Consider the following 144179-nt stretch of genomic DNA (forward strand, 5'->3'; position numbering starts at 1 on the left):
TGCTCTGTCTGGCTCCCAAATATTGAGAATCACACAGGCACTTGTTGAAATGCAGAGTTCTATAACTTGGTAGGTCATAGACCCTAGAATTGAAATGTTAATGATCACCACAGGCAATTTTAATGAAAATTATTCTTAACCACATTTTCAAAAATTCGGTCCAGAGCCTAGCTCTAGAAGTAATAATTCCCAGTCCACAGCACTAGAAGCACCTGGGAGCTTGTTGGGACTTTAGAATCTCAGGCTCCACCTAAGCATTTACATTAACAAGATACTCAGTTGACTCACAAGCAGATAGTCTATCCCTTGTGAACACAATTAACCTCATATGCAATTTCTAAGGTAACTTTGAAATCTATATTAGAAGTACAGAATATATTTACCAAACTATCTCAGGAGGTGTAGAAATTTCCATTGGTCACAAAGACGATACTGTGATTTCAGAGGTTTGTGTCAGTCCAAATACTGGAATTTCTTCCCAGGTGCAATGTGTGGGTTCTTCTGTTTGCAGATCTTCAGGTACAATTTGCTCATGAACTACCGAGAGGAAAAGTTTGAGATGTGAATTGCGGCAATAGAAATATTCATTCTGGCTAGAAATATTTATTAACACCCTCTTCCCTCGAAGCAATGGCTCACAGCTATCATATTTGGAAAAGGATGTTATTTAATGCAGGTAGCTACTTAATAATGTAAATGACAGTTGTTTAGTTTAATTTTCTTTACTTAATAAACTTTTTAATAGCAGTTTTAGGCTTAGAGCAAAATTGGGCAGAAAGAACCTAGAGTTGCCATATATCATCTGTCCTCACTGCCCTGCCCCCAACCTACAAACAACCTTGCCCTTTAATGACATCTACTACCACCGTAGTGCATTTGTTACAGTCAGTAAAACTACACTGACACATCATCACCCAAAGTCCACCAATTACATCACCTTGCTTTCCAAGCCCTGAATCTAAAATGTTTTACTCTTTCTGTTATTCATGTGGCATGTATCTGTGAATAAATCTCTTCTGAAAAATGCTCCAATTATTACTTTCACCAGTTGCTGACCCTTCCACTTACCTGGTTCACTATCACTGATTTCTCTCACCTCCCTTTTTCTATTCTTTTGTCGCTGGGTCTATTTTCCACAAAAACCAAAAGAATTATATTTAAATATGTGATCATGTCAGTTGTGCATTCAAAACATTCCAGTGACTTAACACAGTGGAATAAAATTCTAAATCTTAGGATTACCTGTGTGATCTGGCCCTTAGCTAACTGCCTTAGCTCTTTTCTTACCACCCCTCTTCTTGCTGCTAGATACTCTACCTACAGGGACTTCCTAGACATGGCCAGCATTACTCATTCTGTCTGACTTAACCTTTGCTCAGTTATCCACATAGTACTTCCAACATGGGATTTAAGTCTGTGCTTAAATAGAAATTATTTCTACTCTCCTTATTCTACCATTTCATTGCCCATTGTTCATCTGCTCTTATATTGTTTTTATTTATTGCCAACTATATGTGACAGTTTTCTATCCAATAATCCTAGGGCCTTCAATTGTAGGCATTGAGTAAATATTGGTTGACTGAGGAACTAGTGTGGCAAATTTAATTAATTGCCCTCCTTAAGTCAAAGGCATACTCTTAATTCCACACTTTTATTGAGGGCATCTATACATGCAAAGCACAGTAGTAAATAATTGGAGAAATCCCAAGATTTATTAGAAAGCTTTTCTAACCATAAGGAATTCAAAATATAATTGGGTATTATGACAAATATTTAAATTTCAATAATTTAAAATGTATGTAGGTCAAGCAAGAAAAGTTATGTCATGAAGCAGTAGGTGATTAATTGTTTTAATTGTTACATTATGCATAACATAATTGCTATAATATTTTAGAGAAGGAACAAAGTTCTTCAATTTAAAGTGCTAAAGAAAGATTTTATAGAGAAATTGTAACTGAAGGAAAACCTGAGAGATATTTATACAAAACAAACTCCAGGCATTTTTCCCTAATTACTTCATTGAAAAAGCTATGTTAAAATTAACAAAACTCCAAGTTAAACTTGATCACAATTTCAAATCAAAATCAAATTAATATTTGCATTTTTTCCAATTAACCTCATATGTAATTTTTTGCCTTCCAGTCTTTGTACATATTCAGTCTCCGTATATTTATAGTGTTGTCACACATAGAAATATATTTTCAGTAATATAAGCCATGCATATTTTATAACTCTGTTAAAAGTTTATTTTTTTTCTTACCGCATCCCTTTCATACAAAATAGGTTAAAAGCCTAGTATGTATCTTTCCATAACACTCCATGTTTATACAATTACATATAAAGATCATCTTTATTGTTGCTGATCTTTAAGTGGGATGGCATTTCAAATATTTCTACATCTTTCTTTGGTCAATTCAAATATATTGCCAAATTTTCTTCATATCTATAGATTTTGATCTAGGTCATTTTTATAGCAATTAAATATTTTGTTGTCCCCATTAACAATTTTGTCCATTATGCCCAACTTTTAAATTCAGGGAAGTTCAAGTTTGTATTTAGTTTGTCTTGTTTTTGTCAAACCCTCACACAGCTGGCATTGCAAACTGGTGTTTTCCTTATGCAATTATGGAGTCAGCTGTGCATGTAGATATTGCTTTCAGGGCTTGCTGAAAGATAGCAAAATTACAGTGTGTGAAGTTCACTCTATTGAGATGCTCATATGACATTTGTATTTCCTTTTATTGATGTGGTATAGCATTGATTTGTGTTGAGCCATCCTTGCATCCCTAGGAATAAATCCCACTCAGTCATAGTGTATGATTCTTTTAATGTACTGTCAAATTCTGTTTGCTAATATTTATTTAATGATTGTTGAATTTTATGTTCACCAGATAAAGTGACCTATGGTTGTCTTATGAACATAGATGCAAAAATCTTGAACAAAATTAGCAAAATAAATTCAATAATCTTTTAAAAATATTGAACACTATGATTAAGTGGGATTTATTCAAGGGGTGTAAGGATGGTTTGAATCAGATTTATACACTCTATTAAAAAAATGAATGGTAAAAAGCATCTGATCACTTCAACAGATACTAAAATACATTTGTCAAAATTCATCATCTTTTCATTATAAAACCCTTGCAACATTTCTTCTAAGGCATTTTTGAAGGATACTTCTATTGTGTATAGAATTTTCATTTGAAAGTTTTTTTTGTTTTTTGTAGAACTTTGAATACAGCAAACCCACTGACTTTTAGACTCCAGTATAGCTGATGAGAACTTGACTGATAGGGATGATCCTTTGTATAGAACAAGTCACTTTTCTCTTGCTGTTTTCAAGATTCTCTTTCATTCTTAAGTTTGAGCATTGTGCGGTTATCGTGTTCATGGAACTTCTAGATAATAGGCCTATCAAATTTGCTTTCGAACTACTTTTGTGTACATTTCATAAGGTCCAAGATTTCTTTCTAGTTCCCTTTTGTAATGTCTCTTTATTGACATTCTCTTTATTTTTATACATAATATTCCTGCCATGTTTTCTCTTACCTTTAATTCTTGAAAAATATTTAAGACAGTTATTTGAAAGTATCTCTCTAACTCTGATGTCTTAGCTTCCTCAGGTATATTGTCCTGTCAACTTATTTTGTTCCTTTGTATGCAATTTTTGTTAAAATTAACATTGTCATCTAACGAGGTAACTCTGAAAATTGCTGTTTGATTGTTGGAGGGTGTTTTCTGGTGATAGTCAGCCTGCGGTAAAGCTTATACTGTTTTCTGGCTTTTTTCTGAGACTGCCTCTCTCCTGGGGTATTACAATGATTTTGAAAATTCTACTCTATGCCCTGTTTATCAATAAAAAAAAGGCATCACTCTTTAAATCTCCTAATTTCATAGATAAAATAAACCAAGACTCAAGGAGAAAACAGGATGAATCCTGTATTATGTTTATCAGTTTATCTTCAGAGGTATACTGGGAAAATGAAACTATTTAGTTCTTATAATTACATGATTTGTCATATTTTAGATTACACTTCATGTCATAAAACATGCCAAGATGAAAAGGAACTGCCAAATATAAATGTCTGCATATTTTGTCCTAAAGAAAGCTTATTTTCAATAGACACTAAATATTTATAAACATTAAGCCAAATGTAATTTTAAACTGTGATGGTTTTGCTATAACATATTTTTGCCTCCTGGGATTTTTAAAACATTAAAGAGCATTTGCATTTTTCTACAAGGATATTTTTTGAAATCTCTAAAGGACCATATGTATTATGAACTGGAGGTTGCCATGGAAATAATGTATTAAAAATAAAAAACAATAACAAGCTATCTGTAATGTATTCAAAAAGCTTGCATAATTATAAGCACATTTTATTTCCATGTTTTTAGTAATTTGGCCATCTTTTCCTCCTAAAAAGTTGAACTAATTTTATCCTGGGTTATTTTTGTTATTAACACACTAAAATTGGATTTTTGGTAACTGTTTCTGATTATATGTTCTGTTAGTTGATACTCTATAAGAACATTCTTTGGAAACTGAATTTAATCAAAAAGTAAAAGAAATTATTCTATAGCTCTTTTACATGAACTGACATGCTTTCACAATTGTTTTCTAATATAATAATCTCCCATGTAGGAAATGCTTCTGGAATCATCACTTCATGTGTTAGTACTACAACAGATATTCATTTGTAGGTAAATACACTAATAATTACATGCCTATGTTTGTAAGTCTTAAGCCTCCAAATATAGAATCCAAATGTGCTGTCTTATACAAACATTTATGTTGTGCCACATATTACACACATTAAAATTTATATATAAATTATATTATGAATGACCAGCAGAGAAAGTAGTGATAAGAATTTTTCAAAGGATCTGTGGCTAATCACTATGATGAATTTCCTACAATAATGATACTCTAGTTTAGATGATGTGGATCTTGCCATGAATCACCACAGTGGTGATTAACAAGCTCTCGCTCATTTTTCAAATCAACTTATTTGCAGATTGGAGTTGAATCTAGTAGGTCACATACTGATTAAATACCCTACAGTGTTAATACTAGTATCTACCTGGGATGGTCTCTTTCCACAAATGTACTTGCTGACATTTCTGTGGTAACAATATTTCTGGAAAGTAAAATATCCAGAAATAACAGATGGTGATATTCACTGTATCTGAACTTACATGTTCTAAATTTCAGTGATACTATGATACTTACAATATTAATCTTTAAAAGTATTTGAGTATCTGATCAAAGAACATCAATCATTCCACCCACTTAGAAAAATTAACACATTATCATTATAGTCTATAAAATGAATTAAAAGGCTATACAGAGGAAATTCATGTTTTAGTTCATCAAAATATAGTTTTCAAAAATGTATACAAAAAACTTCTGAATTATTCCTAGGGTACAGAAAGCTGGAGATAGCATCTTATCTACCCTAACAACAAGAAAAAATAATTCTAAAAATATAACTTCTGTGTATCCATATGAGAAGCATATATTTCAGTACAGTCAAGTAGTTGAAAATCCTGGGAATGACAGTTACCTCCAATATAAGACAGACTGTGAACACTTGTTAGGGGAAGGAAACTCGGTCATTATACAGACAGGAAAAAGAATTCAGAAAAAAAAAAAAGCAACACGTCATTGTTAATGGTGAAATGGTGATGAGTGTAGAAGTAAGGAAATAGGGTTAGTGAATATTTAATGCTATAGACACTCTTGGGAAAGGCCTGTGTTTGAGACTGAACCTTCGTGGAAGAGCCAATTTACAGACTCCCCAGAGTTCCCAGGAAATATGAATACAAAACACTTTTAATTGGTTTTGCTTATAATTTGTTTTTATAAGAAATACTCTAAAGTTAGTGCATGTTAAATATTTTCCTGCTTTTTTTTTTAACCCAATTAAGCATTTTTTTTTTTTTTACTGCATACATCACTGTTAAAGAAAACTCCCACAGAGTAGGAGGTAGACACTTATTTTAAGCAGCAATACCCCAAATTAAGACGTAGTAATTAAAACTTGTAGACCTCAGCTACTTGCTTATTTCTGTATTTTCTTTAGCTGCAAAGTGCCAAGAAAACTTTTATTAATACAAGTGTTGCAAATAGTACTAGTTTCTCTCCCTGTGTCTGTCTCCCTGTCTCTATATATCTTTCATTTTTGTTTCCTATCTTTCCAGTTTTCTTTGAAATTTCAAAATCATCTTCATCTTTTATAATAGAATCCTTAATTACCCAACAATGGTTGCTATGTACTTTTACTGTTAGAACTACTCTATGATACTCTGATAACATATTTTGCAAGCATATTTTGCTTTGATGCAAGCAAAAAATTAGCAGGTGCACTTGCCTAAAATTTACATGATTTTGCATGTTTGCTTACATTAGTATACAAGCCTGTATAAATTTCAATAAGCAGACTTACAGGCCTGAATTTTTAAAAGATAAATTCTAAATCACTACCTCTAAAACAAAAGGCATGCATGTAAGAAATTCAAACATACACTCTGTAATGTAAAACTCACTGGTAATGGTAGTATATGATTCACTTACAACTCTGAGTGGAAAAAAAAAGTTAAAAAGCCATATAGCTAGGGCGTCCCCGGTGGCGCAGTGGTTGAGCGCTGGATTGCGAAGATGCCCGCGGCCTCTGCAGCGCTGGTTCGATCCCCGCTGCTCCCCGGCCACCGGAGGAGGGTCCCACATGGCGCGCAGACCTCTCCTGCCTCAGCAGTGTGCTTCGGTCCTTCTGCCTGCTCTGCTCCCTGCTCTGGCTCTGGTGAATTCTCTCACCCTCCCGCGCTTCTGACTGTACCCAGTGCTTGTATAAACAAATAAAATAAAACAAAAAAAACAAATAAAACAAAAAAAAAAAACCAAATAAATAAATAATACATGCCTCTTAAAAAAAAAAGTAGAAAAAAAAGCCATATAGCTAATTTGTTATTGAATAAACATTAAAAAAATAACATTGAAAATGTTACATCAGTAACCTAAAATGTAATAGGGAGGAAGAAGGAAACAAGTATAAAGTATAAGAATGCTATCTAAGTAAATTTGTTAGCAGTTTAAATAGGGTATTAAATTGAGATTTATGTAAGGCTGTAACTGAAAAAGTAAAAAGTAGTTATACGAAAGATCATGATAGAGGCCTCCTCCTTGGCGGCCTACGGATTAAGGCCTCAGTGATATCAATGCTATGACCTGAGATTGATCCCTGGCCAGGGAGATAACCCACTTAGGGAAGAGCAGATCTCTCCTGTCTCACCTGCTGCTACCCTTATCAGTGTATTTCAGTAGAGCTGCCTGTTCTGCTCCCCACTGTGTCTCTGGTAAATCCTTTCAATCCCCCATACCTCTGGCCTACACCCCAGTTCTTTTAAATAAATTATATATATATATATATAAACAAAAGGTCATGATAAGGAAGTGAAAGCATACTGATAAAAGTCATCGAATCAAAAAAGAAGACAGCAATATAAGAAACAAGGAACAGTAGCTCTGCAAACTAGTCAGAAAACATTTAACAAGATGTCAATAGGACGTTCTTACTGTAACAGGGTGGTCCCCAGGAAAGGGGGAGGTTCCCTGCCCCTCTTACCAATAGAAAAGATAAATGTATTTTCTAATCAAATGACATAAAATGGCCAAATGGATTTAAAAAAAATAAACCCAAGATCCAATAGTATGCTGATTATAAGTGATCCACTTTTTCTTTAAAGGTGTTCAAACATGGAGAGAGATAAGAGATTTCAATTAAAGATGACCAAACAAGGAGTAAGGATTGCAATAATTATGATACAAAATGCATATTAATTACTTTGTAATATATGTAAATAGGCATGCTATCTATCCAGGGATAGCTATACTCTGTCATACAAAATAAACAAAGTCAAAAGCTATAGCAAGATAAAAATAGTCATTATATAAAAAGGAATGAGATAATGATAAAAATATATGCACCCAAAATAGAAATATCTAAATGTATTAAACAATCTGAAGGTAGAAATGAAAATGAAGTAATTCTGGAGGATTTCAATATGCCACTTTTAAGTCAGTAGGTCATCCCAGTAGGTCATCCAGACAGAAAGTCAATAACATAATAAATTTGAATGACACTTGATACTAAATAGGTCTAACAACATACAAAACATCCTACCCAACAGCAGCAGAATACATCTTAAGTACCATGAGCATTCTAATGGATTGGTCACATACTAGGTCATAAAGCATCTTGGCAAATTTTAAAAGGTTGAAATCATACCAATTTTTTTTTTTTCTCACACAATAGTAATGAAACAAGAAATCAGTAACATAAGAAAATTCAAAATCCTATAATTTCTTCTTAGGACACTTTTTTTTCTTCTTTCCTCCCCTCCTTACTATCATCTACCCAACTTTAAGGAAAAGTAAAGAAACCTATTTAAAGTTATAATTCACAAATAAAAGTTGGAATGGAATTTTAAATACACATTTCATTGAAGAAGTAAGAGAACTTAAAAAAAAAAAAAAAAGCCCCTTAAGGAACTAAACACACTAAGGAAAAATAGCAGCATTCTGATAAAGACCTGTGCAAATAATAGTTTGCATTTCTTTGTTTGCCACAGTTTTATTTTGTAGTTATACATTACTCTGAACTTCTGAAACAGTTGCAGTAAGGAGCTAAGTTACATATATTCATCTTGTATTTGCAGTTTAAAATGAGGATTTATAATCCTGCAGCTATACTTATGAAGGAAGGCTCATATGTCAGGAATTAGTCTCATTTAACTCTATGCTTGCTTGGAATAATCATGCTGCTCTTCAAACTAGTAGCACTGTGATGTTTATTAGTGAAAATAACCAAAAAGACTTCCAGAAAGTCATCTTGAACTCCAAGGTAGGATGCCAGTGGACTGGGAGAGCCGTCAAGTATGCTGAGCACATGTAATGCCACATGCTCCTGATGAGTGAGTTGCCCTGAGGACCTGGGCATTCAGACTGAGGCAAGACAGGTTTTTAAACAAGGATTCCGCACTGTGGTACAGGACACCAAGAGTACAACATAAAAACATTTCCAGGTTTTTGAGTAGCTTTGATGATTTGGCAACAGTATACCACTAAGTTTCTGCCCACAGAATTGTAAAATTCAACTGATTTGTTCTTAAGAGTCAAAATAATAGTAATGCTTATGGATGAATTTATATGTTTACATTCACTATGTGACTAAGTCTTTAAACATATAAAACTTAAGCTGAGGGGCAGTAGAAAACAAAGAATGTAGGGTTTGTTTACATAAAATGAATTTTAAAAATCGTCTGAAGAGATAGAATGAGATATTGCTGCTTTTACTGTTCAGATCATTTTAGATCAAAGTCTCTTAAAAGTATGCATTTGGAAGTCATAGCTAGGATAATTTAGTAATCTCGAATATGCTGGATGGCCCCATTTTCTCTGAGTAGCCCTAACTGCTGTCTTAGGTTCTACTTCTCATTGTTCTCATAGTATTTTGAAATCTTAAGTAGCTTACAATGCATTTGGAATCTAATATATATGACAGTAGTTACCCACATTAATCACGGAAAATAAAAATTTGTGCATAACCATTTGCTTTCATCAAAACTGTTTCTTGTTCAACATTGGCTAGCAAAGTAAAAATCACTTTCTTTTCAGTTTTGCAGATTTCCATAATGCCAAAACAAACTTTTACTAATTAAGTGACTAAAAAATCAAAACCAGATGTGTCTTTTCTGATAATTTTATCAGAGATGATTTATAGTGGTACTGATTGATCATTTAAGAAGAGCAAAAATTTCTTAATACCATTGGAGATCTGAAAGTACATCCTCAAATTTCTGCATAGTTCTCATGGGTAAAGCATGTAAGTCAAAGATTTTATTTCCATATCCTATAATTTCTAATGTTATATAAAAAGGCATTATTTACTTCACAGCCATTATAGGCCTCTCCTATCACAAGGTAAAAATTTAAATATTGGCTGTAGGGTACCATTTATGTATAGTGAGAGGACAAAAGGTGAAATATGGAACTGTTACAAAGCTTAAAGGAAACAACAATATTGGTTCTAATGGACTTTTGATTGCCAGTTGCAATACTGTTGCTTTACATTTTCCTTCCGCAGTAAGTGCTACTTTCTCAATGGGACTCAAGGATAGCTGTGAGCACTAACAGCAATGTTATATCCATAATTACTTGACACAAGTTCCCTGACTAGCAGAATTGAATTTTTTGGTTTCTAATATGACTAATGTATGCTAATGATTTAAATTGCACAGAACCGAAGCATAGTTGATTTTATGCTGTTCAAAAAACTATTGGTCTTAATTTCATGGAATATATTATTTTTATGTTCTGTAAATCCTGCCCCAAAGGTGTTTACATGATGAACAGATTTTAAGAGGCACCAATTTAGGTGTAATATTTTAAGTCATATTTTAAGACACATTTTCTATAATCTATAAAGTATCATCACTCACATGTTGCTGATACAGTATGTGAATTGAAGAATTGGAGATTTAATTCTATTTAGAAAAGATTTTGGTTTTAATCTATTCCTGGCTGATGCTTTTTATCTAAAAAACAATGTATTTTATCTTCATTGTAGAATTTATCTGATTCATATTAATTAGAAAAACCCATATTTCATTATCTGTCTCCAGAGTAAATTCCAGAACCTTACCTGACAATGCATCCTGGGAGTTACTAATTCCAGTTATAGGGAAGTCTTGCTGCTATTATCTAGAAGTTCTTTTGCTCCCACCTAAACACATGTCCCTGGTTAGGTCCTTTGCAGAAACTGAGAACAGCTGGTCACCAGTGTTTTGAATAATACATTTCATGTTCTTGAATTTTATTGCTAAAATTCTCTTAAGTCAATAAAATAATCTATTTGTAAAAATCTCCCGTTAGGGACTCTGAGGCTGCCTAATGTTATTAAAATAACAATTTTTTTTTCTATCTAGACACAACAGAAAATACACTTAGTTTAAAACTGTATGAAAGGCTACATTTTTAATGCTTTTCTGAAAGCTTGTTAGTCACCTTAAAAGTATTATATAACTTCTGATTTCACTATGCAGTTTTATGGTACAAGGTTTTTGCTCTCTTCATAAATAAGTTCCCTTTTCATCCCCCATTCTCAGCCTTGCATTTCTGGTGGCATGGACTGCAGTATTAGCGCAGTGTTGGACCTTCGGGACTCTAGGCAGTAAACATGTTTCACTCCTCACAGCCCCACCCAAACATCACCACATAAATGAATGAATGAGAATAAGTCTATATAATATAAACAGGGTGACCGAGAGTTTTTATAGTGTTTTGTCTTCTATAACAAAAACAGAATAGCTACTCTTTTCTACACGGGGCAGTGAACAGATGTAGCAGGAGTAAGTTAATGCAGTCTTCCTATCACTGTCATTCATAACAATTATAAGGCTTCTTTCCCCCAGTTCTCTCAAAGATGTCCTACTATCCATCCCTAAAAGTATATATTTCCTGTTTCTAACTACATTAATTCTGTAACAAATCTTTATCCTAGCCATATTCTTTAGCTCTAAGCATTTTCTAGCCAAACTACAGCTTCCTATTTTTCCTAAAGCCAAGAGGTATTAGCACAAATCCTTACGGTATTGCTTCTACTAGAGGAGCTGCCTGGAAATGAAGCTGCTAAAAGGAAGAGCAGAATCTAGAGAAACCGCCAAGAATTTCTTAATAGAACTGTACTTGGAGACAAGCTTTTCTCTGAGCTGCTCTCTTACACTAAAATACAAACACTGCTCTATTGAATGTGCTATGGCACAGGTATATTTTTGTTTCTTTGGGTCACTTTCATTTGACTTTTCTGTCACTGAAATGAAAGATATTAATTAGTAAAATAGACTAATTATACTTTTGTCAAAGACCCACTTAATAAATGTTTGTAAAAGTAAATATTGAAATACATATGCATTCTCAGGATTAACTTTTCTAAATGCTAACAGTATTCATTACTGGAGAATATTTGCTTGCTCTCTTCTAACCACAAAACTCTAAAAATATTCAATGGCTATGGGTGAATTCTTCAAATGAACAAACTTTAATCTCTCGAAAATGCCAATCTTAAATTATTGGATGTGCTGAAGACCTTTATATGATTAGATGCAAATAAGGAGGCAATTAAGTCATTATTCATTTGTACTAATGAGCATGTTATTCAGGCTTATTTCCCAAGTAAAAGAAAATAAGCCACTAATTTGTAGGAAAAGGGTGACTACAGGAATAGAATGCCAAGCACCTATCCCATTGCTGTGCATAATGGCTGTGGACATTCTTGGCACAAAGCTTCCCAAATTCTCTAGCCTAGACCCTAACTGGAATGATATACAAAGAGCTAGCTGGGGAGGAGAGGTCTCTTGGGAAAGTTTCTAAGCAGTCAAAATATGGGGAAGGAGGGAGATAACTCTTGCCTATTTATTCTCTTATGCCTTCTGAATTTTGAACAGGTGCATGTTTTACCTGTTCAAAAGTAAATATTTTAAAACGACACACAAACACACACACACAAATGTTATATGTCAATTATATCTCAATTAGATTGGGGAGAAATTACCTGCCATTTGCCATCATTTCTGGAAAATAAATTTTTGAGAGTCAGATTTGCCTCTTCATATCACTTTGTCATTTATCGCTATTTTAAGTCTTAATTTTTCCTTGTTCTTTCAAAGATGTCCCCCTTTCCCTGAAATTATATTTCCTGTTTTTCATGTTCATTGTGTAATGAAATCTTTATCTCAGTCATATTCGTTTGCTCTAAGAACTTTCTACTCAAACTGCAGCTCTTTTTTCTTCATAAATCCTAGAGATAGCTTCACACTTAACCATTTTCAAACTTCTCATCACCCCCACACCACATAGATATACATTTCTTTGCCTTCATACAATAATATTTTGCAATCCAAGGCTATGTGCTCTGCTGATGGATTTGCTGGTCAGCATTCATGTGATAGATTTTGACCAGTTTATTTCAAATATTATGAAATATGAATCACTCATTTATTTACCTAGCAAATATGGATTATCTTTGTTATAGGCATTTGTATATATTAAGCAATTTATAGTTAGGTGACCTTGTCAACATGTAATTAATTTACAATACATGGAAACAGTCTTGAGAGCTTTTGATGTGTTTTCTAAAACTAGGTTTTATGTATGAATCTTGAAATGCAGTGACAATATCCATTATTTCATTTACATCCCTGTGGCAAAATCTACAAGGCTAGACTGAAAAAGTATTGGAAATGAAGGCATCTGGGGACAGGTTGTGGTTGGATTCAGAATTGTTTGAGAAATTGCTGCATCCTGATGTTGCATAATGAGAACCATGATGTTATGCTTGAATCTTAAGCAGTAAGCTCTTAAATAAGTAGGACATATTTCCGACAGGAAATTATTCCATCTCAATGTCTTATCCTTTACAAAAGATTGTTTTTGTCCCAAAAATGCAGTTACTGAAGAAAGCAAGTTTTCAGGGTAAAGAAGGCATTTAAGTAGCAGGCTCAACTTGCTTGATCATAACCTTCTCTTGGTAGGTTTGTGAAAATAGAGATACACCAAGCATTCTACATGTCTATTATGATTAAGCTGGTTTTGGAAATATTGTATTACACTGGAGAATCACAATAAGATCAACTAGATGAGACCTACCTGGCTTCAATGTTTTATTTATAAATGTGAGGCCTACTTTTAAGATTCCCCTATCATTTCCATGTCTATAGCTCAATTGCAAAAATCATGGTGAAATCTTATTTCATCCTATGAACCTTAAGTTATGATTAATTCTCATGTATGAGAAAATCCAAGATAGTGGAAAATGCTACTTTTATATAGGTAATAAATTAAAATGTTGTATTATACAAATGCATTCTTGGATGAGACATGAAAATAGTCATGGAGGTTTCTTCTCTGAACAACCTGAAATTTCTAAAAAATATATTAGCTACTCAGTCTTACAATGTAATTAACCTTAATGTGCCTCATTATGGCATTCTCTGAACTAACTAATGTTTACTAAATGGAATGCTTTAATTCTACTCAAAAGGTAATTTAAAAACAAGATCTCAGCAGTTTATACTGAATCAAAGGTTGGAGTCTTTTGAATTTTAGGATGGTCCACTATTATGAGAACAAAAAAAGTGTGATTCAAGAAGGAATTCTGGCTCAGCTAATTGGTGTTAATAGGTTGTAGTTCAAAATTGTAAACCATCTGTAAGTTTCATCAATTCAGAATAATGTTAACTATTATATTTAACTCATGTAACACAGCCTTTAGCTGCATGCTTCCTATCAGATTTACTCTTTAGTCTCTCTGTACAGAAATATATATATAAATAAAATATATAAAATATATTATATAGCTATATGTATATATCCTTTTATATACACACTTCTATGACAGCATATTTACCATTAGGGGACAAGATATCAAGTATTAATTTTCTGCAATATTTATAATTTTCACAAAGTTCAGATACAGATTGGAATTTTAAAGTACACTCATGCTTGGGATTTCGTACTTTCCTCTTTGTGAGGTGGCATCGAAGGGAATACAACATCCCTTTTATGGAATAGTCAACTTTTTATCTAGAAAAACCAAAATTGTTATATGCATGGCCTGGATTGCTTGAACTAATTGCTGGTAAAATTGCATTTTACCAGAAATCTCTACTCCAGTAAACCTTCCCATTTCTGACCCAAACTCCTGCTTACAAGAAAGTGCTCTCTGCTGTTGATAATTTTCACCTAATCTAATGAAATTTTCCATAAGAATTCTCTCCTTAAAACCTCAAAGATAGATTTTTGCTCTTTGAGATGTTTGCCTAGAATTGTGAAGTCAAATGATGGTATATAAATATGAAGGTCTCAGGTATGGATGCAATGTCAAGTTTTCATTTGATGAGTAAACTATATTTGTTAACTACATATGAAGTGATCTTAACAAGGACAACACCCATCAGACTCACTTTCTTTACTTGCACCTTATAAAAGTGCCTGATACGTGCTATATTATATTTAAGTTAATGAGCTATGAAGAAAATGGCACTTCAAACTCTCTATAGGCATAGTGAGAGTCAGGTACATCAGTATGAGACAGAAAACAATAGAAAGATTACACATGGACAAATGTAAACCATCTAACTCTGAGAAACACCAATAAACTCCCAGATGTCCAGTTTTATAACTTAAGCTCATTTTTACTTTCTAATTTCTTCTCCAAGTTTACTCTTTAACCATTGCCCACCCAATTATGCCCCCCAACAGCCTTTAGTCACATCTGTTATTATATGCAAAAATAATCACATAATTTCATGATGTTGGTAGCTATCAAGTAAAATCAGCTTGTTTTTGACATTTTGCTATCTGTCTGTCTTCTTTGACATTTTCTAGAAGCCTGGGTTTCCAGAACAATACACAAACTATCTATGCACAGTCCCTAGGGAAAAGCAGTCTTCAGAAAATAATGTTTTTCCAACGTATATGTTGTCTGCTGGGACAATTCAGAGTCCAACAGGTCTTGAGTCATTTATTTTACAGAACATGGATAAGATTATTGCTGCCTGATTTTGCAATACTGACTAGAAAGTGGAGTATAGAACTATAGTACAGCAAGAATTTCCTGCTAACAGCCCTCTACCTTCAAACACACACAAAGACATAAAAAGCATCAAATTTCAGCTTTTGGACATATTAGATCAGGCCAAGTTATTAAAACAATTCTGAATAGTCAACATACCAAATTTTAGCTAGATCTCAAGAGTTGCTCACAGATTCAGGGGACAGATTCTAGATACAGACTGTTTACATGCAAATTTCAGTTCTGCTCCTAATGAGGTACTTGGCAAGTAAGTTTCACTTCCATGAACAGTACCATCTAACTTTTGTCCTATTACATGTAATTAAACAGATTTATTTCCAAACATGTTGAATAGTACGTAAAGTTTTGTTACATAAAATACAAAGGCACTAACTGGCAAAGGTCTCATAGATTGCCCAAATGTCTTTCACTATCAAGAAATGGAGGATAAAGATGTAAAGGCTTTAGTGACCATTGTTATTGTCTTACATTTGATGAAATAAAAGATGTTACTGATTTCACTTTGCATCATTAAGATAGTCACTAAGAAATAAAAAAACCTACTAAAATCACTAAGAAGGAAACAAATTTGCCATTAAAACATGGCAGACACTGATAATCAAGTTTCTTATGTGTTACATGTGCAACTAAACAAAAAAAAAAATTGCCTCAGCATTCTTGAAATACTATCAGGAAGATACACTTTTCGGGGGAAACTTGGTCCTATACTCCAAGAATGCCCACAAGATGTTGAGGTGGTTGACAGTCCAAGGTGAACCCAGAGAAAACAACTACCTGTAGGCCACACATATCCTTCATTATAAACATCTTCACCTTCCCCAGGATTGAAATAAGGTGAGGGGATGATTGTGTATTCTAGTTTTTTCTTGTTTTTTCCTCAATTGAAGTAACATTGGTTTACAAAACTCTTAAAGTTTCGGGTATACAACTACACACCTCCACAAGTGTATACACCTCACCGCAACCACCACCAGAGAACTAGTTACCACCTACCACCCATCAAGTGACAACTTCTCAGGCTCTTGACTTACTTATCCACTACTTATCCATTTAATAACTATTTACACAATATCTTAGTCTATTGTGTAATGATTAGTCATGCAAAAATCCATGGCCTAAAAATGTTTTACATACTATGGTACATATATTTACTAAAGTACAGAGTGTGATACAAAAAGGGGAGAAAACCAACCTATAGCAAAATACCAAAAGCAGACCAAAGCTCCACCAATATTTTAGTTTTTTGAAAACTATTCTTGAAGGATTAAAAATTATCAGAACTATCTTTGTTTATTTTTTTCAAGTATTTATAAAACTAGGGTTTTTATCCTACATGTTCAGAAATTCATAGTTAAAACATAGCAATTAAAAAAATGCTCCACTAGATATTTTTAACCATATTAACATTTTGATACCCAAATTTAGTACCACTTCACAAAGTAATTTTACATAACTTATCTCACTTAATAATCCTTTGTGCCAGGAGAAAATTGAGGCTGACTGCTATGCAATCATAGAACTTACAATAGCAAAGCCAGAAATTCTTTAGCCCTTTTATAACACATCAGAGGACCATCAACAACCTTTGATCAGATGGTAGAAACTTAGCTTTTTTTAGTTTACATGAAAGTCAAGAGACCCCAAAATGGTTTCATATACTTATTCATCATTCTTAAATAACGCTTACCATTTTTCCAAGTAAATCACAGTGATTTGGTAAATATTCTATCAGAAATACTTATGGGCCTCTCCGGTGGCGCAGCGGTTGAGCGCTGGGTTGCGAAGCTGCCTGCAGCCTCTGCAGCGCCAGTTCGATCCCTGGCTGCTCCCTGGCCACAGGAGGAGGGTCCCACATGGTGCGCAGACCTCTCCTGCCTCCCGCTGCTCCCCTCAGCAGTGTACCTCGGTCCTTCTACCTGCTCTGCTCCCCGCTCTGGCTCTGGTGAATTCTCTCACCCTCCCGCGCTTCTGACTGTACCCAGTGCATGTATAAACAAAACAAACAAATAAATAAATAAATAAAGCATGCCTCTATTAAAAAAAAAAAAGAAATACTTATGGACCAAAGGTTATGCACATTAACATATCATACTGCAAAAGGAAAACTCAAGTAGCTTGCTCAAGGACAGTTTAATTGCCTCTGTAAGATTGGTTGTAGAGCTGGTGATTTATATTGTTGTATGTTAGGTCTTTCCTAGACCTCTTTCAGATCTGTTTTATGTACTGTGGGTCTATAGCCTGATTTTCCATTTACCAGGTTCATATAAAATCAATATTATTTTATATAGCACCTTGTACTTCAAGAGATTCAAGATAAATCAATATGTAGGATTCATTCCATAAGAAGAATAATTAGGCAGCTCCCCAAATGTTGCAGTTACTGCACATTTGAAAGCCTTAAGTTGTCAGGATCAAAAGGAAAAGTCACCAAGCTTTATGCATCACATTTCCTAAAATACAACTAAAGGTGATTTTATTTATTGCTAATCTCTTGCAATAAACAGAATTTCTAAAAAGATTCTAGTTTTTGGTTTTGTTCTTAAAGGTGACTAAGTAAAAACAAAATGAAAAAAGTCTTGAACATTCATTTGAAGTTATTTTAGATAGCCAATGCATATAATGCCAAAGATTGTTTGCAATGTTAATTTTTATTTAGTTGAGTGTAGAATTATCATAATATAATTTCTTAAACTTAATATTCATTCTGTCAAATCAAGGGATAATTATGAGTTTTTAAGGAACCTTTTTTGAGAACAGAAGATGACCCTATACTAAGAACTACTCAAGCTGAAAGAATACTAAAGAAGTTGTGCTTTTGACATGAGGAAGATGATACTAAGAATATCACTGTTCCACATACTCAAACCTTTTCTGGAATTCCAAATTTTTCAGATTTGGAAAGGTGATCTAAAGCATAGACTGTTAATTATGTTATACCATTAGTGTCCCTCCACTGTCCTCTTTCTGAAATGTATTATTTCAGAAACATGAAGCCCAATGTATTATTCTGATTTCTCCCCAGAAAACAGAACAGTTTGAGTATCAGTGGTCTGTTATCCTGTTTTAGGAATTGGGGGGCTCAAAGGAGTCAAACACAGAAGAAAAACTACAATGATGGTGGATCAGTAAATTTGCCATACTGTGGCCAGTGGGACTTGAACTGGTAGGAAGCCCCAGCAATCAGCATGAGTGTATTCACTGGTGCCAATTCTCCCTGGGTCAAGGATTACCACAGGGTTGTACACTTCCTTGCAGTACAGTTGTGCTGGGAGTTACAGGTCAGGTTGTCTGGGAAACCAGTGCAACACATGCTGCAGGAATGAAATGCACTGTCTGGTTGTTGGAGTAACCTCTGGAGTGGTAGGCAGGAGGATCAGAAGTGAAAAAAGTGTATTTTAATACACAAGATACCAAGAGTTGGATTTTTCTAAGGTCTCCACAAGAAGAGATCATGGAAATATTTACAGAGATTTACAGAATGATTCCTCAGCTTAGATCTGGAATAAGAGTTTTGAAAACTTTGATTTCTCAGATCCTTCATGATTCATACAATTTTACTCTAATATTTGAACATTCTGAAATATGATCATAAGATAGCAAGACTACTGATGACAATTTAATATCACTGAACTCATAGCTATATGTAAAAACTAGATTACTAGGTAGAATACAATTTGCTTATTTGCTAATAAGGTAGATTAGAATATTTTATAACTTTAGTGACTGATTGGTTATCTATAAAAGAAATTTTTTGTGTTTTCCATGCCTACATTTTAATAATTTATTCAATGAATTCTTTTAGTCTAAATTTATGGCTGAATCAATTTACTTTTTGTTAAACATTTTAATGACAAGGGAAAAAGCAAAGTTAAAAAGCAAAAATTCATGTTCTTCCAGCTAGTGAAATGCCAAACTGATAATAATAAATTACAGGGGAAACTTTTCATAGTGACCATGGCCTGAAGAGTGGCAGATGAACTTCAATGTAGATAAGAAATTTCAAAAAAATAATTTAACTAAATTAAGCAGAAAATAGGTTATCTCACATTTTAGTTGTAACTTAGGAAAAACAGAGTTATGAAGCATTATAAATTACTTTTGCATAATATTAAGCCAACTTGTTGTAGAGAGATTAAGATGACACCACAGGTAATTGAAATATTTTCAAAATATAATTACTTTTCTCAACCCTACACATTTAAGAAACCAGGATGTTTTCAAGCCAAAAATATTGTGATTTCTGGTAGTTAGTCCTCCAACTTGAAAAAAACCTGTTAAATAAATGCCTATAGAAAAAGTCAGGGAGTGGGCAAAGAAGTGAATTGGTTAAGAAATGCAATACAGAGTCAGTTCAGATTAGAATATAATTTGCTTAAAGATATAAAACCAAGATTATAAAATCCCAAAGAATAAAAAAGAAAATATGACATTCTCTAGATTCTGAGGAGCTAGGATTTGAAAGCACCAAAAAAAAAAGAAAAATGTATTAAGTGTTTTAGGCATCTGCTTACTGTGTTACAAATATGGCTTATTTTTGATGGTGAGATGAAGGATTTTTAAAGCACACTGAATGATTAGGATGGAGTAGGAATGTGTTGTATTCCTTTGTTACCCTTTCATCTTTGTTACCCATTTTAGCTCAAGGATGGATTCACTGCAATGAATCAAACAAGTAAATGGTAAGAGAATATCAGAAATATACAGAACAGATTCATTTCACAAATTATAAAAGCTTTTGAAAATGGTAAACACTGATCATTGAGAGGAAACTACTTTTCCATGAAGTGTGATGATTTTGAATGACTAGTAAAGACAATATAGAAAACATTAAAATTCCTAAGATTTTTGGGTCAGGACTGCAAGGAAGAGTAGGCAATGAAATAGGTGGCCTCCACTGGGATCACCACTGATTCGCCAAGTAGCATTAGTAGTGGTAAAGAAACATTAATTTCATGCCCTGCCATGCTTTTTTTTTTTTTCTTGCATACAGTTTATTAACAATAGTACATTTTTTTTTCTGAAATGAAATTGAAGAAACTCACCTAAGCCTTAGAGGTTGTAATAGGTGTAAAAGTGATGGAGGATAATCTCTAGAAATAGCAAAAATGTAACTCAAAGAAGGAAATATGTTTGGTCTTATTTAATCAAATCTAGTGACTAATTTCTAACTCCATTTTCAATAAAAATTTATGGAACATCTCAAAGTAGAATCACAAATTAGAACTAGAAAACTTTCAGCTTCTTTAGTAGAGTATGTGCCTCTAACATATAAGTCAAACTGCATCCTGAGGCACAGGTTTTACTAAATATGTTATAAATATTATGAGATAAAATGTCCTTGATACAAAGGTAAATTTTCTCAGTTAATTTCTGTGTCACCTGCTCCTCTCCAACCAATCTCACTTTGATCTTTGAAACATTCACCACCACCAACATTCATCCAATCAACTATTCACTTCCAGCTAGTTCTATGGTGTTAGCATTTTAGTGATGCCCAGAGACAGGGGTAGAGTGAGAGGGAGTGGGCAAGGGAAAATTCATCAGAACCACATAGGAAAGATCATCCAAAGATAAGTAACAAAACAAAATACTTTGTGGGCTTTAGGCTATCCTCGCTCAATGATAAAAAAAAAATGAATGAAATAAAATAGTTTTTAAAAAGATATAGCCTAGAATAAATTTAGATAGATGCTCATAACTTGAAAAGATTCAACAAAAGTTATGCAGTCAGGTAAAGAAAGCAATTATCAGATGAACTTGAAGAGGCAGAACTAAGGAGAGAATTAAAGGAGGCAAATAATGTCATAGTTCATTATTAAATGGACACTGGGGAAAAAGAAGACATTGGAATCAATAGTTAAAAATTCTGTATCTGCTATCGAGAGCAAGCTTAAGAAAATTCCCTACAGTGTAGTGAAGAGGGATGAGAAGTCGAAACAGTTATAGGAAAACAGTACTTACACGCTTGCTAACCATGTTGAGTCAACATGATCACCATTGATCTTCTTAAATAAGGGTGAAAAAAAGACAATAGAACAGATTGGTTTCAAAGATAACATAAGGGTCTGAATCTGTAGAATAAGAAGGTTCACTGTACACATGGCATTGCTGAAAAATTAACATTGATAAATACATTAGTATAATTATTAAATCTCAAAGTTAAAGAAAAAAATGTACTCATACCAATTTACTCACAAAGGAAAAAACCAGAGTAGTTTCACATCTTTAGACTTTCCAGAGAATGTAACAGTAATGTTTATAGTGATAGGAAAAATTAGAGACTGAAAATTCTAAACCTAGCCAGATTGATGTTCCAAGAGAACAAAGTGTTCATGTATAGATTCTCAAATTTTGTTGTCCATTCATGCACTCTAAAGATTCTGTATGATCATATGCTCCACCCAATGGAATGATCAGGAAAAATGGGATAGAACGGTATCAGTAAGCACAAATATCACCCTTGCTAAACCACTCATTTAACAGTGAAGCAAACTGGGCTAGGAGTAAGGATTTTCAAATGGAGGGATATTGGTTTCATGGGGGAGCTCAATCTTTCTCTTTCACCTCCTCATTTTCTCTATAATGTTGAAATTAAGACTTTTCATCCAAAAAGTTTCTCTATGTGGCTCAAACTTGATATTTGTCATCTATGTTTACTGATAGCATCATCTGCTAACAAGCTCATATTGTATCTGAGAATACCCCCTTTGTCTATTCTACTCTCCTCAATACCAACTAGTCTTAATCTGATGAGAGTAACAAAAAGAAGAGATCTCAGTATTTTTTCTTTGCCTATTTCTTTTTTCCCTCCCTCTTCCATTCATGAAGACTTCTGATCACCAAGGTAACTTTCTATAAAAAGCTTTACATAATGAGTAGACTGTAAACTAATTGACTTTTGCATGTGAGTTAAATTCAGCATCATTTAAATTTTTTAATCAAACTATTAACCATTAATATTAAAAATAAAAGAATTCAAATTTATAGAAGCAGGATGATTGATTACAGCTTTGTAAATTTAGGCACCAAAATAAATTGAGAGTAATACAAAATATATTAGTAGTTTTCTTAGGTAGAATAACTAATGAGCTTTTAATGCTAACAATCCTTGCTCTGCACAATTCCAATATACATAAATTTTAGTTGCTTAATTAAATAGCACAAATCCCCAACATTGTGGGTTAAATTTCAGTTACCATGGTATATTAGTTACAAGTGTGTAAAGTGCAAATTTGATGCTGTACTTTAATCTACAAATTACTCTGTAAATAATAGATATACAACCTCAGTGATCAATCACATTTCTCTCCAAGTATGTTGTTTACTGGACACTACACATTGTTACTTGGTTCTCACCCAGATAACAAAGCATGTAGTTGTCTATTTCTGTCTCCCAGTGATAAACTCATATGACAGTTTTCTAGAATGGATCATTGAAACACAGAATTTGTCAACAAATTCTGCTAAAAATGCAGCAAAGCAAAAGTGATAATGCGGGAAGTGAAATTTATTGTCTTGGAATGCAGCGGAAATAAATGGAGTTATAAAAGAGAGCTTGCAATAGGAATGTTATCTGAGGCCATTTGAGACACTCTAGATAAGCAGCCAGATAAACTTAGTGAAGGTAAATAAGCAGAATGATTTTAACAACAAAAATGATATGCAAGAGAAAGTACTATCTCCAAAAACATTAACCTTAAAAGAATTCCTGTAGTTATTTCATGAAACTGAATGTGCATTATAAAGAAAAATAAAGAAATAAACTAGACCAAAACAAACCCTAGAAATCTGACTTCAGAATGAGGGTACCAGGTGGGAAGGTGCGGGCAAGGAAAGAGAGAAGGGAGGTGGCTCATTGAACTGTGGAGGAAGATTAGGGGTGCTTTGGTGTTGGATGTAGCATGGTGATATACATCAGAAAAACTTTTGTCCAATACTCCTAAATCATGTGCATCATATTGCATCAATTTAAAAACACACAATTAAAAAGTGTAAGAATATTAAAATCTGAAATCTGTACAACAAGAAATACCTGAAATTGATCTACATTTACAAAGTGTTATTTTGATTTATCAAGACATAGATGTCTTCCATATAAAACACTTTAATTCTGAATATTTGTTTTAAATTACAGTGTACTAAATATCAGAGTTGCTATTTTGTCCTTATGCATTCACAACTAACAAAAAATATTCAGCCAAAAACATATTTTTTTCTATTTTTAAGATTTCTTTTTACAGTTTTAGCTTGCCTCATCATTTTTGTTTCTTGCTAATAAATCATGAAAGTGTCAAGTTACAAAATCAATTTACAAAAACCAGTTGCTATATGCAAACAACAAACTAGGAGAGAAAGAAATCAAGAAAACAGTTGCCATTTGAGACACTCAAATGAAATCACATGAAAAATTATATACCTGGGCCTCTCTGGTGGCACAAGGGGTTAAGCAATGCCCTATGAAGCAATTCACAGCCTCTGCAGCACGAGTTTGATCATCGGCCAGGGAGCAAGCCACATGGCGAGGCAGATCTCTCCTGTCTCACCCGCAGCTCCCCTCAGCAGTGTATTTCAATCAGTCTGCCTGTTCTGTTACCCACTCTGTCTCTGGTGAATCCTCTCACTCCCCTACATCTCTGGCCTGTATCCCAGCTCTTGTATGCATAAATAAATCTTATATTATATACCTACAGTAAACTTAACAAAGGAAGTGAAAGACCTATACAATGGAAATTTTTAAGACATTGTTAAAAGAAATATCAATAGAAGACGACACAAAGAAATCAAAAGAAACCCCGTGCTTATTATGGTTTGGATTATTAACAATGTTAAAATGGCCATCTTATCCAAAATGGCATTTCTTATCAAAGTTTCTATGGCATCCTTCAAAACAGAGCAAACACCACAGAAATTCATATTGAGCCACGAAAGACTCCAAAGAGTCAAAGCAATCCTGACCCCCCCCCCAAAAAAAAATAGTGGTGGAATCACCTTCCTAGACATCAAATTATACTATAGAGCAGAGTAATCAAAATTGTATGGTATAGGAATCAAATTAGGATACACAGACCAGTGGAATAGAACCAAAATCCCAGACATAACAAAGGAACCTAGAATATGTATTGAAGTGAAAGTCTCTTATAAATGGTGCAGGGAAACTGGACAAGCACATGCAAAAGAATAAAACTAGACTACTTTCTCATATCATGTTCAAAAATTAACTCCAAATGGGTAAGACTTGGATATAAGCCCTTAAACCAGAAAATACAGAGAAAAACTCAGGCAAAACACTTCAGAACAGTGGCCTCAGTGACATCTTTGTGGATTTGTCCACAATAGCAAAAGAAAAGGGAAGAAAATGGGGCTGCACCAAACTAAAAGCTTCTGTACTGTGAAAGAATCCATCATTAAAACAGAAAGATACTGCACTGAATGGGAGAGAGTATTTGCTCATCATACATTTGACAGGGAGCTGATATCCAAGTTCTACAAAGAGCTCATACAACTCAACAACAAAAAAAAAAAACTAATCAAAATTTAGGCTAAATAGATAGCCTTCTTCAAGTAAGACAAACAGATGGCAAACGTGAAAAAATGCTCATCATCACTTAAAATTAGAGAAATGCAGTTCAAAACTAGTGACATACCAACTGACACTTGTGAAAATGGACCATATCATAAAGACCAGAAACAGCCAGTAGCAGTGAGGATATGGAGAGAATGGAACTCTGGCAGGAACATGAACTGGTCAAGACTCTCTGGAAAACAGTCCAGAAGTTTCTCAAAATATTAAAAATACGGGACCTCCCTGGTAGCACACTATGGGACCTAAGGCACACTATGGAACCTCCCAGAGTGTCAGAACTATGAAGCTATCACCAGCCACTTAAGCATGAGTTCGAGCCCAGCCCAGGGAACTAACCCCCATGGCACAGCAGACCTCTCCTGGCTTGTCCACTGCTCCCCTCAGCAGTGTATTTTAGTCAATCCACCTGTTCTGCTCCCCACCCAGTCTCTGGTGAATCTTCTCACCCCCTACCCCAAACCGTGCACCTCTGGCATGCGCCCCAGCTCTTATATGCATATATAAATAAATCTTAAATACTAAAAATATATCTACCATATATACAGCAATCCCACTCATGGGTATCCACCCAATACAAAGACACTAATTCAAAGGAACATATGCCCTCCTGTGTGCAATGCAGCACTATTTAATTATCCAAGATAAGAAAAATGTAGTGCCCAAGGACAGATGAGTGAATCAAGAAGATATGACAAACATAGGATGGAATACAACATAACAATAAAAAACAAGATGAACCCTTGCCATGTGTGACAACTTAGATGGAACTATATGGGATTACACCAAAAGAAATAAGCCAGAAGTAGAAAGACAAACCAGAATGTTTACTTATACGTAGAACATAGAGAGTCGGACAACACCGAGCCAAAAATGAACTGTAGAAATCTAACTGAGGTAAAACTGAGGCAACCAGAGGGAGAGGGTGGAGAACAAAGTGTGAAGTGGTCACAATGGACTATGGTGGAGGATTATGGGTGCCTTGGTGGTAGGTGTGGCAACATAATCTGAAGAGGTGGATCCAGTACCTCTCAGTCATACATTGTTGTAAACCCATGTTACCGCCGGGGGAAAAAAAAGAAAACATAGTCCAAAGTTCATTTAATATGTTTGTTATATTCAATATATTAACATTAATGAATGTTGTAATAATATAGTTGATTTTTTTTACAATGAGATAATTTGAGGGAAACACTCAATGTTATGTCAATTTTATAAGCTTCATGTCTACCTAGTATTCAGGTAAAAATTTTTGGTGGTGATAGGGTGAGCAGGAAACATTTCACAGACATTTTATTCCAAGCAGATTGGCCATTTAATAAGTCACATTATCTAATTTGGGGGTTTTACAATGTTCCTAAATATCTAGATATTTAACATGCTGCAAACATGAATAATTCCATAATTATTCACCAGAAATTTTCTAACCAAAGATTGTATCCCCAGTACCACGGTACCAGGAGTCATTTTGAAACACCAAAGTCCCAAAATGCAAAACAGTGTTCAAGTGCAATTCACTTACTCTCATTTAGAAAAAAAGTACAAAAACAATTTTTTTTTAAATTGTAGAAGAAATTACTCCTTGTTACCTTCTTGGGTTTCTCTAGTTACTGAAAACAAACTATGATAGGAAGAATTTGTTTAGCAGATTCTAATAAAAACCTTTATAAGCTGAAGCCATCCATCTAAGGTGCGAAGATATGGACAAAGAGGAATCCCAAGTGCAGGTAACGTACCAGCAGAGCTCAGGAGTGCACCATCTATGTCTGGCATTTTCTGTCCCTCTGCCTTTCCTATCAGGCTGTTCATTTCATGTCCTGCTCTGGGCTCAAAACTGACCTCAGTGAACTTCTTGCAAATGGTGGTTTGCAATTGCATTTTAGCCATTTGATGTAGTGCCTAGAAGATAGAGCGGAATATTTTTCCTCCAATCCTGACTCCCTAATGTAGCCTGGTTTCAGCAGTAATTGCTGATTCCTATGATAAAAGATGCTCTAAGATAGTCCTTAGTGGGCTCTCATTAGGTTCTGATTTAGATAATGCCTTTTTCCTAGTCTGTTCAGGCCTGGAGGTAGCAAAGCTTCCTACTATTGCCATCCCCTAGGTGTTTCAATATCCCTTTTTAGATCCAGTAATTCCATTTACACCTCTGTAAATAGTCCCTTTATTAAATTAGCTTTAAAATCCCTCTTGTTTCCTGCCAAACTGCTCAATAAAAGAACAAGTGTTATGAGAATTTAAATAAAGAGGCTCTTGATCCATTTAGGCCAGGTTCATGAACACATTTAAACATGATCTTTCAAGGGTCAGTAATTGGCACATTAAAGAATGAATACTCTGTCTACACCCCCTGTTCATGTTTGCTTTTTGGACTTCTTTTCTACTGCTTCGAGACCCTTTAACAAAATATGGGCATTTTAAATCAGGAAAATTCCTGGTTGACAAATGTTTCACACCAATCCTTTATAATTCTAAACTCATTCCATCTCTTTTGTTCTCTTGGCAGACCCATCCGAACACTCCCTAGGGAAAGCTGGGCTGTCACTACCTCAAACCATGTGAGAAGAATGGGTTGTCAAGACAAGAGCTAAGCAGAACCTAATCTCCACCTGTCCAACAGCTTCCCCAAACAATTTACTGCCACTACTAGAAACCATTCTTCATGCCCATAATAAAGGTTTGTCAACCATCCAAGAAGAAAATCAATTACCAAACACTCCATGCCATGAGGAGACAAATGCAGTGTCTAAACGCAACTGCCTTATGAACAAGTCACATCTAAAGGGGACTTTAGATCAACTCTAAGTGGGGAACACAAAAAAATTTTCTACTTTCTGTAAAGTCAGCAGAGTCTTAAAAGTTTACAGAGAATTTCCCAAATGGTCACAGTCAATGGACCCTGCTTGACTTTAGGGAAATATTCCTTTATAAAGTTTATGGTAAAAGATTTTGCTGTATAAATTCCCCAGTGGCCTAACATTAATCAAATCTCTTTTCTCCATAACAAAGTATAAGTAGGATTTCTAAACAGGGAAGAAGTGTAATTGGCTTCTGTATTTATTTCATTTTCAATGACTAGAGTCTTAGATAGAATGGTCACCAGTATATCACAGAGCAATAGTCTAGCAAGTTAAAAGTAATATATATTAGGTTAGGGGTCTTATCTGTAAGCATCATGGAGCGTTAAACAAATTAACCCTAAAAAAAAAAAAAAAAAAAAAAAAAACTGACTCAGACAGTTCCTCCTTCATAGCAGTGGAAAGCACTGTTATATTTTTAAAATCTATTTAAATATATAATTATCCTTTTGAATTAAAGTGTTAAAAGAATAAAAACTCTTGCTAAAGATAGTAGTCATCTTGATAGAAAGATGGGATAATTCAAACTTTTTGGAGTGAATTAAAATTGTAATTATGTTGAAAAGTAAATCATGCAAAATTTCTGCTATTGGATAAAAATAATTACCTGAGTTAGAATTAATATCTTCATATAACCATTATTTACAAATTTTCCCAAAGAGATTTAAATCCAGAACCATAATATTTAAAGTCTGAGATCTAAAAGAAAGTTTCTGATAAACACTGTCAATCATTTCTATTCATAAATTTAAGTATATTTGGAGCTGTATTTACACAAAAACTCCTTTAAATTTCTTAGGTTTATATTAAAAAAACAGTAAGCATATATGAATTGTAATATGAACCATGAAATGCATTATAGACTGTTCTGCTTTATTTCAGTGGGGAAATTGGAAAGAAAATATCTTCTTTATGTTGCAGAAGAAACTAACTCATAAACAGGGATCGATAATTAGTTCTTTTATCACATGTAGAGACAAGAGAATTAAATTAAGTCATTATAAAATACATTCTATTTTCACAAAAGTTTATCATTGGAAATACTACCATCGTATATTTAAAAACACTTGATAGTTTCCTTTAATCAACATTTTGTCATTGAATACTACTAAATTAATAAATGGCAGCAGTAGTCCTCTATAATCTTAGTATTTGATATAAAGTTTTAATTGCACCAAATATATGAAAATATATCCTTTCCACTTCCCTGATGAGAAAGCATTTTCTACATTTTTATGGAACCGGATCAGACGGAGTAGAAAGTTTGCCCCCTCGCTTTCCCTGGAAAAGCACTGCTCTCTACATGACTCCACAGCCCACATGCAAATGTGCTCTCTGACCTGGTTTAAAATGAGCTGGCTACGTAGTGGGGTCAGGAAGAACTTTCTGTGGATTAATTTCATTCCTGGAATAATCCATGTTACTGGACAGCTGGAAAGATAAAATACTATCTTGATTCAAGTGTTATGTGTAATTAGGTGATCTGTTTCTAGTAAAAAAATAATATTCTATAGCTTCAAAAATATTGTTACACTGCTGAAACAAAAATGTAGAGAAATAAAGCACGTATGTCAATAAAACAGCTAGGAAGCCCAATGTTTCGGACTTCGGAGTCTCTTTAAAATAATGGTACTTGTGTCTAGCTCTCCTGATAGACTATCCAGGAGGAGGGTCACAAGTGTGAGCCCAGAGGGATAGTGTGGATAAGAAACAACGTGAATATACTGCTGAGAAAATGTGATTTAAAATAATATTCCAGATACAATGTACAGTGAGGCAATTCTGGAGAATTAAAACATTTTACTTTAAGGCCTCCTCGGTGGCTCAGAGGGTTGAGGGCAGTGCTGTGAAGCTGTCTGTGGCCTCTGCAGCATGGGTTCAATCCCAGCTGGCTAGTTTGATTCCTACCTGGCTAGGGGAGATTCCCACATGGCGTGGCAGACCTCTCCTGTCTCGCCCGCTGCTCCCCTCAGCAGTGTATTTCAGTGGGTCTGCCTATTCTGCTCCCTGCTGTCTCTGGTCAATCCTCTCCCCTCCCACGCTTCTGGCCTTTACCCCAGTTCTTGTATAAATAAATCTTAAAAAAATAATTTAAAAAAACATTTTACTTTAAAAATTTCAGATTCTTTGTAAGAGCTAACCATTGAGTCCCAGTGTGTTCAACTACTGAATATTTTTGTACCCTCAGATTGCAAAGGATACCCTCTCAGAATATCTCTCGTTAAAGTATCTATAAAACATACTGTAGTTTATGAGATTTATGGCATAAGAGTCACATCCAATTCTAGCTGATTAGGGAAGTTTTATAGAAGCAGAACTAGAAGAAAATGGAACTATCTGAACTATGCCTATAAATATGGTGTTCAGCGACAAGCCTTTCATAAGTGTTTATTAAATGAAAAATGGTTTTTTCACCCTGACTGCTGTATTTCATCACATGCCCCAGAGCCCCCTGTCAATACCCTTTCACACGTATAATTGTCACAGGGGAGGCACTTGAACCAGCAAAGGCACCTTAGCCTCAATCATTCCTTATCCTTAGAACTTTGTGGGAAACTATGAATCAATAATATATTTGTACTAGGAGAGTGGGTTTTACTAGTGATAATCACCTTGATCTTTAACTGCTTAAAGCAGAAAAGAGAAAGAAAAGAAGGTTTACAAGGTTCACGACCCATTCACTGGTGAGCCAACTGCATGGATGATTGATTATGGCCCGATTACTTCTTCTCTGCCAAAGCCAGTCAAAATAAATAGCAGTTAGTCTAAAATGACTCAGTTTGCAATGTTCTTTTGGTCTTGTTTTCAGAGGTCGTTTTGTACTGTAAAAATTCCAAATTTTAAGATTTTCAATTAGTGAAAAATTTGAATATAATCAAAGTCTATAGAGAGCTAAGAGCTGTATTAAATATGGATTAAATTTTTAGTGCTTCTTAACACTGTCTGCAATATTTATGATGTACCTTTGCACTGTTCAAATTTTTTGGCTTCAATAGTTCACGTTACATTTTAAATTTTCTGCAAATATTTGCAATTAAACGCTAAATGCCATTTAAAAGTCAGACTTAATATGATAAATGCATTTCTTATGTTTTTGTGCCCACATCAAAACAATATTTGACTCGTGGATTTTTGCTCTCTGTCCTTTTTGGATCTCTTGCAACTATCTCTATGCATACTTTTCTCAATAGCGAGCCCTGTGTTACAAGGTTGCTTTATCTATATATGATAGCAGGGCTGTAATGTATGCAATAGAATAGTTCTGCAATAAGACAAATACTAGTAATAAGTCAACAGTTTAAAAGAATCAGGATATTCAGAATTGAATCAGGGTATCTGATTTGGAAAATTGTAGGAAAATGTATTTATTTCTTAGGTCTGCTATAAGAAATTACAACAGCTTTAAAACAACAGAAATAAATGTAATGCTTGGGGTGGGGGGGAGAGGGAAGGTCGTAGCACAAAATCAGAAGTGGGCAGGGCCATCCCTTGGGAACTTGCTACAAATAATCCTTCCTGCTTCTCAAGGTTGGTTGTGGTAAATATTTCGTGTTTCTTGACTTATAACTGTAACACTTTAGTTTCTCCTTGTGTCATGTGCCTTTCTTCATGTATTTGTGTCTCCTCTCCTCAAAAGGACACCGGCCACATTGAAATAAGGCTCACTCTACCCCAATGTGATCTCGTTTTAACTAATGAAACCTGCAATGATGTGCTTCCAAATACAGTTACCTCTGGTTTATATTCAATCGCCTTCTATATTCTAAGGCTTAGGACTCCATATCTTTCTTCAGGGGACATAATTTAACCTGTTACAAGACACCTCTATCAAACTAAATTCAAGGATAAGAAATTAATTTATGTTTGAGAAATTTTTATAAAGAATTTCTGTACAGTATTTTACTAGTCCCTAATAAGAAAAAAATTAAAAAGACATGAGAAGCATATATATTCATTAACCACTTAATTTTTAAAATTTTGTTAATGTGAATCATCCAAGAAACATCTAGAGTCCATCTATTTCCAACAGACAGAATTGAGTAGATCTACTCAGAACAGAATGCTTATCTTTAAATTTATTTCGCTCAGTACAAACAGGCATTAAAGGAGTTCTATATTTTTTTTTCAAGACACCAGAAAACCCTTGATTGCCAAGAGAAATTCTCAAGTGTCTGTACTCAGAGATACTCAAATTTTATAGAAAGAGATATATTATCATATTGCAGAAATAGCATTCAAATCTGAGCACAAGTTTGCAAAGAAAATGAGAACCAGTCTATTCCTGGGGAGTATTACTAGGGAAATCATGTGTAGTTACTGGTACCATCAGTTCTGGTCTAAGGCTTTCAGATCAAATCTTGATGCCTAGAAAGAAATGAAGCAAGCTATGGAACTTTAAGAACTTACTCCACATGGGTAGAGGAGAGCAATGACACACAGATAGAAGACAATTTCCTCCAAACAAGCCTTGTTAACCAAAGTACAGATTAACCTTCTAATGCTACACTTGCTGATCATCTGCAGTGGATTAAATTGGGTCCAAAATTAAACACCTTGAAGTTTCAATGAAATTTTGAAATCATTGTTCAATTCCTAAAAATAGTGTTAACAATTTGGGGTATCATGGGCCCCTGAAGGAATCTGATGAAAATCATAGACCTTCTTTGTTGAAAGTTGAGCAGATCAATTATATAAAGTATGCATGAAGCTTCAGGCAGTTAATGGGCTGCCTGCTTTATATATATTTTTCCAGGGAATGTTCCTAGAAGGATCACTTTTAGAATATTTATTATGAAAAAATATACAAATCTTTAGAGGTAGTACCATTTTGGGAGTTACTGAACATAGAACATAACTGCTTCCACCAGAAAAAAATGTAGAGGGATCTTACCCCTTTCAAAATTACATTATTCCATTCCATTACAACACAGTCAACAGTCATGCATTTGGAAATTACCTTAGCTGTTAATGTAACACTTAGTAACTTGGATTTTTTATCCTATTTATGCAAGTCTTTGAAATCAAGTATTGTGTGGAATAATGGATTTTTAAAAACCAGACTGAAATGATCTAATTGCAAAAAAAAAGAAGTTCATATAAAATTTTAGTACAGATGTTTGTCCCACATTTCTGATATATTTTTAGTTGTTTACCATATGGCATAAAAGCAGAGGTTCAAAAGAAAAATCTAAGTAAAGATATTGGTTGAATGTAAATAGCCTTCATTAGTGCAACAGCAACGAGTCACTCATGTTCCAGCACACATTTAGAAATGAACAATTATTAAAATGTGTAGTCTAGTCCAAGCTGACTTTGAACTGAGGTATCTATAGAGCTGTGATGAGTAGTTTTAATACCACTGGGATAACACAATCTAATTTGGTCTATCACTACTTGTCTCTCCAATTCAGGCATGGATTGTTACATGAGTCTTTTGTCTTACTACATCAGATGTAGTTTATGCCCTTTTGTCATGTTTTAGAAAAAGAATAGAGTATTTGGAATATATACATTTAGGACAGGTTTTGAGATGAAAAATCTCTTTCACTTACATTTAAATATCAGTCCAAATTATACAAAAGTATTTCTATACTCATAATAAACTATCAGACAAAAATTAAGACCATTCCACTTACAATTGCATCAAAAAATACCTAGGAATAAATTCAATCAAGGAGATAAAAGATCTGTACTCTGAAAACTGAGACAGTGATGAAAGAAAGTAAAAAAGATGCAATGAAATTGAAAGATACTCCATGCATGCAAACCAGAGAATTAACATTGTTAAAATGGTCATAATACCCAAAGCAATATACAGGTCCAAAGCAATCTCTATAAAAATTCCAATGGCATTTTTCACAGAAGAGTATAAAAAATATCCTAAAATTGGGCTTTCCCTGGTGGCACAGGCGGTTGAGCACCGCGCTGTGAAGCTGTCCGCAGCCTCTGCAGCACCGGTTCAATCCCAGCCGGCCGGCAAGGGTCCCACATGGCACGGCAGACCTCTCCTGTCTCTCCTGCTGCTCCCCTTAGCAGTGTATTTCGTCAGTCTGCCTGTTCTGCTCCCTGTTCTATCTCTGGTGAATCTTCTCATCCTCCCGCACATCTGGCCTGTACCCTGGTTCTTACATAAATAAGTAAATCTCAAAAAAATTCTATTAAAAAAACACATATCCTAAAATTTGTATGGAATCACAAAAGTCTCCAAAGAGCCAAAGCAATCTTGAGAAAGAAGACCCAAACTGCAGGTATCACACTACCTGAATTCAAACAATATTACAAAAGTATATAATCAAAAACAATATAGTCCTGGCAGAAAAACAGAGATTGATCAATGGAATACAGTCATGAACCCAGAAACAAACCTATGCATATATGGTCAATTTACAACAAAGACCAAAAATATATAATAGGGAAAAGACAGTTACAGTTACAAGCAAAAGAATCAAACTAGACTAGACTACTAAGTATGGTATCTTATACCATACACAAAAGTTAATCCAAAATGGATTCAAGACTTGAACATATGACCCAAACCATAATACTGAAGAAGAAATTTAACAGTAAGGTAGTAGGCAGTAATATTCCTGAATCAGTCTTAGTAATGACTTCTAAATTTGACTCCAAAAAGCAATAATGGCAAAATATCAATAAATGGAACTACATCAAACTAAAAAGCTTCAACACAGCAAATGAAATGATCAGTAAAATTAAAAGTCAACCTACACATTTTAGAAAAATATGTGCAAACTATAGATCTGATAAGGGGTTATATACAAAATAAAGAACACATACAACTCAATAGCAAAAGTACAAACAATCTGATTAAAAAGTGGGTAGTGGATCTCAGTGAATATTTTTCCAAAGAAGACATAATCTGGCTAGCAGGGAAATGAAAAGATGCTCCATATCACTAGTCAGTGAAATGCAAATCCAAGCCACAGTGAGGTATCATCTCAACTTATTAGAATGACTATTATCAAAATGACAATAACAAGTATTAAGGAGGATGTGGGCAAAAGCAAACCCTCATCTATTGTTGGTGGGAATGTACAGGTACAGTCACAATGGAAAACAGTATGGATGTTTGTCAAAAAAATTACAAATAGACCAATCATATGATCCAGAAATTCTATTTCTGGGTAATTTTCCAAAGGAAGACAATTGTACAAGATGGTTCCTGGCAGCAATCCTGCTTGCCTGTATCTGTGTGGGTGTCTCTTAACAGGCCTGTCCTTTTCAGATGTAGCTCTCCTGCCCACCTATGACTTTGCAGGTGCCTCTCTTTCTTCTTACACACACACACACACACACACACACACTAGTCAGTCTTATAAATGATGGAATCTTGCCATTTATAACATGGGATGGACCTTGAAGGCATTGTGCTAAATGAAGTCAAACAGAAAGAGGAATATCATATAATCTCACTATATATATATATATATATAGGGTCTACATAAAAAATAAGCTTATTAACTCATTAATATAATGAGAAATGATTAATGGCTGCTAGAGTTGAGTGATTAAAATGGATTAAGAGGTCAAAAAGTACAAACTTCCAGTTATAAAATAAGTCATGGGTATATAATGTGTAGTATGTGACTGTAGTAATATTCCATTGCATATTTGAGAAGATCTAAAAAGTGCTCAAAAGAAAAAATTATTTATGTATGGGATGGATATTAAATGGATTTATTGTAGTGATCATTTCACAATATATACAAATATTGAATTATTATACACCTGAAAACTAATGTCACATGTCAATTATGTGTCAATAAAAATAAGAAAAAAGAATGAACCAAAAAATACACATATAATATAAAACAGGTCATGCAAATTATGCAGCATTCTGGTTAACCTTCATTGTTTGAGATCTAAGAAAACTCAGGTATTATTAAGAGGGTTGGGGAACAAAAAGGAAGTCTGGAAGGAAGAATTTGACTATGCATTTTGATATGAGGAAAAAAAAATCTCAGAAATTTGTGGCTATATAATATGTATAATATGTACAAAAGAACATGTAAATGCCCCTTAATTCTCCAAAAATACATCTATTACCTCTAGATCTTAGTGTATTTTTTTCTTGTTCTTTGCATAGGACACTCTCTCTTGATCAGATCATTACACTCAATTTTTAATGCTCCTTAATTGAACTTTCATTGTACCCATTCTACCCATAAACCCTAAGACAGGCTACATATCTCTCATTTCCCATTGTTTCCATGGCAAGAACATACATAGCATGACACTTACTGAAGAATATATGATCCATGAAAGAATAATGTACACAGTAGTCTTCGGTCTTATCAGTAATCATGGCATGCCATGATGAGTTATCAATTTTCATCCAGTTCTAATTTTTTATTTCTACTTCCTATATTCTTGCTGATTTTTTATTTTCCTCTTTTATTATCACTCAAATTTACAAACATCTTAAATTCATGCACACAGATCTCCAGTATTACAAATATTGTCCTGAAAAGACAAAAATAATCAAATTATGTCACTTAAAATCTATATGGCCCACCTTAGTCATTTGTTTGTAATTCCTAAGCGTAATGATTTTTAAGATCCAACATAGGTTTGAAAAACAACCTATATCCAAGATATTCCTGTACTCACTCAACAGTCATCTATAAAATATCACGTGGGTGCCAAAGCTATGTCAAGTATTAAACCAGCAACAAAACAAATGAAACATAACTCTCAAAATCTAGTGAGAAGACAACATAAATGTAACAATTTATATACTTAATTTGTTAATATTTTATGTGTTTTGTTTAAAAGGGACTGAAACAATGATAATAGCAATGTGATAAATGTTGTATTGAAATATTCCCAGAGAATTGTGGGAATACAGAAAAGATGCAGACCACTGCATAATTTTATCTGTAATCTAAAATTCTCCTAAAACTCACCAGTCAATATTTCCTTCATGGGATAGTGCAATACAATGCAAAAACTGTGAATTCTTATCTGTCTCATTCTTGATTGTTTGGGGGGGGCAGCATTGCTTATTTAAGACAGCTGAGTAGCAGTTTTAGGGTCATGTTTTAGTGAGACCTCTACTTAAATACATGAAAAATACTTGCTACCCACATGAATCTAATGCATCATGTTTAAAATGCACAGAAGGGGCTGAGTTTTTAGGAGAGTAGTTATTAGTCCCAAAACTTTCTCCTAAAAATCTCAAAGTAGTTGTTTACAACTCTAAATCACTCTTAAGTTCTTCCCCCTCAAAAAAATTCAGCATCAACCTAAGCTTATAACTTCTTTCTCTTGGTTATTTATACCACTTGATAATTTGGTACTGCTTTTGAATAGTAAGGTTCTGCTTTCTTTTTTGTTGTTTTCTTCACTTTTCCATGTTCATGACTCATTCTCTAGATAATCTCTCGAGAAGCAATAACATTCTGCTGACATGTTAGTACTGGGATTTCTTTTTCTAAAACAGTTGATTTTTCAATTTATTTTCCTATGTTCCAAGAGTATTTTTTTATAACAGAAAGGCTTTCCTAACTTAAATTGGGTATCATGAGGCACAAGGTGCTTTGGGAGTGAATGAACATTGCTCCTGTGGAAATTAGAGGGTGTTCACAGCCACCTTGTGCCCCATCATTAAATCAGAGAACCATCTCTGAAATGAGCACCGCTGCGCATTGTCAGTCCTATGATCCCCTTAACCTGTCGGCTTTCATTACTTTTCAGAAGATGAGAAATTACTTTGAATGGCAAGATGAGTGTGATGCTATTGTGTTGTGGATGCACACATTCCAGAAATTGAAACTGACATTTTCCTCTGCACAGATCTGAACAGAGCATCATTGTTCACCTCTGGTCCACCAAAGTTCAAATGAACCATGACTTATGAGCTATTATATTTCTAGAACACTGCCACATTAATGTATAAGGCACGCTATAGTTTTATAACAATGCATGAGAAAGGGGCTGGCTCTATTTCATACAGGGCTAGGAAAGGGTTTCATGGGTGCAGGCTGAGAGCCTCTTCCCACAATGTTCAAAATGTATCGTTAAGTAAATGTATCTCTATCTAATGATTATCCAGTCTTAGAGGATAATCTAGCAAGGTCCTGAAACTACTTATTTGTTGGCCTGTGGTCCATGTGGATATTTTTAATGGAGCCATGATTTTTTCTTAATCTAATTTGTAAGGCTTTCTCAAGTTATAATAACTACCTCTTCTAAACTTTGAGGGAGATTCTCCAGTCTCCTTTTATAAAACTGAGGATATTCAATCCATTCCCTTTATGTTATGCAAGTTGATCATACCACTATCAAGGTGGTATAGTTTATACCAACCATTATCTTTTCTAGCCATTTAAATTCTGGTCATTAGAATTAACAGAATTTTTTTGATCTTTTAGTTTAAATGCTGATTCTGGCTTGTTCAAGCCCCACTAATTGTTGCTTGTGTTATATTAATGAGATCTATAGTCTGTGGTACAGAAGTTGAACCATGGGATTACATGACAGTAAAATGAAAGTTTCCTGTTTGTTTGGGTCTTTATTTTTAGAAAGTTAATTCTAGATCTTTCTTGAATCATGAATCTTAAATTGTAGCCAATTAGATTATAAATTACTAATAATATGAGCCTGATTTCTTCTACTTAATATTTCACTCCTTAGAAGTCCCCACCATTGAAACTTAGACATTATAATGCATACTGTCATTCCCAGAGAATTACTAACTTTTTCAAGTATCTTGTTAAATTGGGTAATTTATTCCAAGGATTTTTGAAACTATGTATACATTGTCTTCATGTGATCACTTTCCAAATATATACTAATGCCTTCTGTAGGAAAATTTCATTACCAAGGGCTGTGACCATAAAAGTCCCCACTGTAATCTCTTTGAAAGCTCATATTTTAGAGGAAGCAGACAAGTAAAAGATAATTCAAATACAACCACGTAAATGATATGTTTAAGGTTTCTGCAGTTTCTCCAGTCCTAAATAAGTGCTATGGTTTTTCCAGGGAGCACTAGGGGAAGTTTCACTCCACAAAAGTCATCAATACAAGGCATTTTATGAAAACAAACAACAACAAAAACCACCAATAAAAAATGTAACCTTTGCCAGGAGTATGTTATGCTTACACATCAAAATGCATGATTGATTCCTTGTATTTACCTAGCTAGGAGAGTCAACTATTAGAACAACTATTTTAACAGACAATCTTGTGGTAGTGGAGAATTTATCAAAAGGACACTGATTATTCTAAGATTCATCCCTCTATGAATGCTTGGGAACTCGCCATGTGTATTCAATATTGGTCAGAGGTCTATTTTGCTGATGTCGAGTTTCATTCTGAGTTCAGTGAGCAGAGTCATTATAAATAATTTCATTTCCAGAAACCACAATGTAATTTCATTAAGTTTATAAAAGTCCATATTCTGAGACTTGATGTGAGAGGTTCCCCTGAAATTTCTGTGCTTAACTTTTAATTTTCTCCTTGATGTTATTCATGTCACTTTGGAATTTTTTAATATTAAAATGACTATAAGTGGAATAATAAAAATTATGAAATATTACCCTTCCATACTTTCATAATGGAAAACTAAAGTCCCTAGCAACTAGAAATGCCCTGAGTGGTGCAGTGGAAGATTGTGGCTGTGGAGAAAATGCATCTTCTAAAAGGGAGGTTATATATATATATAAAATGGAATATTATATATTATATATATATGCAATGTATATAATGTATATATAATGTATAATGTATATATAATGTATATAAATATATATACAATATATATATATACACAATGGAATATTATTCAGCATTCAAAAAAGATAAACTCATGCTATTCACACAACATGGATGGAGCTAGACGGGATTATGCTCAGTGAAATAAGCCAGAAGGAAAAAGAAAAATATCAAATGGTTTCACATATAGGAGGAATATAGGACAACCAAATAAGGGATCAAGAAAAAAATAACAAAATTAGCAGGCAACCATAAATCAGAGACATTCTGCACATTCCTCCCACAGAGAGATTGGGAGGAAGAGGAATCAAAACAGGGGAGAGAAGAGCACAAGGGACTATTATGATGGTTCATGGGTAAATTGGTGGTGGGAATTTTATGCAGAATACACAGTGATGTAAGAGATATAAATAAAAACAAAGAAATTTAAATAAAGAAATTATTTCTCATAAATATCAAGCTGTCATTGAGAGCTTGCTATGGAATTATGTACTTGTTAGTCTGGACCTAACGTAACAAATAGGGTTATTTCTTAAATATTCTGCCATTCTTCCAACAACGTGACTTCCCATCTAAGACTCAAATTCTTTTTTTTTTTTTAATTTCCATCCATACTATTTATTTTTTTATTTAAATATTTTATTTGATATAATTCTTACATCTTTTTTCATCTTTGCACAATGTATGCATTTTCATTTTGGTTATATTCCCCATACAATTGCACCCCCACCTTATTTTGACTCTAGTCCTTCCTTTCCCCACCCCTCCCTGCCCCCCAAGTAGTGTGTCTCTGGTTTATAGTTGCTTGTTGATTTTGATTTTTACTTTGTATTGATTAGTAAGACTCAAATTCTAACTCTGTGTAGTCACTCTTGCCTCTAGTTCTTTCTCACCTGATGGTCAGTGATCTTCCTGGAACACAAATCAGATATGGCATTACCCATTCTACAAGTCTGGTGGCTCTTCTTTGTTTAAATGGCCATCTAAGCTCATTATCCTGGCATGTCAGTAGCGGGTATTTCTTTTCAGTTTTGCCGCCCACCTACACCTCTTACTTAGGCCAATTTGAAATACAGTATTTGTATCTTCACAGTCATACAATTTTCTCACTTTCACAATTTTACATAATATATTCGCTCCAGAACATTTTTCATCCACGTTATGTTGGTTATTTTTTCAATATTATTAATACTTAACTCAGAGTGTGCTCCTCTGGGAAATTGTGTCTTCCAAAAAAATGCAAATGTTTCTCCTCTGTCCTTGTAAAATGGCCTCATTTTATCTCTACTTTGATATTTGGTGTGTCACTGTGATTCTTTGTGTACATACTTTATTTCTTATAAGAATGGGAGGATTTTAAATGTGGAGCTTAAAATTCCATATTTTCATGTTTGATAACTAGTTTAATGCCTGATACACAGAAGACAATTGAATTAACATTTGTGGAATACATTCATTCGGAAATTTTAGAGTGGACAGTGACATTACCATTTCTTTTATGTACCCTATTTCTTCATCTCTGGCAATCCTGTGGCCACGTGTGTGCCCCCCCCACCACTTCCCTGCCATCCAGTTACCTTGCTTATCATTGCTCTGGAAGAAGGCTCAAATTCTCCCACTGAATTTTAGAATGTAATCACATAAAAGGGTACGAAATTCAATCAAACTGCTATGCAATTTGTCAAGAAAAAAATTAACAACTGTGGCACATTTTTCTGGTTTTTATTTATGATCTGGAAAATGGTTTCCTCCTAACCTAACTATGAGTGAAAATGAAACAGTCTTTCTTAAAATGTCACCAATAAATTTAACAGAGTGGTATTTTTATAGGTGAAATCCCAGCCAATATAAGAAAAAAAATCATCTACCATAATTCATCATATTCCTGAGCTTTATGCTTCATAAAAATAAAAATACTTAGTATGTACTTGGGAACAACCAATATGTTTGCTATGTAAAGAATCTTAAGTAAGCCTAGGTTTGCAATTTACACTGAGTTGTAGAAACTCCATAACTTTTTCACTAAGATCATTTTTATAACTTTAGTTCAAAATTCTTTTCTACTTAGATCCAAGCTGGATTTCTTGAAGTATTAATGTCATATGGATTGTCTCAGTTTGGGGCATCATTACAAGCTTTCTTTATATCACAATTCAGTTAATATATCTCCTAACCATCTTGTGGCAGGGCCATTATTAAGTGGATACAGGGATGTGATACAGTTCAGTTCAAGTTAACCTTGCTTCACAATAGTGACATGAGTTAATTTAATTCCTGTCACCAGACTTCACACAGGGTATATTGCACATTACCTCTTGTTATTGAAGCCACAAGTCATTATCTCCAAATCGCCCCTTGTATAATCTATATGTGACCCTTCTTACCTGCACTCCATACAGATAGAGATAAGCAATATAAACATATCCATAACAAAATATACCATAAGCAGTTATCCTCATAGTTCATTAAAAATACATAAAACTTTAGATGATCAGTTTCCAGATAATTCTTGCCTTTCTTTTTCTTGTCTCTTCCCCACTTTACTTCCCTCTGCGCCTTTCCACAAGTGTTTATTGAGCACTTACTATGTGCCAGGTACTACCTATGTATTAGGGATATACCAACAGACAAAGTTCATGATCTATTGATAAAATTTTCTATGAACGAGCTGGATACAATTCCTAATTAATTAATACAAGTAACAAATATAGGTTGGTTGAGAAAATTTATGAAAAATTACTTAACTTACTTGATAACAAATTCACACAAGGAATTCAGGGAATAAATACTATGAGAAAATTACAGTAACTCATGAGTTCCAATTTTCATGATTTAAAGTAGAGACTCAGAACATGAAAGACCCATAACTTTACGTTATTCCCTTTTCAATCCTTTGCACAGAACAAGGAAAAACAAAAACATGATTGTGAGCCCTAACACCTTGCTCAGCCTTGTTGTGTTTGAAAGGAAAAGATACCTAAGTCTGGCAAGTGCCACAAAGGAGATGGGGTTTCTTAGAAAAAATAGCTTCAACAGCCTCTCTCCCTACTCCAAGAAGAAAGATTTATTGTGGAATAAGAAAACCTTTATAGAAATAATTATAAGAATTGGAAAAAATCATAGATATCTCATGAGAGGTTCCTTCTGTTCTCTTTGGGAACTGGAATCTTTGCTCTTTATGCAACCTGTAAGGTCAAGCACACAAAAAATATACATACACCAAGACGAACTTTTAGGGTTATGAACACATTTGTCTGTATCTTAAAGTTCTTTCCTGTGTTACAGCTATAGTTTCTGTTTCTGTATTTCCTTGTATTTACACATACCTTCTAATATGCAATTGCCCTACTAACCTTTACATCCCTCCGTTTTTATCATACATACTGATTCTTAGTATCAATTCTTCTTAAAGGTCACTTTCTCTGAGATATCTTCTAAGATGGTGATCAAAAAGGTAAATAAGCTATGTTCTTTCACAGAAATTACAAAAGGAATGCAATAATAAAACAATCATCATGACCTTATGCTCATAGAGCTTAAACTCCAATAGAGAAGAGAAAAAAGAAAATGTAAAGATGTATCAATAAAACATTAAGAAATTATACATTAGTGGCTCTAAATATGTGGTTCCTGGATCAGTAGCTTGGGTATCCCTGGGAACTTTTTAAAGAGGTATATTTGGGTCTCCTCCCTATGGATGCTAAGCTCAATTGCTTTCTGAGTATTTTCTTACACATTCACCACCCTTTATTTTTTACTAGGCAAGCACACTTTAATGTATGTGTACATTAGAATTATCTAAAGATCACTCTCACTGTTAAAACGGTAAAAGTGTTGTATGTGCTTGAGTATCATCCATATATTTACACCAAAATCTTTATTTGATCTAGATCATTTTGATAAATTTTCTTTTTTTTAAAGTTTAGCAAATAGGGAGGAGACACATGAAGGGACAATATTTTCAGATATATATTAAATTATTTTTAGACTGTACATTGAGTGCACATATAATTTTAGAAGTTCCTGTTATTTTTGTGGGTTTTTTTTTTTGTTGTTGTTGCTAAAGATTTATTTATTTATTTATGCAAGCACTGGGTACAGTCAGAAGTGCGGGAGGGTGAGAGAATTCACCAGAGCCAGAGCGGGGAGCAGAGCAGGCAGAAGGACCGAAGTACACTGCTGAGGGGAGCAGCGGGCGGCAGGAGAGGTCTGCGCACCATGTGGGACCCTCCTCCGGTGGCCGGGGAGCAGCTGGGGATCGAACCGGCGCCACAGAGGCCGCAGGCAGCTTTGCAACCCAGCGCTCAACCGCTGCGCCACCGGGGAGGCCCAGTTTCTGTTATTTTTAGTTAACTATGATAACACAAGTCAATATATAATTGACAGCTAATCATCTACTATGAAGATCGTCAGAACAGAAATGATTCAGAATGATAATTGTGTAGTATTTTGATAACCACAATAGAGGAATTTCTGTACTGATCTTATTGTAATCCAAAATAACACCTGTCATTTTGTTAAACTCCATTGAGCTTTAAGAGGCCTTATATTCCTTTAGAAAGAAAACAACATCACATTTTGATAATAATTTTAGGGACATTAAATACCAAGCACAGAATTTTTTTGGTAAAATAACCTTGGGGTGACAATTTCAAGCCTCTAAAAAGAGTTATTGTATGTCATCATATCACTTTAGTTAGCCTTTGGATAAAATGCTTTATTGACAAAATTACTTAAATGTATAATTGCTTTGAAAAAATAAATAGTAACTATTACCAATCCATGATTTAATATATATTTTAAAATGTGAAATATTTGTAACAAGTTTGTCATGGAATTTTATCTTAATTTTATCACTATATTTCTCTGTACCACTCTTGACAAAGCATTAAGGATTACTTAATTTAGGAAATTTAGGAGTACTTTATTCACACAGATATTTCTTTTTTTTAAAAAAAAAAAGATTTATTTATTTATTTATACAAGCACTGGGTACAGTCAGAAGCGCGGGAGGGTAAGAGAATTCACCAGAGCCAGAGTGGGGAGCAGAGCAGGCAGACAGACAAAGTACACTGCTGAGGGGAGCAGCGGGCGGCAGGAGAGGTCTGCGCACCATGTGGGACCCTCGTGTGGTGGCCAGGAATCGAACTGGTGCTGCAGAGGCTGCGGGCAGCTTTGCAACCCAGCGCTCAACTGCTGCGCCACCGGGGAGGCCCAACACAGATATTTCTTTTTACCATTGAGTTTCTTCCTATCTTGTTTCCTTTTTAACTTTTAATCACAACAATGTATTCCCTAACCAAAACCAACATTAAAACTTATTAACTATTCCAATTAATGTTCCCCATAACATGCATATTTTTATCTTCTCATAGAATCAGAATTGATATTTCAAATTAAGTGCATCAATTTTTGTTAGTATTAACTCTAGCCTTAATCTGATATAATTCAAGTTAATATCCAGTCAATAATTACTAAAGAGTATTTTTTGTTACTCTCCTTCATCTTTCTCTTGTAAAATGACCACTGCTTCAAATAGAAATACTCAATTCTATGTTGAAATGAATTTTCCAACTTAGGGATTTTTGAATTTATGAAAAAATAAAGGGAACTTATCAAGTATGAAATTTGATCTGTTAATTCGGACTTCATCAAATTAAAAAGCTTCCACATAGCAAAAGAAAACAAGGGCAAGTTAAAAAGAGCCTACTGAATGTGAGACGACATTTCCACACATCCAATAAAGGGTTACTCACCCAAATTTATTTTTATTTTTTTAGATTATTTTTTATTTATACACTATCTGGGGTATAGGCCAGAGGCATGGGAGGGTGAGGGGATTCACCAGAGACAAAGCAGGGAGCAGAACAGGCAGCCAGACTGAAAACACTTCTGGGGGTAGCAGCGGGCAAGGCAGGAGAGGTCTGCTGAGCCATGTGGGTATCTCCCTGGCCGGCCAGGAATCAAACCCATGCTGCAGAGGCTGCAGAGAGCTTCACAGCACTGTGCTTAACCCACTGTGCAACCGGGGAGGTCCTACTCACCCAAGTTTAACAACAACAAAACCAACCAAATTAAAAATGACAGAAGGTCTGCATATACATTTTTCTAAAGAGAAATGACAGATAACCAAAAGACATAAAAAAATGTTCATCATCACTTCTTGCTTAGGGAATACCAATCGAAACCTCAATAAGATATCTCTCACCTGTGAGAATGGCTTTCATTAAAAAAAAAAAAAAGACTGCTAACAACATATGTTGGTGAGGATGTAGACAAAGAACAGTAAAAAACACTGTTGGTAGGAAGGTAATTGGTGTATCCATTTTGGAAAATGGCATAAACCTTTCTCAAAAGCAAAAAATTGAGAATCTATAATCCCACCCTGGTTACTGGTCCAAAAAATATGAAATCATCAAGTTGAAGACATACAGGCACCATGATATTTACTACAGCATTATTTATAATAGTTAAGATATGGGGCCTCCCTCATTGCCTGGGGGTTAAGACTCAGGGCTATCACCACTACAGGCTGGGTTTGATTCCCAGCCAGGGAGTTAACCCACATAGGGCACAGCATATCTCCTGTCTCACCTGCTGCTCCCATTAGCAGTCAATCTGCCTGTTCTTCTTCCTACTCTGTCTCTGGTGAATCATCTCACCCACCTCATCTCTGGCCTACACCCCAGTCTTCTATGCAAAATAAAAGTATTTTTAAAATAGTTAAGATATGAAAACAACCTAAGTACCCAATGATACATGATTAGATAAAGAAAATATGGTATATGCACCCAGTGGAATACTATTCAGCTATTAGGAAACATGAAATTTTATCATTTGCAACAAAGCAGAAGGAACTCAAGGGCATGACACAAAGTGAAATTGGCCAGAAAATAAAGAAAAATATTAAATTTTGCCTGTATGTGCAATAAGGAAACTAACTGGAAACATAGGGGAAAAAAACAATAAAAATACACTAGTGGACATTGAAAACTGAAATGAGTTTACCAGAAGTGAAGAGGGTGGTGCAAGGATGAGGCAGTATACTGAATGGTAGTGAGCATTTTTTGTTGTTTTAAAATACACATATATCAAAAAAAAAGAGAAATATGCCATTCACTGGATTCTCTGATAGTAGCACTTTCTATGCTGAGAAGACTGGTCATCATCTTTACTCAATGTGTTAATAATGACTATTTTTGTGGAATGAAAACAATACAGCAGCCATTATGATCTTGCCCTCATGGAGATTACATTGTGATAGAGAAGAAAAATAAGTAAACAGATGTTATCAGTAAAATATTAAGTACTTCTATAAGTGGTTCTTAAAATGTAGTCCCTGGACTTTAAAATAATGATCTTTTAACATGGTGCTGTCCAAATATAACATTTCTATATAGAGTATAATCTATAATGCTACCAATAAAAGGGGTGCAATCTACAAATGTATAGAAATTGATATCAAATAGAAAATATGTGGTCATTAAGAGTACTGTGGAACATCTTCACAACCATATTTTAAGATACCAAAAAAAGAATGTCTGGACTTAAATTTTACCTGTTCACCCTCCTTATTCACCAAACAGCCAAACAACAAAGTTAGAAACTTAGAGACTTATCCATAATTATAAGAACACTGTAATTATATAGAACACTAAGCTAAACGCAGATGCTCCAATCCTTTATTCTTCATCCCATGCGCACCAACCACACATCTTTCATTCCTGCCTGGCATCTGCTTTCCATTTAACACGTACCCACCCCCAATTGGTACAAAATACAAACACTGCTCTTCTTTCCAGACATCACTGCCACTCACTCTCAATGGAAAAGCTATATAGTCTTTTGAAACAGCTTCCTGTACTATGTAATTAAAGGAATAGAAACGATTGCCACATCATTATTTAAAATTAATAACAATATTTTCTTTCAAAAGTAATAGTATATAAATTAGGGAAGGATGTTGTGATATAACATCACTGATGCATCATGAAATTATTCTGAATTTTAGATTTCAAAAACAGAATTTTTTCCTATTAGACAGGCAAAATCAGATTTAAGTGCCTGTATTTATCATCTTTAAACTGTTTAAATGAATTGAGTAGGATCAAAAGACTCCAGCTTGCAGCGTTTCTACAATACAAAGCTAAACATCTAAAACAACATGTAATCTGAAATCCTTTTAGAAAGAAGACAATTAAGTCAAATTTTTATGTAGGCAAATATAGCACATAGTAATGATTTACTTAACTAATCAAGATTGTTTTGTAATGAGAAAGAATCCCCGCTATCTCCAAATCAATATGGCTATTAGCCCTCAAGATTACTCCTCTGCTTCAAATGAGGACTCAGGCTGCCCATCCACTTTTGGTCCAGGGCATTATCTGTGAAAGGGAAAGCTGTGAAGGTAATTAATATGTGATGTACTTACAAACACCCTTATCCTCCAGTTGAGCTCAATGTTGTTAGGAGAGGAATATTGAATATAGATAATCTTATACACCTTCCTATTTCTGCTTTGTGCCAGCCCTTCCACTTCACATCACCTTTCCATGTTTATATCTGTCTATGTTCTCATAATATCCCTTGATCTATTTTCTCTTAGGAACACAATTTACAAAGGAAAAACATCAAAACCATCATGTCTAAAATTTCCAGAATAATAGTCTGCTTCTCTAGCAAATATACCGAGTGGTATGAAGTATAAATGTCTTTTCTTCTGACTCCTGGAAATATAGTTTTATTAAGGAAAAGTTGAACTGGGTATTTCCTATTTTAATCCAACATAATGTCATTAAGAATTATCTCTGGAACACAACAAATTTTCCCAAACTGTGTGATTTAAATATAAAATACTAACATTCTAATGAAAAACAAAAACACATTAAAAAATAAACCATAAAAGAAATTTCAAATGTTTACAATGAAATCTTATTTGATTACAACTTCATGATGTCTCATTTTGATTATCATAATGCATTAAGAGTATCTTCTTCCTGGAGAAATGGTCATAAAATTGTTCAATGAGTTCTATAAATTTAGATACTGATGAATACTCATTTGAAATGTATGTGCTAAATCCCTTTGTTTCTTTGAATGTTTTTCCTTCTTTCCCCTCAGTTCTGGCAATGTGAACTATTGACATTTCATCCATCTGTCAGTACATTCCTCTAGCAACTCTCTCCTGGGCCTTAGTTTTTCAGATAAGGTGTTAGATAAGTAAAAAGAAAAGTGATTACTTTCTGTCCCTCTGTGTTAAGTTCAGGTTTCTTTCAAATGGGAACAATGTAGACTATTCTATATAGTCTTAACCTGTCTTCACTTACTGGGGAGGGTGGAAAAATATGGTGGTTATCTCCAAGTTTTTTCTCCATCTACCATTCTTAATTATGGTATTATGCTCTCTTGAGGAGGTTTCCTTCTCGAGTATGACATGCAAATCTGAATTCTCTAATTCCATACTCTTTTTGTCTTCCTCAATCTAATAGTAGCTGTCCAACAAAACCAACCAACCATTGGCTATCTGCTTTTCATAGACTAGTCTACAATATCAATGTGTAGCATCAAAATGGGGCAAGTATTATTTTAAAGACATTTTCATGTTCTTACTAATAGAATGACCTTGTGGATCAGGATGTCCCCTGAGAGAAATTTTGGGGAAAGGATCATTTTCCCAAAAAGGATGGCTTTTTGGTACTTCTAAAAGTTATGTAGGTAATGAGTTATTAAAAATTTTAAAGATAGATTTGTGATCTTAATTATAATAAACTTTTTTCAATGATTATGGTCTGACTACATTCAGTTAATTTCCATTAGTAATTTTGAATAGTTATCAACTTCTTGCTTTAAAAACCTCCTGTTAACCAGGCACTGACCTAAAAATTGGAAACATAAAAAGGATAACACAAAGTCACCGCTTTCAAAGAGTTCAGAGTCAAGTAAAGATAATCAGCATATAGGAATATCTTTTCAATTCTCTGATAAAGCCACAAGAAAGCTCTCAAATACATATGGTGGCTATGTCAGTAGAGCAACAGATTTGGTGTGCAGATACCAAAGGCGGCTTCTTAGAAGAGGTGCACTTCTAGGTAAATCTTGACAGAGGTCTTTAGTTTGACTGAGGAAGGGTCTAAGATATTTTGAGCACTGGAAGGGTTAATAGGGACAGATGTAAATGACAATATGGTACTTTATAGGAAAATGGAGCAAAAACCAGCAAAAGATGCATGGTTTGGCTGTAGTAGTCATTAAAAAGTTTTAAGCAGGAGAGAAAAGTTAAAGAAATGAAGGAAAAAAGAATGTTGTTTGGGATGAAATATCTAGATTCACTCAAAATGAGGATGCCCTAAATAAAGCAGTTTTAATGCAACAAAAAGGAACAGTCTGCTGAAGAGAAAATATGGCATTATGCTTCAATGTGTATAGGGACTTACTTAAGAGTGATACCAAGCATGACTTCCTTGATTCTGGCTGAGTTGCTGAGCTAGACTTTAGTAACACTGAAGCCTTCATCACCTTAACAATCATAGTCAAATATCAAAATGAAGTACTGACTCACAATTATTTTTTTCAATATATACAAATCTGGGGATTCAACACTTTACTGTTGCAAATCTCTGTAAGTACCATTTCAGATTGTCACACTTTATGAATCACTTTACCCTCAGGTTAATCTTCTACCCCACATCATCATATTATTAGATCTCCCCACTGAGTGTAGACATCTGCTTTTCCAATCTATCTTTTTATTTTAAATCCTCTGGGGTAGAAATATAAATCCCAAATTGAATCTGTCATGTAGTTTTAATGCTGTGCCGTGGAACTCACAACTGAAATACCAATGGGTTATCTACCTTCAATTTAAATCTTCAGCTTCATTTCCTACTTGCTCAAAAATAAATTCCTCTAAGTTCTCCAAAGAGAGTATGCCTATGATTATACACACAACATTTCTAATCTGGTGTAGCAAAAGTTTGTTTCATTCTGGTTAATATTAGATATTCACAGGAATGATATTTGCAAGGGAGGGACATTTATGAACAGAATATTTTCTACATATTTACTAAATATTTACTAAAATGCTAACAATAAAAGAATAAAATTAGATATAAGCAACTATTTTTTTTTCAAATCTAATAGAAAATTCATGGGACTAAATAACGCTCTCTCAGAATTGAATGACATTGTAATATTTAAAAAAAATTTTGAAATAATACAATTTTGAGAACTCTTTCAGTAGCTTGTTTTCTTTGATACAGTGAAATATGTATCTTGGAAAACTTCTCTGTAGTTAAAGTCCCAATAATGTCCCAAGTAAACTATAAAATTGCCTTCTACAACCACAGCAGGAAGGTCACATTACAAAGCCAGGCTTCTTGTCTGCTCATGTCATAGAAAAAAATGGCCCCCAAGATGTTTATGACCTAATCACCACAATTTGTGGTTGTTACTTTTCATGGTAAAGAGACATTGCAGATGCAACTACAGTTACAAGATTATCTCAGATTGCCAAGGTGGCCATATTGTATGCACAAAAATCTTTGGGAGAGGCAAGTCAGAAACAGAGATATGATATTGGACATGGAAGTGGAAGGGTGAATGAAAATGCTACCCTACGGGTTTTGAAATTCCAGGAAACACTCATGAGCCAAGAAATGCAGCGACCCTATTTTTTTTTTTAAGAGGCATGTTTTTATTTATTTGTTTGTTTGTTTTGTTTTGTTTATACAAGCACTGGGTACAGTCAGAAGCACAGGAGGGTGAGAGAATTCACCAGAGCGGGGAGCAGAGCAGGCAGAAGGACCGAAGTACACTGCTGAGGGGAGCAGCGGGCGGCAGGAGAGGTCTGCGCTCCATGTGGGACCCTCCTCCGGTGGCCGGGGAGCAGCTGGGGATCGAACCGGTGCCACAGAGGCCACAGGCAGCTTTGCAACCCAGCGCTCAACCGCTGCGCCACCGGGGAGGCCCCAGGGACCCTCTTGATACCAGAAAAGGCAATGAAACAGACTCTGTCCTGGAACCTCCAGAAGAACAAACCCTAAAATACCCTGCAAATACCTTGCTTTGGGGATTTGACACCTAAAACTGCAAAACATTCATTTGGTATTGTTTTAAGCCACATATTTTGTGATATTTTGTTATAGCAGCAACTGAAAACTAATATATCTGTGAAGAGAAAAGGTATGTTGCATCCTTTTCATTAAAGACTGTCTTATCAAATAAGGTAAAACTTCATGAACTTAATACCCAACAGAATCTGACAACCCAGCCAAGCTTGTAATAACTTTCATAATTGTATAAACATCAGGTAACACAGTTTTTATTTAGTGTATAGATTACTAAAACCTCAGTATTCATCATTGAAAAAGGAAATCTCATTCTAATTCAACTGTTTCAAGAACTTAAATCAAAATACATAATGGAAACACTAGTCAATTAAAACCATTGGTTAGAATATAAAATTAATTTGACCCATATCTTAAATTGAGTCCCTAAATAGACAAGTAGCTATGTTGTATTTCACACCTGGTACTATGGCTTCTATTGATCATAACGTATGTGAGGAAAGTTAATGGAATCATAGCACTTGAATATTTTTGCTATCATTAGTTTGGCTACTTTTCATCATTTTATAATGAGAATATTAGGCATGGTATTTTAGAATCATTAAAGCTTGCTTATATTTCTGATTCTGTAATAGTCCTACATCAAGTAATTTGGTGTTAGCAGCAACATCTTTTTACATAAAAGATATACCTATGAGCAATTGAGCAGTTTCCTCAAGGATCACCAAGTGTGGAGCTTATACAAGGTTTAAAATTCTAGATACCTTTTTGTAGAAATACTGAATTAGGATACAGAAATCCATTCTTTCTATTTCTATTCTGGTGATTCTGTTTATTAGACCTAACTATCGAAGATTTCATATAACTTTTTACACGTGACATAACATTTCAGAGGGTTTACTTCCCTGGATAGGATGAAAGAGGGAACAAAGGGATGAAGGACTATTATGTTTCATTGCTAAAACTTATTTTTTCTATCATGTTTAATCCTACACTCTTATTTTCTTTTAGACTCACCCATCTAAGTATCCATACAGTAAACATGTTCATAATACAAGGTAATAAAATCCAAATTTTAAATGACCAGCTTTGGTGTTCATATTATTACCTCTAGCTTGCAAGTCTGAGCTTTGGTAAAATGCAAGGAAATAATTTGTCTTTGCTTTCCTCTCTCTGAATCCAATGTCTCTTTCTGTAAGGTTTTGTCTAACATATCGTTCATGGTGATATTCTACTACAAAGATATTTTATCTCTTTTTGTGAACCGATCAAAAGTCTTGTCTCAAAAATGCTGAAATTGCTTCATTTATCTGTCAGGACATTCAAACCTCTCCAAGGCCAGAAGCCAAAAAAGGGTCTGAAACGGAAAATGATATCAGAAATAGATCAACTTGACAGGATTTGCAACATTAAATCTCTCAGTTGCTGCTGGAAGGTCTGGGGTCTGTGAACCCCACTTAGTCCTACAGAACCAAGAGTTAGAAAACACAGATGGTAAAAGCAATCTGTGAGAAATCCAATCTACTGTGGCATTGAAAATAAATCATATACCCTTTGTTTTTATTTCCTATATACACATATACATAAATCGTATATGATTAATTGAGCCAGTGTGAACATGCAAGAAAGGGGATCTGCAAAAATCTGGCTATTAGTTGCTAGGTCACCACCCTGCTCCAACTGTCATCAACCATTATGACTCCATATCACTGCACCTAGGCAGTTGTGAATTCAACTCAAAATTATGCCATCCAAATAGGGTAGCAGAATTGTTGAGGGTGAACACCCCAATAAAATCACTCCACTTCTAATCTCAGGGCTTCACAGAAGTCATGTATCAATCAAACACTGCTTATGCACAATATTCTCCTTGAGTGTCCTATATCCCCACCACCACCACCAGGAAATCTATGTTACTGTATGTGGATCTTCAAGAAAACTACTTTGTTACACGTATAATCAAAATTACTTCATTTGTATATCACTGATAATTTCTGTGAAAGATTTAGAAAGGTCACAGGAAAAGCAATTTTTATCTGAAATTATCTTTGTAAAAATATAAAAAGACTTCTCATAACAGACTAAATAGAAAAATTAGACTACTCAGATTTTACTTTTTTGCCAGATTCTTCTCAAGTTGTAATTACTGAGAAATTTGTTTTCTTCCAATTTTTTAACTGAAAAATTTTTAGGAAATTTCAGGGGGATGCAAATCAAAATTACAATGAGATACTACCTTACTTCCATGGAAACAGTCCATACTAAAAAACAAAAACAAATAGAAGAACAGAAACAACAAATGTAGAAGATCTAAAGAAAAAGGAACACTTGTACACTACTGGTGAGAGTGTAGACTGGTCCAGACCCTATGGAATACAGTATGGAGGTCTTCCAAATACTACAAATAGATATACCATATGATCTGTTATGTCTGCTCAAAGAATGCAAAGACACAAATTTGAAGGGATAGATAAATCCTATGTTCACTGCAGCACTACTTGCTATAGCCAAGTTACAGAAACATCAAGGTTACAAGGAGAGAAAGTGGATTAAGATGTGGAATATATACACAATGGAATTCTACTCATCTATAAAAGATGAAATTTTTTTCAACAAGGATAGAACTGGAATGGAAGTGAAATTAGTCAGAAGAAGGAAGAAACACTAGATGATTTCACTCATATTGACTATAGACAAAACAAAGAAACACAAAACCAAACCCTAAATATCTGAGTATAGAATTGAAGCTACCAGAGGGGGTGATAAGGGTGGGCAGACAAGGGAGGAGCTGGTCCAATAGACTATAGCAGAAGATTATGGATACTTTGATTGTGGTTCATATATTTGAAACTACCTTTGTGTCTGTTACAGTCAAAGACAATAAGTTATGATGTCACAAATCTAAATTGTTGACTATGTCATGGTACAACAAAGAAAGTAAAAAGAAGAAAGTAAATGAAGAAAAGGAGAAGGTAGGAATTAGGAAATATTGGAAAACTATTTGTGATACACACATCTCACCACAATGACCAAAAATCAGCAAAGTATATGCAAATTATATATTTTAGCTTTGTGGAAAATAAATTATTTCATCCAGTTATGGAAATAGTATGCGAGCATGTATGAGGAAACAAATAGAAGGAGCCAATAAAAAATTGAAGAACTGTATTAATAATAAACCCCCAGTAAATAGAATTCCTAAAAAAAAAGTTTAATTTCTAAATGTCATAGTTAACAAAGGTAGAGTCTGAACTAAGGATAAGATTATATTAAAAGGAGTCTTTTTTTGTGAAATAACAAGAATAAATTTAATTGTTTTCACCAACTTCAATAATCATTATGTAAAAAATTCCTGCCTTTGTGTATTTCATTTAAATATGGCAATTAGCCATATTTTTGTAGTCAGCCATTGGGGTCTAAAAGGATACACATTGAATAGGTTATTTCATTAACATCTAGATGTGTTTTCTTTATTAAATGATCAAGGTAAAGTGCTTTGGAAGGGAATTTTTAACAGAAAGATTAATTTAATATTGCCATATTAATGATGTCTTATATCTGTAAGACTGCAACTTAATTCCTTATATTTATAATTTAAATGGTATTTATCCATTTTCATTGTTAAAACTTTTCAAGTAAATATTCATAAATGTTTTATACATCAAAAGTTCACATTTAATATTCTTATTGCTTCCTCCTAAAACAATGAGCTCATTAATCAGTTCAAAATACTGGAGTTAAATTTGATATATCATTAGCAGCAATTGTTTTAAAGAGAAATTCAAATAAGCCTAGGAATTATTAAAAACTGTGAAACAGAGAAGTAGGGAGGTAATCAATATTTAAACAAGACATTATGACCAGTAGAAACTAAAATTTATGTTTATATTGGATTGCTTTATTTGTCTTCTCAATCATTTACTTTTGGGAATTATGCACCATATGATTTCAAACAGATCTCACAAGTTTAAAGAAAGGCTTGTCACCCATGTGGTAGAATTTATTCTTTTTTTCCACTTTAGTTATAAGTATTATTTGTGGTTGATGAGATTCACTTGTTTGCATTTTGTAGCCTTCTATTGTGAGATATATTATTGTGATATTGTGTACCAATATATCCAAATGACAATTACTAAATGAAATTTGTTCATTTGCTATAATGCCCTCTCTTATATTCAGAATTATATCAGCTTTTTCATGTTTAGTGCCTTAATAATTTTTAAAGTCTTCAAGTATTTTACACAATAATATTCATAAAAAATGCATTAAGGAAATCAGCTAATGCAAATCTATTCTTAAGTAGCATGCAAGATAACAATGGATTGAATTCATTTGAATGGAAACAAAATCACTTCACACTTAAAAATAGGAATTTTGCAGTCATTAGAGAAAAATTTCAAAATTATAAGAAATATGTTTACAAAATTGCCACTTTATTACAATAATATTGCCTCAATACATATAATCAAAACCTTTTCCCAAGGTGTCGCCTTTTTTGAGTATTCATGTGTCTTAGCTTGTGTACATCAAAAACAGAGTGACCGTAAGGCTTATCTGTTAGTATTTTATAGGAAGTACAAGCTGGCAGTGTGGAAGAAGAGAATACTAATACAATATTGTCTTACTAGGAAGAAGACTGTTTACTCTTAGAAGACTGCCTCAAATGCCATAAGAATTGGTCATTTCAAGAATATGTGCCAAAGTGGAGTGGTGAAGAAGGGAGATGGGCTGTTAGTAGAAAATTAACTCTAATTCTGACTTACACATGCTTTGCTTTGATGCCTCGTATTATTGTATTATGACTTACTGACAACAGGAAAACAGAGTTGGGCAAAAGAAGCGTTCTTTACAAGGATGAACGTAGTGCAGCTGTAGTAACCTCCGTCTATTATAACCCTTTCAGTGATGGCTGCTTCAGCAGTGACCAGATGCAGAGAATTGCAGGGGTGAGTTTAGGGAGAGAGGCATTTGCCTCAGATTGCAAAATTTAAGAGGCACCCAAAACTCAGAATCGAGATAAATTTATTTTAATGCATATTTTTAAAATCCAAAATATGAAAATCAAGGATAAACAAAATATCCTAATTGAAGAGAAACAGAGTACCCTCCACCTTTCCTTTCCCAGGCTTAAGATATGTAGAAAACAAGAATCTTGTTTGTCATTTTAGTGATCCTGAATTGTGTCAATGGAGCAGCCCTCTCCAATAAGCCAGTAATTCCCAACCAATGTGATCATCCATCCAGTCTGTGGCTGGGCAGACTTAAGAGAGTGGACCACAGAATGGGAAACAGATGGGGCAAAGTGGGGATTGAGATATAGTGCATTTTAGTAGAACATTAACATTTTCTACTTAGCTCAAAATAAGGGAGAATGTTTTGATAAATATCTATATATGGGCAGACAATTTCCTTTTGTCTCAGACCCAATTATAACCAAAAATAAAATAGTCTAGTGGCAGGTAAGATCCGAGCTTATGCACAGAAAGTATCTAACAAGCACATCATCTGCTGAGTGTTTCTTAGACCATCATGCAATCACTTGCTGTCTTTTGAAGTACAAGGGATTGCACAGCATTATTATGTAGCTCCCACAAGCTCAATTTACTCTAGAACTAGTTCACTGGTATGAACTAGTCATCTAAGAATTATTGAGGTTTTGCTTTTATATACATTCACTAATTAAATCTGACTGTTATGAAAAATTATCTTAAAATTAATTAAAACTGCATGTGCTCCTCTGTTAGTTTTTGTGTCTGCACATAAATATCACTTGTCTTTATATTAACTTCTTTGGCATCGACAAAAAATATATAAGAATAGAGTTATACTGCTTGGATTCAGTCATGTATACCATGGCCATTTCTGATATTTTCACATTATCAGGTAAGAAAACTCTGAAATTAATCAAGTATGTGTCAAAGATAGTGAAAAGAAACTTTCTTTTGTCCTCAGGATTTGACAACTTTCTATCTGCTTAGATCATCATATGGATTTTGGTTCTTTTTTTATTTGAGTGCCCTGAGTTGATTGATTTTCAAAGGTTAAACCAAACTTATTTCTGGGATAAACTCTACTTGATCGTTATGTACTATCTTTCATACATACTGTTCACTTTTATGTGTTATATTAGTTAACGACCTTTACATTAACATTATTGAGTGATAATGATGTAAAGCTTCCTTCAATTGTCATTACCATCAGTAAAATACAGGCCTTATAAAATGAATTGTGATTTTTCTCCTCTGACTTTTGAAAATTTTGCCATAGATTGGTGTTACTTTTCCTTAATATTTGATATATATCACCAATAAAGCAATTTGGACCTCAGACTTTTTATGAAATTTAGTTATTAATTTAAATGTTAACTCCAAGAAGATAAAATAAAATGACACTATAATTTGAATTTCAATGAATAGAGTGCCAGTAAAGAAATATATAATAGTAAAATATGAAGACAGAGCAAATGTACTTCTATTTTTCCCCATATATGATTTAAAAGAAGGCTGCATAAAGCAATAATTTTTTAAAACTATTTATTGGACCGTAAAATACAGTGTAGAAAACCAGTATTACTTCAATTAAAAAAAAAAAGACTACAATATGTAGAAAAGTATTTTATATGATAATAACACAAAGTAGTAGAGAGGGAATATAATTGCATAAGAACAAAGATTTGTATTGTATTGACATGAAGATGGTATTAATCTGAAATAGGTTGTTTTAAATTAAGGTGTTAATTTATACTTCAGGGAAAATATTAAGAATATAAGAACACAATAACAGAAATAACTAGGGAATTAAAATAGCTCATTAGAAATATGTACTTAATATATAAGAAGGAAATAATAGGGAAATAAAATTTAAAAATAATAATAAAATAGATGAAAGTGGCACATATAAATAGCACCTATCAGAAATTACAATGGATGTTAATGGGTTAAAAACCTTAACAAATGGCACATGGGAAGAATGAAAATTTTAAAAAACAGGCTCCAAGTCTATCTTATCTACAAAACATACTGCTGTCCAAGACAAAAATAAATTGAAATTAAAATGACAGAAAAAGACCTGCAAACGGTAACAAAAAGATGAAGAGTATCCATATTTTTATAAAAATACAATAGTAATCATATATCTGCCTCTTCCACAGAAAGCATGTACCAATAGCTATTTTAGATTTCAGATTCCACCTCTGTTTATATACAAATTCATTCAAAACTTTTAAGCATCTCATATGATATAGGCTCTGAACTGGGCATTGCGTAAAGTGGGATGGCCAACTGAGGATTCACAAAGTACAAGAATTAGAGGGGTAAAGAGAAACATACTACAAGATGTGAACACAAACCTCACTACATGATACTAAAAGAAATGTATTGTTAACCACAGCTCAAGAGTCAAATTCCACTGCAAAAGCTGCTATTCTATTACCTGATGTCTATATTAAGATAGCAAAAAGATTAAAATTGGGGGGGGGGGGAATCTTATATTTCCGCAAATCAAAGTAAATAGTAATGTAGTTCACAATAGAAAGGGCAATATCTGAACTGTGGTAACTCAGCTATCTTAAATAATATAAGTAAAATGGTTATGAGAATGACATTCAGAGAAATAAAATGGTTATTATTCTGGTGTTTTCAGTATTTTAGAGAATTCATGTGTTCTTTCAAGACATAATTATGAACTGCAGCAGTCATCATATTATCTAGGAATATAAACTAGAAAAAGAACAAAATTATTTACTCCCAAGCACTATTTTCTAATTTATAAATATATAACAAGTTTCTGTCCTTTCACATGTGAAGAAATTGCTGGTAGTCCTAAACAATTTCTTTCTTGGAAGAGATTTAATTAAGACTAAACAATTTCATAAAGACAATCAGAATCACATTATTATTTTTATAAATAGTTAAGAATTAATCTACATAACATTTCCTGCATAATTTGAATAAGAATATATAAGTAAAATTCTAGCTATTTCTATAATGAAACAATTCCATTAAACAGAATTTTTAAATTATAAAGAATTAGAATAAGCCACATCATTAAAAATATATTTTACAGAATTGAAAAACATTAAGCAAACAAGAAAACATAATTTTCCTCAGTGTCCATATATAGAGGTTCCAATCAGCAACACAAGTATCTCTCTTAATGCATCACTTTCTCTCCTACCTAATTTTTACTTGAGAATTTTCTCTCTTGTTAAGCTGAACTCTATCTAGCAAGTTACTGGTCATAACCAAGTCTAAACTAAGAGGGTAAATCTAAATAAATTTTTTTTTTTCATTTCCTAAGTCAATACAAGGAATTATTGGGCCTCCCCTGGTGGCGCAGAGGTTGAGCGCTGGGCTGCGAAGCTGCCCACAGACTCTGCAGCACCAGTTTAATCCCTGACCACCTGCAAGGGTCCCACATGGCGCGCAGACCTCTCCTGCCGCGCCCACTGCTCCCCTCAGCAGTGTATTTCAGTCCATCGGCCTGTTCTGTTCCCTGCTCTGGTGAATTCTCTCACCCTACTGCACTTGTGACTGTACCCAGTGCTTGTATAAATAAATAAAATCTTTAAAAAAATGAATTATTTAACCAAAGTAATTTCAAATCTATTTTCAACATCTTGATCTTTTAAAGTCATAAATCTAAGTATTCTACAGAAAAAAGGTCAAAGAATATAGTAACTCAAAAAAAAATGCAAGTTGTTTATGAATAGAGATGAAAATAAGGTGTATTTAGTTGCTCAAATTTTTCAGTATTAAAAGTGATAACATTCTGGATTGAGAAGCGTACAGACAAAAAGTCACTTCATGTAATAAATTACTGGTGAAAGTGTAAACTGACAACATTTTGGAGGGAATTAACATTTTACGCACCATTTACCTGTGCAATGTCACCCAGGAATTTTACTGGCAAGAAAAAATTTATAGGGACAGGCAAAGAATTAGCCAAAAGATACCCATTCCAATTGGCTCAAATCCCAGTTTGGTATCAAATTAGAAATAAGACCTTTAGATTTAACTTCAACTATAATCAAGCTATAATCATGGAAGAAGCTATTGGGATAAACAAAAACCTTAAGAGTCTATTTTTTAAATAAAATAGGATTACTACTTGAGAAATACCTACATTTAAGAACTAAATGAGGACATAGCTAGCATGTGATATAAACTAAATAGAATGGTGAAAGGTTTGAGATAACGTAAGGTCACAGAGATAAGAAGAATGTTTCAGAAATAGTTAAGTTAAACTTCTCAAATTTAGCTGAGAAGTCAAGTAATGTAAGGACTGAAAGATGCCCTACCCTTGGATTTATGATGGTAAGCTCATCAGGAAAATTAGCAAAAATTGGTTTGTTCAGCTACCTACACAAAGAATCTTTTTCATGGAGATTTCTCTTGTTGAATAAATTATTTTCCAATTTATACTAAACATTTTCCCCCTCCACATCAGCTGATTTTTTTTGTTGTTGTTGTTGTTTAAAGTAGAGTTATATTCTCTTAACATTTTACTTTTTTTTTTACCATCTGCAACTTTATTTTTTTCTTTTTATTTATTTTTTATTATTTAAATTTTATTTTTATATCCCCTTACACTTACAACCCCCTTATTTTGACCCCAAGCCCTACTTTCCCCGACCCCCAACCCCCATAGAGTGTCTCTGGTTCATAGTTGTTTGTTGATTTTGATATTTTCCTTCTTATATTCTTTTTTCCTGGTCTCTTATTAAGTTTTCTAAATTTCTGCTATGAGTGAGACCATCCGGTATTTTTCTTTTTCTTTCTGGCTTATTTCGCTGAGCATGATCCCTTCCAGCGCCATCCATGTTGCTGCAAATTGCATGTGTTTAACTTTTTGAATGCTGAGTAATATTCCATGGTGTATATGTACCACATCTTCTTGATCCAGTCATTTATTTTTGGGCATTTGGGTGTTTCCAAAGCTTAGCTATTGTAAATAGTGCTGCTATAAACATAGGGGTGCGGGTGCTCTTTGGAATTGATGTTTCTGTGTCCTTTAAGTAAATACCTAGGAGTGGAATTGCTGGATCATATGGAAGCTCTATGTTTAGTAGGTCCAGAAATCTCCACACAGCTTTCCACAGTGGTTGGACCAGTTTGCACTCCCACCAGCAGTGCAGGAGAGTTCCTTTTTCTTCACAACCTCGCCAACATTTGTTGTTGCTAGTTTTTTTAATATGTGCCATTCTCACTGGTGTAAGATGGTATCTCATGGTAGTTTTGATTTGCATTTCCCTGATTACAGTGATGTTGAACATTTTTTCATATGCCTGTTGGCACATCAGCTGATTTTTAATGTTAAGTCTTAAATTACCTTAGAGTATGGTATGAGAGTCCATCACCATGGTTTAGAAGGAGCAAAGGACATTTTCTTATTCCCTATCAATAACAGTAGGGAGAGGCTTGCCCAGTTCCAGAGGGATGACAGTACCTTACTCCTACTCCTAAACACCTGCTCCAACCTGCTCCTAAACACCTGCTCTACCCAGTCTTCCATCTTTCAAATCATTAACGCTCCCTTCAGTTTCTCTCTCAACAGGTAAGCTGTCATCTTTCACTCATTTCTTTCATATCCCACATCCAAACTGTCAGTAATCCTAGGGACTTTACATGCAAGCGTAACCAGATTCTATGATTTAGAATTATACCTTTAACCTGTTAGATGTATTCCAAATCATTATATCCTTATACCCAAATTATTGCAGTAACCCTCAAAATTTTCACCCTGCTTACCTTGCCTCTCTACATATATTGTTCTTAAAGGAAGAGCCAAAATAATTGCTATATATTTTAAATCAATATATATTAATTTTGGGTTTGATTTCTCAAATAATGTCTCCTCTTACAGAATAATGTGCAAAGATCTTCAAATACCCTTCTTATCTCTCTCACCTCATCTCTCCCTCTCAACCAGCCAAGCTCCACCTCGTTTATACAGCAACCAAGGCATGGTCCTTCAAAGCTGCTACAAGTGATTTTCTTCTATTCTTTATTATTCTATACTTTCTCTTTGTATTTTTTCAAACTCACCCCTCTCGTTGAGACCATCCCTGCTCACTCTACTGCACTTCCATCCCAAATCCAACATCCCTATTTTCTTCCAACATCCCTAATATCCTTGCTTTATATTCCCCCTAAAACATCATCACCACATGTGCTGTACCTTATTCACCACTCTAAAATTGCCTCTAGAATATCATTGCACAGTACTTGCTCAATTAATATTTGATGAGTGAATGCATGAAATATCCTTTGACATATTCACTGGCATGTGTGATCCTTCATGAGAAATGTTCTGTTCCTTTCTGTCTGACTTCTCCAGGCCCAGAGGAACTTTCCTTTTTCTGAGTTATTCAGAGATGCATGCTCCATCTGTCATGGAAATTTCTGTGAGAAAGTGTAAGTCTAGTACTTCTAGATTCACTACATAGCATTCCTTTGATGGAGTCTTGTGATATTTCCTATTTTTCCTTTCTGGTCTTGAATTTGACTTATTGTAACTTCCATGGATCATTGATAGAAAATAGAGTGCAGAACACTGTTCTTTAGGACTCCCCAGGATGGCTTCCAAAACTTTTCCTTTATGCCTGCGTACCATGATCATAAGAGAAGTATTTTTTCTGTTTCAATTTCCTACATATTTTGCAAGTAAACAGTAATTTATACAATTGACTCTTAAACACCATGGAGGAGTTATGGATGCCTAGACCTGTACAGGTGAGAATCCATATAGCTTATATTTATATATATCCAAGGGTTGTACTACCTTCAATACCAAAAAGTCAGTGTGTAAGTGGACCCATACAATTCAAATCCATGTTGTTCAAGGGTCAACCATTCTTGATTCTAACTTCCCTTTTCTTTTATTTTTCTAAGTTCCTACACCAACAAAAAAAATCAAAGTTAAATACACAAAATCTAACAAAAATCAAATTGTTAATTGAACTTCTAACTTTACGACACATTACAAAATTGTTGTAAACGAAATTGGAGTATATGACCTAATAAATATATAGGAATAGATGGCCTAATAGACTTATGTTTTTCTGGCAGTCAAAAATTTAAATGTGAGGATTTAAATTCAGGCTGCAAAATTTATCCAGTGACAAAGAAAATGGAACTAAAGAAACAGAGTGACATCCCACTTGATTCTAGTGCCTCGAGTGGAGTAGTCCAGTGAAATCTTAGAACTTGGCAGACTTATGGGGAAGGTGCTGGGGAGAATAGAGAGGAGACTGGACAGGCCTGACAAGAGGGGGGCTGATGGATTTCCCCTCAAGTCATGTTGAAGACAAAAGAAAAGATTAACTTAGAGAGCTGATTCAATGTTCAGGTCACAAAGAAAGAAAAGAGAATTGTGAGAAAATGACCCACTCATATTTATGGAATTGTCCATTAGAAGTGACTTAAATTCTGCCTTTAATAATGACCAGGCTTGATTATTTCCCTGAGCTTACTATAAGAGTAAGTATCTTGGAGACAATAAGAGAAGCTATAAAATTAGCATCCAGTCCCACTTTGTCCAATGGGATAGATTTTACCTTAAAATAGCTACCCATTCATTATATATTTTTAGGCAATACTGGTTAATTTTATTCGGTTCAGGAATAGGGGCATAAAACTATCTAGAAGACTTAATGTAAACCTTGTTGGCACTCACATATTTCAATTAACAAAAAATGGTTATAACTTCTAGTATTCTTCCTGTACGTAACTGTTCCTTGATTTCCCATCTCAGTTTGTCTTTCCTCAGAAGCAGTTACTGAGGCAAGGATTTGAGTGTGATTAGTTAGTTAGGAACAGATTTTAGTTAATGCTGCTAAGGGAGTGGGAAAGTGAGACAGAAAAGAAACTAATAAAGAGAACGTTATTAAGCAAGTTGTCAACTGTGGGCAAAGGAGTAGCCTGACTCCACTGGGGAACTGTAAGAGACACTGTAGAGAACATTTCTCAGAATTAGTTCCACGAAGGACTTGGAATTGGGTATTTAAATGCCAAATCCTCATCCATCACTGCTGGAGGACTGCCTCCTGGGATGTTAACTCTGAGGCAGTTCCAATTCACCTCCCGCACACAGAGCCTGTGCAGCTATCAAGGAAAAGCCATCTAGCTGAGGCTTTGCAGGTGACTCTAGAAAAGCATCAGCATGAAGGTAAAGATTGAGGATCTGTGGGGAAGTCACAAACAGCTGCGGTTACGTTTTGCTAACAGAATGGAAGACCAATTATATTTGGCTTCCTTTACTCCATCCCACACTTCCATAAACTCACCTACATCCTTACTCTTTTGCTAATTTTTATTTTGTCAGCATTTAAAAAAACTCTACACTTCCTGATGCCACTGAACATTTGTAAGGATTGTTATCCTTTATTCTTACTTTTACAGAAAATCTGTTGGAGGAGATGGCTATATAAACATGAGATGAGGGTTCCAGCTACGAAAAGCAGCACATCAACAAAGTTACTCAAATGGACATTATAGATTTTTCTTTCGCCATTAAGCTACTATTGTCAACCCACAGTTGATAGCACACCCCATATCTTGGATTAGGCTGACTGCAAAGAACAAACCAAGCATCCACTCTGTTCTCTAAGGAAACCATCTGTGTAGGCTGTAATTCATTTGTGTAATCACAACCATATGGTCTCACATATTGCAGTCTCTCTTCCCCTGCCATTTATACTGTGGACCTCTCAATAAAATTAATTGCTGGTTCTGAGAAACTCAGACTAAGAAATTGTCTGAAATATTAATGATAATTTTCCCTCATTCATATTATAAATTTGCTAGCTTTGATATAAACTGATAATTCAAATATATATAATTGTCATGGGAAGGTAGGACATATCACAAATTATTTCTGAAGTTGAAATACAATAATTCGAAGAACTGAAAAATTCCCTCAGAGTCAAATCTAAACAAGAGAAAAAGATTGACCTCAATAAAACAATTTCTAATCCAAATTGACTTTTTGCCCACAAAATTTTTCTTATACATGGATATTAACATGCACACTTAAGAAAAACATTAACATTTAATTTAGCTTTAAAAGATGATGATTTGCTTTGGCATTCTTACATCAAATTTATAAGGCATATTTTAAATTTCAATTGTACCTAATTTCAGAAAAAAAAATTATGGAAAAAAAGGTATCCACACAACTAGCACCCCTAACAAGATGTAGAACATTTTTATCACTACAGAAAGATCCCTTTGGTAATCTTTGGTAATTGGTAGCCAATTCAGCTCTTCCCATTTAGTCTCTTCCCTTAGGAAACCACTGGTCTGATTTCTGTCAGTAGAAAATGTTTTTCTAATTCTGGAACCTCATGTAAGAGCAATCAGACACTTCTCAAATTCATTCTTGTTACTACTTACCTATCTCTTTGAAATTTAGGAACTTCTGGTTATCTACATTGTTTTTAAATAAAGTTTTTGGATTTACAATGTGTCACAGAAGTTCTTAAAAAACATTTTGACTTTGTTACAACCATTGGAGTCTTAAGGTAATTTTTCTTTTGTTAAAATTATTTCATCATTGGTAATGACTGTTTCATTCCATTTGCCTATTAATGGCATATACAAAGGATGCTGTTGCCATCATAGAAATATTAAGAGGATGATGGGCCTCCCTGGTGGCGCAAGGGGTTAAGACACAACCTATGAAGCTTCTGCAACCTCTGCAGCACAAGTTCGATCCCTGGCCAGGGAGCTACCCACATGGCACAGCAGACCTCTCCTGTCTCAACCACTGCTCACCGCTCCCCTCAACAGTGTACTTCGGTAGATCTGCCTGTTCTGTTCCCCACTCTGTCTCTGGTGAATCCTCTCACAACTCCCACACCTCTGGCCTGTATCCCAATTCTTGTATGCATAAATAAATAAATCTTTTAAAAGAAGACTTGTATTTGATCTTCCTTTTTTGTAATGTCTATAAGCATATGATACTCTGACTGGACATGAATCTGTTCTGGGGGTTTGATCATGTATGCTTAAGCAGAATTTCTAAAATCCTCCACAAATGGTACTTTTCATACTAAAAAAATAGCAAAGAGCAACCAAAATCACATATTTCCAGACTTGATTATAGTCAATATTGTGATTTAAAGGATCCACATAATTAAGGTTTTCATTGATTTAATTCATGCTTAATTTATCTTAAGCATATGGGCATAGCCTCTACAAAACAAAGTGTGATTTCTCAAAGTATTATGGCACAGATTAGTGTTCAGTATAGAGGTTATAAATTCTAGTCCATTAAAAGAAATAGATATTAGAATATTGGATGGTCTTTATATTCACCAAATCTTTTCAGCAAAGTTTATATGGCATGAGGTCCTCTTTTTAAGTCCATTGGAAGTGATTTTATTAGATCTACTAGAAAGATGCTTACTCAATAACTGTGCCAAATGCAAAATTAACATCTAGTCACTTGAATGTGGTTTAATGAAAGCCGACAGAGGTCAATATTGACTGCTGCCTCATTAATGAACACATTATCACTTTAGGAAATAAAAAAGATTCTGGGTTAGTGTCCATACGCAAAGAGAACTCAGTTTCATTTTAGAAAATTTACCAAAGAAAAATAGTGATTGCAGAGTAACTGTTATGTGTGTATGGTACACATTAGAAAATACTGGGAAAAATACTTTTTTCCATGAAATTATGGATATAAGCATTATAAGATCATTTTTAAAATGTGTAGCACAACATTTATGAATATCTTCTAACCAAAAATTTTTGTACTAGCCAAGAAACTACTTACACTGATCTTTCTTAAATTTTGTCATATAAACTGAAATAAGCAAATATTTCGTTATTTTCATAACTTCCAGTATGTGCTTTCAAGGTGAAAATTTATTTTGAAGTGTCTGATAGGTGTATAACCAAACAAATCTGATGGCATGCAGAAGCTTTCTGTCATGGTTGGTGTTAAATTGGTGAGAAAATAAAAAGCAATGTCACTGATGTTCAAAATAGGAAGCAACTAATCCTAGGATGGAATGGGAAAATACAAATTTATCCAAATAACCACATATTCTATAAAATGACAGAAATATAAAATTCAGATATTTTTGACCAATCTCTCACAAAGTCAAAACTTCTGAAGCTTTCTGAGAATAAATGGGTGATTACAGTGACTAGCAGAGCAAAATAAAATAGGATGCTGTGCAAAAAGTATATATTCCCTCATTTTATCCCTAATGTTCAGAAAAATGGTTAGTCTAAACATTGGGAGTAGTGGGGATAGGATAGGACAAAATAAGTTTCCAAATGGAGTCATTTGCAATAGGAGCAATCGATGGTATTGAAAAATCCTATTGCCCAGGATTAGCTTTTTTAATTTATATATGAAATATATTAATTACTATATACAGTAATAGTAGCAAAATAATTTGTTATCAGTGACAGAAGCATGAAGACAAAACACTTATAACATTTTCAATAACATGTTAAAAGCATTCATAAGGTGCTTACATTTTCTTTTCTATGACTTTATATTATTTTACAAATGGAGAGATTATGATTGGTATTCATTTTTATATATAGCACTTTCCCAATTATAAGATAAATTTAATACTGTTTTGATAATAGCCTAAGTACAAAAATACTTTCTATGACAAACTTTTTGACTGAATTTTAATTTCTTCCAGTTCTGCCACATTACTATACAACTTTGCACTCTTGGCATCCATGTTTTCTTACAGGCAATTAGAAAGCATGAATGAAATAAAGCATTTGTCTTATAATTAATATTCTATTAATACTCTATTTGTTAATAAATATACATATCAAAAGATGTTTGAAACAAGGTGCCAATGCATAGATATTACACAATGCTTTTTTTTTTTTTTTTGGAATGTGGATCAATGTTACTCTTTCACTAATCCTTAGCATACCATTCAAAATAACATTCACTAGCATTGTATGACTTCTATTCCCTGTCCCCCGCCACCCTGGCTAAATAATTTCACTTCATTGCCCTTTTCTAAAAACAATCATTTCTTCTATGTATGCTCCTGAGTTCCCAGTCCACCTCCTCTTCCTTCTATATCTCACAGTTACAAATCATTTTTTGCTAACAGCCAATAGAAGTAGTTTTCCAAAATTATTTTCACAGTGTATGTATTACTTTTTCCATCCCTCTAATGAAAAAGAAAAAAAAAAGATCAACACAAAATCAAGTTACAAAACTGATCTCAGTCCTTTCTCCTCTACTGCCAAGGGCTCCTCGGATACTATTTCACATTCTCTGAGAAAGCTCAACTTTGTGGGCACTAGTACCTAGGTGTTAGAAGTTGTTAAGTCTGATACTTTCTTTACAGTTCTTTTTTTTTAGTATTTATTTATGCAAACAAGAGCTGGGGTACAGGCCAGAGATGCAGGGTGTGAGAGGATTCACCAGAGACAGAGTGGGGAACAGAACAGGCAGATTGACCGAAGTACACTGCTGAGGGGAGCAGTGGGCGAGACAGCAGAGGTCTGCTATGCCATGTGGATTGCTCCCTGGCCGGCTGGGCATCGAGCTCATGCTGCAGAGGCTGCGAATTGCTTCATAGAGCAGTGCTTAACCCTTTGTGCCATCAGGGAGACCCCTCTTTACAGTTCTTAAAGGAGAAAGTGACCTCAAGACTTATTTAATGTGGTCTAATTACTCAAACACACATATGAAGAAATGTTTAGGTTTCCTGAATTCTTCTGCATTACTTCCCCTTCCCAGAATGCAACTTCACTTTAGTCATTCAGTCTAGATCATAGAAAATGCCTTATACTTGATCAAGCATTTTTGAATATGCTAAGAGACTTTGCATGTTATGCTGATAATTAGAATTATCACTGGTGAAAGAACTGTCCAAAAGAATATACTCCATGAGTCTTGTCTTTTGAGAGATGCCAAGGTAAATGATTTATTTGGTAAGGTGGTATACCATACTTTGCTTGGAATAAGACTTGTGAAAGTCCTGTTTATCCAATCATTGGTTAATTAGGTTGAGATAAATGAGACTGACCTTTGCTGAATATATTTTGAGGAATTTGTATTTATAATTACCGAAAATATCAACAGAAAAATTTTTTAAATAATTTATATATATTTTACATTGTTGCTCATTTTTGTACAATGTTTGATTTCTCCTCTCAGGTATAGACCCTGTAACATTCCCACCACCTAGTCACCTGTGAACCATCATCATAGTCTCACTAATTTTTTTTAATATTTTATCTTATATAATCCTTATATCATCTGTCATTTTTGTACAATGTATGCGTTTTCATTTTGGTTATATTCCCCATACAATTGCACCCCCCCTTATTTTGACCCTAATCCTTCCTCTCCCTGCCCTCCCCCCCCCCGTAGTGTGTCTCTGGTTTATAGTTGCTTGTTGATTTTGATTTTCACTTTGTATTAATGAGTCTTTTTCCTGGTCCCTTATTTAGGTTTTCCAAATTCCTGCTATGAGTGAGATCATCCCGGAATTTTCTTTTTCTTTCTGCATAGTCTCACTATTTTAAAATAGAAAAAGCTATCAAGTCATAAAAGACATGGAAGAACTAAAATGCATATTACTAAGTGAAAGAACACATTATGTTTCCAGCTCTATGGCATTCTAATCATGGCAAAACTATGAAGAAAATATAAGATCAATAGCTACCAAGGATTATAGGAAGGGAGGGATGAATTGGTAGAACACAGGGGAGTTTTAGAGCAGTAAACTATTCTGTATTGTGGTCTCTTTTCCACCTAAGGCCTCTGCACCTGTGTGCGCGTGGCCTCTCTGTGCACCGATGTGTGTGACTGATGTGGATAAGGCACTCCCGCATGGCTGCCTTGAGACAATGGCCCACATCACGAGGTGGCCAGGGACAGCTACGTAACTGTTGACTGATTGTGTGGTCAGGGTCCAAGACAGTCTGGGAATACCTGGGAAATGATACCAAGCACCTGCACAGTTCTCCCTATATACGTGGCCAACAGATCCCTTCCTGTTCCTTTTGTCTCCCCTGGACCTTACTCCCATAAAGATGAATACCCTATGTTTCCCTTGGACCCTGCTTCTCCTGCCATTCTCACATAATCAATCATGCGTGTTCACTTTACTAAATAAATAGCAAGAGTTCTGCTCACTCAGTAGCAGAGTCTTGCAAACCTGCTCCATGATTCATCTCTCAAGCGTTCCCCAGGGGACAAATGGGTGCATCCTTGACCACTAGATTGTATAATATTTTGATAGGTGCAAGTCATTGCACATTTGTCCAAACCCAAAAAACATACAAAGAAGAGTGAGCCATAATGTAAATTATGGGCTTTGGGTGATTATAATCTATCAATAGAGGTTCATCACTTCTAACAAGTATGCCACTCTGGTGGGTGATGTTGAAATGGGGGGTTGCTATTCAGGTGCAGGGGGTATTCAGGAAATCTCTGTACTTTCCTCTTAAGTTTGCTGTGAACTAAAACTGTTCTTAAAAAGTAGTATGTATATTTTACTAAGAGAAAAATATTTTTGTTATTACCCAATATTGCATTATGTTTACTTTTTTTATACAGCAATAAAGTATAATAACTAACACAGACATATTGGTAGTAACCACTACATCTTTTAGGAAAACCACCATTAGGTTAATTTCTTCATAGTAGACATGTAAACCCTGCCTACATGTAAGATGGATCTAAAGTTCTCCTTATCTTTGATTCTCAGTAATTGTAGATAAAAGGCAAAAATGGAACAATCAAGAAAACCTAGGAGCAAAAGAAGACACAAGTTTTACTTAAGACACCAAAATTTGTCCTTACTCCAAGAGACCACTGACCAAGTCATCACTGTCACCCACTTGCAGTCTCATGACATTGGAGTGTGCCTTTTGCATACTGAGGCTATAGGTGTGTACCTTTGATTTGCAGAGCGAGACTATATATCACCGAAAGAATGTTAGCAGTAAAAACTCAACTTACACTGGAATTTTGAGAGGGTAGTAAATTGCATTATCTAGTGAGCTCTTCCAGCAGTAAATTGCAGTTTACTCTTAACACGTGTCTCTTTGTCCAGCATGACAACATTTCATTGTCATGATTTTCTATAAATAAATCCATAAAAGTTTTATGCACCTGGGCCTCCCCGGTGGCGCAGCGGTTGAGCGCCGGGTTGCAAAGCTGCCCCGCGGTCTCTGCAGCACCAGTTCAATCCCCGGCTGCTCCCCGGCCACTGGAGGAGGGTCCCCCATGGCGCGCAGACCTCTCCTGCAGCCCGCTGCTCCCCTCAGCAGTGTACTTCGGTCCTTCTGCCTGCTCTGCTCCCCGCTCTGGCTCTGGTGAATTCTCTCACCCTCCCGCGCTTCTGACTGTACCCCAGTGCTTGTATAAATAAATAAATCTTTTAAAAAAAAGTTTTATGCACCAATTTTATAAGCCATGATTAGTTTTCCATCATATCAGATTTTGTTCTTCAGTTAACTCTTTATGTGATGCCATATATATGCAGATCTATGCTCTAGGATGAAGCTATAGATCTATGCATATGTCATTATACACTTGTGTGTAGATACAGAATCAAACTTCGTTAGAATTTGTAAGATCTTTCCAACTTCACATTTTTCATACACATTTTTATTTAATGGATGCATTTTCATTTTTCTCTTTAGTGCAACTACTTTAAGGTTAGATAAAGGCTATTAAAAAAAAAAAAACGGGATGTATCACTCAAAATCCAAGGATGCTATGTATATTTACTACTACTTTGAAATGCTTTTAATGGCCCTGAGTACAAGCCCCATGTGTTGAAAATGATGGACGGATTACAAGATCCAACATCTTTATCTTGATTTTTTCCCCTGTATTTTTTTTATTGAATTTTTTCACACTATATGACTTCTCCCCTGAGGTGTGATTATCGTAGTTCTCCCACCACTAATCTATGACAAAGGAAGGAGCAAAGAATATACACTGGAACAAAGAAAATCTCAACAAACAGTGCTGGGAAAATTGGACTGTCACACGCAAAAGAATGAAACAACTATCTCACACCATGCACAAAAATCAAGTAAAAATCGATGAAAGACATGGATGTAAGACCTGAGACTATAAAATATCTAGGAAAAAAAATAGGCAAAACATCCCATGACATAAACTTTATCTTGATTGTTGAGAAATTTCCAATAAAACTGGAACATAGAAAATCTTGAATATGCTTAAAAAATAAAGGGTAATAATTTCTAATAACTAGTCCTACAATGTGACAGTCTTTAGCACACCCCCTTAGTTTTGGAGTGGTTCTAATTTATTTATTCTAATTTATTTATTCAGTCCCTTCTCCACTTTAAGAGGAATGACTTGAGTAGCTTTTAATATTATAATGCAACCATGCAGCATTTCTCCTAGTAGCCAAACTTATTGTCGTCTTTCAGAAATGTGTTAAATGAAATGTTGTGGGTCTAATTCCATTCATTCTATTTCACTTGCTGGGTCATAAAGATTATTTCTCATTTTACCATTGCATATTTTTATGTATTGAGTGACTCTGATATATCTGAAGCTTAATGTACTCTCAGTTGGAATAAAAAAAAAAAAAAACAGCAAGTACAGCTAAAATTGTTTCTCATTACCTTATTGCCTTTCTTAAAGATGAAAATGTGTTGAGAAAGGTTTTGAAATCCACCAAATATATTTTCTCTCTGATATAACATGAATTCTATTGCTGGTTATAACTCTGAATAAGTCCAAAATTGCCTTGAAAGATGAAGTCACATCTTGAGATTGTAAGTAATTTTTAAATGAAACACTAATGATTTAGTGGTTATATGCTTAGTTGAGTAATGATAATTTTCAGGAAAGCAGCCAGGTGACCTTTGATTTTTGAAAATTTGTGAGAAAAAAATATACAGACTTCAATACTATTGTTTGTATTAAATCAGTTATTTTTCACATTTCTGTTTTTGTATACTTATTTGACTTAATACATGTCATAAAATAAGCATATATATTTTCAGTGTTTCACTAGTTCATAATCTAGTTTGGGACTACAGCTCTGTTAAATTGATTTTTCTGTCAATTAAATCAACGTGAAATTACAAACTCCAGTTAATTACTGATAACTTTCATATTACTAATGAAGATTAGTAAATTTAGTATTTAGGCTTAAACAATATGACTTCTTAAACTGGAATTGCATTTTTAGAATCCTACCTAGTACAATAATACATACAGTTTCCAGATGCACTTTCGAGGTCTACACATTTATAAACAAATGACCTGTTTGACTATATAATGCAATTATGTCCCTATCAAACATCCCAGCTAAAACTTTCCATAACTGTTAATAAGTAGTTTTATTTCTACCAATTTTGGCTCAATTTTTAAAATGGTGTTTACTTGCTAACCATCTTACCTATGTTCTGTTTTTTGTTCTAAAGATTTATTTATTTATTTATTTATACGAGAACTGGGGTACAGGTCAGATGTGCAGGAGGGTGAGAGGATTCACCAGAGACAGAGCAGGGAACAGAACAGGCAGACTGACTGAAATACACTGCTGAGGGGAGCAGCGGGCGAGGCAGGAGAGGTCTGCCACGCCATGTGGGACCCTCACTGGGCGGCTGGGATTGAACCAGTGCTGCAGAGGCTGTGGACACTTCTCAGCACTGTGCTCAACCACCTGCACCACCAGGGGAGGCCCTCACCTATGTTCTTCTTTTAGGAATAATTCTTACGTTCATGTACCAAGATGTAGCTGCTCTATTTTTCATGGTATTTTTGATCACTATCTGAAAAGTGAGAAAGTACGCTCTAGGTAAGGAAGGAGGAGAGTAAATGCATGCCTTTGTCCATTTCCTTTGAATCTACCTTTCCCAATTATCCAGATGCCCTTTGTACATTTTGTATCCTTTGCAATTCTTGCCAGGACACAACTATCATGATCACATTTTTGGTTTTCGAATCAAAATCCAGGATTGGGGTCAGAATGGGGGGATTGCAATTGTATGGGGAATATAAAAATAAAATTTATTCATTAAAAAAATAAAAATAAAAATAAAAACTGAAAAAAAAAAATCCAGGTACTTTGGAGAATTATTCCCCCAACTTATTTCAAAAATATTACCTGGACTTCTTTTGGATATTGATTTCTTTTATCCCCATCTTCCATCACATAGTATTTGACCATACTTAAATATGGTCATAGTCAGATATTTGCCTACGGGTTCCCTTCACAGAGCATTATGAAATATGTATTTCTTCTCTAGCATAAGCAGATAGAAGCTTTATAAAGTCAGTAATGCATGTTTAAAATACTAGCAAAGAGGTTTAGAAGGGTTGGAGGGATGCATGGGTCACTTCTTTAATTATTATTGGCTTATACGCTCATTTATATACTTCATTTTTAAAGTCCCAGCAGTTTGTGTCTTTTCAAGGCTGGCATGGAATGACTTAGTTTTTGATCATCAATAGTCTCAGAAGAATATTAAAACTAAGAAGGAGGCTATACAGAGACATGGAAAATTCAAATGAATTAAAGAGAAAGATTATGGCTCACCAAATTAAGATGACTACACTGTAGCTGTAATTATGGATCTTTCACAACAATGATGGGGTTATGTTCTGATAAACCCACTGTAAATTGGAAATAGCATAAATTGAAAATGTATCTAATGCTCCTAATCTTGTTTCAATCTAAAGTGGTTTCTACTGAATGCAGATAACTTACACACTATTGTAAAGCTGCATAATCATAAAGCAACCTGTCATGAGTTGGAGACCATTTGGGTAAATTTGAAAGTGCTTAATGGACAGAAGAAAAAGATGAATGAAGAAAGGAAGATGGGCATGTATCTTCCCAGATTATATTGAAGGCTGGATTAGATAGAATTAAGTCTTTTATTTAAATAAAAAGATTTTAAGAAATGTAAATTTTACCAGTATAAATTTTTATAAAAAAGGCGAGTATAAATAGGACTAGGAAAACATTGAGTTTGGATTAAGAAATGGGACCAGAAATCAATCTAACCACTTTCAAATAACTCATTGTAGACTTGAAAGAAAGTAAAAACAGACCACTTAGATATCTTGTAAGTAGTAATGGAGGGAGGTAGGATATTAACTAGGTAAAGTTTAAGATTAATGCAGTGTTTATTTTCTCTTTGCAGATAAAGGTGAGCACTTATGACAAAAATGGTAAAATCAATACATGGTGCTGATGACATTTAAGGTCCAATAGGTAGGCAGTATAATTAACAGAGCAGGTTATACTAAGAAGAAAGGAATATAGTGAAAACAGCTGAAAACAAGAAAAAAGCAAACAGCATTATTCTACTGATCTCCGGGCAGAACTCTCCCTCAAACTTGACAACTCCATTCAGTAAGGACTGAGTCCTACCCATCTGAAAAGACCACCTTCAAAAAGACAAAGGATGTAGACTTTGGGGTTCAGATTGTCTGGTTCTATCATTGACTTGCTGAGGTATAAAAGTGTCCATTTTGTCAGGCTTGCTAGTTCTAACTCGTATGAGCCCAAATGGTGATCTTGGGGGGGTCCCATTCCCACTGTTCACCTTGTTCTGGCTCATTAATGATAGTGGCTTGTCGGTGCAATATCTGAATGGAGCTCTATGATGACTGGGTGAATAGGACGATGCTGAACTTTTACAGTAAATTGAAAACAATTCAATGTCAAAGTATTGGTTATTTTATGAGTCTAAGTGATTGTATTCACCAGTCAAGTGCTCTCTAGATTTTTGAGATACTGTCAGTTTAGATTTTATGGAAAATGCATTTCAACCAGAAATTTACAACTACTCCTTACTCATCACAATTTTATAAGTTGATCATATACTATGAATTTCCTTTAACACATTTCGTATTTCCCCAGTTACCTTTCAAGTAAGTTCATTTCTTCACCTAGTCCAACATTTAGCTCTTTCACCTGTTATTCTAAATTTTTAAAATGATTTCCAGTTGCATGTGTCTGTGAATTTTTTCAAACCCAGGGAGGAATATTGTTATTGCAAAGATTAAGAAAGAAATACCAAATGTTCTCTCTAGTTTGAATCCCTTTAGTGTTAAATGTAAAGAAATTAAAGTGGGAGAAAACCAAAGGCTACTCTGTTCCTCTTGGGTCAATTTGTCCATGTTGTTCTCAAAATTTTCCTTTATTTTCTCCTTACCTGGTCTCTAAATTGTGACCAATAGAATTCTGTTTCTACCTTATATAACCAGTTCAACCTTTTTAGTATATAATGCTATATTACATGTACAAGTAATTTTATATACTTTTCCACCCATAGTACTTAAATATGTATGCTTACTTTTATTGGGAAGTGGCTTAATAGTTGAAGCAAGAACTCCAATTTATCTCAAAGATTTATATATTGCTCCCAAAGGACTTCCCTCTGAATTGCAATGCCCCTTTCTAAAAGGATGGGTACTTTAAGTATTATTAATCACTTTTCACATTTTATAAATGTATCCTATTTGTAACTATTTGATACCTTTTTGTGTGAAGTCACTGGAAATGGAAATAGATTGAGATTTGAGGATTAATTATAAGACTACTACAGTATCAACAGAAATCTGATAGAGAAAATACTTTAGATAATGTATTAAATCTTTTTCAGTTGTTGACATTCCTTAATACCTAAGAGGAGACAATCTTCTTGTCACCAACAGCAGCAAATGACTAAGGTCATTCTGCTTGTTGACTTTCAGGGCTGTTGAGACTACTCCAAATGCTTATGAGGGTCTGGAAATATTTTTTTCAAACTAAAATCAGTGTTTGGATTATTTTTTATTGAGGTGAAGTTAGTATACATCATTATTTATTTGAGGGTCTATCTGTTCAAACTTCTGCAAATTTATGTTCTCACACCATGCTCACCACAAAAGCCTCAACTGATCCTCCATCAGACTCCACCAGACTTCCTTCCTCACCCACTCCCACCTGTCCCTCTCCCTTTCTGGTTACCTCAGCTTTAGAGTCAGATGTCAAGAGTATGTCCATAGTTTGGTTTTGTCTGATCTTTTGTTTCCTAACATTCCACAGATGAGTGAAACCATCTGGTATTTGTCCTTCTCCTTCTGACTTATTTCACTTAGCATTAACCTCTCCAGTTCCATTCCTGTTGCAAGAGGCAAGAGCTCATTTTTACAGCCAAGTAGTATTCTACTGCATGTATGTATGTGTATATATACATATTTATGTATGTGTGAATATATGTATATATACATATGCCACATTTTTCATACCACACACACACCACATTTTTCATATTTACTCCTATATCCTTGAGAACCTAGGTTGTTTCTAAAGCTAAGCTATTATAAATAGGGCTGCAATGAACACAGAATTGCATATATCCCACTGAACTACTGTTTTTACATTCTTTGGGTAGATTCCTAGGAGTGGAATTGTTGGGTCATATGATATATATTTAATATTTTAAGAAACCTCCATACTGTTTTCCATAGTGTTGGAGCAATCTACATAACACAAAGTAACTTGAGATTCCAGAAAAATATGTCACCACAGGACAGAGCAGTGCTCCAGAACCCATACAAAAAGATACAGAAGATCTTCCTATGAGACAGAGTTAAAAATTGCCATGATAAAAAAAAAAATCAAATTCATGGGGAAATTACAGCAAATGCAGGAAAAAAATGAATGAATTGATAAACACAATGAATGAACAGAAATTAGAAACTGGAGATTTAAACTAGAAAATAAGCACAAGATACAAAAAAATGAATAGGGATGATACAAATTCTGCAGAAAGCTATGGAGCCAACTAGAGCAGATGGACCTAATTAGTGAACTTGAAGATCCTAATACATAAAGGACCCAGGTGGAAGACAGAAACAAGAAAAAGGGGTTCTTTTCAAAATGGCAACTAATAGGCCTCCCCTGGTGGTGCAGGCAGCTGAGCACAGCAGCGCTTTGAAGCTGTCTGCAGCCTCTGCAGCACAAGTTCGATCCCGGCTGGCCAGGGATATTCCCACATGGTGCAGCAGACCTCTCCTGTCTTGCCCGCTGCTCCCCTCAGCAGTATATTTCAGTCAGTCTGCCTGTTCTGCTCACCGCTATGTCTCTGGTGAATCCTCTCACCCTCCTGCACATCTGGCCTGTACCCCGGTTCTCGTATGTATGAATAAATAAATCTTTCCCAAAAATGGCATCTACTGTTTTGTGGTTATGAAATGAAAGAAGTATGTGATCTCATTTCTCTTACAAACCATGAAAATCTACCCATTATTGAACTTTCAACTCTACACTGAATTTGTAAGGGAAATTAAATAGAACAGTGTGATTTTTTTTTTTTTTTTTTTTTTTGGTGCAAATTTCTTTAGGAAAGCAACAATTGCATGAGGCCAACATTTTTTATATGAAGCAAAAGTACACCTATAGCAGTCCAAATAAGGTAATGATCACTGAAAATTGGGGAGAGGTGATCTTGAAAAATGAAACTTGAGAAGTAGGAAAGAGTATTTAGAATCCCTAAACTGCCTCTGCAAGCGCAACACCAGGGAGTTAGAGAAAATTGAGTTAAGAAAGGAAGAGGAGAAAACAGTCTCTTAATGGGCTTTGCAATAAATTTAGTAAATAAGCTAATGATGGTGGTAAATATAACATGAACAGCAAGTACGGCTGCTACTACTGACCACAAGTGAATACTGGATTCAATTGAATAATCAAGAAGCAGCATCTCTCTAGGGAAAATCCATGACAAAAATATAAATAGTACATTCATTGTGAGTAACATGTACTGCCTGAAATAAGAAGAACCTTCCAGGAATGACTAAGAATTACTTGGGCACTCATTAGTCAGTCAACATAAAGGAAAAATGGAACATTTCTCTTCATTAGAATAAAGAATGACAACCTAGAACCCCCCCCACCCCCGCCAAACCATGATTTAGCTTCTTGGCTTTTTCAAGGAAGTCAATTCATCAGACCTAAAAGTCCATTGTGAAAAGTGCTGCATTCTTACCTTTAAGATAACATGTTTATTTTCATTTATGAATATTCCCCATGTTATTACAGATTTGCCATCTATTTAAGATCTGGCAAGCATCTGACAAGATTATAATAGGATACAGATGTTAAAGATTTTATATATTTTATACATGAAATGTCCAGTGGGAATTAGTGGGTTTTCACAAATTCACTCTAATGGGCATGTGCTCCACTGGCACCTCGTATTTAACTTCAAACTCTCATGCTCTAGGGATCTAACTTTCATGCCAACGTCATATTTTGGTTTTCTTTCCTAAATTTTAAATGTTTTTCCCTCCTCTTTAAATACCACCTTCAGATTTAGGGCTGGTACTGGACACCTGAGCTGCAGACACTAGCACACCACAGGACACTCCCCTCCTGAGTTCTGTTCCTATCTTGGCAAAACAGTCTCATTCTTCAACTGTCTTTCCTGGACTTTCCTGGCTGTTCTTTAGAAGTCATTTGCTCTTTAGGCTCTGGACAGAAGTGATTTAAGTTCACAAGCTTGTGGTTGGCAAAATGAACATGTCAGAGGTACAATCGGAGAGGATAGACAGATGTGTTTATTTCAAAGCATGGAAACCTACTCAGCATCTTACAAACTCTCTTGTCAAGCAGAAGTATGTGCCCGTCTCTCCCCCCATGAGGGTGTGTGTGTGTATGATTAGAAAATTAAATACATATATATCAAATTATAAACAGAAGCATTTCTATAAGCAGAGAAGCTGCTATAGGAAGAAAGTACAAGTATGGATATTAGTCTTATAAATCAAAGTAGGGTGATTCATACTCTCCATTCTGGTAACCCGACTTTCTCTGCTAGGTTTAGTAAGAAGTACAGATTTATTCAACCAGCCTGGTCCAGAGGAAGTATTTAAATTTTTCTTAAGATATTCCCTAGATCTTTACTCATAGAATTTTATGATAGAGCTAAAATAACTGTAATGAATATTACAGTGATAGATATGATAGAGCTAAAATAACTGTAATGAATATTCCCATTACTCATTTTTTTTAAACACAGAAAAGCTTAGGTTTCCTTTTTTTTTTTTTTTAAGTTTGTAGGTTGTGTGTATTCATTTCATTTAGTGTATATAGATATAGCTGTTGTTTATACTCTGGATAAATTAAATGTGTTACCTCTAGTATATAGAAATGTAATTAAGAACAGATTACAGGTCCTCTCTGGTGGCACAAGGGGTTAAGCGCCCCACTATGAAGCAATCCTCAGCCTCTGCAGCATGAGTTAGATCCCTGGCTGGCCAGCGAGCAACCCACATGGTGAGGCAGACCTCTCCTGACTTACAGGCTGCTCCCCTGAGCAGTGTATTTTAGTCAGTCTGCCTGTTCTGTTCCCAGCTCTGTCTCTGGGTAAGTCCTCTCACCCCGCTCATCTCTGGCCTACACCCCAGCTCTAGTATGCATAAATAAATCTTAAAAAAAAAAAACAGAACTGACATGAGGCAAAGTGATGGGATCTGAGTAGACTTTTTGTTCTTCTGCTTTTCTATCTTGTCCCAGATGTTCACTGTTCTCTCATGGTTCAACTTGTAACCACCAAAAGGTAACTTTTTCAAACAATTTACCTTACTCCAAACAAGGTCAAGTACCATTCATAAATTTTATCTTTCATTTCTTTGCCTTATGGTAATGGTCTGTCCAAATTTTTGACCTAGAGGGCACTTTAGAAATAACCAAGTCTTACACTTTACACAATGAAGAAACTGGCATATCTCACCCAAAGCAGAACTGGGACTAGAAACTCATTTTTCACAACTTGTCTATTCTAGATATTCAGGAATCTTCTGAGTAAAATACCCCTTACCAAAGAGTCTCTGAGGTTATAGTTCAGTCACTATGAATTGTGTGGTTGATCATTTGGAACTAGAAAATCTTAAGATTCTACCATCAAACAGTAAAGTTAGTTGCCTGTTTTCCTTATAAATGACCTGGATTTTATACTGGCTTAGGGGAAACATAAGGCATAATTTTGTTGAGCACTTGTGAAAGTGTCACATATAGCAATAATCCTTCAAGTAAAAATGGTATGCTGAGTATCAATATATTTATTAAAATTACCATGACAGATTCCATTATTTCCCCTCAAATAACTTATATGTTCTAATTTAATATTTAAAGATGTTGGTAACCAGGATTTTTAATGTTAAATTGATCAATACCTAAAAAATGCACTGTCATTGTTACTGTTAATACCAAACATTTTTTTGACAGATGTTTTTAGACTAGTGGATGTTCCAAAGAAATTTTGATTTTGAAAAGCATGCATTGTTATTTGCCAATTTCAAAAAGCTATTTGAAAAACCAGAATACTGATTTATGATTGCAAATTGAAATTTTTGTGGTATACTTAAGTAGTATGTTGATTCTTAAAGATGCACACCTGAAACTGTCTCACACCTGAAATAATGCTATAGTGCAAGGTTACTACAATTAAAAGAAAAATGAAATATGACCCTTTCTTAGGACACTCTATTGGTCTAGAAAAATCAGTAGCTGCTGTATCATTGTCATGCAAAATTAAATTGTTAGAGATATTTACAGTAAGCAACACATCTTTGGCATTTTTTGACTAACCTCAATACTCCATCACTGCTGTCCTGTTGGTTATTTGTTTTCTGTCAGTATTCTATGCCATTTTGTTCTAGACTAATTTTACTTTAATGGAATGTTTTCAATCTCTCAGCATTTACTGTCTATGTTGCTGATGACTATGAGGTATACAACTAGAACAGAGGGTTAGGTAGCTGATAAAAGCTTTTCATTTGAATTTCAACTCTGTAATTGGCAGTAGAATGAATTGTTTTAAAGACAGAATTCTATGCAAGATTTTAGCTGCAAAAATATGTAACTGAATAAAGACTATAAAGTAGGAAAATCAGTATAATTCTTTGTTGAATACTAGAATATATCTGGTAAACACTGTAATAAAGGAGTATAAAAAAAAGTATGTCATGAAATTTTCAAGAAGTTACTATTAATATTGATTACCTTTTCCTCATGCTAGGATCTATTTTGCCTATCAGCAGGTACCTATTGCAGATATTTTCTCCATGGAAAAATTTCTCAAAATGAAACTTTTTCAGCATTCTTTTGTGCACTGTTTACATGCACACACACAATTTTAATTTTAGCATGTAGTATATCTATTTTTAATTAAAAAAAACCCATTAACAACACTCATTCTTTCCCTGTATGGTAGGTAGAATAGGCTAAATATACATGTAAGTAAATTTATGAATCAAAAAACGCAAAAGTATTAAAGTTATTGATATTAGGGTTTTAACTCTTACTTTTCAAAGGGAATTGTTATAACAGAAGAAACTGCTTATGAAGCTTGCTCTTCTACATATTCTAATATTTATAACATCAAATAGTTTCAAATATTCTAAAATGAGGGTCGCAACTTCCATTCTCACTATAGTAAAAGGAGATTTGAGTATGGAAATGTGAAAATAAACTTTTTTTTAATTTTGGAAAATTTGCTCGTTTAAGTTGATTAATTATTCCATTATTTCTTCCTGGGGAGTTTTGTGTCAGCCTCAATCCATTCATATATATATATGAAAAAAAATATATATGTGTATGTGAAACAAAAAATCCCCATTAATTTGATATTGTTGTAATTATTCTGCGCTAAATTATATTTTCATTTGCTTTTCGTATGCCAATTTTATTTGCATTGGTTCCATTTTTTTAGGGTTCTATTTAAAAAACATTTTTAAATAAGTTTCTTTTAAATTGTTTCTTAAGACCTGTGATTTTCTCTACTTTATAAATAGGTGTTACAGAGAAATTCAATTTTGTTTTATTTCTCATTCCATGTAGTTATCTGTTTAATAGATCAGTGAGCAGAATATTCATTATTTTGTTATAGAAATAAATAGCATATACTGAAAGTTAAATGGGGAACATAAAACACCTTTAAAAAGAAGGAAAAGTAGAAAATTTAGTCAAATTAAGTTGCATGAAATTAGAAAATTACTGTTTGAAAATTTATCTGGCAGTTAATATAATTGTTCTTACAAATACCTGTGTTGGATAAGTTACAATTTTCTTTTAATCTTTAAATTATATTTTTAATTCAGGGATAATTTATCTAAACCTACATAAGATGATTTTATTAGAAATGTCCTCTTGCATTGTTAAATTAGCAATTAAAGCACATTAACTCCCTATCTTAAGTGTTCAGCCTTGATGCCTATAAATGTTGCTTAATTATTGCACTCAATCTATATAGACTAAAAATATAATTTGTAGAAATCACTGTAGCTCATTATTTCCCAGCAACATCACAAGATTGAATCTTCTAGACCCCTCTCTCCCCCTCTCTCACATACATACATACATACACACACACACACACACACACACACACACACACACACTCTCTGCCTGGAAACTGGAAATTCTGCATTATATAACTTGCTTAGTTTATAACATTTCAAGCATCAGCAATTACACATACATGCATAATTTTGATTCAGATAATACTTTTTAAAGATCAGTGACCCTCATCCTAATTAGTTAGCATAGTTATATATAAATCTTTAATAGCAAACATTTTCCAATAATTAAATTTCTCTGCTGGAGACAAACTTCTGGAGAGAAAAACACATTTTCCTCACTGTCTTGTAAGAGACTTTCTGTGTCACTAAGTACACTTGTGTTGAAACTTTTGAGCTGAAACACATACTAGCAAACGCTTACACTGCAGAAAACTTCTGAGAGATGCCATGAGAAAGTTCAACTGTCTTAAAGAACAGAAGAAACCAATGCAGCTGCCACCTGGTTGTCTGTTTTCCAGCATCTTCCGACTGAGAACAGAGAAGCTGCAACAGCCATCTCCTGTAATAGGACTCTGTGGTTGCGATTAAAGAATCTACACTGGCAGCGTGAATCTGGGCCTGTGGCTTTGGCAGTGGATTCTTCAGAATCATACACAGCTGTCGGCCTGTACACATTTCTTCCTCACAAGATTTCAGTCTCCTTTAAGGCACAATGCTGAGGAGATCCTGCAGGTTTTTCTCCTTCCCACAATAACAAGAGGACAATGTGCCCTGAGGGCAACAAGGTGAGAGGAAAAAAAAATGGAGCCCCCCGCCCATTCTTTCCATCTTACAATCATTCCTTATTAAATCAAACCTATAACCCACGGTGTCATAATGCAAAAGAAAAATTGCTTTAAGATCCTCTTAAAAATAATTAAAAATGAAGAGTTAATAGGGATAAATTCACTTAAAAATTAGGGAGACTTTGGATCATAATGTAGTATGTACAGATGTTTAATTATAAATGTTGTACAATGGAAACCTATGAAATGTTATAAACTAATGTTACTGCAGTAAGAATTTTTAAAAAATAAAAATATATACAAATAAAATTTGTTATTTTTAAATTTTTAAAAAATATTTTATAGGGCCTCTCTAGTGGCCAAAGGGTTAAGTCTCAGCACTTAACTGCCAAAATTCCAGCACCAGCCAGGTAGCTAATCCCCATATGGTGCAGCAAACCTCTCCGGTTTTGCCTGAAGCTCTCTTTAGTGTATTTCAATAAATCCAGCTATTCTGCTCCCCACTCTGTCTTTGGTGAATACACTCATCCCTACACCTCTGGCCTATACCCCAGTTCTTCTATGCAAAAGTAATTTTTTAATTAGTTTATAATTTAAGGGAGTTAAATTTAAGGAAGGGGAGAATTGGAAACCAAACGGAGTAAAATAATGTTTCTATTTGTGAATACAAAAATGAAATACTAAATTTCTGATAAACAGATCTGAACCAGAACTTCTTATAACTGTCCAAAATTAGATACACGAAAATTAGTGGGGGTCTTTCTCTCTGAGTCGGTCAAGGTCCTGGCAGAAATCAGAACCTAAAGAAGATTGTTTAAGAGAATTGATGAGGCATTATATATTGAGATTAGCAACGGTGAGGAGTGTATAACTTCCTGGGATTTAAAGGGCCAGAAAGAAAATGTGAAGCTCCCCAAAACGATAGCTTCTCTGTAACTTACGTAAGTGTCAGAAATGATAATGAACTTCTACATTTTTTCTGGGCAAAGCAAAAAAGACTGCTAAAGAAAGTGGCAATATTGGCATATGGTTCTTCTCATTTAAATCTTGCTTCTACCATGATCAGATAACTGCTTTTGTGGTTCATTAAATCACATTCAACTTTTTTTTGACACATAAAGAAACAAAAAGTTAAAATCAACACGTTATTAGCAAAATAAAACAATGCAATCCTTCGTAGGACTAGAAAATAAGTTCAAAGAACAAGTGGAGAAGGCATGGAGGGGCATCTGCTCAGTACCTTAAAACAAGAGTTGGAATTTAACTTGCAGAAATAATTGCAAATACAGATAGGAAGCTCTGAAGTGTCCATCGCTGTGTTCAAGGTGCCCATTTAGAGAACTGCTAATCCACACACAGAACACGGAGTCCCTGGACCCAGGGAAGTAGGTGTTGCCAGAGGGGCCTCACAACTCCCAAATTCATTCCTGCGACATACCACCAGCACCCACCAAGACAGTTGAGACCAAAATTCAACATGTTTCCATTACATGTGAAATGAGCTAATTTATCATTAAATCCGTTTCTTTTACATTCCTTATAACAATTTACCCTCAGTAAATCAGCTTGTTTTTATAGATGACTGGATCAAGAAGATGTGGTTCATATACACAATGGAATATTACTCAGCAATCAAAAAAGATAAACTCATGCAATTTATAGCAACATGGACAGCACTGGAAGGGATCATGCTCAGCGAAATAAGCCAGAAAGAAAAAGAAAAATACCGGATGGTCTCACTCATAGCAGGAATCCAGAAAACCTAAATAAGGGACCAGGAAAAAAGAATAACTATAAGAAAGAAAAAAATCAAAATCAACAAACAACTATAAGCCAGAGACACACTATGGGGTGGGGGGGCGGGGAAAGGAGCATTAGGGTCAAAATAAGGGGGGTGCAATTGCATGGGGAATGTAAAAATAAAACATAGCTTATTTTTAAATGATTCCAGCAGACCACTGCTGTATGAATGCATTTTTTCCTGACTCCGGTGTGATAGTATGAAGAAATGTTTCCCATAGCTTCATTCTAATTATACTTCCCCTCATTAAAGATTTAACTTTACGACTGAAGATTTTCTTCTTCTCTGTCAATAATCTTATGTTCTCAACAGTCAGATGATATCTCGGTGCTACTGCCCATCACCAAGGATGAAGGTTCTTTTATATCCAATCATCTGCAAGGGAGGAGGATTAGAATCGTCCAATGCAGCAGGTGTATCTTCTTTTTGGAGAGACGAGGGAGTTCTGAACTCTTAAACAGTCATGGTGGCACTGAGCTACCAGAAAACAAACTCTGGAAAGCTGAGCATATGGTCTAGCATAGGAAATTCATTTTCTTTCTCTGTGCTCCCTTAGATCACTTTTAGGGCCAAATTTCGCTCTGGGACATTCTACTCTCATAGAATTTAAAGCTGCTGCCTGCTGTGAGGTAAATGTGACTGTTTGTAATTTTTAGAAAGTTTTATTTCTTAATCAGAAAATAGCTTGAAGGACTCAAGAATGATATGCTATACAGACTAAAATGGTGATATAAATTCCAGGGACACATTTTTCTATTTTCAGGCATTGATTCATGTTCGTTTATAAATTTGCCAGGTTGGCTACAGGTGACTATCTGGACAGACGCAAGCTTCCAAATTTTGTTTGATCTTTCCAAAGGGAGGTCAACTGTTTTACTTTCTAAGAGAAATTACTGCCTAATTATGTAGTCATATGCAAAAATTACCAGAAAAGCTATACTTAATAAACTTAATGTGATTTCATAGACTCACCAGCGCCACAGGTAATGTCTATGCGTGGGGGTGAGCAATGACAAATAGGCAAAATGCATATTGTACGGACTATCAGGCTTTAGAGTGCTGTGATAAATGAATCTATTAACACATAATGTTCCCATTTACTTTAGAATTATCTTGAGAATGAATTATTGGCTAGAACTACCCTCATTAACCCTCCAAAGAACAGCTTGTAAAATAATGTTACCATAACATTAATTACTAGAAATATCAATTACAAGGATGTGCATCTATTCATAATTTTTTCAGCCATTTTTAATAGAGATAGCATTCAATTATAATGCTAAAGAATCAGGTGCTCCCCTTCAAATCTAAAACAGAACTCATTTTTTTTAATCCAGAAATTGAGATAATTAAAGCCTTTAATTACCAAAGATTTCCAATCAGATGGGCCATTTTGAGACTCTAATTGCATTAGATCCTTTATTTTGATTACCTTTCAATAGTAAGTTATGAACTTAAGCCACAAGAATACAAAACCACACTCCCCATTTTGTAAATCTGAGCCAGTTACTTGACCCCTCCATTTAGTTACTCAGGTGTAGAAGGGAGAGAATAATGGCATCCACCTCAAAGTATTGTTGCAAGCATTAAATGAAGGATTATGTGTAAAGAACTTAGAACAAAGCCTGGAATATAAGCAAAGTATTACTTCATGCATGTAAATAATACAGGTTTTAAAACACGTATAATTTTTATAACTTCCATAAATTAATGTTTGGTTGTGTATATGTAGAAAAATCCAGTACTAAGCTGTGTCTATGATTTTATTTAAGGAATCTGTGACAATTTTTTGCAAATTCTCCTAGAAATATGGAGACTGAGGCAGGGAACGCCCTGAGAGACAAAAGCCAATCTCCACTGAAGCTGTAAATAGAAACTGGAGTTCTATCTTCCAGTCCAGTTCTCAGACTAATAGATTTTGCTCCTTCTACACAGGAACATTCTAGTTTTCTTTAAAGCAAATATATTCTTCACAAGGCTTAGAATTGCCTAGAATTATTCACATGGGAACTCTTAGCAAAGATGTGATAAAAGTTCCAGCTACATGGCCTCATTTTAAAGGCCGAAAGCTATGTACCTCTTCAGAAATAGAGCTTCCAAGACAATTTTTTTGTCAAGTGTCCCTTGAAAAGTCTCATCCTGCCTTCTTTTTGTTACTCTCAAAAAATGAAATCTCATCAGTTCCTCTCATGGAAGATGCAACTGAAGAAACTGCTCTAAGAACACTTTGTAAATAGAAACAAGGTGGCCCCACTACACAAATGAAGTTAGATAGTAATAGACAATTTTTCCTCAGCCTTGTACTCAGAAAAACAGTGATTGTGAAGATATCTCCAGACCCTTTTGTGTTGCACAAACAGATTAAATACAAAGAAGCATCCTTCACCAAACAACCTAGAAAAGATTAATGAATCCCCTGTGTTTCTCTATGGCCAGACAGAACCTCCAAATCCTTCTTGCACCACTGGTCAAACTGTACAAAATACCTGTTCAATACTTGATCAAACTTTAAACTTCTCCCCACCTCCAGGCATCTTAACTTTGCCTCCTACTCAGCCTAAGCCAGCATCTACATCCAAAATGGAATTACCCTTTCTTGAAAGACTTTTTCATCAAGAGAATACTTTCTGCTCCTGTGTCAAATTACTCCACCCTCTTAATACACTCCCCAAAACCAGGTTTCTAGCCTTCTTTATTCCTGACACAAAAGAATCTTTGTGCCTGTGAAGCTTGTAGGCCTTGTGGTCGGAACATTCTTTCCTTTTGCAAGGGTTGGCTTCATCTATTGCAACAGCTTCCCCTTATTGTTATTGCAATTCATCTGAATAAAGTCTCTCCTACCTAAGTCCAAGTTTGCTTTTATTTGATCATAAAGCACATATGAAAGCAAATTAAAGTTACAGTGAGTTTTTCCTTCTAACTAAGATGTGAAAGTACAACTATTCAAGTCTCATTTTCCATAAAGCATTAAAACTGCAGGACGTATATTTATAAAGTTACAGATTCCCCTATCTGAAAATAAAATATTCCTATTTGGTATGATTTAGTAGATAACTTTTTTGGGTCTGGGAATACTCAAAAATATTTCCATATAAATAGAAATATCATTTCTCCCAAAAATAATCTACCAAATCAAGCCAAATAGGAACATTCTATTTTCAGAAGGGGGTAGGAGATTGTGGATTCTCAGATGCACTAGTATTCCTGACTTTCAAAGCACAGAGAAGACCAGAACTATCACCTCCAGGCATTTACTTTGGCAAATAGAGATCACTAATGGTCAAGGAAGGGGAGAATGAAAGTTAACAAAACTTTTTTTGGTGGGAACTGTTTGTGTTTTGTGAGCTTAACTTTCCCCACCCCAACACAATTCAATGCAGGAAGCAGGACACAAATGTGGCCCCCATGGTATGGACACAGGTCTGAAGCTCACCTGAGTAATATAAAAGGGTGAGAAAATGAATTGCAAGTAATTTATACGAGTACTGATATCAAATTGGTTTCATTGGGTGGGCCACAATCCAAAGGTTTGATAAAGCACCAGATAGAGTTGTGAATGAATCAGATGTGGAGCACATGAGCGAGGGAAGTGAAGAACTTTCTCAGGACCTGTCCAGGAGACATGCTGGTAATGGAATTGCAACCAAGAGAAGCTGAGGTTTTCTCCTGATGCCAAAATACAGGCTAAAGAGAAGGTTATGATCTATAGAACATCTACAATTACACATCTCAGTAATTGGGAGTTCTGAAGAATTCTCAACAGTGCTCTCCAGAGAGTATATAAACATCTATCTCGACAAGAGTACATGCCACAAACTCCAAACGGTGTCTGTCAAGTAAGCACACCGCAGTTCCTGACATTTGTTTTTACTTTCCTTACAAGGTCTCTGAAGAGTGAGCCAGGTGGGTAGAGATGGTAAAGAAAAATTGTCAGACATTGCAATCTTGTGGGCTGAGCAGCTCATCCATCTAGATTATTCCCACTTTTTGTCTACCTTTGACTAAGCTATGTTACAACTCTGTGGAGATGAAAGTCATAGTAAACCAATAGCAACACAAGTAATTTTTTCCCACAAGAATTGTACATTGTGTCTGATGGAATGTAACTGATATTGATATGGGCACTGACCAGTTTTGCCAGTATTTTATTGAGCTGTAAATTTATTTCAACTTTTCTACAAGAACATAAGCAATCATTTCTGTGGCTACGGAGATATTTTAATATAGAAATCACTGAAATTTCTTGAATCCAACATCATAGGTAAGTAAAAATTTGAGGAAAACATATTTCAGCTGCAGAATAACTTCATTCCAGACACTTTGGTTCTCTAAACAGAAAAGAGATTACTTACCTGTGTGTAGGTTATCTTCTACTTAAGGAGAAACCGACTCATTACTCTTGGCTACAAGTGAAATCACACACAAGGCAGCATTGCGACACTCAAAATACTTATTTTTCTCTAACAAGTAATGACTTGAATGAAACATCACCATATATATTCATTAACAGCCAAAAGCTAAAAATTCAAACACCACTGTCTAAGAACAGACTCAGGCCATATCTAAAATGTGGTATTTGATTATAAATTCATGAAGAGAAAAAGGAATAGCAGACATGACTAAAGGCAATTGAGAAGTTAATTTATATTTGAGCTGATTTCCAATAAGACATTTTCTAATATACATTAAGGCTTTATTCCTTACATTCCCAGGTAAATTTTCTGTCCCTCAATATCTTGGTGCCCAAAAATTAATTTGTGCAGAGAAAGAACACATTATAGAGAGCTTTCCATAGTTCCTTTTGGAGAATTTATTTTACTGTTATATCCAGGTATGATCTTGTTGGTTATGAGAAAAAACTAAAATGAGAAACTTCCTAAGAACACTATTTTAAAATTTGAACAAATAATCTAGTAGAGTGTACATACAGGGAAGTCTAAAATAAGAGCATAGTGCATACTTCTGGTAGTAAAATCTATTCTGGTGATGATAAATTACAGGAGTAATTCACATATGTTAGCAAATAGAAAAAAATGACAACAAAATTCAGGGCTGGTCTCTATTTGTTTTTCATTTTAGTAGATTATAACTCAACACTTTCCTCTCCCTCCCCACAAACACAGCCTACCCCAAAGCCATAAGAACTTGCCTATAGTTTGTTGTGGTTTGTATGTCCCAAACTGCAATTCCTCTGCTATTCCTGAATAAAAACTGCTTTAGAACTTGCCTCAGTTTACCTTTAAGTTTTCTGTCATCTTATAGATGTCTGCAAGTGACAATTTTAGAAATGCTGAGTAAAGATCCACAACAGCTAACAATACATAAAAATAACACAATAAATTTAACAAAAGTGCTTCTGGAGATCTATGTGAAACCTACTTTGAAATGAATAGACTCCCTCTTGCCTCTGCCATGCTGAGAAATCTAAGTGAACTGCCGAGTGTGGCCTAATTCAGCCACCTGATACAAATCCTCATCAGGGACTACAAAAGAACACCAACACACTCTTTAGTTTTTATCAGCTGGGATTAGGAAAGAAAACAGGGAAGACCATCTTCTGATGCTTACAAAAGGCCTCACACTGCCACCTCTGAAGACTTTTGTCAATCAACCCAAAAGCTTGAAAACAAAGTTCGGCGCAACCTTTCAAAGTCCCCTTTGCTCTGACCCTGGGGGAACACACCTGGCCACTGGTTCTTGGTGGTGGACCCAGATTGTGGTCCCTAGTCTCCAATAAATGTTTTTCTTGGTTATACTGCAATCTGATTACTTTGCAGTCTGATTATTTTGCAAACATAAGCTTTATAGAAGTCAATCACATAAAAAGAGAAAAGACTAAAGGCGCTGATGGCAGTAGCCACCTTCTCTGCCTCGGGTTTCCTGCCCACTGTGCCCCTGATGAGCTGCACCTGTGAGGCATAGCCTGGGCACTCGGGCTCCTGCGCTACCAGGTCAGCCCTCTTTGGAGCCTAACCAGGAAGTGTGGGGAATGAGATTCTCTGAGGTTCTAGAATAGTCACTGCAACCTAGAACTACAAATCCACTCAGGCAAACACAGGGGCTTTTCCTCTTTTGTCACCTTCTCTTTTCTGTCATCTGCTCCCCACATCACATAAATGACTTGTACCCAGATCTGTGTGCCTTGCTCTGCCTCCAGAGACCACACACTAAAGCACCAATTCCAGTAAAAAACACCAGATTTCAGTTTAACATTAGGACATGCTAAAAATTTAAATAAGGAACATTACCTTAATATATAGAGGTCAGAAGGAGGCAGGAATCATTTTCTGCAGTCTTGATGTAAAAGGAAACTAGAAAATGAAAGTTTTAGAGGAAAAACATGGTTACTCTCCAACTTTGTTTTCTGAAATGCTCCCTTAATATTTGTGCCACTCACAGTTGAGGTATATTTGGATAATTTGACAAGCCAATAAAAGTACATACTATTCTCTTTTGTACTTGAATGCTTCCCTTTACTGATAATGAAGTCGAGAAGCAAACCACTTAGCAAAATTATTGTTCACTTATTTTCAGACATGGCAGTTCCATATTAATATTCTTCAATTAACATTGTGTTGTTTTATAATAATTTTCAGATGAACCCTCATTCTCTATACAGTAGGTTGACTAATGCCAAGCTTATTTTAGAGTAACCATTGCAATAGCACCAGTACAAACCCTTACAAAAACATTTTTTAAAAAACAGGTGAAGTCAGAAAATTGGTAGTTCCTGCCTACAGCTAAACCAGTGTAATCCACCAGCCTTTTATCATGAAGGAAGAAAAATCTATGGCTTCAACCAATCCTTTCTTAGGATTGTTCTTTTTCTACTCAGGCAAAATTTCTTCCTGGAAAATATTTTGAACTGGCCTATTACTACTACATCAGGTTTTGTTTTCTGTTGTTTTTTTCTTTTTTTTTTTTTTTTTTTTTGTAAACAAATACCTCTTACTGCATTAGTTTTCTGGGAAAAAATCCTATAGAGGGATGAGTTTACAACTCAGATTATTTAACTTTTATATTTATGTCACGTATACCTACTAGCCAGGTGGAATCTGAAGATACTCTTTCAACTAAATGCACAGAACTCAGGTATTAAACTGTAGCTTTATATTCAAATTATCCAGTTCCTGTAAAATTCCCCTAGAGCGATTAATTTCTGATGGGATTTGTCTAGGGAATAGGCTAAATTTTTTTCTCCTTTTTTATTTATATAAGCACTCTATAACATTGATCAGATCAAGGAACTGGAAAGCCCAGTCAGTCTGCACTAATTTCACTTCCTCAAGAAATAAGTAGAATTTGTGATCCCATAAATAAGAAGCTTAGAAGTCGCCACTCCATCCTAACAGATGAAAAACTGAAAAAAAGTGAAAAATCAACAACTCTTCTTGGATACACAAGAGAGGCGAGCAACAGGGCAAAACGCTTCCCCAAGAATGGAGAGAAAAGTCCAGGAAGGCTGTTTCCCAGAGCAGAAACTCAGCAGTGGAAACGCCGAGGGTAACCAGCACTGGGCAGGAGAACTTGGGCCAAAAGAACTGCTGGGAGACCAGTGGAAACAACCCTGAGAGTTAAAAACTCCAGTGGGCCCAGTCATAAAGGAGAAAGCAGCAGAAAAAAAAAATAAAAGACTCACCTCCAGGAGCTCAACAAAATTTCCACTGAAAATACCAGCGAAAAATCCTCTCTCAGTTCCACTGGGGAGAGGGAGAAAGAACCACTCTGAAGTGCTGCAGAGCAGTCTGGCCTTAAAAAGGCTGTCCTCAGGTGAAGCTAGTTCACCAGAGCCTAAGCAGCTGGGTGCTATTGGAGCCTAACTGTCCTGCGGAAGGGAAATGCCAACTCCAGTCTAAAGTAGCCAAACTGGGCCGCCTGGGGGTGTGGGCTAGAAAAAACTGGAAGGCTTGTAACTCACAGCCCAAAGGCACAGGCTCACTAAGTGAGGGAAACCGAAGGACAGTGGAACACTTCACCTCCCCTAAGGCTCCCCATTACATTACTAAAGACCTAATCACAGCAATTTCTTTTTACCAGTGAATCATGCCTGGCTATCAGGAACAAAATTACAAAGCATGGAAAAAAAGGCTTAAAATATAATTTGAAGAGACAGAGCAAGCATCAGAACCAGAACAGGCAAAGGAATATTAGAATGATCTGATTAGAAATTTAAAAATATATATAAACAGTTATTAGTCCAGAAAACATGCAAGAACAGATGAGCAAACATAAGTCAGAGATGGAAACTCTAAGAAAGTACCCAAAAGAAGAAATGTTAGGAATTAAAAAAAGCAATACAACACTTGAGGAAGGTAAGAAATATAACTGATAAGCTGTACTTCACTAATATTACAAACCTCTGCTCTGCAAGACAATATCAAGAGAGTAAGACAGGAGATGGCCTGGGAAGAAATATTGCAAAAGACATCTGATGAAGGACTATTTTCCAAAATATACAAGGAAATTCTAAAACTGAACAATAGCAAACAACCTAATTAAAAGATCAACCAAATGACCTATGAGACACCTCACTAAAGAAGATAAACAGATGATACTTAAGCATGAAAATAGATATTACTCATAAGTGATCAGGGAAATGTAAATTAAAATAGCAATGAATTCCCACCAAGAAGGACAATTCCAGAACACTGACCATGTCAAATGCTGGTGAGGAAATGTCATACATTGATGGTGGGCAGGTAAAATGCTACAGCAACTTTGAAGATAGTTTGGTGGGTTCTTTCAAAACTAAATACACTCTTATGATATGATCGAGCAAATGCACTCCTTGGTATCTCCCCAGAAAGTTGAAGACAAGTCCAGGGGAAAAATAAAAACGAGCATGGATGTTTATGGCAACTTTTTTCATAACTATTAAAATTTGGAAATTATCAAGATTCCTTAACTGGGTGAATGGTAAATAAGCTGACAAAGAGAATACTATTTAGTGCTAAAAAGTAAAAGAAATGGTTTGTTTCCATAGCTCACCTATTGTAAATAGTGCTGCTATAAACGGGGTGCAGGTGCCCTTTTGAATGGATGTTTCTATGTCCTTTGGGTAAATACCCAGGAATGGAATTGCTGGGTCATATGGAAGCTCTATGTTTAGTAGGTCCAGGAATCTCCACACAGCTCTCCATAGTGATTGGACCAGTTTGCACTCCCACCAACAGTGCAGAAGAGTTCCTTTTTCTCCACAACCTCGCCAACATTTGTTGTTGCTAGTTTTTTTAATATGTGCCATTCTCACTGGTGTAAGAAGGTACCTCATTGTAATTTTGATTTGCATTTCTCTGATTACAAGTGATGTTGAACATTTTTTCATATGCCTGTTGGCCATTTGTATTTCCTCTTTGGAGAAGTTTCTTTTTAGCTCTTCAACCCAAATGCCCCAAAATAGATGACTGGATCAAGAAGATGTGGTACATATACACAATGGAATATTACTCAGCAATCAAAACAGATAAACTCATGCAATTTGCAGCAACATGGATGGAGCTGGAAGGGATCATGCTCAGAGAAATAAGCCAGAAAAAAAAAGAAAAATACAAATACCAGATGGTCTCACTAATAGCAGGAATTTAGAAAATCTAAATAAGGGACCAGGAAAAAGACTAATTATAATAAAGCAAAAATCGAAATCAACAAGCAACTATAAACCAGAGACACACTATGGGGGGTGGGAGGGGGAGAGAAGGGAGTAGGATCAAAACAAGGGGGGTGAGAATTATATGGGGACTATAACCAAGATGAAAATGCATACATTGTGCCAAAATGAAAAATGATGTAAAAAACATATAAAATAAAATTTTAAAAAAAAGAAAAAGAAATGAGCTATCAAAACAAGAAAAGACCTGGAAGAATCTTAAATGCATATCAGTAAGTAAACAAAGCCAGGTCTATACACTGTATTATTCTAACCATATGACATTCTGGAAAAGCCAAAACTATGGAGACAATAAAAAGAGCAGTTGTTGCTAGGGAAGGGGGAAAGTGAACAGGTAGATACAGACAATTTTGGGGAGCAGTGAAAATAATCAGATAATACTATTAATTATGGGCATTTGTCATTTTAAATTTGTCCTAACTCATATAATGTACAACATGAAGAGTGAAGTGTAGGGTAAATGATGGGCTTTGGGTATTTACAATATGTCAATGATATGTTCGCCTGATATGATCATCACCTGTAACAAATGTGCCACTCTGGTGGAGGATATGGATATTGAGAAAGCTGTGCATGTGAGGGGGAGGGCATATCTCTGTATCTCTCTCTCAAGTTTATTGAAAATTTAAAATGATCTAAAAAAGTGTTTAAAAGAAAGATAATATATTTGTAAAACCACATTTTCCTTTGTTTGATTGTTCTGAGATATTTTTCTAATCATTGCTTTAACTTTAACACTGGCTTTAATTTTTTTCATTACTTTTTAATTGAAGTAATGTTGGTTCAAACTAAATATGTTTAAGGAGTATAGATTTACACCTTTTTTTAATAATAAATTTTATTTTTATATTCCCCATACAATTGCAACCCCCCCATTCTGACCCCAATCCCTCCCCTCCTGCCCCCTACCCCCCATAGAGTGTCTCTGGTTCATAGTTTTTTGTTGATTTTGATTTTTACTTTCTTATAGTTATTCATTTTCCTGGTCCCTTATTTAAGTTTTCTAGATTCCTGCTATGAGTGAGACCATCCGATATTTTTCTTTTTCTTTTTGGCTTATTTCACTGAGCATGATCCCTTCCAGCGCCATCCATGTTGCTGCAAATTGCATGTGTTTATCTTTTTTGAATGCTGAGTAATATTCTATGGTATATATGTACCACATCTTCTTGATCCAGTCATCTATTTTTGGGCACCTCTTTAAAAGTATGTTATCACACCACACCCACAACCAAAACACCCACAATCCTCCACCATAGTCCACTGGGCCCCTCCTGCTTTGCACCCCACATTTTTAGTCTCTAGTAGCCTCCATTCTGCAATCAACTGTCTAGGTTTTGTTTCGGTTGCGTTTTGTCTGTTCCTTTTTATTTCACAAGTGAAATTATCCTGTATTTGTCTTTTTCCTTCTGACTTAATTTGCTTAGCATAATCCCCTCCATTTCCATCATAATTGTAACAAGTGACAAGAATTCATTTTTTTTTTTAATGGCAGGTAGTATTCCACTGGGTGCATATACCACATCTTCCTTAGCCACCCCTCTGTCCTTGGCCATGTGTTTCCAGAACTTGGTTATGGTATATAATGCAACAATGAACACAGGAGTGCATATGTCCCTTTGAATTGGCTTTTTGTATGCTTTATATACTTACCTAAGGGTGGAATTGTTGGATCAGATAATGACACTGCTTTTTAAAACATTGTATTTTTCAGGCTTTCTAAATACTCTTTAAAGATGGCACAGGCTAACAATGAAACATATTTTTGATACTCTAAATATTGACATGTTGTCTTTTTATCATGTTAAAAAGCCTGGGTTTACATGAAAAGTAATATTTGGCTGGATGCAATTTATCATGTTTTGCGGAAGAGTCTTACAACTGGATAAGGGAAGGAAAGTATCCTGTTTAAAATATCTGCTATATTTTACTTGTATTATCCTACCCTGGCATTATAACAATCCTATGAGAGAGGTATTGGTACTTTCATATAAATAAAATAATTGAGGATCAAATACTTCAAATAATTTTACCAAGAAAATATGGAAAGTAAGTTGCCGAGTTGGGATTACAAAGGATGTGCTCACTCACTCTCTTTTTCTTGGAAAAATGCAGTGGGGAAAAAATTGTTAAAATGTTAAATAGTTAAAGCATAGTTCTTAGCACCTGATCCACTGTCATCTCAAATTACCCCTCTTTCTGATTTCATCTCAAAGTAATTCTCTTTCTAATTAGGAATTCTAATTCTAAAATGTTTTATCCAATGGAGGATCTGGTATCTGACAGTCACTATAATCCCTTCAATGTCACACTACAATACTAGAGTTGGAGATATCCTTGATTGTTGGAAATTAGTTTATAGAAGGAATCAGGGCCTCTTGTAAAGTGATCGTTTCAGCATTCAGCAGATGAAACTTGGAATTATTAAACAGTTATAGTTTTTAATGTCATTTTTATGGCTACATTCTACTTTTCACTAATTCATTTTTTAAAAAGACAGAGCTTTATATTGGTACTGTTAACATAATTTTATAACAATTATGGCAACAAATACGCTCTATTTTGGCTGTTAAAATTTCAAAGTATATTTCTGCACAAGGAGTTGCTTTAGTTTGATAAATCTAAAAGGCATATATATCTCTGATTCAAAATAAAATATTTTGTTCAAGAGGAAGCTAGCATGTTAGAGCAGGATACAAGTTGAAGAATAATTGTTCTAGTTCTGTATATATTTGGGGGTTATGCAGCATAATATTAATGCATGTGTATATGCATAATAGATTTTTTTAATTACTTTTAATTTAAAATGTAGTGGCATTGTCATTAAACAAAATAGCTCTGCAATGTTTAATGAGGAATGTATAAACTAAGTTATTTTAAAATACTCATTTTTTTTCCTCAGCTTACAATTAGGTGTAGTGTGGCTTTGGTAAGACTTTTAAAATAGCACTAACCAAGAATTGTAACAACTGTTCAAAAATTGTAACAATTCACTTGCCAGGGGACTATTTCTGGTATCACACTACCCCAATCATTCACAAAAGCTTTCAGTGTTTACTACATATCTGCTCATGTACTAGACTAAAGCCATCCTGCCTTTCTTAGAACAGATAATCTTTTTTTTAAAGATTTTTTTTTTATGCATATGAGAACTGGGGCACAGACCAGAGGTTCAGGGGGTGTGTATGGTAAGGTAAAAAGTATCAGGCTTTTCTGCTCTCCCACCATTAGGATAGATGAAGGAACCCTGTGGTCCCGAATGCATGCCTGATGGCGGACACCTGGAGTGGGGTGTGGGCATATGTAGATGGGATTCACCTGGGCTGAGACTGGGCTTTTTTTTGTTTTTTTTAAAGATTTATTTATTTATTTATTTATTTATTTACACATGCACTGGGTACAGTCAGAAGTACGGGAGGGAGAGAGAATTCACCAGAGCCAGAGCAGGGAACAGAACAGGCAGACCGACAAAATACACCGCTTGAGGGGAGCAGCGGGCGGCAGGAGAGGTCTGTTGCGCCATGTGGGACCCTCGCTGGTGGCCGGGGATTGAACCCGTGCTGCAGAGGCTGTGGGCAGCTTCGCAACCCAACGCTCAACCGCAGGGCACCAGGGGAGACCCCAAGACTGGGCTTTTAAGGGCGGCATCACGGGGACACCAGCAGAAGCAGAGAACGAATGGAAGAACTACAAGCAGCAGAACCACGAGAGAGCAGAGAGCACCAGAGAGCCCAGACAGAGTGAAGACTTGCTGGGAGCTGGGAGGCCTGCCAGCCTCCCGGCCCCCCAGCACCCCTGCCTGCCGTGTGCCTGGTAAATCCCAATAAAAACCTGGAAAGCCACTGAGGGCTCCAGGACTCCGACTCCTCCCTTCCTCCGTCTGCTAGGATCAGAAAACCTGCTGAGTGTCCTTCCTGCCCTTATAGGGTGAGAGGATTCTCCAGAGACAGTGGGGAGCAGAACAGGCGGATCTACTGAAATACACTGCTGAGGGGAGCAGTGGGTGAGACAGGAGAGGTCTGCTGCGCCATGTGGGTTACTCCCTGGCCAGGGATGGAACTCCTGCTGCAGTAGCTGGTGACTGCTTAATAGCAATGTTTTTAACCCCTGCGCCAAAAGAGAGGTCTGAACATATATTCTAATGTGAGAGAAATAGAGTAGGCAGTCATACCCATCTCTGATTATAAATTGAAATCTGGGTTGTCAAGGAAATACAAGGTCTAAAAAGACACGTAAGAAAGTCATCATAACAACTGAGGGACAGAGATCAAAGAAAGTGATGAATCAGATTGAAATCAGACCAACCTGGTGGCTGACTGACCAAAAATTGTTCTGCCCAAGACTGAGCTCCACCTGCCGCTCTGAGGAACATCCATCAATTATGTCTCTCCTACAGTTATGGGAAGTATCTCCGTTAATACCAGGATTAAACTTATATTTTCTTGTGTCCATTAGAAATGTCAATATTTTAGTTTTTCTCTCTAAAACAAAGTCTATTATTCTCTTCCTGATGACTCTTTAGGGAGCTGGCATTTGAATCAGTCTAAAAAGAAGAAAAAAATGGTTTTAATTTTTTAAATAAGATCACAAATACATGAATGTTTTCTTACAATCAGGAAGTAGATGAAAAATTTATTTTGCATAACCGTTTCGGTCACGTTTGTATGTCAAATCTTGTTTTCTAAGAGTATTTAGAGGCAATGTAAGTAGCTAAATTTCAGCTTTATTTCTTCAGCTGGATTGCCTCTTCTGCCTGAACAATGGCATATTATAAATTCCCATCCGGTCAATAAGAATTTGTATACAGGAGGCAGAAACTTCTCAATGATTTTCTTAGATCTTTCACTTCAAGGTTCTATCCCGGGCCCTGTTACCTAAGCAGAATTGAGCTCTAGATAAATCATTACCTGTCAATTACTCTGCAGATCTCCCACCCATTAATAACAACAGGAACTTATTTCATTGCTGCATGTTGTGTGTGGAGTGTTCCATATATTTCCTTCTTCTATTTTCCTGTTTTGTGGCCAGGCTTAGTGGATGCAGGCCTCATGATCCACCAATGTTGTTTCTTCACCAGATAAAATTTATCACTAATTCCTCTAAATATTGTTATCTCGTAGCTTTCTGCACATCATGGCAGCTGCCTCTTAGTCCAAGCTACATTATACCATATCCTAAGCCGTCTTATCCCTAAATCCTCCCCGGCCTTTCTCCAAATTGAATGTTACACCAATGCTCTTGGGATGAAAACTCAAATCCTAATTGCAGTCTGTAAGCCCAGAGGGGAGCACTTCTCTTCCCTATCTCACTGCCCTGAGTCACACACACCCTATTTCAATTCTTCCCTGTATGGTAAGGTAAAAAGGTATTAGGCTTTTCTGCCCTCCCACCATTAGGATGGATGATGGATCCTTGCGGTCCTGAATGCATGCCTGATGGCGGGCACCTGGAGTAGGGTGTGGCCATATGTAGAGGGGATACATCTGAGCTGAGAGACTGAGCTTATAAGCAGCGTCATGGGGACACCAGAAGAACGAACAGGAGAGCAGAGAGAGAACCAAGAGAAGCAGAAACATGAGAGCAGCAGAGAACAAGACCGCCAGAGAACACCAGAGAGCCCAGAAAGTGTGAAGACTTGCTGGGGTCTGGGACTTGCTGGGGTCTGCAGGCAGGCCTGCACCTCTGCCTGCTGTGTACTTGGTAAATCCCAGTAAAAACCTGCAAAGCCCCTGAGGGCTCCAGGACTCTCCCTCCTTTACCTGGTCTGCTCGGGTCATAGAGAACCTGCCCTGTGCCCTTCCTCCACTACTCTTCCCTTTTCCAGGAGTCCATTTATGCAGCCTGCTCCTGCTGTCTGGATTTCTACTGCTCTATCCATTGCCCTCACCTGGGCCTCCTTTTGGTTCCCACCTCAACTTCATGTCCATAGAACAAAATGTCTTTTGATATACTCCCACCCAAAATTGTATTCATTTTCTTTAAAGCATTTAGTTTGGCTTAAGCTCAGTTTGCTCAGCAGCATAACTGTTTATCAATATGTATCACCTTATAGCAGTGAAAAACCTCATGATCTAGGGACAATGTTAATTGTTAAGCACAAGTAACTCAGTGCCTAACACAGTATTTGGTCCACAGCGTGAGCTCAATAAGTATTTGATTAATATATTAATTAATATTCTTCTCCCAATACATCTCTGTCAGCAACAGTTGCTTTCACTTCTTCTGTCTTTAAACTTTCATTACTCCATTTGAGCCCACTTTAATCCCAACATTAAAAATGTAATTCCAGAAAACCTGGCTTGGGAGTGGGTAGGAGGGGAAGAATTAAAATCTTATAACACTTCTAATAAGTACCAGCCCCGGCTATCCTGTGCGCCACAATGGAGAGTAAGCACAATGCCATCCAAACAGGTAGCAGGCAAATGGACATACCTTTCTATGTTGCTATTCATTAATCTAGACAAAATAATGATAATAATAGTAACAATGTCATTTTACATCTTTATTTTTCCAAGTGGGGTAAATCAATTGAGAATCAGCTTGCAATATGCTAGTGATGTTTTTGAAATGTTTATAAAATAAATTTCAGAAAAATGAATTTCTAAAACTGAAAGTGTTTATTTTTTGTTTTTTTTGAAGATTTATTTATTTATTTATACAAGCACTCGGTACAGTCAGAAGCGCGGGAGGGTGAGAGAATTCACCAGAGCCAAAGGGGAGAGCAGAGCAGGCAGACTGACGAAGTACACTGCTGAGGGGAGCAGCGGGCGGCAGGAGAGGTCTGTGCGCCATGTGGAACCCTCCTCTGGTGGCCGGGGAGCAGCCGGGGATAGAACCGGCGCTGCAGAGGCTGCGGGCAGCTTCGCAACCCAGCGCTCAACCGCTGCGCCACCGGGGAGGCCCAAATTTCTAAAACTGAAAGTGTTTTAAACAGAAAAGAGAAAATAAAGCTACTATAAGACAAGATACAAACAAAAGGAGCAGATATCTCTTTGGAATTACTGACACTCACCTAAACCATGTGTCAAGTTCACCTAAACCTAAATCTTATAGAACATAGAATGCTAAATGTAAATTAAGCAATGTTAAAAAAAAATCAATCCAGTAAAATGGAGTATTAAAAGAACCATATAATTTGCTCAAAATTAACTCAGAAAAGAGAAAGCATAAAATGTGTTGTAATTTGTAGGATACATTTGAGATTAAAAAAATCATTTTAATTATGTGATATGGAAACACTACTACCTTTTCTAAAGAATATGAAATTTGATGAGACTATGGTTAAAGCTTTTATCATTTTTTTTACTTTGTCTTCAAATTCAAAAGTAATCATATAAGCACAAAGAGTCTCCTAACATAAGAACAAATAAAGAACTCAATATGAAAGACATATAAAGAGAAAATACAAAAAAAAGTCTTTAAGATGAATATTTTCATGAGTCCTTTACCATAGAGAAGGCTGTATAGTAACAGGTAGAATATGAAAGTAAAGGAAAAATTTAGTAACTATTTAAAAAACAACAAGAAAATCTTATTGGAATGAAACAAATACCTGTCATTTTCTTGCTTAGAAGACTGCTATCCAAAGAAAATATATAACTTTCCCCAGGTCCATTATATGCCTGTCAATTTTACTTTGATAAGTAAAGATTCCTGTTTTCTCATCCATCAGAGAAAAGTCAGATTCGATTTTGCTAGCCATAAATATAGGTCTGGACGGTCTGTGGATTTAATAAGCCATTAACATGATGCAACTATAAAATGAGGTTATTGGGAAGTGTTTGACTCATTACATAGTGTTTCCATAATCAGCTTACCCCTATCACAAAAGTCACAAATCTTTTATAATTGCATTGTGAATTATTCCCTAGCTTTACATTTTAAAGCAATACTGAACACTCTTAATGGTTTAGTTAAATGTGATTCCATTTATTTAACATATTTTAATAAGTTCCAACTATGTGATGGGCACGGTGCTAGATTCCAAGTAGATTGCAACAGAGTCAGGTCAGTTCTTTAAACTATATTATGTGTGTAGTGATTACAAAAAGTTATTTGCACTTAGAATGACAAGATTGAATTACGGTTTACAATACATAGATTTGTAATGATACAAGGAAGCAAGGGACACTAAAACTGGCCAATGTCACTGCCCAAATAGTTTATCGGTCATTGTCTGAGTTCTTCAACCCTGTGCACAATTGCAATATTACTCAGGTTCAGAGAACAACAATAATGGGATTTACTTAACAAACCAGGGAAAAACAAAGAGTTACTGAGGTAAAATATGGCTGTTTACCTCACCCGAAGTAGTGCCCAGTGTAAGTCCTAGACACCAAAGATGGCGTCTTCCCGCCATTGAGGACACAGGGCTCCTGTCCTGAACAATAGGCCATACTCCCAACATGGTGTCTTCCTGCCACTGCAGACCTGGAGCACACAGCAGCCAGACTATTGGCCAGGTTCCAACTCATGAAGACAACAAAAGACACAACAGGAAATGCTCCTGGAGCTGCCAAGATGCTTCAATACAGCACCATACAAGTGATACTCCAAACAGCAGCTGCAGCAGCTGAACTACCAGACAAGCGGCCCACATTCACACAGCTCAGCAAGGTGCCTGCTCTGGGTTTTCACATTCTCTGCCAGGCTGTAACAGCAGCAAAATGGGAACAGTTTTAGTCACTTGGCTACCTGCAAAGCCTCCATACTTTTCCTCTTTCAGGTTGGCTGCTGAAAACTTCTCCACATTCTTCAGAGGCCCACAACAGCCTTCTGGAAGATCTGCATGGTGGGGACAGAAATTGCTGATCCTGAAATTGCTGAAGATCCAAAAATGCTGAATCCTGAACACCAAATACTCAAACGCTGAATCCCAAACACTGAATCTTGGGGTGGGGGAGCAGCTATCGATCCTCGCCAGCATCCAGGGGTCACCACCTGTGACAGTCTTTGGCTTCAACCACCAGTTACAGTAATGCTTATTATTGGTCAGTGATTATAACTGTCCATTTCTATAACATGGAAGAGTTAGTTGATCACTGCAATCTCTGTTATATTTCTTGATTTTTAAATAATTTATTCAAGATATCCTGCATTTCCAGAGCATCGTAAGATGAAGATCTATTCATAAATATCTCTCACTCCTGAAAGCTAAATTCAACTCCATTTCAGTTGAGGAATCTTTTCTAACTAGACTTGCCCTCACATGATGAAACACCACTTTTTACTTTACATCTGCTTCTCTTGTTGCACATCTTTATTTTCATTATATTATTTAAATGCATGACTACATTATTCACTTGTTTAAGTCAGTTTTTCCACATTAGCTGGAACTGTTTGAAATCACTTTTCTGATTCTTACTAAATTTATAAAGAAATTTGATAAATGGGGTAAGCCTTTATTTCTATATTTCGTGTTGGACTTCTATTTCAACTTTAGTGTAACTTCTAAATTTACTTTTGGGTTGTTAACAGATTTCCTTTTTCATTAATTCTGTTATCATCAATAACTTATTCAATCAATTATTTTGACATTATCATAAATCAAAATTCTGTAAAATATTAACTTACCTATAATTGTTTGTTCTTTGTTTTATTGAAGTGACCTCAGCCAGTATGTCATATTCTCTTTGCCTTTCAGAGTTTTCATATATGTTTTATAGATAATGTACAAGATTTCATTTATAGTTAACGTGGGGAATGAGGATGATTTTACATATGCACTAACCCCAGAAACAGAAATTCCTTTACCTACCTAAAAAATATCTATACAAAATACCGGAGTTTTGGTAGTGGGTGTGATTTAGTAACATACTATCTGTAGAGGTATGAACCATACTCCTAAACCCTATACAGTATAGTAAGTCAATACCACCTCCATAAAAATGACACAATTATAAACATATGGTCAATTTTCATTCACAATAGAACCGGATCTTACCAATAATATTTCTGTTGAATACGCTGACTCCACATAATTAAATTAATGCAAAATTAAATTAAAAAATTAAAAAAAAAAACACCGTACTGGTACCTGGTGCTCAGAAACAACCTGACTAATCATCTAACAGTTATTTGTAATTTTTTTAATTAAAAAATTCTTACTATAAAGAAAAATGCACAAAACAGTCACCATGGTCCTGTCTCACTTTTCTCATCATTCAGGCATCCCACCAAGTCACCAAGCCCTCTCAGAGATTACTCACAGCAATTAAGTAATCACATGCACAACTTCCCCTTGCTCCTGTGATGTACTTCATCTGTCTCAAGAGACCTGAATTCACTTAGAGGGTTTTGGTGCTCGCTCTTAATGCATTTACTTCTCTTGAACTACAATGCCCTCTAGTCTTGCAGGAGACTTCTAACTGCATCTAGGGTAGTCTTTCTGTTCTATCTCAGGCAAAGCTGTCAGTAATGCTTCTGCTATTCTGCCTCATCATGTCATTTCTGTGCATAAATATTTGATGACTTATTATTACTTAGAGAATGAAGTGCAAGCCCTTTAGCCTCGCTTGAAAAGGTCACATTCTGATTCTAATTCCACTTCCTGCTTTGCTCTGTTATCTATACAAAATGCTTCTTCCTACAAACATGTCCGATTTATTGCCTCAATGTTCTGTTTCATATCTTTGTCAGATTTTTTTCCACTGAAGTACTTTCCACTAATCTCCTTTAATTATGTTGATTTATATTAAATAATCACTTATTTCAAACTCTACAGAAGGGTACATAGTGATAATTCCTATATCCACAAGCCAGTTATCCTTGTAAAAGTCAAAGACATTACCTCTTTTCTTGCGTATTTTTCAATATCCATTCACACAAATAAGCTTATGTGATTTATTCTTTCTTGTAACAGCAATGGTGGGTAATAATACTTTTAGCTCTTTAGCTAAAACACATTTTTAGAAATTCATGGTCTACCAATACTTGAAAAAGTAGCATCGTTTCTTTTTATTACTTATGGAATTTAATTGTATCAATTTACCCAATTTTATCAAGTATGTATTTCATTAAAATGATCATCTAGGCTCACCAATCATTGTATGCATGCCCATTTGATTATGATTTTGCCAATCCCCATCCAGAGGTGGAGACAATTGCTTCAACCAATAACTTCAGTGGTCCCCATGAATGTCTCAGAGCAGGGGCTTTGAAAAGTCCTGCAGTTTCTAGCCTGATATTTGAGCAATTAGGGAACTTTCATGTATAAAAACCAACTGAGTCTCTATTATTTTTCTAATTATTCATTAGATCTACCTTCTGAGTCCCTGATTCATTTTCTTCTGCCTAATTAATAATTATATTCAACTATCATGCTCTCATTTTTAATTTTGTACATTCAATTTTTATAATTTTTATTTGATTCTCTTTTCCTAAGTGCCAACATTATACACAAATCCTCTATCTTTGTTAAGTATTTTTTTTTAAATATTGGAAGTAGTTATAGTATGTATGTTGTAATTTATCTGAATCCCTTATGAGTCTGTTTCTATAATTTTTTTAAAAGATTTATTTATTTATTCATACAAGCATTAGGTACAGTCAGAAGCACGGGAGGGTGAGAGAATTCACCAGAGCCAGAGGGGAGAACAGAGCAGGCAGACTGATGAAATACACTGCTGAGGGGAGCAGTGGGCGGCAGGAGAGGTCTGCGCGCCATGTGGGACCTTCACCCAGTGGCTGGGGAACGAACCGGCGCTGCAGAGGCTGCGGGCAGCTTCACAACCCAGTGCTCAACCGCTGCACCACCGGGGAGGCCCTGTTTCTATAATTTTTTTAAATCACGTTTTCTTGTTTCTTTGTGCATTTGGTTATTTTACTATTGAAAGCCAAAATTATATGAAAACAACACTTAAAATAATATAAAATTATATAAAAAAGGATTGATCTTTGTTCTGCAGAGAAGATTTACATTGATTCAGATTGGCACCTAGAGGCATCAGTATCCCTGATTCTCCTTAATCTAACCAGCAATTGAGAAGATTGGAAACTTGCCTTCAGTCTCTGCAAGAATCTATTTGAAGATATACCTTAATCATATGATATAATCACAGGAGCCTAGATTAAATCTAGTTTGCACACACACACACACGTGTCCAGGCAGATCCTTTCATTTTTTTATCTTCCTGACTCCATGAGTCTTTCTGAAGGTTATATAAATTGGTCAGTTTCTCATTGTCTCCAACTTCCTTCCTATAAAGATAGTGTTCTCTTTTACTGAGTATCTCTTTTCCTCTTGGGAAATATCAGTTAATTCCTCTGCCTCAGCTTTCTACCTCTGCCTTTTCAACTTTCCAAAACTTGAATGTTCCCTTTGTTTCCCTCCCGCTGGAGCAGAGCAAAGCATGCCCTCAGCAGGAAGTGGGACCAATTATAGGGCTCAGTTCATTTGTTATGCCCAATGGTTGTCAAAAATCTGTGCAGACGCATGCCTTCTATTTGTAAAAATGAATTAAAATAGTAGGAACCTAAATGAAAAAATATATATAAAATGAAAAAAGGTAAATGTGCAATTGTTTGTTAGTTCCTTGACAGATTCTAATTGTTTTACTCTTTCACTTCCTCATTAATTAGTTGGTATGGAGACGTTTTAATACATACTTATTAAAAGAATATAAATAACATCAGGCATTATTTACACAAACATCAAAAATACTGATATTTCATATGGAACAAAATTTTACTTATAATTGCCTGAAATATGTCAGTTTAAAGAACAGTAGGTGTCTTCCAGTATTGTCATATTTTAATTGACAAAAACCATATGACTGTCTGCTTTTACAACAGACTTTGGAAATCTTTACAATAAAAATTAGTGTTTCATTAAATAAAAGCTCAATTTCTTGTTTAAACAATTTTACATTTTCTTGTTTAAAATTGCTTGCTAATTATCAAGGTATTAATGCCAAAAGTATGAAAAATGCTTAGTGCACAGCTTCTTTTTTTAAAAGGAGCAATTTGAATACAATCTAAGCCATGTGGATTTTCACTTTTTTTTTCTTTTAGTCACAGGAGAGTATGTTGAGTCTTGGTGTACTGAAAATAGTGTCTTTGTTTCCCAAACTAATTAGATTTGTAAAGATGTCTGTTCAATGTTCTTGAAATAATTGGGCTACTCTGAGCTTCACAGCTTTGCTGTTCCACAAGCAAAAGTTTCACTAATTTTTTCCCTCAAATTCCTATGTGGCTCTACATATTCTTTTCTGATACAGAGATTTTTTTAAATGTAGATTGTTTCATTTACTTCATCTGGAAACCTAATTCTCCCTCGCAAAGATCTTGTATTTTATACAAAGCATACTTGTATTTTATAAAATGCAGTGTTTGCTGCAATTCATATTGATGAAACTACAACCTAGCCCACAGTATCAGTGTTCCTATAGCACAATCTACTGTGTAGTTGGTGGTCAGGAGTCACTACAACACTATTGTGTTGGACAGTAAATGGGATGGAGGTCAACTTTTAAAAAATTAACAAACTTTAAGACAAAAACAGTAATTTTTGATGTTTATGTACTTCAACTGTAAATATTAGACTGGGCATTTTGTTGTAAGGTAATTCCCTATCATAAGTACAAACCATAAACAAAAAAGGATGCACTGAGATAGTATATTTTAAAATCCATCGATGCTAAAATGGAATTCTGAGGTGTCTTTTTTGCCAAGGGTGTACAAGCTAATTTGTGAGAACTGACAAAAGGAATTAAAAGGATCTTTACATGATATGTGAATAAAGGAAATGCTAAATTGATGAAAATGCTACATTGTTTAAATGCCAACATCTGTTGCTGAACTCAGTATCCTTATGCTGCTTCCTATTTTACTCTAATAAAATTGTGTTTGCTGGGATAATCTTCAGATTTGTGGAAAGCCTCAAAAATAAAATTATCATTTAAATGCATTCAATTTCAAATTCCCAGAATACTGTCCTGTCAACGCAAATATTTCAACTCAGAACCAAACAATAATATTTCTCATCTAATGAAAGGTCTTGATTTACTCTTATAAGTTCACTTCATCGGTGAGATTTTTATTCATGTAACTATCCAATAATGCATGAGAGTCAAATTTTGCCTCTTATTTATAAAACTTGCCTGGTTTATTAGTGCTACAATTGGTGTAAATTTCTGATGTGATAATTAAAATGGTTTCCTGATAGTCCAGGCACATTCACATTATGTATTTAGCAATCCTCTAACAGACATAAAATATCCAGGGCCTATTTACTAGCTTTTATAACCGAACTTACTCAGAGAGAGAAAATAACCCACAATTCTTACAAGATTCAAAATTTATTCTCAAAATTGAAAAATTATGGAACAAAATAGCTATAAAGGGTTGAAGATTGTGACTATTTCTACATATTACTACTTCTGTAAGGAAAAATATTCAAGAGTTTAAACACATATAAAAGAAAAGCTAACAGCACATGCTTTACAGCAAGGGGGGTTATCTTATAGTCAGAAAAATGATGATTTGACAGAAAATAAAGTCAAAAGCAGCTTTGGTAATACAGAAAAGATAACCACCTCATTGGAGAAGTTCTGACAGAAAACTACAAAATATCTAGCTTTCTGTATTTCATACTTCTATTTTTTATTTTTTTATGTGACAGGCCTTTTCTAATATACTGTCTTTCTCTTCATTTCACACTTCTCAAAGATGAGGATTTGCTCATTACACAGGAATTACAAAGGGAGGTTGAGAAAATGTGACTCACTCCCTTTCTCTTTCCACTTTCCACCTTTGGGATCTGCCCCTCTGCAGAGATCATACGCTCTGGGCTACTCCTGCCCAGGCAAGAAAATTTGTGGATAAGGCCTCATCTGGAAAAGTGACCTAAATTTGGTGGATGGAAGGCCAATGCCATGTTATCTTTGTGTATAAATCCTTGAACATATCGGAGTCTGGACGTTGACTAAAATAAATTTTTGACCAAACTATACTTATTCTCATGTGAGGCAGCCATTTTTTTCAGAGAGAGCCTCAGCATTTCCACAGCATCAAGAACTCTTGAGATTGGGTGATACATGAAATTAAGTGAATAAATTTTGGATTTTAATTCCCTTGAATATTAACTCAAACGAACAGGAGAATTAAAATTTGAAGTTTAATTTTTGAGGATTCAAAACTTCAAAGGGATCTAAAATTTGGATCTTAATTGTATTAATTTACTCATTCTTGCAAGGTTTAGATCTTGTCATAGAACTCATAGTCTAGATAGTTTAAGTATTTATTTAAAACATTACAAACACAAGGTCTCCCTGGTGGTGCAAGGGGTTAAGCACCTCACTATAAAGCAATCCGAAGCCTCTGCAGCACAAGTTCGATCCCCAGCCAGCCAGAGAGCAACCCGCATGGCACAGCAGACCTTTCCTGTCTCGCCCGCTACTCCCCTCAGCAGTGTATTTCAGTCAGTCTGCCTGTTCTGTTCCCCACTCCTTTCTGCTGAATCTTCTCACCCCCTGCATCTCTGGCCTATACCCCAGCTCTTGTATGCATAAATAAACATCTTTTAAAATTTTTAAAAAATAAATAAAATAAAACATTACAAACATACATATACATAAATGCTCATGTAATTCTATCATGAACTGAAATTAAATGGCAATGAGATTTATTTAGACAAATAATATGAGTAAAGACAAGAGTCTATAAGGAATAATAAAGATTCTAGAATCAGACATGTTTAGTGTGCTTTTCTTAGGAGATACTCATGTGAAGACATTAAGTAGGCATTTACGAGTCTTTTAAAAATACTTGTATCATAGGTATCTGAACCTAAAATTTAAGTGATAGATTTAGGAGGAATATGTGGATTTAGAAGTTTGATTGTAGATGGTGTGGTATTATGATTCACGAGAATTATATGCATATTTAGTCATTCAGATGACCAAAATATTTTCCTCACATATATTCCACAATTCCTGGCTCACAGCTACCCTTTGCAATTTCTTAAGCATTAAGAATAATAATGTTTGCTATGTTAATGAAGGTGACCTCTGGAAAACACCAGAGGGCAGGGGCTGGTTACCAGAGAAACCAATATTGAGAGTATGTGACTTACAGCTCCAACCCCGATCTTCAGGGAGGGGAAGGTCTGGAAATTGCCAATGGTCATTGAGTTAGTCACTCGTGCCTATGTAATGAAACCTCAATAAAAGTGCAAAATGAGGGACTTCGGAGAGCTTCTGGGTGGTGAACATGTGATTCAGGGGTGAATGTCATGCCTGAAGAGGATTTGCAAACAGCATCTTTTCCCTATACCTTGTAATATGCATCTCTTCCATCTGGCTCTTCATTCATATCCTTTGTAATAAAGCAATCATCCAGTAAGTAGATTTGCTGAGTTCCATGTGCTATTCTAGCAACCTGGGAACCTTCGGTATTTAGCTGGTCAGTCAGAAATTCAAGGCTTTCAAAGGGCACTTGGAGTCAGAGGAAGGTTTCAGGTTGTAACTATTGATGGTTGGTGAAAAGCCAGCCTCTTGTTTGCCAGCCTCTGAAGCTGAGAACTGTCTGGGGAAACTAAGCTCTTTTACCTGTGAAATCTGAAGCTATCTCCTGGTAGGCCATGTCTGAATTAAGTAGAAGTCCAGAATACCCTGCTCGTGTCCAAGAATTAATTGCTGGATAGTGGGGGAAGTTTCCATACACGTATTGAAATTGAGCTTCAGGATATACCAACTGCTCAGATGGTATTTCAGGTCATAAGCAAATTTCTATTTGATTTAAAATATATAGAAGAGGACAAGTGCCAAAACACCTTTGCAAATCCAACACAGAAAGGTCAGGTTGAGAAGCAGGCACCAGCAAAGACCACTAAGAAACACTAATAGAGGAAATGAATCTAAGAAAATTGTCCCCCAAGTCTCATTTTAATCCATGAATTGAAGTCTGCACTTTCATTTAAAGATGGTTGGGAATTCGACCATCTCTTTTATATTCTAATTATGATTTTTTTTAAAAATAGTATCACAGTTAACTGTGATGGGTTGCCAGGGGTGGAGAATAGAAACAAGGTAGGCAGGATGGAGGGTAAGAATGGGAGATAGGTTTCTTCTGCAGTTCTCTGTGGTACTCTTGTCACCCACATATTTACATACAGATTTAGATGATTATTTTTGATATTCTTCTGGTCTACAATAATTGAAATGGAAGAATTACATACACTCAACACTGTAAGTTGCTCTCTTGGGGCTTAGTTATAGCACTGTTTACAAAATTTAATTGAAAAAGAGAAAGGTATGACAATATTAAATGTCCTAATAGTTCTCTGCCTAAGGCGTTTTGATGGTGTGGTTAGCAAGATAACAAAAGAAAAATGGTAGTTAAGAACTATATTTGAAATGCAATAAAAATGTTCATGGTATGGTATTAAAAACTGCTTAAGTTATCATTGGATTTATTTTGCTAGAAAGCTAAAACTATGGTGGAAATAGGGGATGAAATTATTTATTATTCTCCTTACCAGACTTAAAATGAGAAGAGCTGAAATTTAATTTACTGTCACCAATAGAAAGCTAGCTGTGGATCAATACCTGGTGACAGCTTTGCATCCCTCATACTTTACAGGCTTTATTATGTCTTCCATAAAAAACACAGCAATGCACGTGTGTTCAAAAAGAGTAAAAGCAGTACAATTATAGGTATAAGGTGTCAGAAACCATAAGCCAGAACACAGGTATACACTGACAAAAGAAGCTAAGTATTTTGTATAATCAATTACTGTGTATTCCAAATTAATTCTTGGCTATTATTGTAAAAGAAGTTGCAATGTCATTCCTAAGCAATTCCCATTAAATAGTATTTATAAGATTTTTTAGTTAGCTACATACCAAGTATCTTGAACTTTTGTGAAGAGTAGATCAATTTGCTAGTTTTTTTGCTTGCTTTATTTGATCAGAAGCTAAGTTGCTCCTTCCTGGGCATCAGTACACATCTTGTATTTTTACACTGCTAGTTTGTTGGCATTAAATAGATCAGTACTGTTTCCAGAGAAGGGAAAATTCTGATGTGTGTCCTTTGCCCTGAGCAGCATTGGCAGTATGTGACTGAGAGGTCTTGGTTGTATTAGCTTGTAAGAGCTGCAGAACTAATAACAAGTAACAAAATAGCACAGACTAGCTGGCTGAAATAGAATTTTCTCACAATTTTTGAGTCTGGGAAGTCAGGCTCAAGGTCTGGAAAGGTTGGTTTCTCCTGAGTCCTCTCTCACTTTCTCACTGTGTCCTCACATGGCCTTTTCTTAGCACATACACATCTCTGCTGTCTCCCCCTGTTCTGATAAAGAACATCAGTCATATGGGATTAGGGCCCATTCATAGAATTGCACTGAACCTTAATCACTTCTTTAAAGGTCTTATCTCTAAATTCACTACATTTTGAGGTATACACTTGGATAGATTAGGACTCAGGAATTTTGGGAAGACACAATTTAGGCCATAACAGTCTACTCTTTGAACTCCTAGAATTCTTGTTACTCTCACATGCAAATAGTCACCCTATCCCAATAGTCCCAAAGACTTTAAGGGTAAGATGGATGGTAGATATGATTCAGCCTGAAGCAAAATTTTTCTGTGTGTTGTGAGTCTGTGAAAGCAGACAAGTTATGTGTTTTCAAAAACAATACTGGGATACACATAGGACAGACATTTCCATTTTCAAAAGAGAAATCAGAGTGAAGAAGGAACTGTGGAGCCTAAGAATGTCTGAAACCTGCAAAGCAAACTCCTTTAGCTTTTATATTTAAGGCTCCATAATAATCCTCTTTGGCTCCAAGCTTTGTTCTCTGTACCAACGAAGGGAGCAGTATTGCTCCTCTGCCCTGGGTGGCAGCTGCACCCCAAGGACTTGGGTGGCTGCATCTTGGCCTGTTGAAACCAAGGAAAGGGTCTCACCCTCTAAGCTGAGGAGGAGACAGCCCTCAACCCCGACACTGTGTTGCAATTGCCATTCTGTCCATCTCTGAATGGCCTTCAGAGTCTTCCTTCCTTATTCTTGGAGGATAACATGCTTGCAGTTGGGTATCTTTATCATTCCACCCTGTAGAATCCAGAAATACACCAAGCTGCCTTCCTGTTATCTTCAGTCCAGGCTGGCAGTGTTTCTGCTGGTTTAACCCCATCTCTGTTCTGGATTCTGCTGAGATGACTGATTAGATCCACAAGTCCATATCCACATAATCTCTATGTGAAATGATTTTCAAGCCACAGGTTGGTGTCTTCTCCAAAACACATTCCCTCATTTTTTTGCAACATGGATAGGTTGAGAATTTTCCAATTCTTCCTCTGGGTAAACTTTGTTCTTAGTAGTTTCTTCAATTATTCCCCCTCACCCTACATTTTACAATAAGCAGTAAGAAGAAACCCATTTTTAACACTTTGCTTAGAAATCTCTTCTGCCAAATATCTTTGTTAATCACTCACAGATTGTACCTTTCACAAAACACCAGAAAATAATTCTGCCAAGTTATTTGCCACTTGATAACAAAGATCATCTCTGTTCCCATTTCCAAAAACATGTTTTTCATTTTCTGAGATGTCATCAGAATCACCTTTAAATCCATATCCCTACCAACAATCTCTTGAAGGCAATCTAGGCTTTTCTAACAAGCACTTCTAAACTCTTCCAGTCCTTTGTAGGCACTGGGCTCCAAAGCCTCTTTCACATTGTTGAAACCTGGCAACAATCCAACAGAAACATGGGCAAAGGTCATAAACAAACTATTTCCCACAGATTGAAAAGTGTCACAAACAAGGGTAAAGATGCTTAACCTAAGTCAAGAAAAATGCAATATTTCGGGCCTCCCCTGGTGGCACAGGCGGTTGAGTGCAGCGCTGTGAAGCTGTCCGCAGCCCTCCGGCAAGGGTCCCACATGGCGTGACAGACCTCTCCTGTCGTGCCCACTGCTCCCCTCAGCAGTGTATTTCGTCAGTCTGCCTGTTCTGTTCACCGCTCTGTCTCTGGTGAATCCTCTCACCCTCCCGCGGTTCTTGCCTGTACCCTGGTTTTTGTATAAATAAATAAATCTTTTTTAAAAAAAGAAAAATGCAATGTTTCACTTAAGATATTGGTGGAATATGTTTCTGAGAAGCCATGTTTCACTTAAGATATTGGTAAAGCTCCAAAAATTGACAAAAGTACTCAGTGAATCTATGAGGAAGCAGTCTTTCTCACACATTGCTGGTGGGGTTCAAAATGGTATAACTCCATATGGAGGGCAATTTTGCAATACCCAACAAAGTTATGTTTTAAAAGCATTTACACATTTGCTCAGCAATTCCACTTCTGGGAATCTAGCCAGCAGATATATCTTCACACCTGCAAAATAATGTATGTAAATGCTAATTTACCTACCATTGTTTATTATAGCCAAAAATGAAAACAACTGGAGTGTTTATCAATAGGAGATGTTTAAATAACTTACATATCCTGTTACTTGTAATCAGTCATCAATCTTGTAGTCCCTTGAGATTTTCCTTAAACAGTTTCTAAAGTGCAGACCCGTACGTCCAACTTGGCATACTTTAATTAAAGTTGTAGCTCATGCCCAAAACTGAACCTGTTGTCTAGCCAAACCCTCCACCTTTTCCTTTAAACCTGTTCTTTCTCTTCTGCCAACATTTTTTTTTTAAACAGGCAGACCGAAGAAATACACTGCTGAGGGGAGCAGCAGGCGCGACGGGAGAGGTCTGCGCACCATGTGGGACCCTCCCCGGCGGCCGGGGATCCAACCAGCGCTGCAGAGGCTGCGGGCAGCCTCACAGCCCAGCGCTCAACCACTGTGCCACCAGGGAGGCCCCTGCCAACAATATTTTTAATTCACAGGTAGCCTCTTAATTTTCAACTTCCCATCCACTGCTTCTAATGCAATTAGGAATTTGTATTAATCCAATATAGTCATTATCTGTCAAACTGATTAGGCTTAGTGATGTTGAACATCTCTTTATGTGCCTAAAATGCTATGTAATAAATTTAAAAACTTAGAACAATAATCAATTCCTCAAAAACCAAACTACCAAGTTACCACGTTTAAACAAGATGGAATAGATAATCTGAACGTTCCTAAATCCATTAAAGAAATCATATTTGAAATTTAATATTTAAGAAAAGAAATTGATAGATCCAGATGGTTTCAATGGTAAAGTCTACCAAATAATATTTAAATAATATTTAATGTGAATTTTATGCAATGTTTTCTGGAAAATAGAAGAGGATGGAAAATTTCCCAAATCATTTTAAGAGGCTGATATTAACCTAGTAACAAATCCAGACAATCACACTACCAAAAAAAAAAAATTCTCAACAAATGCAAGTTCATACCTTTTAAATACTGAGCAAAATGCCCTGATATGAATGTGCCATAGTTTGTTTATCCCATCCTCTTTTCGTAAATATTTAGGTTGTTTCTAGATTTTAACTACTACAAAGAATACTATTATACTTACTCATGTACGTGTCTTTCTATTTGCATAGTTTTCATTCTATTGGGCAAATACTGAGGAGTGGAAAGGCTCAGCTATATGCTGGAGACGGATGTAACAATTAAAGAAACTGCTAAATAGTTTACAAGTGTTTGCACCATTTTACTTTCTCCACATCAATATCAATCGTGATATGTTCCAATTTTTAAATCTTAGACATTCAGATAACTGTGTATTAGTATCTCATTGTGGTTTCTTTTTTAATAAAGATTTATTTATTTATTTATACAAGCACTGGGTACAGTCAGAAGCGCGGGAGGGTGAGAGGATTCACCAGAGCCAGAGTGGGGAGCAGAACAGGCAGACCAATGAAATACACTGCTGAGGGGAGCAGCGGGCGGCAGGAGAGGTTTGCTCGCCATGTGGGAAACTTGCCTGACGGCCAGGGATTGAACCGGCACTGCAGTGGCTGTGGGCAGCTTAGCAACCCAGTGCTCAACCGCTGCGCCACCGGGGAGGACCCTCATTGTGTTTTTTTTTTTTTTTTTAATATTTACTTATTTAGTTTTTAGAAGAACTGGAGTATATACCAGAGGTGCAGCGTGTGAGGGGATTCACCAGAGACAGAGTGGGGAACAGAACAGGCAGATCTACTGAAATACACTGCTGAGGGGAGCAGCTGGCTAGACAGGCAAGGTCTGCTGCGCCATGTGAGTCAGCTCCCTGGCCAGGGATGAAACTTAACCCCTAGGCCATGATGGTGATAGTGTTGAGACTTAACCTCTAGACCACCAGGGAGACCCCTCACTGTGGTTTTAAGTTATATATCTATAATGATTAATAATTTTGATTATCTTTTCATGTTTTTATTTGTTTGCTTAAGACTTAAGGCATTATCCTTAATCTTTTTCAATGTATCTTTCTCTGTTCTCAGGAAGTTTCCTTTCTTGGTATGGAGATGTGCTCTGCTGAATATATGAAGGGGTTACTCTTCAGATATTTATGGTCTTTTCCTGTTAGACTCACTGGAATTTGGAATCTCAACAACATCTCAACTCAGGGCATCTGCTTGGCTCCACCTGGGTAACCCCTTTATGAACAGAAAATTTCATAATTATAGAACCTAATTTGTTTGTTTCCTGTCTCTTAGGGATATTATCTCTAGAGACAGACCTTTCTCCTTCTCTCCCTCCCTTCCCCCCTCCTCGCGTCCTTTCTTTTTTCTCTATTGGTTGTTGCAGGTGGAAAGGTAAATCTTGGCTGGAAGTCAAGTGAATATTTCTAAATATTCTGAAAGTATACTGGGAAATGAGCCTTTTGAAGACCTCATTTTAATTTTACTTTTCAGAAAAAAAGTTCTGTTATTCTGCATTGATTAATACATGGACTTAGCCCTTCCATCAATGATGTAGGTTAAGAGGGATCATTTTTAATGGCTAAAATGGAAATTAGTCCTAATAATATTAGAAAAAGTCCTAATAATATTCGGGACTTTTAAAACTTTCTGTTCAGCAAAGCTATACCTCAAAATATTGAAAATATTTTGTCAATATAGTTCCTACATGGAAAGAGACATTAAAGAGATTAATAATTCCAAATTAATTATAAATATAATTGCATTTAATAGATTTGAATTTGCATTGTTAATTTTATGAAAGGAATACTTAGTGAGAAAATGCTAAGCTGATGCTTATTACCAACAAAATAATTGTACGGGCTGGATATATTAGGCTTTGTTCCAATATATAAAATCCTGGAAATTATAGATAAGATCTTCTTAAAATTTTTGGCCTGAGCTCTTCAATTTCTTTTTCTTTCTTGGAGTGAAAAAAACAAAATCCAGAATCCTTTATTGACATCTGTAAGCCAGTTTCATCTTTCTGATCATCCATCATTTCTCTTGATATTGCAAAGTTTTTATATCTCAATGTAAGAATAAAGTCATTTTATATATTTTTTTCTAGCTTACATTGATTTTAAATGAATAGATATTATCTTGGAATGGATAATATATATGACATAACAAAACAAAATAAGTGACATATTATTCTGAGATTAAAAATAAGGCAATGGAAACAAATGAGAAAGAGATAACTGGTAATGAGAAAGAACAACTATATATTCAAAGATTTCAGGAAAAAATAGATTTTTGTTTTGATTACACATTATAGGAAGCTATTATTATAAACATGGTGATCCACCCAGTAAAGGATCTTGCATTTAAGCACCATGATCAGTAAGGTGTCTGGAGGATCCTAACTCCTTCTGAGCCAGGTTGGTATTAAATTACTCAAACAGAAACATGGGTTTTAGTAATCCCTTGGCATCCCTCTTACATTTCTATTTTCAAACTTAGAGCACAAATAAGATATTACAAAATCAAAGAATTACCAAGTCTGATGCATAGGATACTAATGCAATAGGATACTAAGTATTTAATCAGTCCTTAGTTTTCTGCAACTTTAGTCCTATCTGAAATGTCTTATGAACTCTGGGGTTCTTAATTTTTCTTGAGATAATCTATGACCTGCATCACTCACTTGTCTCATTTAAGCTAACTCTATGTGTTGCCTTAGATGAATCCTGGTATTCATAGTGTTGATATAATTGTTTCTCACTCCTATAATTTTTTTTAGATTTATTTATTTATTTATACAAGCACTGGGTACAGTCAGAAGCCGGGAGGGTGAGAGAATTCACCAGAGCCAGAGCAGGGAACAGAACAGGCAGGCTGACAAAGTACACTGCTGAGGGGAGCAGCGGGCGTGGCGGGAGAGGTCTGTCACACCATGGGACCCTCGCTGGTGGCCAGGGATCGAACCGTTGCTGCAGAGGCTGCAGGCAGCTTCTCAGCCTAGCGCTCAACCACTGTGCCACCAGGGGAGGCCCTCACCCCTATAATTTTTAATGTGTAGGAAGGGAGGATTCTGATCTGTATGGCCATTCCATTGATAACAGCCTGCCAAAGTAAATAAGTGATAACCATTGCCAGAAGATATGGAGACTGTACAATTACAGTCTTACACATTTATGTGTATGTTTTAAGGTCAAACTTAAATGTAGTAACATCACTTTCTGTTCACATTCCATTAGCCAGAACTCAATCATAGGATTACACCGAATGGAAACTTGTCAGTGCTTAAAAGGGAAGCAATTTTATAAACAGCTAACTTGGTGACTACTACATTTATATAAGATGTGGAGAGATAATAACAAAGCCCAATTCTTAAACATCTCCAAAGGACAAAGGACCATCTAGCTACTATGCAAAAATGGTTGAAAAAAATTAAAAGCACTTCAACTTTGAAATTAGTGGCACTCAGATGAAATTCTTCATCTTCAAATCTTGCGAAGTGATTTTATGGAATGCCACCATCTCTGACTCAACCTCCTCATTTGTAAAGTGGCTATTATAATGCCTGTACAGGATGAATTGCTTCCTCTTAAAAGTCACCTGTTCAAGCACTATCTTCAGTTAGTTGATACCTTAGTTAGTCAGTACCTTAGACTGTCACTAGATTTTCAGATGGAGCCTTTAAAAAGGTAATTAAATCAAAACGAAGTCATGAGGTTGGGCACTAACACCAAATGACTGACACCCTTATAAGGAAAGTAGCAAGGACACACTCACAGAAGATCATGCGGAGAAACAGAAAGAAGATGGTCATCACTTCAATTTTGGATTTGTACCCTCCAGAAACATGAGGAAATAATTTTCTGTTATTTAATCCACCCAGTCTGTGGGACATTGTTAGAGCAGTTCTAGCAAACTAATACAATTCCCAAACTCCAAATATGATTTTGCTGATAAAATTTAATATTTAAACTGCCAAGTAAATTGCTTACCATATGAAAATCACTCAGTAGTTGACAGTTCTTTCTACTTCAATTCAGCCATGAATAGCTAATGGAAGTTTTGTGATTTGCTTTAAAAATTTATGACTTCGGAAACCAGTTTTTAAAATTAAGTGGTTAAAATCTCAGAACAAAGTCTCTGATGATCGTCTTAAAGGTATCATTATTATTTTAATTAGAGTATCAATGGCAAAAGTATACTGACTGCTTATTGAATCCCAGAAGCCTTAACTCATGTCATTGAACTGAACTCTCACAATAACTCTGAAGACTTTGCTGTTGTTGGAACAGAGCTAGTAGGCCTCAAATCCAATCCAACTATGACCCAGAATACCAGAGTCAATGATTTTTGTTTCATTTAGTCTCTCGAGAAAGGATAAGGAAAGTGGTGATGTTAATTTCAGTTACTTGCAAAATAGTGAGCAGAGGCACAAATCCAGCACTGAAAACAATTACAAGCAGCATCCAGAATTACATGAATTGTCCTGGAGAACAAGAGGAGGCGAATTTGTGAAATATCTAATAGGATTCATATCACTAAAGCCTTTATCACAGGCAGCTGCTATTGTTATGGGGCTAGAGAGCCAGGGAATCTTGCCCTCACAACAAGACATGTTCTTTTATATCCTGTGCTTTATTCAGCCATCTGTGAACAGGCAGTTCTTGCATTATTTAATCACTGTAGAAGAACATGTATACTCTGCCAGTGACTATATTCTCTATCAATCATTGTCACACTTATGACACCTTCATGTTATTTCCTTCATTTAACAAGTTGAGGAAGCAGCCAGAGAGGGTTTAAATGACTTGGACAGGGTCACACAGATGGTAAGGGATATAGTCAAGGCATGCACTCAAGCATTCAGGCCTGTGTTTCCAACTACCATGCAATACTGATGTTCAAGGCAGGTGAGGAACTAAGAATAGACAGACCTAGAGCTACAGTAAATGTCCAAGAAAGAGGGAAAGAAATAATACATACAAAATATTTAAAGTATTTAAAGAAAAATAAAGAAGCTATAAAGGTCTAACATTATTACCAGTTGTGAAGGATATATTAAGGATGAAAACCCAAGAGATCAAGTTTGTTAATAGTAATTGTTAAATTTACTGAAAATTAATGATACACACTTTATATATTAATTATATAAGCAAAGTTTTTAGCCTGTTTTTCACAAGCATGGGAACATGGTAAATTTGGACATAGAAATGGTGTCCAGATAAGTTCTTCATTTTTCAGGTCTTCCCTGCTAGAAATCTGTTACTCCTGCATGTATACACAAACATCTGGGGAACACATTTATTTCCATAAAATGCTAACTTTTGCCCATATCTCTTTTTTGAGTCCACATCTAATATCTGATTCCTTACATTTAGCTTATCTTTGACTTGTTTGTCTATTTTCATTTATTAGCAGCTGGTAATCTGGAAATATGATAATGGTCAAGTTTCTAGGACACCCTGAATAACATCAGATAGCATTATATCCATTTTAGAAAATTAAAAATTATGCAGAAAATATTTTACCTCTTTCACTGAGATACTAATGTCTATGTCTCCTAAACTTTTCTTTATTGAGGCCACATTGGTTCACATCATTGTATTTTACAAGTATGAGATCTCCCTCTTCAGGCATGTCTTATTAAATTTTTAAGAGAGAGCTTAAAATTCATAGATTTAAATGCATTGAAAAATTTTCATCATATGTTGGTTCAGACCATTTTCCTGGAGTCTTTAAAATGATAAGCAAAAATGTAACCAGTCCATTATTCACCAGACTGTACTATATTACTTCATTCAGAAATTTTCATTCTTATATGAAAAAATTCCATTAAAATAGTGGACGAAGATTAAAGACATTTGAGAGAAAATTTGCTGCATAAATACCATAGTTAAAAACAGCATGCTTTAAACATTTTCATTCGGTTCTCTCTGTATAAAAAGTGTTACTCTCAATTACGCAAGTGCAGAATGGCTCGTGCACTAGGTAAACTGTGTGTGCGTGTGTGTGTGTGTGCATGCACACAAGCTGTTTGTGTGAGTCTGGTATGTGTCTCTATCTTTGTCAATGTTGTCTCCTAGGATGGGGTTGCTCTGGTTCTCCCCACTCTCAGAATAATGTGTTTTAAGCAGCAGCAGCCTCTCAGCAATGTCTTTATGGATATGCTGTGTGAATTTTTCCCTGGATGGAATGACAAAACAGGAAGAGTAGGAAGGCACCAGCATACTTCAGACTCTTTCAAATAACATTAAACAGGAAAAAAGCATTTTAATTTTTTTAAGTAAAAACATAGCTTTAAGCAGGGACTTGTATATTTTTGATTATTTTTTAAATATTACCAGCTTATGAAAAAGTGTTCTCTACAATTTAAAGTTGATACCCAGTTAATACAATTCTTTTTTTTTTTTTGGAGTTTTATTATTACACTTGCCCTATTGTTGAGTGATCCAAAAATCCTACTGAATAGCCTTAGCAGTAATTTTAATTCTGTCCATTTAATTCATTAAGTCTCTACCTTTCACCCTCCATTGGTTTTCTCCATCTTGTTCTCAGACTATTAAGAGCAGATTTAATTTCTGTTAGTTACTTTTATTTCCATCGAAGTCATAGAGTTTAGTGAAATTCAGCTGCAGCTTATCCTACCATACTTTTTTCACATTATTTTTAACTGAAGTTGACATTTTATTCAGGTTTTAATAGCTTTTGCCTAATTTCCCTCTTCTATCCCAGTATCCAATCTAGGCTACTACATTACAGCTAGTTGTCATATATCCTGGTTTCCACTAGACTGTGATAGTGTCTCAGATATTTCTAGTTTTTGATGACCTTAGAATAGTTGAGTTTTTCCTCACTTGAGATTTTTCTGATGCTTTCCCCATCATTATTCTGAGCTTATACAGTTGGGAAAAAGATCACAGAGATGAAGTATGATTGTCCTCACATTCTAGCAAAGGTAAATAATATTAGCATGACATCACCATTAATATTGCCTTTGGTATCCTGGTAAAGTAATGTTTGTCAGATTTCTCCACTGTGAATTTATGCCTTTTTTTTCTCTTTTCCATTCTGACTGTTTGGAGTAAGTTACTGTGTGAAGCTCACTCTTAAGGAGAGGGATTTGTCTACCTCTTTGAGGAAGGCATATCTAAGTAACTTATTTTAAACTGTCCTGTATGAAACTCATGTTACCAATTAATCTGTCATTCTGTCATATATTTAGATCCACATATATCATGGCCATTTATTTTATATTTTGTCTATAATCCAATACTACTTTAATTATTTAGCTACGCAAATTGTTCCAGCTTTGTCCATTGGGAGTTCTTTCACTTCACTCACTTCTATGTCCCTTTAACACACCCCTTTCAAAGTGATGGTGGTTTTTGCCTTGATTTGGTTTTTGTTTAGATTTGATGTTTTGAGCATTTTCATCTGGCACTAAGATGATCAGACACATGTTCTATATTCCCTGTCCCAGTTCTAGAATCAGCCATTGCTTAAGGAGCACTAACTCCTTTTCACTGAAGATTAATGAGACACAAAGATGTAGGGGAGAGATAACCCTGTTGTTGATGATTGTTTTCAGCTGACACAATCAGCATAATTTTAAAATATTCTCTGCTTGACATTATCAAGAATATTCTCACCTTGCTAGAGAGGCATGTTTTATTGTGGGTTTTTTTTTCCCTCCCAGCCTAGCTTCAATTAGTCAAATAGTACCAGCCTATAAGAGGCACTCTCCTTTTATTATAATTTTGGCAAATAATTTCTCATAAAAATGTGCTTAATTCTGATCAGGAAGCCTTTCCATGTTCTTAATAAACAAATGTGTTTGTGGACCACCCTGGTGGTGCAAGGGGTTAAACACCGCACTATGAAGTAATCCACAGCTTCTGCAGAAGAGTTCAGTCCCCAGCCAGCCAGAGAGGAACCCACATGGTGAGGCAGACCTCTCCTGACTCGCCCGATGCTCCTCTCAACAGTGTATTTCAGTCAGTCTGCCTGGTCTGTTCCCCACTCTGTCTCTGGTGAATCCTCTCACACCCTGAATCTCTGGCCTATACCCCAGCTCTTGTATGCATAAATAAATATTAAAAAAAAAAATGTTTGTAGGACCTCCCCTGGTGGCGCAGACAGCAGCGCTGCGAAGCTGTCCGCAGCCTCTGCAGCGTAGGTTCCATCCTGGCTGGCCGGCGAGGGTCCCACATGGCATGGCAGACCTCTCCTGTCTCGCCTGCTGCTCGCCTCAGCAGTGTGTTTCGTCAGTCTGCCTGTTCTGTTCCCCGCTCTGTCTCTGGTGAATCCTGTCACCCTCCCATGCATCTGGCCTGTACCCCAGTTCTTGTATAAAATAATCTTTTTTTTCAAATGTAAAAAAAAAAGTGTTTGTAAGCTTTCCCCTGATAATTGTTTTATTATGTTTTTCACTTTATACACTATAATGTGTTGAGGTTTGAAAAGAGGCAATATTATTTGGGCATTTTTATAATTGAATTCTGCAAGATTCAGAAGGTGAGTAGATTTCTCCAATTTCAGATACCCTGGCAGAACTGGAAAGTGGTCTTGTAGTTTTAATTTTTTTTTTTCATGATGCTATGTCGGTTTACAAAAAGTAGAACTTTACCGTAGACCACTGGACTCTCTTCCCCCCACACTCTGATAGTTTCAATCCTGCTGTCATATTTCTAGGGTTTGTTTTGCTTTACTCTAGTCAGTTCTTTTGCCTTGCTTCTCTATAGTCCATGAAAGAGTGATGGCCTATGGTCTACAAAGGGTGCGTTGGTGGTGGGTGTGGTGTGGTGATATACAAATGAGAAGGTGTTAACTTATCCCTACACCCCAAGTTATATACAGTATTGCAATCTAATGTTACCTCAATAATAAAAAAAAATGTTTAAAAGAACATCTTAATATTCTAAAGAGTTACATTATCTTAAAATGCAAGATAAATAAAAACTAAGGGGGGAAATGGAATTTTTCAGTAACTCCATTGTTTTCAATAAAAAATGATATTGCATCTCTGACTTATTATAAAAATGTAAAAATTAAAAGTATGTGAACTATGCATCTAATCTATCCACTTCAAATCAAATATGATTTAACTAAAAGATATATAAATTTTAATATATAGATAATAGGTAATGATATAGATGGATAGACAGATGGATGGATAGTTGGATGTATGTATGTATGGATGGGTTGAAAATTCCAAAGAGTGAAGTCAGTCAGGCAAAAATAAAATAATGCATGGTTTCACTTACTTTTTGAATATATATAGGAAGCAATTTAACTTAAAACAAAAACCAACCCTTGGACTTTGATAACAGAATTGTGGTAACTGGAGGGGAATCTACATTTTGTGATCTTCCAGCAAACAACATTCTATTTGATTCTCTATTCCAGAGAAGGAAAGCATTCTACAAAGAACATGATAATTGTTTATTAGTTCTATTATTCTGACCTATGTAATTCTTCATATGTGTATTTTTAATGAAGAAAATAAACACTGCTTTCAAAGATATCTGTATAACCCAACTGAGTGCCCTGTTGTCTCATTCTATAAACAAAAAGAAAAGAAACTAAAAATGGCATTTTGTGAAAAGTATTTCAAATACTAAATGGAAAAATAGAAGCAAATATTCAAAAATTTCAATAAGCTTTTATCAATATGCTGATTGAACAGGTACTAAGCTGTGAATATGGTTACCTAACTAGAGTTACTTCATTAGGCTGGTTTTATGGTACTTTTTATGATTCACGTGTCACAAAATTATGTTCACATTAAAAATAAACATCTGGTGTACATCATTTTAGGAAATAGGCAAATAAATCGACAGACGGCAATGTGGTAAAATATATTGATCTATAAACTACAATACTGAACAACAAATCGACCATAAACTAAAACCGCAAGCATCCTTACAACACTCAAGTCCATTTCCAGGTTTCCTCCTGGGCAATGTGAACTATCACTGGTTCCCCAGTCCTTGAGGAGTAATTATCACAAGTAACTCCTGCATGACCATTAATTAAGTCAACTTCTCATTTCAGACATTCCTTTCAGGAGGAAACCCTGAGTTTATCTATACTACATTACCCTATTATCAAACATTCTCTTTCCTATGGTTATAAGTGAATATTTTCCCATCTTTATTTTGCCAAAAAAAAAAAAAAACTTGGGGGGAATCACTAGCAGTTGAACAATTAGAATTCCTTATACATCGTGTAGTACCTTCTAGATTTTTATATAAATAAATAACTTGGTTTAATAGAAACTATAAAATATATTAACTCTATTTCTAGCTTCAGGATATTTTGAAAATTTAGACAACTGTAATGAATTTTATAAATATGGATAATAAAAAATAAAAATCTCTTACAAAATTGCCATCAGTTACAAACATCTCATGTTGTTGCAAAGTCAGATATTATAAGACAGTTCTATATAGTAGTACCTCAAATAGAGTATCTTCCTCTTCCATCCACTCCATATCACTCTCCAAAAGCCACCATTACTGGGGCAGAGAGTTAATACAAAGAGATCAAATTCTTGGTGACAGGATGAAGACTTACATTTTTAGCCAATACACTTCTTTTACTATTAGGGCAGTTCCACTTCTTAGTCATAACTGTTTGACCACCTCTTGAGGTAAAGTAAGTTTATTTTTAAATAGGTAAAATTTACATATAACAGTCTCATGATTACAGACATAATGGATGTAGTTCTGTCATATTATTTGTGTTTTCAATTTATCATGCATTCAAAATATTTTTATTAGCTCTTCCTCTCTATTATAGTTCCCTAGAGAAACAGAATCAGCATGTGATGTAGAGCAATTGTAAGTCTTCCCTAAATGAGATGTGACCACCTTTTCCACATTATTGTAAAATGACAGCTCTTCCTTATATTCAAATCTATATGTTCCAGATTCCTTTATGCAAAAGTTTCACTATGGAAAAGAGGGAAAGATGTACATTGTCACTAGACTCAGCATGTTGTGGCCTAAAGCCATATAAACCATGATTGGGGTAGAAGTAGAAATAATTGGTCAAGATTCGAATCAAAGAATTGCCTTGGAAGAAACAAAACCATAATTTTAAGAGAAGAAGAACAGGAAAGACTAGGAAAGAAAATAAGAGTGCAGGCACAAAGGAGATCTCTGTATTCTCATCTCAAGGCTCTCTATGTTCACACTTAAAATCCAGAAATTCATATGTCACAGCCTATGATGCTGAATTCATTTTAGACAAATGAATGGAAAGGGCAAGTTTATCATTTTCCTCTTTGAAGATGTGCCCTCATCAGGTAGGACTCATTTCTCCCCATTCTCATACTCTGTTCCATTTGTCTCTCTGGTGCCACATTTCTTAGCAGAGACCCTGTTTCTGCATCTGCCCTGCTTATTATTAGGAGTCTCAGACTACAAGAAACTTGAAATTGTAACTCTCACAGTCAAGAATATCAGAAACTAACATGAAATAAGATCCCCTATAGTGGCAAAGGGTTTAGGGTAGCATTTGATAGATAACATACTTAATATTTCTAGCATTTTAAAATACTTGAAGTCAGGAAGAGGGATACCTCCATTTTTCTTTTTTTTTCTCAGAATGGCTTTAGCTATTCAAGACCTGCTTTGGTTCCATCTAAATTCTATAATTGCTCAATTTCCTTGAAAAAAGTCATTGGGATTTTGACAGGTTTTGCATTGATTCTGTAGATTACTTTAAGTAATACGGCCATTTTAATGATGTTTATTCTACCAGTCCATGAACAAAGGAATCTTAGAGCTTTTAATATATTCGTCTTTCACATCTTTTGTTACATTTACTCCGTATTTCATTTTTTTTTTTTGGTGTGATATAAACAGAATTTAATCCAAGGGAAACATCAGACAAGCCCAAAGTGGGAGACATTATGCAAAACAATTCTTCCAAAGTATCAAGTCATGAAACACAAGAAATACTGAGGGACTTTCCAGAATGGAAGACAGTAGGACGTATGATAAATCAATGCTATGTGAGTTAGTTCTCAGTAAAAGAATATTAGTCGACAATTAATGAAATTTCAGTAAGATCTACACATTATTTTTTTAAAAGATTTATTTATTTATTTATACAAGAACCGGGGTACAGGCCAGATGTGCGGGAGGGTGAGAAGATTCACCAGAGACAGAGTAGAGAACAGAACAGGCAGACTGACCGAAATACACTGCTGAGGGGAGCAGCGGGTGAGACAGGAGAGGTCTGCCGTGCCATGTGGGACACTTCCCAGCCGGCCGTGATCAAACTGGCTCTGCAGAGGCTGCAGACAGCTTCACAGCACTGCGCTCAACAGCCTGCGCCACCAGGGGAGGCCCTACACATTATTTAACAGTATTTTTCAAGTAAATTTCCTCATTTTGATAATTGAGTTATGGTTATTTAAAATGCAACCATTCCTAGAAACTGGGGAAAGGGTATATAAGAACTATTGACAGCTTTTTGGGAACTTTTTTCTATGTCTGAAATTATTTCCAAGTAAAAAGTTATAATGATTTTTAAAAGAAAATCTTCCACATTTATATCAAATCTGAAAATCCACATATATTATTATTTATACCTAAGCTTAAACAAATGACATTAATAGCACAGTCAGAAAGGTAACATGTATCTTTCAAATTCATTTACTTTCTAAACATAAGTGGAGCAGAATTTCAAATTATGTTGAGTCAGTTAAATTATGTAGATGTTATCACTTGTAATCAGGGAAATGCAAATCAAAACTACCATGAGATACCATCTTACACCAGTGAGAATGGCACATATTAAAAAAACTAGCAACAACAAATGTTGGCGAGGGTGTGGAGAAAAAGGAACTCTTCTGCACTGTTGGTGGGAGTGCAAACTGGTCCAACCACTATGGAGAGCTGTGTGGAGATTTCTGGACCTACTAAACATAGAGCTTCCATATGATGCAGCAATTCCACTCCTAGGTATTTACCCAAAGGACACAGAAACATCAATTCCAAAGAGCACCTGCACCCCTATGTTTATAGCAGCACTATTTACAATAGCTAAGCTTTGGAAACAACCCAAATGCCCAAAAATAGATGACTGGATCAAGAAGATGTGGTACATATACACCATGGAATATTACTCAGCTTTCAAAAAAGATAAACACATGCAATTTGCAGCAACATGGATGGCCCTGGAAGGGATCATGCTCAGCAAAATAAGCCAGAAAGAAAAGAAAAATACCGGATGGTCTCACTCATAGCAGGAATCTAGAAAACTTAAATAGGGGACCAGGAAAATGAATATAAGAAAGTGAAAATCAAAATCAACCAAAAACTATGAACCAGAGACACTTTTTGGGGGGTGGGGGGCAGGAGGGGAGGGATTGGTGTCAGATTGGGGGGGTTGCAATTGTATGGGGAATATAAAAATAAAATTTATTATTTTAAAAAAAATAAAATAACCAGTTATGTTAAGGTAAAAAAAAAAAAATATGTAGATGTTAAAGGCATTGTGTAAAGTGCTATACTTCCATGTCCCCCTTTCAAGTGAAAACACACAATGATGATAATTCAATCAGCCACTTGTTTTCAGTAAGTAAGTGCATTTGAAATTTTGATTTATTTCACCTTCAGTGGTAAACACCCTAAGATTCCATGTGGGATATAAGTGGTAGAGAGAATATTACAGATGTATTTCTACATGTATCCCCTCCCCCTCACAGTGGAAGTAGATACTAACTAAATGAGTTAGCATTTACAACAATGCCAGAGGGTGAGCTATTATTGTGACTGTCATTATCATTAATGACATTGCCTTCTCTGATCTTTAGTAAAAATAACTCAGCAGACAAGTTTTAGTTTGCCTTTAAACTATTCAACCCTGAACCACTTAAACGTGCTATGTATTAAGTGATTTAATACAAGAAAATAGAAAAATCACCATTGAATTATTCAAAAATTAAATTCTTTAGCACTCAAGCATCCAAGTAGACCAGGTTATATTGGCAGCTTTTAGTTTTTTTAACTCTTCTGCTGGATGACCTTTGAGAAGGCAATGATCTTTATGTCATCTTTTTCTGCTTCATGTTCTGCTTTGTGTTTGGCACATAAATCACATGAAATAATCACACCCATGAATGTCAATGGAGCTGTGCTACTCTTTTTTATATACCTATTGTGTCATGTAAGACCAAAAAAAGTAAAAGTACAAAGACAGCTTGGACATTTCACTAATGCAAGAGAGATTTCCCATTAAAATAGCATGAATATTGTTTAGATGAATATTGTTTCTAATTTGTGTCCAGGAAATCAAATATCTACATGAACTATGGAACAGGTCTTATGAAATACTTTGGAGACAGCATTCAAAATATTTACACTGGCATGTTTATAAAAGAGGATATTTTCTCTTCAGTGAATAACATTTTTATTTGCAATCCTGAGAATGAGTTAGTTTGAAATTATCTCTGTGTAGAAATGCTACAAAGATTGAAAGGAGGCAAAAAAAAAAATCAATTATGAAAGAATCCTTCAGACACTAGTCTGAAGAAGATAGTAATTTCTTAACAAAATGTATAATAATAAACAAAAAAAATACAGGGACTCTATGCAATTCAGTTTATTGAATGAGCATATATTTAAATTTCCATGTTTTAGAATTGTACTTCAAGTACCTCCATTTATAATCAATGAGATAAGGTTTTTGAATCTATTTGTATTTTCCCTCAGTTCATTCTTTTATAGTATTAAAAAATGTTAAGAGAAACTGGGCCTCCATGGTGGCACAGGGGTTACAGTCTCAGCACTAATAAGCTATTGCCAGCCTCTGCAGCATGAGCTGGATCCCAGGCGGGCCAGGGGGCAACCCACATGGCACAGCAGACCTCTCCTGTCTCGCCCGCTGCTCCCCTCAGCAGTTTACTTCAGTCAATCTGCCTGATCTGTTCCCTGCTCTGTCTCTGGTGAATCCTCTCACCCTCCTCCCCACCTAACCTCTGGCCGGTGCCCCAGTTCATATATGCATAAATAAATAAATCTTTAAAAAGAGGAAACAAAAATGTTAAGAGAAACTAATTTATGGAAGTAGACTCTTAAAGAGCTTTGGGAATAATGAAGTAAATATAAAAACTATCTCACTATTCTGATCTGCTTTCTCTCATTCTGAATCATAAAAGAAAGCAATGTTCTCAGTTTGAATTGAATAGGATCTCTGTGGCTATCTGATAGCATACATTTGTTTTCCTAAGCTGAAAATCTAGAAACCAGGAATTGTGTATTTAACTCACTAATAAGGGCAAAGAAATAACATTTTAATTCACTCATTAATTGAGCAAGTATTTATTATTATGTTGGTCTGAAAAAGTCTTGTGAAAAATATGAAAGGGAAAGGGAATAAAATTTGTCTTCACAAAGTTTACTACCTGATTTCTTGATTAACTCATCCAATATATATGACTGCAAATATAGAGCAGTACAAAAAACATAAAGAACAAACTCATACAATGTTTGTAGTTTCTAAGTAGAAGAGATTTAATGAATAGCAGTTATTTTTTTCTTTACTAGCAATAATCTCAGGAGGTTATATACCTAGGTGTAGCAATCAAAACTTGTAAGAAATTTTCTTTTAAACATCTTTCTGCAATAATTCAATGCTTTGCTTTTGTCAAAACATGATCAGCCTCATTATTTTGCTGCCAGTTTTTGCAGGGATGGATCCAGGATTTGAAGAGTCTAATATTTTTATGATTTTTATAGGTTATTTTGAGAAAAATAATGTGAACTTTATAAATCCAAGGTATATATTTGCTAGGATATTTGCTGAATAAGAGATCACATGACTTATTTTAAAAAGCTGACAAACATAAATGAACATGATGCTTATCAAATAATTATGTATATTTATTAATGATAATATCTTTTCCTTTCCAGTAGCTTTCAACATAAGAATTATGAAATTAATAAATCCACCACTTTCCAAATAAATGTAGATTTATACATGGATGAGAAATTAACATTAACCTTGCAATTTGATACAACTAGTGAAGAGAAAAATAGATTTGGCTAGTTTCTGGGTGTGTTGGTTTCCATTGCTCATACCATATACTGAGAACAACCGCTGGCTTGAATTTTTTTTTAAGTCATGACACAATGCAAATCATCGCTGGAGAATTAGGCGTACTCCTGAAAGCCATTCTTATTCTTACACTTTATAATACAACTTTTGTATACACTGAACTGTGCCATTTATTGCCTCTCAACTCCAGCATTACCCTTCATTGCCTGTTCTGTGAAAATAAATCTAGGCCCTTTAAATATGGTTTATTTGCTTGCAGCCATATGTTAAACATTTTAGTAAAGGGTAGTAGTGATATATTGAATAGGGGAGGAGTTCTTAATTAACTTGTTTTGTAATAGGAACTCCACAGCTCCCTGTTCTGTGGTGCAGCAGGGAATGGCCACCACCACACCCAGCATGAGCTGGTTTTAATGGCCAACCTACAACAGGGTGAGTTTTGACACTCTGGTGGGGAACAGGTTTTGAAAACAGTCCAATCAGGTTTGGGATTGCACCAGCACCTATCAACTTTTGGAAGTGGTGCCAGTTTCGAAAATGGGCAAACAGGTTGAAAAGCTAGGCACCCTGGAAACTATATGAGCTGAGGCATCCCACAGATTCATACAGTGACATTAAGACCTTCACTTCAGAGACACACACTCACCTGTGACTGACTGGTCAAGAAGACCTTCCCATCTAGTCTCCACTTCGAACCACCACCTGACCATAGCTCCTGCCTCCTGGTTCCTGATACTCTGGTGCCACCACCTGACTGCCACTACTTCCTCCAGCACGTCTGGCACTGCTGGCTTGTGACTGGTGCCTGTGGTCCAACTTTGCCTTCTGGCCTGTGTTGCTGGCTTGTGCCTGTCCACCTATGAGTGCTGTCTGACCATCTCTAAGATTTGTCCAGTTTCTGATATGTCCAGTTTCCAGCACTTGCCTTGAGTACTGCCATCTCCTGGTGCTGTTGCCTCCAACATTGTCCAGTTCTGTCTTCACTAGGTGCTGCTGGTTGCTGCAGTGCTGCCTCAGCAGCACCACCTGTGACCACCTATAGCTGTCACCATGAGTTGGGTCCTGGTATACCCACTTATTGGTGTACAACCAGGTCCAGCCTCTCATCAAAGTGACAATGCCATCTTGCACAAACAACTTTTGGTTTGTACAACTGGACACTGTAGGCACCATCTGGGATAGGACAGATGGCCACTTGTGACCTTAGAAACTCTTTCCTTTTCCTTATCTTTCCCAATTCCCCCCTTAGGAATAAATGTTGTTGTTGCATTCTGAGTCTGTGTCATATCTTGCAATTGCAAACACACAGATGAGAACCCATGAACCATGACATCGCCCCAGGTTTTGCACAGTTTCAGTTTTAGTGACAAAGCTTTTTTCCCCTCCCTCCCCCGTATTTCTGGTATGCTATATATATATACATATACACACAATATACATACATATGTACACATATATACACAAGTATACACACAAGAATACATATACATATATCTACACACATATAGGAGTCTTATGTTAGAAAGGACCGTGCAAATTAGTCTTCTTTAGTCTTGGGAAGTCTAGCCTCCAACCAGACAGACATTTCCCCGTAAAAACTCTACCCCAGAATTGCAAACAATTGCAGCAGGACAAATCCAGTTTACCATGCACTTGTATAATGTTTGTTAAAACACACCCATTTCTATTCCTTTAAGTATTGCTTGTAGCTGCTTTCATGCTGTAATGGTAGAATTGAACGGTTGTATTCTGATTCATATGGATCAGAAAACCTAAAGTATTTACTATTTGCCTCTTTACAGATAAAGTTTTCTGATGGCTGCTCTACATGATGAGTGGTATTTTAATAGAGTGAAATTTTTAGTAGAGAGCTAGCTATTTATATTGAATATGCACTCAAAAAAGCTGTGAGCCCTTTGAAGTTAGTCATTAGTTTCTGATCTAAGAACCCCAGAACAGTTCTTTATGTCTTTATGTAAAGTCCAGATGTTGATGTCCATGATGTTTGTTGCCACTGAGGAACCATTAAATGCTACATTCAATTCCTCTACTATGCTATGAATTATTGTTAATGTTAGAAGTCTGAATACTAGAGTGTATGATACCTTTTAAATGTGTTTTTAAAATACCAGGAGTAAAAATACAGTCAAAGGATTTCTGTAGCAGGAGCACAGAGTAAATGGACTTGAATACCACTGCAGATCAAAGAAAGCTATTATTAAAGTCCAAAGGCCAGGACTAGGAAGTCATACAGGCAGGGTACTAGAGAAAAGGAGTAGAAATTTGACTGGAAAAAATGGATTGACCAAGCACTCGTAAGACTTTAGCACACAATCTCTCTCCTTTTAAATGACTAACATATATAAAATACAATATTAAGGAAGGCTTATTTAAGAATTGGAACATAATGCAAAGGACAATTTGAGATTTGGCAGAATATTTTCCCTTTAATGACTATAAAATCCACATAAGCAACAAGATAATTCCAAACATAAATGAGACTCTTAGTAAGATGGAAATGAAAGCACAAGTTAGAATCAATTTAGTAATATTTTGTACCAAGAACTATGTCTAAGCTGCCAGCTGCCCTCCTAAATAGATCCCTGCATCTAGAAAAAGCTGGCGTGAAAAGACTTACTGAAATAATAACAATTAAAATAAAGAATACTAATTATTTGACATTTTTCATTGTTCTTAAATATATCTTGAAGAAATATTTAACTATATACTGAAATAATCTAAATATTTAGCATCACCTTTTCTTTAACCATTAAGTATAATTGGATTTAAATCAAGTTTCCTTACAGTGGACCCCTAGGGGAAAACAGATGCATTTAATTTAACAGTAAAATGTCTTTAGCTGTGGAGTTTTACTACAAAAGTAGCTGGTTTTCAGTTAGTTTCCATTATTTTATTCATATTCTGATTTATACACTGAAATCTGTTTGTCATAAAACACTACTAACCACATCAAGAAAGAACAATTGGTTGGGCAAATCAGGACAAATAGAACAATTTTATGGTGAAGGTAAAACTGACATTTACTTGCAAACTTAATGTATATATACACATGTTGATTTTCAGTGATGCACACTAAAACTTAAATCATGTTATAATGTAACTTTACTACATTGCTTCAATCAAAATTAAAAATTAATAAAAGATTATGACAATATTTTATGGAATTAAAATTGGATCTTTTTAAATATGTTCCTTATATATCATGATTACTTCTATTGTAATTAGCTAAAATAAAAATATAGAGGAAGAAGGCAGGCAGAGAAAAAAATCTTTAAAAAAATTGCAGAGATCTATATAAACAAAATGATTTTACTGATAGACTTAAATTACATTACTTAAATATGAATACAGCATTCTCTATTGAAAAGATGTATTTGCTTCCCAAACTATAAAGTTAATTAACTTTCACCTAATATAAAAAGAAAAGAATTTGCCTAAGAATATATGTATTTGAAATAGGATTGAAAATAAATGTACAATATTTTGAATTAAAAAAAAATCACTTAACAGTATAACCACCATTGCATTTTGTATGTTTAACCTCCTTTTGAGTTTTTATTAAGTACCAGTGGTAAAAGTTTGTTTTAAATGATCTGTCCTGTAAAGTAACATAATTTATACAGTTCTATTATTTCTCAATTAACAGAAATTTGTTTACTACAGATATGTTTCACTATTGATAAGTAACCATGTTAACATTGGTATTTAGAATTATCATTGATCTCATAACAAGCCATATTGGGAATCAACTTATTCATATGTGCATTTTTGTAACCCCTTTAATAATGCCACATGGTGACATTATGTTGATGTTCCAAAGTCAGAAACACCTCATGGAAGGAGTTCATTGACAGACTAAAAAATTGGCAATTTTTTGGTGTGGTGCTCAAAAATTAGGACATAATTTCACCTCTTCTGACACTATCTTGGATCACAAATTTTCATTTGTTACCCAGCAAACTTAAGTCTCACTTTGCTGACCCTCTCCTTTGTATCAAGACATACTCCTAAAAGTCACCCAATAGTCACCTAGTATATTCCCTCCAAATTCTTTCCCCTACAATAGAAAATATTCATCTAGAAACTAGGGTACTCTAATCTCTTTGTCCTTTAGACAGTATAATTATTGACTAGTTCTAAATGATTTTTTCACATTTTTTTAAAGGTGGACTCTTTAGATTTTAATCATATTTTCTTTTCTTTTTTTCATAAAATTACTGTTATTTTTTATAATAAATTTTATTTTTATATTCCCCATACAATTGCAACCCCCTTATTTTGACCCCAATCCCTCCCCTCCTGCCCCCTAGAGGATTTTTTCACATTTTTGTCTCCATTCAGACCACAACTCTTGTGTATCATATTGTTTTCATATAGCTTCAAAGAAGGGACTATTTTTTTTAACATTCTGTAGTTTCATCTTAAAACTTAGGTTTTTTTTTTATTCCAAGTCTCAGAATATATATTTACTGCCATGATTTAGTGTAGATATTGGTTAGTGAAGGTTTATATTGCACTTCAGTTTATAACTTTTTATTTCAGAGTATAAACTCAGTATCTGCTCCAAGAGAAATGGAAATGGAAGAATGAAAGGAAGGAGGAGGAGAGAGAAGAAGGAGAAGAAATGGAATGAGGGGGAGCATAAAATTATATGGAGGCTTGGGAAGAGTCCTCGGAAAGAAATCACTTAGAGTGCTCAATAAGATGCTTTTAACCAAGCAATCTAAAAATCCAACAAAAATGCAAAAGAAGCAGTTTTTCAGTCTATGAGTCCCAAGACAAATTACTTTGTTCAATGATTGTTGTAGACATTGGGATATGAAACTGAACAAAAATTATATATACCTACTCTTCTGGAATATGCATTCTAAGTAGAGGAAATGAAAGGAGAGTAGCTGAAAATCATTTTTACATATTGCAAGTTATTTCAAATGAAATGAAAACAATATTGCGGAGTGAAGAATTTGGCTGTTTTTATGTTATTCTTTGCTAATAAAGTTGGAAGCAGCTGACACTGTAGAAAAATGAGTCCTCACTTCCAAAGCAGTGTTTAGAAGCGTGTGTGAAGTTGCATGCCCCAAATCATCAAGATATGTAACCAGCTGACAAATAAGTCAGTAAAACAGTGGAAACTTATTTTGGTTACATATTTATGATAATTTTGTAATTTCTTTCTAGATTGTAGGAATTAACAACAAAAAATCTACCTCAAGTATTCTACCTGTTGAGATAAGTCATATTTTTTCTTACGGGTTTTGAAACTTAGCATCTTGCCTTGAGACACAGAGTTCAACTCCTGGTTCTGTGAGGAGCCAGACATTAAACAATTTTGACTGAAGGTCAAGAGATCAAATTGAGACTATTATGTAGATACTTATATTGGTAAAGATGAGATAATGCTTCATAATTTCTTACTGATGAAATTTAAAGTATATTAATAATGGAGTTTTTCTGTGATGCAGGTTTACTTATGACAGGAATAGAATTTTGGAGGGAGGACATTTCACCTGATTGGGGTTCAATGATATCATTATTATCAAGCTACACTGCAAACATTCATCTGTGAATGCTAATTTGTATTGATAATTTACATATACAGCCTTTGAAAACGTCCTTTCACACAGATCCTTTCAAATACTACAATTTCATAAGCAAAGCTTCTAATTGAACAAATTCATCACTTGGAAAGGGTTTACAGAATTCTATTAAGTCGGTTCTTGACATTTGCCCTTTTTTTATGGTGCCAGGTGTTTTTTTTAATTTTTATTTATTTTTATTTTTTTACATCATTGTTCATTTTTAAACAATATTTGCTTCCCCCCCCACCCCCTCAGGTGTAGTCCCCATAGAGTTTCCTTCCCCAATGCACCCGTGCACCATCACCTCAGTCCCCTGTGCTGCTCCCTCCCTCCCTCTGAGCCCTCTCCCTCCTCCTACCCTGCAGGATGTCTCTCATTTATAATTGTCTGTTTTTGCTTTGTTGTGTTTTGTACTGTTATTATTTTTTACACTGATGTTTTATTTGGTTTGCATATCATTACACTGCAGATTATCACTTCCAATTGAAAGCTAGGTGGAAGCACCTCAATTATATAATTGAATGAATCTCAAAATATATGAATTTCCTTCACATTTATATTGAGCTTTGAAATACACTGCTGGAAGTATAGTTTGAGTTTAGGAAAATCTACCTGGTACAAATTTGTAAGGGAATGAGAATCCTACATATTGGTTTAACTTTTGAAAGTATATAGAATGTATGAAGTGCTTATCATTACTTGTGATTCAAATGAGGTTAGCTGTCATTAAAAAGGTTTTCTCAATGTGCAAGTTTCACATTTAAGTATTACTCTTCTCTATAATTTTAGGCTAAACTCCCTATGAAACATTATCAGGTCTGCAGCAAAAGCTAATTCAATGCTATTTAGTGCCCGACAATGTTTGAGGGCAGTTCCCTTTCAGATAAACCTCATTATCAACTCAGAGCTCAAAACATGTTAAAGAAACCACAATTGCTAAGTCATGGAACTATTCTGGGTAGGGCAAATCAGGATATTCTTCTTCTATTTCAGACAAAAATTCACAGAACTAAGGAAGATTAGATACAGACTCAATGAAACAGTACAGATTCTATAAAATAAAAGATTTAATTATTTTCCTCAAAGTACCTGCTGAGTAATAAAAAAAAAAAAACAACATAGGGTCAAAATAATGGGGGTGTGTAGGGTAAAGAAAATATCAGGCTTTTCTGCCCTTCCGCCATCAGGATAGATGATGGATCCTTGTCCTGAATGCATGCCTGATGGTGGGCACCTGGAATAGGGTGTGGGCATAGGTAGATGGGATTCAGCTGAGCTAAGACTGTGCTTTTAAGGGCGGCGTCACGGGGGACGCCAGCAGCCCAGCCAGCAGCAGCAGAACCAAAGAGAAGCCGAGAAGCAGCAGAACGAACGCTAGAGAGCCAGATAGAGTGAGGACTTGCTGGGGCTGGGAGGCCTGCCAGCCTCCCAGCCCCCAGCCAGCACCCCTGCCTGCCATATGCCTGGTGAACCCCAAATAAAAAACCTGCAAAACTACTGAGGACTCTGACTCCTCCTTTACCCGATCTGCATGGGATCAGAAAACCTGCATTGTGTCCGGTCCTGCCCCTTACAATTGGCGTAGTCGGCAGGATCCATGCAGACGGGTATTGGAGCCCTCCGAAGACCTGGAGGGACTAAGGAGAACAGACTTTGCCTGTGACGACGCTGGAGGCACCATGGCGGTATAGAAGATGGATACGTCCACGAGCTACAGGATGAGACCTGGCGTGAAGGAGACGCCCGAAAGGACCAGCCAAAGACACCGGAAAGGACCAGCCAATGACCCCTGAGGCAGCAGGCCATTGCTGAAGCAGGGAGAGGCCAATGGACTGATAGACTGATGAACTGATGATTTTGGACTGACAATCCCGCCAGAAGGCGGAGGACCTTAGCAGGTTATGTTTATTTTTGAGAATCTGGGGGTGGCCAGTGGGCCTAGATGGCCAAAAGCAGCCTGTGTATGCCCAGTGGCCAGGTGGAGGAGAAAAGCCAACTAAGGTGGCAAAAGCTGGTACTGATGCTAAGTTGAGAAGCCCTAAAGCGGCTGTTAAGCAGCCTGGGTATGCTGAAGCCCTGTGAGTCTCGTAAAATCACCTATGGGTGATGCCCTGCTCATTCTTGAGTGAGGGTGAGGAGCTGAGGAGCCCGTCCTTGTGGGACGGGTGGGGAATGTGGCTTGGGGTGGAGCCCAAGCCAAATGCAAAGTTTGGATCCCCAACCCATGTGCTTGTGCAGTGGGTTGGCTTGAGAGCAGGGGTCTGTGAGTCGCATGGGTGGCCATGAAGGCCGAGTGTTGGAGCGACTGCAGACAGAAACCCTGAGGGTTGGCGATTACCCCCAACAGAATAAAATTGCCAATCCCAGAGCTAGTGCATCCTGGGGGTGGATGCTGTGTGTGCCTTGTAGCCGAGACTACAGCCAGAGAAGGCCAGGAAGCCTGACGGCTCCTGGTGTGTTATAGCAGATGCCGTGTGTGATTTCCCCTCCCTCGTATGAGCAGTGCCTTCGGCAGCAGATTTGGTGGCTCATCTGCTGGTACCAATAATTGTCTTTTGCACTTGGTTGGTGCCCTGCCTGGACTTATTTGTGTTCTGTTGTATTTTGTTATATTGTATTTTGTTATATTTGATGTATTTGCTTTTGTGGGCCATGGCTGCATTGTTTGTTTGCTTAGAAAATTGTATATGTATGTATAGACTGTATGGCAGAAAACCCTGAGGGGGTGGACTGTAGGGTAAAGAAAATATCAGGCTTTTCTGCCCTTCCGCCATCAGGATAGATGATGGATCCTTGTCCTGAATGCATGCCTGATGGTGGGCACCTGGAATAGGGTGTGGGCATAGGTAGATGGGATTCAGCTGAGCTAAGACTGTGCTTTTAAGGGCGGCGTCACGGGGGGGACGCCAGCAGCCCCAGCCAGCAGCAGCAGAACCAAAAGAGAAGCCGAGAAGCAGCAGAACGAACGCTAGAGAGCCCAGATAGAGTGAGGACTTGCTGGGGGCTGGGAGGCCTGCCAGCCTCCCAGCCCCCCAGCCAGCACCCCTGCCTGCCATATGCCTGGTGAACCCCAAATAAAAAACCTGCAAAACTACTGAGGACTCTGACTCCTCCTTTACCCGATCTGCATGGGATCAGAAAACCTGCATTGTGTCCGGTCCTGCCCCTTACAGGGTGCAATTGTATGGGGAATATAACCAAAATGAAAATGCATACATTGTGCAAAAATGAAAAATGATGTAAGAATTATATAAAATAAAATACATTAAAAAGTTTTGAAACACCTTACATTTTTCATGAGGTTTGTAAATCTGTCCAAATAATCTTTTTCCTGCCCCACCTAGATCTTTTTACCACTATTAGTTGTAAACAGCAGATTTCACTTCAAATTGTATGGAATTAGCACTTTTCAACTCTTTAAAACAGTCTTATCTCTCCTTGGTCCATGCACACCATTCTTAGAGTTTAAATCTTCAGCGATTTAAAATGTGATGTTGACTCATAAATAAACAACTAAGGCGTGTCAGTAACATCTAACAACTCATCAGGAGGGAAAAAAAGCAACTCAAAGTTATTTGCTTTTAAAAAGTTAAAAAGTAAGGCAAATTAATTATTGATGTTGTTTCCAACATCCTGAACTGTACTTGCTGCAGGCTAATCATCTTAAATCAGCTTGTTCCCTGAACACTTCTCTTCAGCTGCTGCAATCAAGTATGTTTTAACTAATTTACCATTGTAAACAGCTTTTCCTGCTTAGTTACTAACTGAAAACTTTTTATTTTTGTGAATATTGCTGTGATAATACTGTTTTAAATTTTCTAAAGTTTCTGGACATTGCTTGTCTGTGAGTAGCAGGCATTGTGATGGGTGCTTAATATGTCAAAACCAACATAAATCGTTTAAGCAAAATGTAAAATTGTCATTGCATAGTAAGAAGTAATCTGTTAATTGATACAAAATAATTCATTCCACTATGTCCAAAAAAAAGTGTAGGGTAAGGAAAAATGTCAGGCTTTTCTGCCCTCCCGCCATCAGGTTAGATGATGGATCCTTGCGGTCCTGAATGCATGCCTGATGGTGGGCACCTGGAGGGGGTGTGGGCAGAGGTAGATGGGATTCACCTGGGCTGAGACTGGGCTTTTAAGGGCGGCGTTACAGGGACGCCAGTAGAAACCAAAAGAGAAGCCGAGAAAGAAGCAGAGGAGCAGAGAGAAGCAGAGCCATGAGAAGAGCAGAGAGAACGTGAGAGAAGGTCAGAGAGCCCGGAGTGAAGACTTACTGGCTAGCTAGCCTCCCAGCCTCCCAGCCCCTCAGCGCCCCTGTCTATCATGTACCTGGTAAATCCCAATAAAAGCCTGCAAACACGCCAAGGTCTCCAGGATTCTCTCCTCCATGACCCGGTCTGCTGGATTATAGAAAACCTGCACTGGTCCATTCCTGACCTTACAATGTAACTTGGAAGTCCACTCTATTTGCTCTATCTTTCTGAGTATGCATTTTATAAAAAATAAAATGTGCTATATTGACATATGCCATTTGAGATGCTGCCAAGTGATAAACTGTCACTACAATTTGTAGGGTGCCAAGTAGCAGTGTGAAGCAGGGAGAGTGCCACATACACTCATTCTCTTTCACACTACTTCTCTTTTGTTGTGCAAAGCAGAGACAACATGTGAATGAATGAGGTTGTCATTAAATAAATCTGTATTTAGGGACACTAAAATTTGAATTTCATATAATTTTCATGTGTCATAAAATGTTATTCTTCTGATGTTTTCAACCA

The 144179-nt window shown here is 35.5% G+C and overlaps 1 long non-coding RNA gene across 1 annotated transcript; it reads right to left on the reverse strand.

The window, feature by feature from the left end:
* Positions 1–1074: 1074 nt before the first annotated feature.
* Positions 1075–94481, reverse strand: LOC129146796 (uncharacterized). The gene is made up of 3 exons (XR_008554024.1): positions 94413–94481; positions 93022–93084; positions 1075–1126 (listed from the first exon to the last, which is right to left on the reverse strand). It is a non-coding gene; the product is annotated as an uncharacterized LOC129146796 (long non-coding RNA).
* Positions 94482–144179: the final 49698 nt, after the last annotated feature.

This window comes from Talpa occidentalis, unplaced genomic scaffold, assembly GCF_014898055.3.
Source record: "Talpa occidentalis isolate TD23 unplaced genomic scaffold, MPIMG_talOcc4v2.1 talOcc4.4, whole genome shotgun sequence".
In the NCBI taxonomy this organism is placed as follows: domain Eukaryota; kingdom Metazoa; phylum Chordata; class Mammalia; order Eulipotyphla; family Talpidae; genus Talpa; species Talpa occidentalis.